The sequence below is a fragment of the Natrix helvetica genome (genome assembly GCF_964273705.1).
Source record: "Natrix helvetica genome assembly, chromosome: 5".
Classification (NCBI taxonomy): domain Eukaryota; kingdom Metazoa; phylum Chordata; class Lepidosauria; order Squamata; family Natricidae; genus Natrix; species Natrix helvetica.
The window spans coordinates 93,345,636-93,489,814 of NC_138551.1; the positions used below are offsets into that span (position 1 = coordinate 93,345,636).

General features: G+C 46.0%; 3 protein-coding genes across 4 annotated transcripts in view; 1 reads left to right on the top strand and 2 right to left on the bottom strand.

Moving 5' to 3' along the window:
- Positions 1 to 4,238, bottom strand: part of PLAC9 (placenta associated 9) — a 17,775-nt gene extending 13,537 nt beyond the window's left edge. The window contains exon 1 of the mRNA XM_081953798.1: positions 4,081 to 4,238. Within this exon, the coding sequence (XP_081809924.1) occupies positions 4,081 to 4,135 (55 nt within the window). The 5' untranslated portion in view covers positions 4,136 to 4,238. The remainder of the gene's footprint in view (positions 1 to 4,080) is intronic.
- A 16,046-nt stretch (positions 4,239 to 20,284) lies between these two features.
- On the top strand, positions 20,285 to 70,674 carry LOC309392915 (L-threonine ammonia-lyase-like). 2 transcript variants are annotated; one of them, XM_081954509.1, is made up of 12 exons: positions 20,285 to 20,512; positions 24,024 to 24,050; positions 27,760 to 28,096; positions 32,057 to 32,173; positions 32,935 to 33,176; positions 47,669 to 47,834; positions 52,564 to 52,660; positions 58,821 to 58,890; positions 60,557 to 60,682; positions 62,332 to 62,499; positions 65,582 to 65,639; positions 68,056 to 70,674. In XM_081954509.1, the coding sequence occupies exons 1-12, from the start codon at positions 20,412 to 20,414 to the stop codon at positions 68,152 to 68,154; spliced, it is 1,608 nt and encodes a 535-aa protein (XP_081810635.1). In that variant the 5' UTR covers positions 20,285 to 20,411; the 3' UTR covers positions 68,155 to 70,674. The 2 variants fall into 2 exon arrangements, with proteins under 2 accessions (XP_081810635.1, XP_081810634.1); XM_081954508.1 differs by having other exon boundaries at positions 20,374 to 20,711.
- Positions 70,675 to 129,494: 58,820 nt separating this feature from the next.
- TMEM254 (transmembrane protein 254) lies at positions 129,495 to 137,970 on the bottom strand. The gene is made up of 4 exons (XM_081953797.1): positions 137,760 to 137,970; positions 136,769 to 136,872; positions 135,007 to 135,066; positions 129,495 to 131,717 (listed from the first exon to the last, which is right to left on the bottom strand). The coding sequence occupies exons 1-4, from the start codon at positions 137,868 to 137,870 to the stop codon at positions 131,600 to 131,602; spliced, it is 393 nt and encodes a 130-aa protein (XP_081809923.1). The 5' UTR covers positions 137,871 to 137,970; the 3' UTR covers positions 129,495 to 131,599.
- Between the last annotated feature and the right edge of the window lie 6,209 nt (positions 137,971 to 144,179).

The window sequence follows — 144,179 nt, forward strand, 5'->3', positions numbered from 1 at the left end:
GAACTGCTTCCAGACTCAAGGCAGCGCCTGAAAAGAACTTGATTCCAACTGCCAGTTGCCTCACATTCCATTACCTCAGTTTGGCAGACGTTGTACTCCTTCATTCAGGAGCAGTCTGGGGCTCCTTACAGTACTAAACGTTGGTACCTCACCAAAATGTCTATTCCTTCCACCTATGGAACTGCTTCCAGACTCAAGGCAGCGATATTCTCTTATGCGTTTCAATCACTCACCACCATTGAGCCAATAGATTGAACTGGAATGAACTGGATTTCTTCTGCATTGTCCAATCACATAGTTTCATCGCAAAGCAGAGATATCCAACTAGTCCCTTTATATTTTACGCTAATTCTTCTAACAGTTCTGTGAGAACTGGGGTCTCTTAATAAAATCTGCTTATAACTTGCCCTCAGAATCCATTTTCTAAAAAGTTTGCAACTCCCTAAATTGTATATATAATTTTTTTTAAGTAATTAAATATTTAAACATGTAGTAAGGCTACAGTGCAGTGGAAACAGCTTCCCAGTGTTAGCTCATTTAATTTATGTTGGCTTGTTGAAAATATGTCCCCTGTCTCAGGACAGGAGAGTAAATATTCCCATGTGGTTATTTTAAGATACATTTCTTATTGCTTCTCAGTCTAAGCCTAGAATAAAAACACTGTAAAGAATTTTGTGGTTATACCAAAATCAGAAACCTTTGAAAAGGTTCTGAAAAGAAAATGGATTTCTGCTTCGGTTCTCAAACTTTACGATGCTATGGTCTCCTAAAATGATTAAATGAATTTTTATATGAATTTCTGATGAATAAATACTTTTCAAGGAAGGGAGGGAGGGAAGGAGGGGGGAGGAGGGAGGGAGGGAGGAGGAAGGAAGGAAAGAGAGAGGAGGAGGAGGCAAGGAGGGAGGGAGAGAGAGGGAGGGAGAGAGAGAGTGGGAGAGAGGGCGGAAGAAAGGGAGGGAGGGAGGACGGCAAGAGGGAGGGAGGAAGGAAATTAAATGAAATGAGAGGGCAGGTAGGGAGAGATAGGGAGGGAGGGAGAGAGTGGGAGAGAAGGAGGAAGAAAGGGAGGGAGGGAGGGAGGAGAGAGGGAGGCAGGAAGGGAAGGAAGGAGAGAGGGAGGACGGAGGGAAGGAGGGAGGAGGGAGGGAGAGTGGGAGAAGGAAGGGAGGAAAGAGAGAGCGGGAGGAGGCAAGGAAGGAGGGAGAGGGAGGAGCCAGGGAGGAAGGAAATTAGATGAAACGAGGGAGGGAGAGCAGGAGTGAGGGAGAGAGATAGACGGAGGGAGGTCTGGGAGGGAGTAAGGAAATTAAATGAAATAAGGAGAAGGGAGGGAGCAAGAAGGAAGGAAGGAAAAAGGAAAAGAGGAAGGAAAGAAGGATGGAAGGGCTAGCTCCAAATCAAGGTCAGATCTTGGTGGCTTCATGATCATGGCATTCTGCAGGAGAATGGTCAAAGTGTAGTCAAATCAAAATGGCAGCTGCAAAGGTGGACTCAAAGCTTTCCCTGTTTTTCATGTTTGTCCCAAGAGACAATAGCATGGGAAAAACCACACTGATAAAAAAACATTTGCTTGCTTTTCAGCAACATTTCAGCTTTTTGCCTCTAAACTTGGATTGGGGCATACAATACCTACGGCATTTTGATGACCTTTGATCTTTTGGGGTGTAGCTTTGAGCTTTGTAAGGACAGGGGATCAATTTAGAACACCAGAAACTGATTTGGCAGAGACATATGTTAAATTCAAAACTTCCTTGGGTGCCATGAAAGAGCTGCACTGGTTTTTTTTATAGGATTCTTGTGTTTTTGACAAGCCAACTAAGCATTCTAGTTGACCTAGAGTGGTTGAGAGAACAAAGCAGGGTTGACCTGGGACAGGATTTGGATGAGGGGCTATCAGGAAACCCCAAAAACATATTTTAGAAGAAAACAATGGCAAATCACTTCCACATCAAGCAAGGAAACCACATAAATGGATCTGTGAAGAATCAGACTCAACTTAAATTGAACATTGCACTTTATTGCCTACTAGTGCTCATCACCTGGCATTGCCCACGTATTTATTTATAGGGGAAAAATGTCCGGACCAAATGCAATTTCTAATGTTGGATTTTTCCCCTTACCAGAGGTAGCCCCCTTGTGGAGTACTGTGAAGCCATTACCATGGCAACTCCACTGCAATGTACAGTAGAAGCAATTTTACAGCAGTACAGTAGAAGTCATTTGAAGGCACAACAGGCTGTATCTTAACAGAACACCCCTCCAAGGGACGTTAGGGGTGTCTTACCCCCACAGTATTTGTCTCCAGAAAGTAAATCATCTGTGTACCAAGTTTTGTTGAAATTGCTCAAGGCACTCCAGAGTTATGCTGGAACATACATACAGCCATACATACATACATACATACATACATACATACATACATACATACTAAAATAATAAAAAGAAGAAAAGAAGAAAGAAACAAAAAGAAAGAAGAAAGAAAGAAGATAGAAGAAAGAAAGAAAGAAGAATAAAGAATAATATATATAAGAATAAAAATAAAATAAGAATAATATAAAATATATAAAATAAAATAATAATAATCAAGAATAATAACTATCTGATAAAATGATCTCGACACTATTCAGAGAAACTCCTATAGGTAGTGACCAACCCATTTTTTTTAAAGGGTAGGACATGACATCTGTTGAATTTTCTATGCAAGAGTAGAAATCTTCTCCTTGGGGAAGAAAACAAAGATATCAGAATGTCATTTGTTCCTTTGTATCTGAGTATATATGTAAACAATGAATCACGTCAGCCAGTGTTTTATGATCTGGCAAAATAACCCCCTTGAAAGATGTGGAAGCATTCCTTTGAGCTCTATGTACCCTGGATACAGCAACCTTTATTTCCAGATAAATAATTACAGGCTTAAAACCTTCCTTAAAATTTGGCTTTGCTTATACAACAACTTTTCAAACTTAGCTGACACAAATGACCCCTCAAAACAACCGTCCCTGCCCATCAAGCCACCGATTCGGTGTGTTGCAAACCATTCCCCGTAGCTGCTGTGCTATTTATTTCAGGAGACAGCATGCCAGCAAATCCTTATTGATGTATTAGCCAAGGAAAAGATGAGATATTGATTGATTAGATTGTTGATTAGATTATTGATTGATAGAACTGCGGAAAAAAACAATTGCTACCAACATGCCTTCCATTGAGGACCTATACACTGCACTAGTCAAAAAGAGGGCTGTGAAAATATCTACAAACCCCTCACATCCTGGACATAAATTGTTCCAACTTCTGCTCTCAAAAAGATATCATAGGGCACTGCACACCAGAACAACTAGACACAAGGAAAGTTTTTTCTCCGAATGCCATCACATTAGTTAAACAACTAATTCCCACAACACCGTCAAATTATCTACTAAGACTATTACTATTCTTCTCATCCTTTCTAATATCTAGCTCTCCCCACTTATGACTATAACCATGTTGGTTGCATCTTTACAATTTATATTGTTTTACTTGTTTCCTAGCGTGATTTGGTTGCTTATTAGTAACCTATGACTATCACTAAGTGTTGTATCTTATAATTCTTGATGCATGTATTCTATTTTATTTTTCTTTATGTACACTGAGAACATATGCACCAAAAACAAATTCCTTGCGTGTCCAATCACACTTGGCCAATAAAGAATTCTATTCTATTCCATTAACTTCTCAAATAATTGGGCCACCGAGACTTTCCCACCCATTGAGCTGCTTCGGAAAATCTTTTGGGTTTCCAGGCAACAATATTTGCATCTGCAAAGGGGGAATAATCTGCTAATGAAGCTTCTGTCTTATTAACAATCACTCTGAAGATTAGTGCCTGCCAATCTTCCCTAAATGTATTCGTTTTCCCCAGTAAAACATAGCCTGCTTTTAACTAAAGAGCAGACTTGCACGCCTCTTTCTTGTCAGGAAATTCACCCACTTTAAAAAGTATCCTCCACCTTCGTTCAAGCAAACATCTTTTACCTTCTAAGTTATTTCACCTTTGGAAATGAACGCTGAGCGAGCGTTGCAAGCTTTTAAAACACTTACCGGGGTCTCGGTGGTTCAATATGAAAAGTACCAAGAGAAAGACAGTGGAATGCATGGTTTTGCAGCCTCTGTCCCTCTCGCCTGCTTTAGTAGAAATAAATAGCTTTTCTTCCCAGGATCAACTTTTGGCAGAATAGCTGGGATTGGTAAGAAAGAGTCTGAGCTCGGCCAAATTTCTTACGTAGCCCTCTCGCCTTCCTCCCCTCCCTTCTCCTCCCCACCTTCAAACGACAGAGGGTCTCGTTATCCATTGGGATTATTCTGAGCCAGATCTGTCACAGGAAAGAGTATTAGTTTTATCCATTTTGGCTGGCTCTTGAATGGAGGGCGTTGGAAACCTTTTGGTGGTCGCATCGACGAGAGCGAAACAGCTGCATTGTTTGTTTACAATGTACAATCTTTAGCATGCAGAGAAAGCAGCAGCAACCATTCATATGAATTCAGCTTGACCTGCAGAGCAAGCTTCTCTTCCTACAGCAGGGATTTATTTAGCTTTTTCTGGGGTGTTCCATTCCGTGCCTCGATTTTTAGCTGGGTAACAGAATGGCTAAATCAACCCATAAAGCACACTGCAGCACAATGGTATATATGTCTAAGGGCTACTGCTCTTTTATAGATTGCAAAAAGTGTCTGTTGTGGCCTGCCAGCGGCCAGCAGAGCTGGCAGCAGATTTGGACAGTGAGAAGGTTGGGGAGGAACATGGGCCAGTCCTGGAGTCTGGGGAAGGCTCTGATGAGGGCTCTGTGTCAGAGGCAGAGAGGGGGCCAGAGCCGTATGCCAGTTATCAGCTGCCTTCAGAGTCAGACATCAGTGAGGAAGACAAACAGATGAAGCCTGTTCCCAGTGTGCACATGCACAGAGTTGCCAGGCAAAGGGAACAGCTAAAGAACAGGGGTTGACTTGGGAGGAAGGCCACAGGTGGATGATAAATGGCCCCTCCCAGAGGAAATAAAAGAGGAGCGAAAGGGGAGTGGAGTTTGCAGGAGACAATTAGTTTGCTTAATTGGTTTGTGACTCTCCAAGACACCTTGCCAAGTTTTGCAGATATTGGCCTATCAGCTCTCTAAGCCAGATAAGGTCTGTGACAATAAATCTTCCCTTGAAAGACTTTGCTGGATATGAATGAGCAGAACTCACAGTAAATTAATAAAAGAGGGTTTTATCGGGACAAGGAGTTTACTTCATGCTCTTGAGAAGCCTAGGTCAGAACAGTGTCCAAAAAACTAGATACAGGCAGTCCTTATCTTACAGCCATTCTCACTTAGTGACCGTTCGAACTTACAATTGCATTGATCAAAGTGAATTAGGGCTGTTGTTCATAGTTGTGACCATTGCAGCATCCCCATGGTCACGCGATCAAAATTCAGAGGCTTGGCAACAGGCATGTACTTATGACGGTTACAGTGTCCTTGGGGGTCACATGATCCCCTTTTGCGACCTTCTGACAAGCCCAGTCAACGAGAAAGCCAGATTCACTTAGCAACCTAACTTAACCACTGCAGTGATTCATTGAACAGCTGTTGCAAGAAAGGGTGTAAAATGGAGAAAACTCATTTGACCACTGCCTTGCTTAGCAACGGAGCTTCATAATCTCCCCTCTTTGGATTGTTGTTAAATTGGCTTGAAATTTTTGCCCTTGTATGTTGTCCTTGTGCTGGATAATCACAGAGTTGGTTTCCTGCTATCTCATCTACAGAAAAAAGAAGAGACACAGATGCTAAGTTTGTCACCCATCACTTTTCAGGGAAATCAAGTGACTGGGAACTAAAACAATAAAGACAGAAGGACAATGGAATGGAATGGAGTGGAATAGAGTGGAATGGACTGGAGTGGAGTAGACTGGAGTAGAATAGAATGTATTATAGAATGGAATGGAGTAGAGTGGAGTGGAATGGAGTAGAATGTATTATAGAATGGAATGGAATGGAATGGAGTGGAGTGGAGTGGAGTGGAGTGGAGTAGAGTAGAGTAGAGTAGAGTAGAGTAGAGTAGAATAGAATAGAATAGAATAGAATAGAATAGAAAAGAAAAGAAAAGAATAGAATATTCTTTACTGACCAAGTGTTATTGGACACACAAGGAATTTGTCTTCAGTGCATAAGCTCTCAGTGCACATAAAAGCTATAAGTGATAAATCACGATCATAGTCATCATAAAAATACATTCAGCATAAATCATAAGACACAACAGTTAAATGTTAGAGATAATCCATTAGATGCTTGTGTCACTTTCTGTCCATTAAGCTGTTCCACAGAGCAGTGGGAAAGACCATAGAAAGTTGGTTGTCTCATCTGTTCTGCTTAGAGACTGAGCTATCAACTTTGTGGCCATGTCCCATCGTTACCCTCTCTGGCCCAGTTTTGGTGAGGACGTAGCTGTGAATCAAATCACAATAAGGTTAAGTGGTAGCTCCTGGCTTCTGACCAAGTGGTCGCCAGGGTGGAGTTGCACTCTCCCGGAGCTACTCAGAGAAAGGGCGTCTCAGGTAGGACTAATATCCCTTCTCCTGACTTACCAAAGCAGGATGATCATTGAGTGGGACGCCGCTTGGTTCGAAGTCCTTGTCTCTGTGCGCATTCTTTGCAGGGCCCGCTGTCCAAAGGATGCTTCCGCTGAAGCAAATACGTCCAATTTGCAATGGTGAATAAAGGGCGAAGGAGAAGCCCATGTCGCTGCTCTGAAAAATTTCTTTGATGGATGCTTGTGTATCCCATGCTGCTGTTGTTGCTGCATTTCTGGTAGAGTTCACAGTCACCCCTCTGGGAGCTGGTAATGCCTGAACTTCATAGGCTTAGCGATGCAAGCTCTCAGCCAACGGCCAATTGTCGACGGAGTTACCTTGGAGCCCATCAATGCAGGGTGGAAAGACACAAACAGTGCCTCAGTCTTCCTCGTAGAGGAGGTTCTCCTGATGTAAATTCAAATGGCCCTCCTCACATCCAAGATGTGCCATTTCTTCTCCAAGGCATGAGATGGCCCTGGGCAAAAGACTGGCAGAATGATCTCTTGGGCCCTGTGGAACCAGGAATTCACCTTGGGGATGAAAAAGGGATCCATTCTGAGGACCACCCTGCTCTGATGAAACATACATACCTGTTGTGGCCCAACAGGATCCATTGGAGCTGCTGAGGGACTCAGATAGCGACGAACCCTATGAGTCGGCTATGGAAAATATGGAAGACCCTGGGCAGGGTTCAGACTCAGAGCAGGAATCAGAGAGGCTGGTTGGCCACCAGGAGGCGCCTGAGGCATGGAGCAGTGGGAAAGATCAAAGGGAGTTGGTCCCTGATGCCAGGCAACAGAGGGCAGAGAAACGGAGGCAGCAGTTACGGAGACAGACTCATAAGAGATAATCAAGCCCAGGTGGTTGTGGCTTGGCCCGTCCCAAGAGAGTATACAAGAAGAGACTTTGGGAGGAGTCCTTTTGCAGGACACAACCGTTCGTAACAATCTGGAGAAGCTCTTGTCTGTATCAGTTGGAGTCTGGTTGCTGCCAACGTCTTGCCTGTGAGTCGTGTTTGGGCTTTCAGCCAACAGGATTATAATTACTGTAAATAAAGAGTGGCAAACAGCTAAGCCTGTGTTGGCGTTCATTACCGGACGAAGGGGGGCCAGAACACATACCATATTTTTCGGAGTATAACACGCGATTTTGGACATGATATATAATGATGTATAAGACATGATTTTGAAGAGGTAAATTTAAAAAAAGTGTTTGCACTCTGCACATCTCATTTTTTGAAAAAAAAAGTGGGGGCATGCAGAGCTTTGAGAGGCTTGTAGAGTGCTCCTGGGGGCTGGGGAGGCAAAAACGGTCCCCTTTTTGCTCATTTTTGCCCTCCCCAGCCCCTAGGAGCACTTTGCAAGCCTCCCAAACCCTCTGCATGTCCATTTTTGCAAAGGGGGTAGGGTTTCGGTAGGCCAAAAATGCTGTATTCAGTGTATAAGATGCACTCAGATTTTAACCCTCTTTTTTTTGGGGGGGGAAAGGTGCGTCTTATGCTCTGAAAAATATGGTAAGTCTTTCCTGACTGAAAGCGCAGCCAGCTCCGAAATGTGCCTGGCCGAAGTGATGGCCACAAGGAACGCGACCTTAAAGGTCAGGAAATGCAAGCTGACAGTCCTTCATGGCTCAAATGGTATGGAGGTTAAGGCTTGTAGGACCTTTGATAGATCCCAAGTGGAGTCCCTTCGGGGAGAGGGAGCGGTTTATAAATTTGAAATAAAGTAAAGTAAAGTAAAGGATACCTATGCATCACAGGCGGGTTCAGGTTTGCCACACCCACCCCTGATAAATCTCCGAATGGCTGAATGGTGAGCCAGAGATTCCCTTTCCCCACATGTCAATACCGTTGCAAGGGCCGCCACCTGCGTATGGATGGTATTGTGTGACAGGCCCTTGTCCAACCCCTCCTGGAGGAATTCCAGGATTTGTGGCACTGATGCTGAGGTGGGAGTAATGTCCGCCTTAAGGCACCAACTGGTAAACGCTGTCCAAGTAGAATTGTAGATTCTGTTTGTGGATGGCCTTCTCGAGGCCTGAATGGTCTGTATCACCCTGGAGGAGAACTTGCCCTTCCTCAGGAGGCTCCTCTCAAATGCCAAATGGTCAGTTGGAGCCACTGAGGCTCCGAATGGAGCAAGGCCCCCTGGCTGAGGGATGTTCTCTCCTGAGGGATCCTCCAGGGCCGAGATATGGAAAGGCCTACCAGGTCTGCGTACCATGGGTGTCTGGGCCAGTGGGAGCAATGAGCAAGTTCTCCGCCCTCTCTTTCAGTACCTTCCGAATGACCCCTGGGATAAGGGGAAGAAGGGGGAAGGCATATAGCAGTTCTCTGGGCCACGGGCTGCGGGGACTGTTGGTCCCCTCTGCTCCCAGTGTTGCGAACCTGGTGAAATATCGGGGTACTTGAGCATTCATCAGGGAGGTGAACAGATCCACAACAGGCTGACCGAACCTCTTGGACAGGTCCCTGAAGTGGTCTGGATGTCAACTCCATTCTGAGCGGACTTGCTGAGGCAGTTCGCCTGCACATTCGCTACTCCCGCGATGTGCTCCGCTTTGAGACAGAGGAGGTGTTCTTCCACCCACGTCCCCAACAGTTCTCCTTCCGTCATGAGGATCCCGGAGTGGGTGTCTTCATGACGGTTGATGTGAGCTTTCGTAGTCACATTGCTGGTAAGAAGGAGAACATGTTGTTTCTGGATTATGTCCTTGAATTGTTGAAAGGCCAAACGTGCCGCCTGAAGTACCAGCCAATTGATGGCGTTGTGCAAGTCTTTCTGAGACCAACGACCCTGGACCATGTGAGACTGGAGATGGGCGCTCCAGCTGAATAGACTGGCATTCGATGTTATTGTGATGCAGCTGGGTTCTTTGAAGGTGTATCCCTTGTGTAGGGCTGGGGATGTCCACCATTGGAGAGGTGGGTTCCTACTGGTTCAGACTGGTTTGGCCGAGTGGGTAGTAACTCGGCCTGCCATGCCCCCAAAACTGGTTCTCTCAGCACCACTGTAGGTGCCGCCATCTTTTTTTTGTACTGCACATGTGCGCGTAGTGCACGCACCCAGCGCATCCCTGAGCGAACCGGCAGTAGCAGGGGCTGGATTTTTTGACAGACGGCAGTCCAGTCTTTTCTTGAAAGCTTCCAGTGATGGGGCACCACCAGTATCTTCACTTTCCCTTCATCTCTTTGGAAAAGGTCAGATACAGATTAACAGAGTTGGAAGGGACCTTGTAGGTCATCTAGTCCAACCCCCCTTTTTTGACAGACGGCAGTCCAGTCTTTTCTTGAAAGCTTCCAGTGATGGGGCACCACCAGTATCTTCACTTTCCCTTCATCTCTTTGGAAAAGGTCAGATACAGATTAACAGAGTTGGAAGGGACCTTGTAGGTCATCTAGTCCAACCCTCCTTTTTTGACAGACGGCAGTCCAGTCTTTTCTTGAAAGCTTCCAGTGATGGGGCACCACCAGTATCTTCACTTTCCCTTCATCTCTTTGGAAAAGGTCAGATACAGATTAACAGAGTTGGAAGGGACCTTGTAGGTCATCTAGTCCAACCCCCCTTTTTTGACAGATGGCAGTCCAGTCTTTTCTTGAAAGCTTCCAGTGATGAAGCTCCCACAAGTTCTGAAGGCAAAAATTCCATTGGTTGATTGTTATCAGAAAATTTCTCCTCAATTCTAGGTTGAATCTCTCTTTGGTTAGTTTCCATCCATTGTTCCTTGTCTGGCCTTTGGGTGCTTTGAAAGATAGCTTGACACCACCACCACCACCACCACCATGGCAGCCCCTCAAATATTGGAAGACTGCTATCATATCTCCTCTGGTCCTTCTCTTCACTAGACTAGCCATGCCCAGTTCCTGTAACTGTTCTTCATATGTTTTAGTCTCCAGTCCTCTAATCCTCTTGGTTACTCTTCTCTGCACTTTTTCTAGACATCTCAACATCTTTTTTTTAGTGTGGTAACCAAAACTGGATGCAGTATTCTAGGTGTGGTCTTACTAGGGCTTTATAGAATGGTATTAGTGCTTCCCTTGATCTTGATTGAATCCCTCGGTTAATGCAGTTTAGGATTGTGTGTGTGTGTGGGGGGGGGGGGGGTTGGCTGCCACTGCACACTGCTGGCTCATATTCAATTGGTTGTCCACTAAGACTCTGAGATCCCTTGCACAGTTACTGCTATTAAGGCTGGTTTCTCCCAATCTATTCGTGTGTACTTTTGGTTCTGCTTGCCTAAGTGTAAGACTTCACTTTTCTCCACATTGAATTTCATTGTGTGAGATAGGCCTGGAGCAGATTTGGAAAAGATTAATTTTGCATGGAACAGTCTTAACCTGAGAATCAGTGAAAAGCCATAAATAAGATATTTGGTCAAATTCCAGGGTTTCATGCCAGGTATCATGATGGAATTCCTTGCAAACCTGATCTACAGCATTCACAAATCAGCAGAGAGAATGCAGAGAGCGTGCAGGCATGATTGAGAAGAAAATTTGGAATGCTGAAATGCTCTTTGTTTGCAAAGGAATCCAGTTGCCAAAATAAAATCGGAGAGAATAGATCAAAAGGGAGGGGAAACTTTTACCAGTCGAGGGGACGCGTTTTGGGGTTGTATGTTAGGGGGGGAAAGAACAAACTGTAAACTGTAATATTAAGAACCTTTTAAAATGTGTTTGGGGAGTTCAGAAGGTTATTAGATGTGAGATGTCTCTCTTCAATTTGTTAAATCCACTAAGAAAAATCTTACGATCCCAAACTTGGAGGCTTAACAGAGAACAAGTGTCAATGCATTGTTGAATGAAACTTGTGGATTGCCATTTGCCTGACCCTGAGTGAGAATAAAGTAAAAATGCTCAAGTTCCAATAAAAGACAATAGCTCAGGGTTGAACTGTGGAGTCCTTTGTGCCCTCTGAGCTTGTTTGGTTTATCCTGCAGACATTTTATTACCCAGCTAGGTAACATTATCCATGCTAGTGAGTGTGGGCTTTGCTCCCTGTTTAGATACAGTAGCTTGCCCTGCTAGTGTTGGTGAGGGTCTGGTATTCTCCTTCTTTGTTGGAATATTGTTTTCTGCTTGATTGTTTATTTGGCATTCTTCCTTGCTTATCTGGAGGCTGCTGGAGAGGAGGGAGGGAGGAAAAAAGGGTGGGGGAAGGAGGGAGGGAGGAAAAAGGGGTGGGGGGAAGGAGGGAGGGAGGAAAAAGGGGTGAGGGGGAAGGAGGGAGGGAGGGAGGAAAGGAAGGAAGTGGAGAGGAAGGAATGAAGGAAGGAATGGAGAGGAAAGAAGGAAATGGAGAGAAGGAAGAAAGGAATGGAGAGGAAGGAAGGAAATGGAGAGGAAGGAAAGAAGGAAGGAAATGGAGAGGAAGGAAAGGAGGAAAGAAAAAAGGAAGGAAGGAGGAAGGAAGGAAGGAAATGGAGTAGAAGGGAAGGAAGGAAGGCCTGCGGAGTGTATCTGCACTCTAGATCAAAAGGGGGAAAAAAGGGTATTTGGAATGGGGTGGCTTGCAAATTACCTCCCACAGTGATGCATCACTAAATTGAATGATGTCTAATCTGAATTTCTTTTCTTCATCCACCCCAGTTTAGTCTTATCATTCTGTTCAATTTTTGGACAGTTATCTTGTTGATTGAAAGACACAGTCAGCAGCAGTGGTGGGATTCAATTATTTTTACTACCAGTTCTGTGGGCATGGCTTGGTGGGCGTGGCTTGGTGAGCATGGCAGGGGAAGGATATTCCCACTCCCTCCCCACTCCTGGAGGAAGAATATTGCAAAATCCCCATTCCCTCCTAACCCCACTAACCTGCTTTCCAGCTCCATTCTCTTCTGAAGGGCAACAGAAGATGACCAGCCGAGCAGCTGGGATGCCGATCAGCTGGGATTCAGGAGGCAGAGACTAGATGGGGCGAGGCCAGCCAAAGGTGATATTTGCTGGTTCTCCGAACTACTCAAAATTTCCGCTACCAGTTTCCCAGAACCAGTCAGAACCCGCTGAATACCACCTCTGGTTAGGAGTCACTTTGCAAAGTTGCATTCCAATACTCCATTTGGCGGAAAGGAATAAAAAGTTATAGCCTTCCTCAAGTTGAGCTTTACTCAGGGTGATTTCATCGAAATGTCCACATATTTATTTGTTTTTCTTGGCAGTGATGTTTAGAATTTTGTTTTTCACTTCCTAAATCTGGGATTTCCTTTTGGCTCCTGATCCAAATGTTAACCTCTCCCAACCCTGCTTAGTTCCCAAATCCAAATAAAATCAGCTTTGTGCTGCCACCTGCTGAGACAAATAAATAAATACAATATGCAAACAAATACAAATGTCAAGTCCATGTAAAAGCCAATATCAGCCCAAGAAAGCTCTTGCTACTGAAAAATAGAACCTTTCCGTTAGTCTTTAGCACTGATGACGTTACCTAGTTTGGTAATGAGACATCTTGCAAGGAAATCGTGAAGCTCGGAGAGCACGCAGGACCCTTCACTTCAACCCTGAGCTACAAACATTCTCCTTTATTTTAGCTCTTGGTGTAATCCTGATTAACAAAGTTAATTGATCCTTAACTTAAGCCATTGGAACGTGGGTTCCATGTACAACTGGGCTAAAGCCACAACTTGTGCTTTGTTTAGCACACTATTCATAGTTGCAAAATTACGAGAACATTGAAAAGAAGTGTGCTGCATCCAGCTCTCACACTTGCGACTGGTGCAGTGTCTCCAGGATCATGGATCAAAATGTGGTTGCTTGGTGTAGGACAGGGGTGTCCAAACTTGGGAACTTTAAGACTTGTGGACTTCAACTCCCAGAATTCCCCAGCCAGCATGGCTGGCTGGGGAATTCTGGGAGTTGAAGTCCACAAGTCTTAAAGTTCCCAAGTTTGGACACCCCTGGTGTAGGAAGTTAGCACCCACCCATCTCATAGAAAAATGAGATATTTTGGGAAATATTAAAAGGGCAGAACCGTTCCCCTAAAAGGGAGGCAGAAACTGATCCACCCACCCTTTGTCAATGGACCATTGAGGCCTCAGCCAGTTTAGTCTACATAACAAAGATCTACCTCCTTCAGGCCGAGCCATAATAGGAATCCCAAAGCCCTTTTATTACATCAGTGAAGGCTAACCTTTTTCCCATTGCGTGCCAAAAGAGGGAGGGGCGCAGGGGGGGTCGTGCGCAGGTGTGCCCACACCCATAATGCTATGCACATGCCCTGTGCGCGCATGTGTGTGTGAGACCCCTGCCTTCCCCCTGCTTTTGGCACATGATGGACCTGTTTTTTGCCCTCCCCGGGTTCCAGAGGCTTTCTAGTAGCCTGTGAAGAGCGCAAACAGCCTCCCCCTCCTCCCCGAGGCCCTCCAGAGGTTTCAGGTTTGGCCATAGGGCTGTTTTTCACCGAAAACAATGAGCAAACCGGAAGTCCATCCCCAAACTTCTGGTTTGCCCATAGAGGCGGTTTTTCGTGCTCAAGGAAGGCTTCAGGGAAGGCTCCGGAGGGCGAAAAACAGCCTTAAAAGAAGGCCGGAGTCAGCTGGCCAGCGCTTACATGCACACTGCAGCTGACAGGGCAACATCTCTCGTGCCCTAACAAATGGCTCTGCGTGCCACCTGTGGCACGTGTGCCATAGGTTTGCCATTACACGGCATTACAACAAGGCTAAACCAAGCCTGGGACTCAGGACAGCCTACAGAGTTGTCCCTGCATGGCCCCATGGGAGTCTGACAACCAATCAGAATGCAAGCTCAAATTCAAAAGCCCAGAGAGGGCATAAAACCGGGGCACTCTTGGCATCTCTTCCCTTTTTCCTCCAGGACCTCAAACCATGTGGTCCTGCTCATAATCAATAAACCTTCTTTCCAAGCAACTTCCATGAATCCGGTGTCTTTTCCCCCACTTGGAACTGAACCCAGGAGGACATTTCTTCCAACATTGAAAACTGCAATGTATTCGTGACAGTGGAAGCATTCTTGTGTCATGGGATCGCCATTTGCAATCTTCCCAGGAGCCTTTTAACAACCAGAGTCAATGGGAGAAACCAGATTCCTTTCATAATAAACAAAATGAACGTACCTGATTAGGGCCCAAAAGCTTGTCAAATCAGGGGTGACTCACTTAAGGACTGCATTGCTTAACAACGAAGGTTCCAGTCCCAATTGTGGTCATAAGGCGAGGACTACCTGTAGAAAATGAAAGCAAAACACAAAAAATTAACTGTGTTGGAATGTGCTGAAAATGTTGCTAACATCTCTTTGGATGGAGTTAAGGGTTGGCTAGGAATGAATATTATTTTAATGCATGCTGGCTTCCCTTCCACTTCAGGGTTGATTCCAAAACAAGAATCCCTCATATTTTCACCATATTAGGAAAATCGCCACCAGCATTTCTCACCCATCTGGTAAGTAATAGAATAACAGTGTTGGAAGGGACCTTGGAGGTCTTCTAGTCCAACCCCCTGCTTAGGCAAGGAACCCTACACCACTTCAGACAAATGGTTATCCAATCTCTTTTTAAAAATTTCCAGTGTTGGAGCATTCACAACTTCTGGAGGCAAATTGTTCCACTAATTAATTGTTCTGATGGTCAGGAAATTTCTCCTTAGTTCTAAGTTGCTTCTCTCCTTGATTAGTTTCCACCCATTGCTTCTTGTTCTACCCTCAGGTGCTTTGGAGAATAGCTTGACTCCTTCTTCTTTGTGGCAACCCCTGAGATATTGGAACACTGCTATCATGTCTCCCCTAGTCCTTCTTTTCATTAAACTAGACATACCCAGTTCCTGCAACCGTTCTTCATATGTTTTAGCCTCCAGTCCCCTAATCATCTTTGTTGCTCTTCTCTGCACTCTTTCTATAGTCTAGTGTGTGAATCAACAAAACCTTCCACTTTTGCAGTACTCAAAGGAAGTTGGGTCAGACTGAAGAGGAGAGAAGAAGGAAACCAACATAAGAAATCCAGTTCGTGGCTCAAAACTCAGGACATTCAGACCACAATCAATGTCAGACAGACAGAGTTGGAAGGGACATTGGAGATATTCTAGTCTAACTCCCTATCCAAGCAGGAGACCATATGGGTCAAATAGCTGCACAATCGCTTCTTGGGAACCTCCAATGACGGAGCATCCACAACTTCTGGAGGCAAGTCGTTCCACTGGCTAATTGTTCTCACTGTCAAGAAATTTTTCTTAGTTCCAGGTTGCTTCTCTCCTTGATTAGTTTCCATTCGTTGCTTCTTGTCCTGCCTTCTGGTGCTATGGAGAATAGATCGGGCCCCTCTTCTCAGTGACAGCCCATCTACTATCATGTCACTCCTCATCTTTCTTTTCAAACCCAGTTAGGCACGCCCAGTTCCTGCAATCAGGAGAAGAGAAAAAGGGCAATAGGAACATTCGGCATTAATTCTTCAATATTGAAGAGGATTGGAGAGGATTGAAAAAGATTAGGAGGTCAGAGTAAGGGGAAAGAAAGAAAGCCAAGGGTACGCCAAGGAAGAAGACCATGGATTTTATTGAACACTATGCCGTTGAATAATAAGGCTCAGTTTGCCCCAAATCTAAGACGGATACTTCAATACTACGCTAGTAATTCTGGGCAAATGGTCCCTTTTTCAAGACATGCAAAATCTGTGCCTGGTACAAAATAAGAGGATTTCTTAGGAGCCGTGGAAGGAACGAAGAGTCAGGATAATTATAGCTCCTTTTTCAGTTTATCCCATCTTAAGAAGCTAAACCATTCTGACCCCAGGCAAACTTAATTTTAAGCCAAGGATGGCTACTCTTCACAAGGTAATCGCTACACCGTAGTTAAACTCTGTCCAAGATCTTATCTAAAATCGCTCTGTCTAGGAGACAGCGTGCCCTGTGAGAAAGTCTCGGAGTGGCATTAACTCCAGAAAAAGTGAGATCTGAAGTCGCCTTGAGCTGAGGCAGATCGATTTGCCTCACGGTATCTACTAAATGGTTTCCCACACTGTTAAACTTTTGGGCTCTTCCTTTGGTCTCCGTTTTTGGGGAGGTTTCCTTCCTTCCTTCCTTCCTTCCTTCCTTCCTTCCTTCCTTCCTTCCTTCCTTCCTTCCTTCCTTCCTTCCTTCCTTCCTTGACTTGGAGCAATCAATCAATCTTCCTGGAAGCTTTATCTTCCAGGATAAAGCTGGAAGAGACCTTGGAGGTCTCCTAGTCTACCAACACCCCCAAGCAGGAGACCCTATTCCAGGGGTCAGCAACCAGCAGCTCTGGAGCAGCACTTGTGGCTCTTTTGTCCCTCTGCTGTGGCTTCCGGTTGCTCAAAATATGCATCACAACCGCCAATGTGTGACACCTGCTGACACGTGATTTATTGAGCTTTTCGACCCCCGGTAGGCCAACCATGGTTAAATCCAAGAAAAGAAAAGTTTCAGAAGAAAACAGAATCTTTAATTCAACTACATATGCTAGTTTTGTGGCCGCTCAGGAAATAGTCAGGCACGGGAAGAGTTTTGTGGCTCCGGTGTTTTCTTTTCTGTGGGAAACGGGTCCAAATGGCTCTTTGAATGTTTAAGGTTGCCGATCCCTGCCCTATACCATTTCAGATAGCTTTGTTCAGTCTTTTCTTAAAAACCTCCAGTGATGAAGCACCTACAACTCTGAAGGCCAGCTGTTCCACTGTTTTAATTGTCCTCGCTGTCAGGACATTTCTCCTTAATTCCAGTTTGGATCCATCCATTGTTTCTTGCCTTCCGGTGCTTCGGAAAATAAGTTGACCCCCCATCTTCTTTGTGGCAGCCCCTCAAATCCTGGAATACCGCTGTCACGTCACCCTGAGTCCTTCTTTTCTCTAGGCTGGCCATACTCAGTTCCTGCAACTGTTCTTCAGATGTCTTGGTCTTCAGGCCTTTAACCATCTTAGTTGCTCTTCATTGCCCTTGTTCCAAAGTCTTAGCATCTTTGTGTAATGTGGTGACCAAAACAGGATGCAATATTCCAGGTGTGGTCTTATTAAGGATTTATAAAACGGTACTAATACTTCGGTGGATTTTGAGCAATTGGAGATCTAACTACACATTAGAAATGTCACTAATCCAAAACAAGATCTGGTTGTTTTTCCAGCTGGAATATAATCCACAAATGTGCCACAAACTGATGTTGCTAAGCGAGACATTTGTTAAGGGAGTTGCACTCCTTTTATGACTTTTCTCACCACATGTGTTAAGTGAATCACTGCAGTACTTAAATTAGTAACCCAGTTGATAAGTGAATTTGGCTTCTCCATTGACATTGCTTGTCAGAAGGTCACAAAAGGGGGATCACGTGACCCCGGGACACTATGACCGTCATAAATATGAGCCAGTTGCCAAACATCTGAATTTTGAGCACATGGCCATGGAAATGCTGCAATAGCCATAAGTGTGAAAAATGGTCATAAGTCACTTTTTCCAGTGATGTTGTAAGTTTGAGTGGTCACTAAATAAACTGTTGTAAGTCGAGGACTATCTGTGCTTGATGGACCTTGGTTAGACTTGTATAGCTCTTCAAAGAAGAATTCAGAAGTTACACAGTGAGATTCCTTGCTGACTGGGGGATTCTGGGAGTTGAAGTCCACAGGTCTTAAAGTCACCAAAATTGGGGGGGGGGGGGGGAATTGCTTTGTGGAATGTCCAGCAGAGGGCAGTATTTAGTTGGCCTGGCTTGGTCTCAAAAAAGCTAAGCAGGATTGACCCCAGTTAGTACTTGAATGGGAGACCATCAGAGACGCTGAACAGTTGGGGGGGGGGGGGACCCCAAGGGAAAAGAGCTCATTACAAATCCAGTTTTTGGATGACTGGAAGAGAGAGAGGGAAGGTGGGAGAGAGAAAGAGAGGAGGGGAGGGGAGGAGAGAAAGAGAAAGGGAGAGAGAGTGGGAGTGAGAGAGAAAGAAAAAAGAAAGAAAAGGAGGAAGAGAGAAGGAGAGAGAAAGAGAGGGAGAGAGAGAAAGAGAGGGGGAGGGGAGAGAAAGAAAGAGGGGGAGGGAGAGAAAGAGGAAGAGTGAGTCAGTGAGAGAAAGAGTGAGGGAGGGAGAGAAAGAGTGAGGGAGAAAGAAAGAGAGAGAGAGGGACGGAGGGAGAGAGAAAGAGTGAGGGAGAAAGAAAGAAAGAGGGATGGAGGGAGAGAAAGAGAGAAAGGAGGGAGAGAGAGGGGGGAGGGAGGGAGAGAAAATCTGCTGTCATTTAGTAGTAATCTGGTTATTTACACACTCTATACAGCAGTCCTAATTACAGGCTACTTATCCGAAACGTCGACAGAAATTCAAGTCTTCAAAACCTTTGCGTGCATTGATTCCTTTCCAAAATTGAAGCTGCTTTCAGACAGAAACACCTTCAGGCCACATTACCTTGAACATGGTTTCCTTCCTTTCAAAATTCCTTCTTTTCTTTTTTTTCAACCATGTGCTGCACATTTTTTCCAGCCATATGTTTGCTCACCCCCTCCCCCCAAGCACTATTTGCACTTGGCATACGGTCAAATCCTCCATCCTTCTCAGGATGGGGGCAAAGAAACACTCTAGCTCTGGAGCCAAAGGATGGCATGCTCTTTGGTGCTCACGTTTGTGTTGGTTGGCGTGTCGATGGAGTTTCTCTTCTTGGCCACCTTCAGGGTTTACCGTATCTCCTCTATTCAAGTCTGGCATTTTCCATTTGGCCAAAGAGCTGTGTGCTATCTCTAAAAAGATCCAATTCCAGACGCCTGGCGACTTTAGAATGATTTTCGTTCAAACAGTTCACCAGTGGAACTCCTGGCCTCCAGAGGTTGCGGGTGCTCCATCGCTGGAGGTTTTTAAGAAGAGATTGGAGAGCCATCAAATGGCCTAGGCCCTAGGGCAATGATGGAGAACCTTTTTGGCACTGAGTGCCAAAATGCACATGCATGCATGTGCAGGGGCGGAGTGCTGGAAACCTGAATGCCAGCTGGCTAGCGTGCTCATGCCTGTGTTTTGGACTTTTGGGGGGCTTGTTCAGGGTGGTTTGGGGGCATTTTCAGGTGCTCTGGGGGCATTTTCAGGCTGATTTTCAGCAGAAAAATGGCCTGAAAATGGCCAAAAACCAGTCTGGAAGATGGCCTGAAAATGCCCCGCAAACAGCCCAGAAAATGCCCCCCAAACAGCCCCATAACAGCCTAAAATGGCCCAAAACACAGCCCAGAAAATGCCCCCAAAATGGCCCAGAAATTGGCCCAAAATCAGCCCAGCAGATGGCCTGAAAATGGCCCCAAAAACGGCCTGAAAACGTCCCCAAAAACACCCCAGAAAATGGCTCAAAAAAAAAAGGCCCAGAAATTGCCCCCAAAACAGCCCAGAAGATGGCCTGAAAATGGCCCCCAAAATGGCCTGAAAATCGATCTTAAAAACCGGGCTGTTTTGGGGCATTTTTTTGGCCGTTTTCTGGCACTCCAGCGCCCGCGAAAACCAGCTGGTCTTGGCAGTCATGCATGTGCACACCAGAAACCAGAAGAGCAGCTGGCGATGGCACGCGTGCCCACAGAGAGGACTCTGCGTGCCATAGGTTTGCCATCATGAGCCTAGAGAAGGCTGAGAATATCTAAAGCTGCATACCATCAGCCCAGGCTGAGCTAAGCATCACTCTCAGGCCCTGACTGAAATTGACAGGGACAGGTTGAAATAATCTCTTTATATAGCAGCCGTCAATCTTGCTTCAAAGTCGCTTTATTCGTCCCCCCCCCCCGTCAAATCGGAGGACAGCTGGACGGTAAACCAAGCAGCCTGAGGGCCTTCGCAGCCCATCTGAAGATCAAAGGAGTTGTCGTTGTTATCGTTTTTTATCCGTCGCTAGGGAATCTTGTCGTTTTGGGGATAAAACCGAGAGGTGGCGATGAATTTTGCCGCGCAGTTCTTCTACTCCACAGGTTTAAAAAATGGATTATCCCGGGAAGACAGCGAAGAAGAAAAAGAATATGACCCGTTCTGGCAAAGGTTGGACTATGTTGCCCTGTGATGTAGAACTTTTAGAGTGTTGCTTTTTCCTCCTTTAAAAAATTATGGACAGTCCCACGTTTGTACCTGCAGCCAGATCCGTGGCTCTGACCTCCCGTGGACCCCACCTGCCTCCTTATAGTGCCCTAGTTGGAATGCTAGTTCGCTTCTTCGTTTTTTTCATTGCTGTGGTTTATAGGTAATCATGACAATCCAATGATCTCTCCCTTCCTCCTCTCATTTCTGCAAAATTGTAGAAAGCATGAATATTGCAAAGAATGGATAAAATCTCCTTCCTTCCTCCCTCCCTCTCTCCCTTCCTTCCTTCCTTCCAACTCTTCTTTTCTTTCTTTTCTTCCTTCCTTCCAACTCTTTCTTTCTTTCTTTTCTTTCCTTCACTTCCTACTCTTCTTTTTTTCTTTTCTTCCTTCCTTCCTTTCAACTCTTCTTTCTTTCTTTTTTCTTTCCTTCCTTTCTCTCTATTCCTTTTCTTTCTATTTCTCTATCCTTTCTTTTTCTCTATTGCTTTTCTTACTTTCAGTTTCTCTCCTTCCTTTCTTCCTTCCTTTCCTTCTCTCTCTCTCTTTTTCTTTCTTCCTTTCTCTCTATCCCTTTTATTTCTTTCTCTCTCTCTCTTTTCTTACTTGCTTTTTCTCCGTTCTCTTTCTCTCTTTCTCTCTCTCTTTTTCATTCGTTATTCCCAAAGACATTCTTAGATCTAATCACTTTCCCAGTGATTAGATTTGTTGTTTGTTTAATGCTGTAGATTTTTTTCATTTTCCTCTTATTTTCTATGGGTTTTTAAAAAATCTTTTAACTTCTTACTTCTAAAGAACTGAAACCCAGAAGCTATTTTATGGGCTCTATGTTTTATCTGAATTCCTTCGTGTTCTGTATGAACCTCATAAAATGTAGCTTATTTGGACAGCTGATCATAGACTGATTTCAAAGCTAATTGTATGATGGCTCTAAAGTTCTCATTTGATGTTAATAATTCTATAGTAGAAATCATAAATAAGTTATACTTAGCAAGGGGAGCTTGCTGACAATTTACAGACTGGCTACGGTAATCCTAATCCTTCCTCACATTATAGAATGCATTTATACCTTCATTATGACTTTAGCATCCAGCAAAGCAACAGTTCTGATAACATTATAAAACAACACCCCTTTTTAAAACGTAACTACAATCAGAGTCAGTAATTAAGAAAATGATTTTTAAATACCAGCAAACATTACATCCCATAACAGTTCATGCAAAATAGGAATAATTAGGACCTAATTTCATCTGTTAAGAGAGAGAAATATTTTTCAAATGTCAAGACTGAAAGCAATAAAATAGGCTGAACCAGTAAAGAAAGTACATTTTGCTTAAAGAAGGAGAAGCTTTGGAAAGCATTAGCTAAAGTAGTACAATAAGATGAAGAAATAATGTATTAACTGCCCTAGGATTTCTTCACTATCAAATTACTGCCTTAAAAAAAAAGCTTTTACCATTATTTGATTATAGAAAGAAAAGGTAGATAATGGCATGATTTTCCCCCTCAAAGGCAATTAATCAGTCATCCATCTATTATAATGACAGATGCAATATTGCCTGTCTAATTGGCGTATATTTATGGTAGGGATAGAGCCTCTGTGGCGCAGTGGTTAGAGTGCGGTACTGCAGACTACTTCTGCTGCCTGCCGGCTGCCTGCAATTTGGCAGTTCAAATTTCACCAGGCTCAAGGTTGACTCAGCCTTCCATCCTTCCGAGGTGGGTAAAATAAGGACCCAGATTCTTGGGGGCAATAGACTGACTCTGTAAACCGCTTAGAGAAGGCTGTAAAAGCACTGTGAAGCGGTATTTAAGTCTAAGAGCTATTGCTATTGATAGATGCACACAATTTGATAATGTGTAGGACTTTCAGCAACACAACAGTGTTCCTGGCGCAGGGAGGACCTGCATGTCCAATCCAGAAAATTATCAGGATTTGGGGAGAAACCTGATAATCAAACACTTATGAGGAATCACTGCTTTACTTAAATATTTAATATTAGATACTGTGTACGGTCGTGGTGGCAAATCTATGACACGCATGCCAGAAGTGGCATGCTGAGTCATCTCTCCAGGCACACAAGCTGTAGCCTGTTGCTCTTCCAGATTCCGGTGCACTGGCTAGCTGGTTTTCACACACATGGAAGCACCGGAAACCGGAAGAGCAGCTGGCCGGTGCACATGCGCATGCTGGGAAAATGATCTTCTAGTTTCTGGTGCGTCCATGTGCACCGGCCAGCTGCTCTTTGTGTGTGTGTGTGCATGCCAGAAACCAGAAGGCCAGGCAGCCGGTGCACATGCGTACGCCAGAAACCGGAATATCATCTTCCCGGTATGCGAGTGGGCCGGGCGGCTGCTCTTCCAGTTTCCGGCCTGTGCACATGTGCGTGCCTGTTTTGGCACTTGGTGCCAAAACGTTTCGGCAACACTAGTGTAGGGATTGTACTTGGCTTTTAAAAACATTTCCTGTTTATTAAAAGGAATAAACAAATACAGGTTAATCCTTGACTTACAACTGTTTGTTAGTGATCGGTCAAAGTTACAAAAAGTGACTTCAGACCGTTTTTCACAGTTATGACCTTCCCAGCATCCCCATGGTCACATGATCAAAATTCAGAGACTTGGTAACTGGCATGTACTTAAGACAGTTGCAGCGTCCCGGGGTTGCGTGATCCCCTTTTGCGACAGGGTTGTTAAGTGAATCTGGCTTATCACTTGCAGTCATTCCCTTAACAACTGAGGCGAGAAAGGTTGTAAAATGGAACAACATTCACTTAATGTTTCACTTAGCCAAGGAAATTTCGAGCTCAGTTGTGGTAATGCATCGAGAATGTTGTGATGTTGCAGAAAATGACAGGCTTAGACTTCTCAGGGTACAGGAAGAGTATATTTGGCAGCCAGGTTCAGAAACGTTAGCCCATGGCTAACATTGCAAATTCTGAACAACCTTCATTATCGAAGCACGCGTTTTTATACATTCTCAAAAGCAGCACAACACGGAAATACTTAACTCATTTCTTATTGGTTACCTTGAGGAAAAAGCCTTATAAGGAGATGGGGGTCTTACTTCTCCTTTTGTTACAGGTATGGACTACGTGCCATTAACGAACCTTAATTGAACCTTGTGGTTTTGGACTTTTGACGTAGGGACATTTGCTGGAACATGTTGTGGTTGAAGGCTGATGACATTTCCTTGTCCCTTTAAGCAAGCTTCTAAATGTCCCTTTTATGCCACGTCTTCATTCTTATATTTTAATCCATATTTTATTCTACTTTATCGGTGTGAAAAACATCTTTAGGTTTTGTTAGATTTATGGCAAGAGAAGATGAATGACTCCGAATTCAGTTTGGTGAAATGAAACTGTTTGCTTTCCTCCCTTTGTTTTGTTTTATTATTCTTTTGTTGTGGTGGTGGTGATTATTTTTTTATAAAAACTTTTTATATAACGGCTTTTCTCCCTTTTTGTTCCTAGCTCTGGAAAGATGTTATTTGCAAAAAAGTAGGTTTTTAAATCCCATTGCTTGTCTTATTAAACCCACTAAAATTAGAACGCAAACACGCATTGGTGTGTGTGTGTGTGTGTGTGTGTATGTGTGTGTGCATGTGTGTGTTTGGGGGTTAATTTTTTTTTAAAAAAGTGTTCCATAATAACATTTAAAAACTATGCATGTCAAAAACAACGACCATGTTTTCCCCAAATTAAGACAGGGTCTTATTTTCTTTTGATCCCCGAAATAAGCGCTTGGCCTTATTTTCGGGGAGGTCTTATTATTATTGAGGTGCATGAGGAGGCGAGTGTGGTCACCTCATGGCTGCTGCTGTGTTGCAATATTTTGGGGGAGGGCTTATTTTCGGGGGAGGGATTATTTTAGCGCATGCACTCAAAAGCCCAGTTGGCCTTATTATCCGGGGAGGTCTTATTTTCGGGGAAATTGGGTAGGAATGTGCTTTTGCAATTGCTCGCCAATGAGCTCTGTTGAACATGTTTTTTAAAAATACACAGGATTCCACTATTAGTCTTTGTTGAAAAATACAGGATTCTGAATCCATCTTTCATTTTATTTATATATTTATACACACACACACACACACACACAGTATATATTGTATATATAAAGTGTGTGTGTGTGTGTGTGTGTGTGTTGCAGCATAACTCTGGAATGCCTTGAGCAATTTCATCCAAAGTTGGTACACAGATGACGTACCCTCTGGAAAATGCCACTGTGGGGGTAAGACACCCCTAACACCCCCCGGGATGTGTATTCTGTTGTGATACAGCCTGTTGTGCCTTAAAATGGTTTCTACTGTACTGCTGTAAAATGGCTTCTACTGTACAGCGCAGTGGAGTTGCCATGGTGACAGCCTCACAGTACTCCACAAGGGGGCTCTCTCTGGTAAGGGGGAAAATCCAACATTAGAAATTACATTTGGTCTGGACATTTTCCCCCTATAAATAAATACCCAGGCAACGCTGGGTTATGAGCTAGTATTAAATATGAATTCAATTCAGCAGAAGGGAGACAATAAATACACAAATATGAGCAGGGTATATGGCAGTCTGTATCCTACCTGGATGATCAAGGCTGAACCTGGTTGGACCCGGATAAGAGGCAGGAAGAGGTTAGACCTTTTGTTAGAAAACTTATATGGCCATGTAGCCACCAAGAATGGAGTTGTCCAATATCATTGGAGGAGAAATGACAGGCAGAGCCTGGGTTTGGAGTCTAAAGAGGAATCAGCCTGCGGTCATTACGTTCCTACTAGCAGTCTCAGCCCAAGCTCCCTTGAATTCTGTTGACTATCATCTAGTTCCAATTTATCTAGTGAAATGTTAGTTCAGGGGTCCTCAAACTACAGCCCACTGTCCAGATACAGCCCACTGAAGCCATTAATCTGGCCATGTCAGATCATGAGGCTGCCCCGCCCACATCACCCCACTTACCCGCCAACTGCCAGCCACTGAGGAGGCCAAAAACGGGCCCATTTTTGGGTGGCAAAGTGATTCTAGAGCCTGAGGGGGCCCAAAACAGGTCACGCGGAGGCCTCAGGAGGCCAAAAATGGCTCCGTTTTTGGCTTCCCCAGCCTCCAGAGAGAGAGGGAGGGAGGGAGGGGCACACACACACACACAGAAGTCCTTCACACACATACCCAATGCAGCTGTATCCCTTCACTAACCTGCTTTCCACCCCCTGGAGCATAACGATTTAAAGTTTAATTTGTGTGCATTGTTTAATGGACTGCTAAATTGGCCAGGCCCACCCGGTCACATGACCACCTAGCCATGCCCAGCCAGCCAGTCTGGCCCTCCAAGTCTGAGGGACCGTGAATTGGCCCCCTGTTTAAAAAGTTTGAGGACCCCTGAGTTAGTTGACTAGATTCTTATGTGTAGGCATAAGCAATAAATCAACTTAACGTGTGGTCCTGACAGAACTTCTTGGAGTATTGTGTTGTTTGGGGGGGGGGGTGGACTGTAAGGTAGAGAAGACAATACATACCAGGTGTGGGTTCCTGCTGGCATTACTACCAGTTCGGTACCCCAAAAATAGAACCGGTATGGTTACGTGTCCTATTCGGCCGAACCGGTAGGAACCCACCTCTGATACATAACTACCAGAGGTGGGTGACGCTACATCATACAAATGATTTAGTCTGAATTTGAGAATTCCACACTGGAAGATTTTTGAGGTCTTGCACTCAATGCCACCACACTGGAATTCTAAAACCTGTGAAGTAAGGAAGCCCACTTCAGATATAAGGGACCAGTGCTTTTCAGGATGGCACGTTCCCCACCCTCAGTAACAATGAGGACAACGCAAGATTGTGTGACTGCAACATTACAACATCCCTAGGTCTTCATATGGAAGTGGTCTTAACCATAAAGGATCCATTACAGCTTCCCATTGCAGAGATACGGTCCTCAAAACTTTGCTTTTTTGCAAGTTTTTCCCCCATCCACTTCAAGCACTGGTCAAAGGAACTGAGCAGAAAAAGTAAAAAAAGTTAACAACCTCACCTTAGCTGTAATCTTTCTGGTCTCTAAAATGAGCCTATAAACTTCAAGGAGAACTTCAGACCATGAAGCTCCTGAAGCACTGAAGACATGAATCTGCTACTTGAGAACTAGATCAACCATCTAAAATGAAAACTAGGTCAACAATCAGTAGTGGTAGGAGCTTCATCACTGGAAGCTTTCAAGAAGAGCCTGGACTGCCATCTGCCAGAAATGGTGTAGAGTCTCCTGCTTGGTTGGAGGGTTGGACTAGAAGACCTACAAGGTCCCTTCCAACTCTGTTAATCTGTTAAATTTAATCTAAAATGACCTTCTTGGCAGAGGTCTCATCAAACATTTTTACCTTGCTGCATGTAATTCATTCATTTACTTACAGCTTTTATCATTTTCTCACAGAATACTCACAACCTCCAACCAACAAACTGATTCACTTCCACAATGTATATGTGTGCATTGGGATGAATGAATGGGTGAAGAACATGAGTGAGAATCTAGGCCTGTGATGGTGAACCTATGGCACAGGTGGCACAGGTGGCGCACAGCACCCTCTCCGTGGGGACATGAGCCACTGCCCCAGATTAGCTCCACTGCACATGCATGCACCTCCACGCACCTCCACTAGCCGGCTGGTTGTCGGGTCCCTGCTGTGCATGTCCGTGGTGCATTGCATGCACATGTGAGGGGTGCATGTGGGGGAGAGGTGGTATTCAGCAGGTTCTGACCAGTTCTGGAGAACCAGTAGTAGAAATTTTGAGTAGTTCGGAGAACTGGTAAATACCACCTCTGGCTGGCCCTGCCCCATCTATTCTCTGCCTCCCGAGTCCCAGCTGATAAGGAGGAAATGGGGATTTTGCAGTAACCTTCCCCTGCCACGCCCACCAAGCCATGCCACACCCATCAAGCCACCCCACAGAATGGGTAGTAAATTTTTTTGAATCCCACCACTGATGGGGGGGCGCACATGCATGTGGGGTGAGGTGTGTGTGTGTGGGGTGCATGCATGGGGGTGGGGCACATGTGGGGGGGATGCACGCATTGCATTTTGGGGGTCGGGCGTGCACGCTTTGGGTACTCGGTCCAGAAAAGGTTAGCCATCACTGATCTGTGCCCTGAGCAGGTAATGTTCTCTTAAGTCCCATGGTTGGGTTTTCAACTCGGTGAATGGTCCATAACCCATTTCCTTCCCTCTTTCCTTAGGAGCGGCGAAAGGAAAGCCAAAAAGCTAGCAGCATCTACCAGCTCTGAATTACATTTGCATAAGGATCGGCAAAGAAGAAACAGCCGGGCTGAGCAAAGGCTGTCGTCCATCCACCCGGAGAGGCTGAAAGATTTTGGGGAGGAAGAGGAATTAAATGGGGGAGTGAAGACGTGGGAAATGAAGATAATTAGCCAAGAGGAGGAAAAACTGAACGATTCCGCCACCTTTCCAGAGGTGGCCATTAGCAAACCGGTTTACACTACCTGCAAAAAAATTCAAGAGATCAGCGCCGCAGCACTCAAGATCCAGTATGGAGTCCTCAAGACCCCCTGCACGGTATTGTTCTTGCTTGTTTTTCAATGCCAATGAGGTCCTGAACCCTTTTAGAAATCCGAATTACAGAATAACAGAGTTGAAAGGGACCTTGGAGGTCTTCTAGTCCAACCCCCTGCTCAAGCAGGACACCCTGGCCTATACCGTTCCAGACAAATGGCTGTCCAACCTCTTCTTAAAAGCCTTCAGTGATGGAGCACCCACAATTTCTCTCTGGTTCAGGCGAACCGGTAGCGGCGGCTGTGGGAGGCTCCGCCCACCTGCCCCAACATAATGTGTGAGTACCGCGCAAGTGTGGCACATGTGCGTGCGCTCACATTTGAGAACCGGTAGGGAAGGTAAGTGAATCCCACCACTGAACGAAACATCTTCAAAGAAAAACCAGAAAGTCCCGTTGCCTCTTGGAAAAAGCAGCTTTGGAACAACTCATGACCTGGATGCCGGAGAATCTCCATAGATAGTCAGGCAGAGGATTGACAGAACATTTTTAGAGCCAGGAGTTGTCAAAAGACACAACATTCAGTCCAATCCTTTCCTGCCGTGCAGGTAATCTCAAACTCATCTAAGAAATAACAAAAAAATCTTACAACAGGCCAAATGGAGAAATGCAAAACAATTCCTAGAAGCATGGCACCATCACAAGTAGTGATGTCTATTCTTACGTGCTACCTGGGGAGCTATCAAAAGTTAGACCCAACATTATTGTAATCAGTTCAGTGCATATATTTTCCCCACCACACAGTTAAATCAACCAACACTTTGATAAACACGAGCCATTGCCTTATCAACTTACCTGTATTTTTTGGCATATAAGACGCACTCCCCCGCTAAAAGACGGTGAAAAATTGGGTGCGTCTTATACACCAAATGTAGCCCTGCCCACACCCTTTGGCCTCCGCGCATAGTGTTTTAGACCTGTTCCAGGTGGCAGGGATTGCAACAGACCCCCCTCTGCCTTGCAGTTTTGGCCTCTGAGTATCACGTTTTTGGGTGATGATCGGCGATGATGTGCTTTGTGTCAAGCCTGCAGCCATCTTTTCTTTTGGATCTTTGGCCTGCCACACTTTCTATTATTCTACTATGCATTTTCTATTGGGGGAAAATGGGAGGGGGGATTGTAGGAGTTAGATGCTATGTAGCCATAACAAACTTCTTTCTAGAAAGTCAAGGTCATCCTTTGCCTTTGCACTTCTGTACCTGACCGGAACTGGATGGGTGGAACTGCCAGCAAGGCAATGGAAGATTGGACCATGTGATGGACTTGTGGGCGTGGGGGCAAGATCTTGAACTTTCAACTGGGTGAGAAAACTGGGACGCTTTCAGATTCGGGTTTTCCCAGATGTGCCAGCATGGTTCTCTTAATAAATTGGAACTTTGAGCAATTCTTTGCCTTGGACTCTGATTTAATTTTGGATGCTATTTGGAACCCTGGACACTTTGGTGATCCCCACAGCCTTGAACGGGTCTGAAACGGAGCTTTTGGATGCTTAAAATGCAAGGTGCAGAGGCCAAAGTGGCAGCTCGGAAGTGCTGCTGTCTTGTCGGACCGGTTCCACTCCATGCCTGCTGCACTCACCAGAGTGCCCTGCCAAGTTCAGCTGCAATTTTGATGGTACGTTTGAGTCCCAAGGAGACACTTGCGAGTGAAGTGAGTGCCAGCACATGTGCTCACAACCAACAAACCTGTTGCTAAAGATGACATCTGGGAACAGCTGGTTGGGGGGGTATTCTGGGAGGCCGACCCACCTGCCAATCAGTTGCTTGTGCTGAATCAGGCAAATATGCTGAAGCTGACCAGGCTGTTTGCTAAGGATACTGGCCAGATGAATTCTGATGGATGCTCATAGGCAAGAGACAGATTTTTTTTTCTTATTTTCCTCCCCCAAAACTAAGGTGCATCTTATACTCTGAAAAATACGGTAATAACCCAAACCCAATCTCATTTCAACAATCACAACTGAAGAGCTGAGCTTTCCTAATGACCGTTCCCATCAGAGAGCTATCAACAATTCTAATCTCACAGGAAGCAACCAAACCAAGATAAGAGAAAATCATCCCCTTATCATCCAAAGAAATAATTCTACCAACAACATGACATCAATCGCTTACCAAAGAACATCTATCCACAGCAGATGGACAGATCTATTTTTAAATCACCCACTAGCTGTTAACTCAGTATTGCCCTGGTATTTGTTTATCCCAATCCTGTTTTAGACATTCACAAATGTCCAGACCAAACGTAATTTCTAATGTTGGATTTTCCCCCTTACCAAAGGGAGCCTCCTTGTGGAGTACTGTGAATCCATTACCATGGCAACTCCACTGTGCTGTACAGTAGAAGCCATTTTAAGGCAGTACAGTAGAAGCCATTTTAAGGCACAACAGGCTGTATCTTAACAGAACACACACACCAAAGGGGTGTTAGGGGTGTCTTACCCCCACAGTATTTGTTTCCAGAGAGTAAGTCATCTGTGTATCAACTTTGGTTGAAATTGCTTGAGGCGTTCCAGAGTTATGCTGTGTGGAACACACACACACACACACACACACACACACACACACACACACACATATGCATGCATGCAGGTCTTGGCAGATCTGCATACATCAACTAATCAAGATGTAACAACACAGCCAACCAACCCGCTTACAGCAACAAAGCCAGCACTCCACACACCCTCACCAATATTTATAGAAAGACGGCAGCTCCGATCACGCTTTGCTTGCACAAGCACGAAGCCAAAAGCACAAGCTTGAAGATGACGAGTGTGACCTCGTCGAAACGTCGCCAAGATACTGTCAATCTTACATGGGAAAAGACCCGAATACGCCAAGACCTGCATATATATATGTATGCATGTATGTATGTATGTATGTATGTATGTATGTATGTATGTATGTATATGGCTTTTTGTTCATTTATTTGCTAATCTATAGCCTCTTGTGAATTGTGCTTGCTTTGTTAGCATTGGTGAGATTGCTCAGTGCAATAAAAATTGCCACCTGGTGATCGGTCAAGGGAACATTTCAATGACAAATCACATGGGAATGAGATAATGGCCCTCAAAGATTTCGCATTTTGCAGAGTTAAGTGGAATGACTTCAATTTTGCGGATCAAGGCAGACATTAACGTGGCTCGTCTTTCATTTTCATATTTATCTGAAAGTTGTTGTCCGCTTCCGGCAACCAATTAAGGTAAATAAAATTAGAAAGAAGCTTAATGGGAAATAAGCTCCAAAATAATAAGTTCCGAAATAATGACTATGGAGATTCCCAGTCATCCAGGTCATGGTTGCCCAAAGGTGCTTTTTTCAAGAGGCAACTGGACTTTCTGGTTTTTCTTTTGAAGAGGTTTCGCTTTTCACCCAAGAAGCTTCTTCAGTTCAGAAATAATGCACACAGTATTCCATTAAAAGCAAGACAAATCCATGCTAATGCCAGAGAACCATGAATTGTACAAGTAACCACACCTTCATGCAATTTGCTTTACTGTGTCATATATGTTCTGTACAGGTAGTCCTTGACTTATGACCACAATTGAATCCTACATTTCTGTTCCTACGCGAGAGCGTTGTTAAATGAGTTTTGCTCCAATTTATGACCTTTCTTGTCACCATTGTTTTAACTGCAGTTGTTAAGTTAGTAACACGGTTGTTAAGTGAATCTGGCTTCCCCACTGACTTTGCTTGCCAAGAAAAGGTCGCGACAGGGGATCGCATCACCCAGGACACTGCAACCGTCATAAAAGTGAGTCCATTGCCAAGCATCTGAATGTTGTTCATATGACCACCGCGATGCTGCAATGGTCGTAAGTGTGAAAAACGGTCATAAGTCCCTTTTGTCCGTGCCGCTGTAACTTTGAACGGTCATGAAATGAACTGTTGTAACTCGAGGACTCTCTGCGCCGTCTGTATGTTTGCAAGAGTAAACCAAGTTACTCAATAATGTCCCATTGTTTTCAGTATTCTAGGCTTTCAAAGCAATACGGAATGGAAATATATCTAAAGAAAGAACTTCTTCAGTATACAGGGACTGCGAAGGAGCGAGGCGTCCTTTATCTTTTGATGTCTTTAAGAGAGGTAGGAAAATCAGGAAAGTGAAACACGAGCACCAGAGTGAATGAATGGTTTGTTAAATTTTGAAAGAACCGTGAGAAGTGAGCTAAGCTAACTTGAAAGATAACAGCCCTCTAGCTTCCCTAATTATCTTTTTACAAGATTTCCCAAGGGGGTAATTTTTCTCCCAGAAAAAGGGCCATAATAAGTGTTGCGGTTGAATTGGAATATGAAGCTGGATTTCCTTAAATCAACTGACAATTAGACACTGGTTCGTGTTTTTCACCTTGCATGTTCTATCAAGCCTTTGCACTGGATGAAATATCAATTAGCGTTGTATTCATTTACCTGTTATACATGGAACAAAATCCCAGTGGTTCCTATGAGAGGGAGCTGAAAGCTACCAAGCCACCATTCCCCTTGGAAGACCTGAAACCCAGAAAACAATAAAACTTAGGCTAACATATCACTTCCCAATGCTTTACAACCATCTCTAAGTGGTTTACAGAGTCAGCATATCGCCCCCAACTATCTGGGTCTTCATTTTACCAACCTCAGAAGGATGGAAAGCTGAGTCAACCTTGAGCCGGTCAGGATCAAACTCCTGACAGTGGGCAGAGCCAGCTTGTAATTCTGCATTCACTGTGCCACCACAGCTTTTAAACTATGCTTGTGGGCTGCCTTAGTTTGCTGATCCCAAAGAATTTTTTTAACACATTAGATTGGCAAAGGGTACATCCAGCTTCTAACCGGTCTCCTAAATTTTGTGGGTTCACATTCTCCAGGACCAGCAAAGAAACGGTGTGATTGTGGCCTCAGATTGCAACTTCTCCATGGCTGTCGCGTATCACGCCACCGAGCTGCACATTCCTGTCTTTGTCATCATGTCCACTTGCACCCCGCCGACCAGAGTGAAGATGTGTCGCGAGTACGGGGCCATGGTCATTTCCTATGGTTCTACTACCAGAGATTCTCACCTGCATGCCAGGAGACTGGCCCAAGAAAACAACTACTTGTACCTCGAAGAGTAAGTTGTTATCTTGTAGATCAAGGGTGTCAAACTTGATTTCATTGAAGGCTGCACAAGGGTTGTATTTGGCCTCAGGGGGGGCGGGTTTCCAGTAGCCGCTACGGCCGGTTTGCTTGGGGGTGTGCCACGCATGCAGTACAATAAAAACAAGATGGCACCACCTGTGGCACCACCCAGAAAACCCATTTGGGGGCATGGTACGCCTGGGTCGCTGCCAATTCCAGCAATCCAGGCCGCCAAACCACTACTAGTGTGGCCGAACCGGTCCGAACTGGCAGGAACCCACCACTGAGGGAGGGGAGCAGGGGATGTGTGGCCAGGGTGGGCATGGCCAGATTAACATAACTCATCGAGGCTCCATTTTCAGCAATGATGGCTTCCTGCAGCCCTCTGCCAGCAAATATGGAGTTCGGGCTGCACGCAGCCTCCCTGTGCTCCATTTTTGCTAGCACAGGCACTGCGAGCTTGTCCTTCATTGTTTCCAGAGCGGCCGGATCTAAGTACTTCACGGGCCAGGGCTGGCCCACGGGCCTTGAGTTTCACACCCCTGCTGTAGATGGTGTTCGCAAAACCCACCCTTGAAATGAGCACAACACAAGAGCGCGAGTAGCAGTTTTCATTCTTACCTGCAGATGGTAGCATCTAGCTGACTTTGGGCTCAGAAGCTAAACATGGCTCAGAACAGATCTGGACTTGTATAGGAGACCATCACGAATGGCAGGCTGTTTGTGGGCTAGATTGGAAAATAAAAAATACTGTCCTGAGAGACATCCCAGACAAGCTACAGTAGTCCTTGACGTACGACCACAATTGAACCCAACATTTCTGTTGCTAAATGTTAAGAAATTCTGCATATAGCCCTACAGAACGAGCACAATGCACAGTCTGCATGGGCCTTTCTGCTTAACTGCAGACAGGAAGCAGGACACTTTCTATACAGAATTTTATATAACATTATTTTATAAATGTTATTCTTTATGTTTTATACAACAACTACAGCCAACCAGTAGATGGCAGTGTTTATAAGTGTGCTGTCTGACCCAGCTTCCCAAACATGGCAAACCCTCTGTAGTTGAAGCAATGATTCCTTTATTAGGAGCGCCAGGAGCCCGGCAAAAAGTTTCCTCTCTCAATACAGGCTGATAAGTCCATCCAGCAGGGAGACAAATAGTTGTCTGCCACATCTATTCATCTCCGCCCCCTGCCTTTTATCCCCAGAGCTAGGGTGGGGCTTTGGTAGCAGGGGTAGCTCTTCCGTGTCAAGGACCGGCCCATAGTTTTCCACTGCTGTCCTCTCCTCTGCCTTCTGTGTATCCGCACATCAGGCACTGGACCCAGCTGTTCCTCCTCTTCCACATCAGCCACCTCCAGTCCTGGGGGCTGTTGACTCTCCATCTGTGGGCTGACAAGCAGCCCAGATTCCCCTCTGTCTCTCTCTCTCTGCCAGCTCCATTCCATCTTCCCCCTTGGAGATCTCAGGTTGCCTTGATGCTGGCCCTGACTCCCATTTCTCCTCCTCATCTGATTCAGCTGCTAGAGGGGCCAGTGGCTGATAGGCCACAACATGTGCACTTTGTGGTATGCTCTATGTCAGTGATGACTAACCTTTCCTGGACCAAGTGCCCAAAGCTCACCTGCCCGCCCAAACCCCTAAAATGCAATATGCAACCCGCCATGCAGGCGCCTCCCCCCCCCATTGGAGATGTGTGCCCTCAGTGCATGCATACATACACTCAGGGGCAAGAGTGGGTTCCTACACAAACTGGTACCTGTTCGCTCGTGTGCTCACGCTGGCTCTGCATTGCTTGTGCATGCGCAGTTGGCTGAAAATGGTTGTGTGCCTGCACAAAGAACATTAAAAGGTAATAAACAAGATGCCAGCAATGCCAAGGGAGACCAGGTAACAGGTTCGGGGCGTGGCCAGCCTGAGTTGCTGCCGTTTCTGCGACTCAGGCCAGATTATCACTACCAATTCAGTTGAACCGGGTCGAACTGGGAGCAACCCACCCCTGGTTCCCTGGCTCCTCATGCATGTGAGCGTGACCCCGCTACACACACCTCACCACCACGCATGCACCCCACCCCCAGGACATGTGCTCCCACCTCCTGTGCATGTGCATGCAACCCCACTGTATTGCGATCCCCCAAATGTGCCGTGTAGAGTCCTGGCATGACGTCAGGCACTCTCTTGTATTCTGCCGGCAACAGCCAGGTCGCGTCTTATCCAATCAGACGCGACCTGGCTGGCGCGGGCAATTCCCGTGTTCGGATTGGCTGTCCTGTCTGACAGCTCGATATAAAAGCGGTCAGACAGAAACAGCCCTGGGTTTTTTTTTGTCCTCCTGTATTCTGCTAACGTTGTGCCTGTTAATAAAGCAGTTAAATTCTCCTCACGCCTCCGCCTGAGTTCCTGCCGACATTTAATACTGGCGACGAAGGTGGGATCCAGCCGCCGCTGACCCACCACGTTCCTTGTCGGCCGAACCAGCCAGGCTGAATTCCTCCTCTCGCTACCTCTCCGTGACACCCTGAGGCGAAGTGATGGCATCCCTGCCTCCATTCGCGCCGTTCGGGAGCGCCGGAGAATCGTGGGAAGCGTTCCTCGAGCGCTTCGAATGCTTCCTCATAGCTAATGGCAAGAGGAACATTCCTGAGGAAGAAAAGTGTGGATTCTTCCTAAGCTGCTGCGGCCCATTAATGTTTGGCGCTGCCCGAGCCCTGGCAGCTCCACGACCGGTGCACACGCTCGACTGGGCAACCCTGACCGGCAAACTGCGGCACCACTTTGCCCCGACACCTTCGTGGATTGCGAGGCGCTACGCGTTCCGGAGATGTGTCCAGACACAGGAGGAATCCATCAGCCAGTTCCTCCAATCACTCCGCACATCTGCTATGCAGTGTGAGTTTTCGAATATTGACTCGGCACTGACTGAGCAGTTCGTGTGCGGAGTGAAGGACTTGCGCCTCCGGCGCCGCCTGCTATCCCAGGCAGACATCACCTTTGAGGGAGCCATCGAGCAAGCCAGAGCCGCGGAGCTGTCCGATGCATCGATGGCAGAAATGTTCCAAATGCCGCCGCCACCTAGCCCCGCTGGTCGCACCTGCCTAGTGGACGAGCTGGTCCCGCTGCCTGACAGCTACGAGGAAGACGGCATGGTGGCCCGCATCAGCCAGCCAGCCAGGCTGCAAGCGCCTCCACGAGCCCGTGAAGGTTCCGTTGCCTGTTTGGGTTGCAGCGGCAAGCATGATCGCTCAGCTTGCCCCTTCAAGTCTGCTGTTTGCCGCCGTTGCCTGAAGAAGGGCCATCTAGCCCACGTCTGCCGGGCTCCCCTGCCGCTGTCCCAGCAAGACGACATCGCTCCAGCACCAGCGGCCGGCGTAGCAAAGCCAGCAGGACGGCAGAGCCAACAGCAGCGAAAACAGCGAGAGGGGTGTTTCGCTGTTGGCTCCGAGCGACAACCCAACCCTGCAGAGTCGGCCACCCTCGCAGCAGGTGCTGAACGCATCAAAGCATCGCTCCTGATCGAGGGCTCTCCCTGCACAATGGAAGTAGACTCGGGCTCTTCCCGGTCTCTCCTCTCCTGGGCAGAGTTCTCTCGCCTCTGCCCAGGCGTCTCCAAATCGCAGCTCTCTTCCCCGGACTCAGCCTTACGGGACTACCAGGGGACTTTAATTAATACCCTGGGTTGCTACCTGGTGCGGGTGGAATACGGGGACTTTTCTGGATGCCTGCCCTTACTAATTGTTGAAAAACCCTTGCCAGCCCTATTGGGCCTCGATTGGTTCCCTGCCTTGGGTCTCTCTGTCCATGGGGTTCGGCAGGTAGTGGCCACGCCTCCTGACGTGGCTGACGTCCTGGCTCAATATGCTGACGTTTTCGACGGACAGCTTGGGCAATACAAGGGCACCCCCATCTCCCTAAACCTCGACCCCCAGGTTGCCCCGATTAGGCTGAAGGCCCGTAGGGTGCCTTTCGCCTTGAGAGCCAAGGTGGATGCTGAGCTGGATAAGCTCATCGCGCAGGGGGTATTGGAGCCGGTCGACTACTCTAGATGGGAGACACCACTAGTGATCCCTGTCAAAGCGGACGGCTCCATACGCCTCTGCGCGGATTTTAAGGCGACCATCAACCTTGCTCTCCAGGCGAACCCCTATCCAGTTCCGGTAGTGCAGCACCTGCTCCACTCTTTAGGACAGGGCTGCATCTTTGCGAAACTGGATATGGCGCAGGCCTACCAGCAGCTCCCGGTGGACGACGAGGCGGCGGCCGCGCAAACCATCGTCACCCACCGTGGAGCCTTCCGTTGCCGCCGCTTACAATTCGGCGTGTCCGTTGCCCCGGGGATCTTCCAGAGCCTCATGGAGCGCCTGCTCCATGGGCTGCCAGGCGTGGTGCCGTATTTCGATGACGTCCTGATCGCTGCGAGCAGCCGATCAGGCCTCATCGAGGTACTTCGGAAGGTCCTCGATCGTTTCAGGGGCGCGGGTTTAAAATTGAAGCGCAGCAAATGCTCGTTTGCTGTGCCTAGGGTGGACTTCCTGGGCTTCACTATTGACGCCCAGGGAATTCACCCCACCCCTTCTAAAGTAGCAGCCATTCGGAACGCCCCCACGCCTGCCTCCAAGACGGAGCTGCAGGCGTTCCTTGGCTTGCTAAACTTTTACGCGCCTTTTCTCCCTCACAAGGCGTCACTAGCCGAGCCGCTGCATCGGTTGCTCGACCGATCGGCAGCCTGGTGCTGGGGCAGCCGCGAGGCGCATGCGTTCGCGGCTGTCAAAGAGCTACTGACGTCAGAGGCAGTTCTAGTTCAGTATAGTGACAGACTGCCTCTGACTCTAGCCTGTGACGCCTCCCCCGTGGGTTTGGGGCGGTCCTAAGCCATCTCCTACCCAATGGCTCGGAGGCCCCCATTGCCTTTTATTCCCGGACACTGACTTCTGCGGAACGCAATTACAGCCAGATTGACAAGGAGGCTCTGGCTGCAGTGTCTGGGATCAAAAGGTTCCACGACTACGTGTATGGGCGGCACTTTACCTTGTTCACTGACCACAAGCCTCTCCTTGGGCTTCTGGCCGGTGACAAGCCAACCCCCCCCATCCTGTCCCCACGCATGACGCGGTGGACAGAATTCTTAGCTGCTTACAGCTACTCCCTTCAGTATCGGCCTGGGAAGCACATAGGGCATGCTGACGCCCTCAGCCGCTGCCCGCTCCCAGTGACAGACCCCCCGACAGTGCCCTGCCTGTCGGTTTTGTCCATAGCCGACGGGGCGTTGCCACTCTCCTCTGGGGAAGTGGCCGCCCAGTCCAGGGCAGACCCCACCCTGTCCCAGGTCATTCAGTGGGTCCTGCGGGGCTGGCCAGAAGGGCCGGTGTCCGAAGACCTCCGTCCTTTCAAGGCCCGGCAGCTGGAGCTGTCACTTCACAGTGGGTGCCTCCTGTGGGGTGACAGGGTGGTGATTCCACCCAGCCTTCGCCACCAGGTGCTGGCTCGCCTCCACGAGGGCCATCCAGGCATAGTGCGAATGAAAGCCCTTGCTCGCAGCTATGTCTGGTGGCCCCGGATGGACGACGAGATCGCCTCCTGGGTGGCCGGCTGCTCTCCCTGCCAGCATTCCCGGCCGGCGCCTCCGGCAGCCGCGCCCAGGGAATGGGAACTGCCCCGGGGACCTTGGTCCCGCCTGCATTTGGACTTCGCGGGCCCATTCCGGGGCCAGGTGTTCCTGGTCGTGGTGGACGCTTACTCTCGCTGGGTGGAGCTCATCCTCATGAGGTCCACCACAGCAGAGGCTACAGTCAGAGCTTTGACTAGGCTTTTCGCCACCCACGGATTGCCGGACGTCATTGTCTCAGACAACGGCCCGCAGTTCGCCTCCACCACGTTCCAGGTCTTCCTGGCCTCGCAGGGCATCCGCCATGCCCCGGTCGCTCCTTACCATCCCGCTAGCAATGGCAGGGCGGAACGGGCCGTCCGCTCTGCCAAGGAGGCGTTGGGCAGGATGGAAGGAAGCGACTGGCCTTCAAGGGTGGCTGCTTACCTACTGGTACAGCATGCCACTCCTTGTCCCCTGTCCGGAAGGTCTCCAGCCGAGCTGCTGATGGGCCGGCGCCTGCGGACCACCTTGGATAGGCTGCACCCGCTCTATTCCAAGGAACAGCCTGGCAACCTGGGCCCCCCTCCCTGTAGTTTCTTGGTGGGGGACTCGGTTTGGGCGCAGGCGTTCTCGGGGGATGCCAGGTGGGTGCCTGCCACCATCACCTTCATAACCGGTCCCTGTTCCTACAGGGTCCAGTTACCTGATGGGACCGAATGGCGGCGTCACCTGGATCAACTGAGGCGCCGCCAGTCGTCCGGGTCCAACGACAGCCCTGCGAAGTCGACCGCCGACATCACTCCACCTGCCCCATCAGCAGCAGAGTTGTCTCACGGTGCCCTACCACCGTTGCCTTTTGGTGCCCTTCCACCATGGCCATTAGGCGAACCTCAGTTTTCCCCGAATATTGTTCCTTGGGACGCCGCCTCCCGGCCGTCCGCAGCAGGGAACGCCCACCCCAATGGGGGGGTCCCACCGGGTCTGACCGCACTTTTGGCCTTCCCTAAATCAGGCCAATCCTACCCAATGAGTGTTCCGCCTAGCCCCGTCGCAAGCCCATCGTCGACCGCGCCCCCTCGGCCCTGCCTACGCCTGAGTTCCTGCCGACATTTAATATGCCGCATGTGCTCTGCAGTTGCATGCACGCCCCTCGCATGCACCCTGGCCCCCCACATGCATGCGCAAAGCCCCCTGTGCACACCACCTCCCACGCATGTGTAGCAGAGAACCGAATGCCAGCTGGCCAGTGGGAGGCACGCATGCATACATGTCAGAGCTGAAATGGGGCGACAGCTCACATGCCATCAGAGAGGGTGCTGCATGCCACCTCTGGCATGCGTGCCATAGGTTTGCCATCAAGGCTCTATGTCTTTTTGCCCTATGTAAAGTTGCTGTACAAAATACATTCCGACAATGTATTCCAACACTAAAGGAGACGTCTCTTAAGTGAGTTTTGCCCCATGTTACCATTTTTTTTGCCGCAGTTGTAAAATGAATCACCGCAGTTCTTAATTTAGCAACACGGCTGTGCAGAGAATCTGGTGCAGAGAAGATTGTAAAGCGGGATCACGCAACCCCAGGACACTGCAACCATCGTAAGTACGAGTCAGTTGCCAAGCGACTGAATTTTGATCACGTGACTATGGGGATGCTGCAATGGTCGTAAGTGTGACAAATGGTCATAACTCATTTTTTTAGTGCTGCTGTAACTTTGAGCGGTCGCTAAATGAACTGTTGTAAGTCAAGGACTACCTGTATTTCCCCCAAACTGGTGCCACAAACCTTTGTGAGTCAAATTCCTATTTTTCTTTCCTCACCTTTAATCTGAGATTGCTCCAAATTCAACCTGAATCTGAGCTTTTGCCTTCAATCAGTTTTGGGGTTCTTGTATTCAAGTTGCCTGTCCATTATCTTCTTTTTCTCTCTTTTTCACCTTTCTTATCAGTTACTTTACTACAGTGGAAGAATATTCACTACCTCTGATCTGGCCATCATAACAACCAAGAAATCCTTTCTTTTCTTTTCTTTTTTGTATCAGAATGTCAGTTATGTGCCGTTCAGATTAATGGAGTTTTTTTCCTTCTAAGGAAAAAAAGAACAGAGAGAGAGAGAGAGAGAGAGAGAGAGAGAGAGAGAGAGAGAGAGAGAGAGAGAGGGAGCTGATAGAGCTATACACACACACACACACACACACACACACACACATAAACAGAAAGATAAAGATAGAGAGAAAGAGAGAGAGAGAGAGAGACAAAGACAGACACCCTAAAATATAGATTCTATATACTGTATGTCATCTTAAAATTTGGATCCTAGACTAAATCATACAAGCACACAGAGAGAGGGGGGGATGGAGGGAGGGAGAAGGAGAGGGAGAGAGGGAGGAGAGAGGAAAAAAGAAAGGAGATGAAAGAAGAAAAGCAGTTGCAAAAGAAGACCCTACTCTCTGCTACGTCAATGCTATGCTTTAGGTTTGTGTTGGCCTTGTGCCTATAGAAGCAATTGGCCAACATTAGAAAAGCAAGCCAAATCATTTTTTGAAAGAGGGGAAAATGTTAAACTTTGGATCCATCTAAGTCGGAGATTCGAGGCTCAATGGTGGGCATACAGTAAGTTGAAAGGTACCCTTATCCTTCCCTTACAAGTGTGTCAATCATTTTAGCAATGCGTTGAAACTCATTTGAATTGCTTCATTTGATTAGGCTAAGACAATTCTGCATCAGAGGTTCCACACCCTACCAATTTCAGGAGCATCACAGAAAAACATAGTGATGAAGTTAAAAGTTAAAAGATGAAGTGAACTTGCAAATTTCATGCAGATGTATCCAACGTTTAACATTTTCCCCTCTTTCAAAAAAGAGTTTGTTTGCTTTTCTAATGTTGGCCAATTGCTTCTATGGGCATAAGGCCAACACAAACCTTAAGCATGGCATTGGCATAGCAGAGAGTAGTGTCTTCTTTTGCAACTGCTTTTGCTCTTCCATCGTCTTTCTTTTTTCCTCCCTCCTCCCTCCCTTTCTCCCCCTCCCTTTTGCTGCTATCCAAGGTGCAAGCAAGAGAAAAAAGTGCTATTTTCTAACATTTTGTTTTCATTCCAGAAAGAGGGTTAAAAGTAGCTTGGCATAAACGGTGGCCAGCAATTCAGAGGAAATAAGTTTAGCCAATTTTGCACATCAAGCTCAGCTCCGTAATTCTTTCCACTCTGTGGAGCCAAAATCTGAAACTTTAACCTCCATCTCTGAAGACTTCAATCTTAAACTGGTTTCCTTTTTAAAGTTAAGAGATTATGAATAAATAATAGGAAGAAAGCTTAAAGTCAGGCTAAGGGGATCAGAGCTGGAACATGTAACGGACTATTTCTAAAACCAAATTTCTCCTGCTTTAGTGTATTGAACTGAGGGTGAGGTGGGGAAACTTTTGAAGGCCCTTTTATAACTTGTGGACTTCAACTCCCAGAATTCCTGTCTGGCTTAGGAATTCTGGGAATTGAAGTCCAAAAGTCATAAAAGGGCCCTTGTTCCCCATCCCTGAACTGAAAGATGATGAATTGAGGGGAATCTTGTATAGAACAGCCTTTGTTTCATTTGTTCCATCAAATCAATCTAACCAAGCCAAGATCCAGGCAATTATTGGTGCACATAGGGTACAATGAACATCAGAAAAACTCTCTCATTCCAAATTATCTCAACAGTTTAAGAGCTGCTGATGGGTTGTGTTGCTTTTTCCATTCACAGTGTCACGAAAACAAACAATTTCCTCCTTTTTATACCTTCAAACAAAGGGGCTTGTGTACAGCAGCACACAATCCCAACTGGAGCCTTAAACCGTGTGAGGTTGGGAGGTGAAAACATTAAACCTGTTGCTAAATGTTGGTTTTTCCTCTTTGCGGGTGAAGAGTGACGTGTAGAAATGTAACACATCTTTTATGTGGGCAGAAAGCCCACTCCTCTTTCCCCCTGCCCAAAGGTGAGCCATGGTTTCATGCAGTTGAAAGAAAGTCTGCTTTGAAATCTTTGTTCCTCACCCAGTTTTAAGCCTCCTACACAGGTGTTTCTGTTTCAGTTCATGACTGGGTTTCAACCTATGTGTGACATTGATGATCATTGGCACCTGTTTGATATAATTGGTTGATCATACACCTGGACTATAATCCTGCAAAATCCCTGACTTTGTGCAAGTGTACCTATGAGAATTGATGCTGATTTGAAGGCAAAGGGTGGTCACACCAAATATTGATTTGATTTTGATTTTTCTTTTGTTCGCTCACTTTGCATTTTGACAATTGACAAAAACTTTTTCACAGTACTGAATATGTGTGTGTGTATACATATGTGTGTATGTGTGTGTGTGTATGTGTATGTATATATGTATGTATGTATGTATGTATGTATGTTTGTATGTATGTATGTATGTATGTATGTATATGTCTTGTTGTATTCAGGTCTTTTCCCGTGTAAGATTGAGATTGTCTTGGCAACGTTTTGGCGAGGTCCCATTCACCATCTTCCAGCTGGGTTTTGAAGATGGCGAGTGAGACCTCGCTGAAACATTGCCAAGACAATCTCAATCTTACACGGGAAAAGACCGAATACAACAAGACCAGCATACCTACACCCGTGAAAATCTACAAAAACATACATACATATACATATGCATATGCATATGCATATGCATATGCATATACATATACATATACATATACATATACATATACATATACATATACATATACATATACATATACATATACATATACATATATATATGCATACATACATACAGCTGTCTGAAAAAGTCCTGCACGCTTTCAGTTTTAAACTGTATTTACATGTTTAATCAAATTTTCACTCATAGAAACCACACAAAATTAGTACTTGGATGAAAATTTCTGTAGTCAGATTGAGATGCATAAGTTTTATTAATATAACCAAAGTCTTTTTAAGGTTTTGAATGAGTTTATGTGCTAAAACAAACACAACTTGAATTTTCGAGAATGTTAGATTCGAAAGTAGCCAATCAGCAGTGAGCTTTGGCTGACCAATCAAAATGCACAGAGGCTAAATCTATGAGCCAATCAATGTTGTCATACTCTCTGACTATAAATAGGCATGACAAGCATCAAGAAATTTAATTTAGCTCTGGCTGCAGGCAAGGACGAAGGCCTTTGCTTTCACCAGTACTGAGCAGTAGCCTCGCATCACTGTGCTTCATGAAGAGGGTTATTCCTGTACAGAAATAGCCAAGAGAGTGAAATGCCATCGCACCACAGTGAGCAGAATGGTTGAAAAATACCAAATAACTGGTTCAGTTGATGACAGAGTCTGCTCTGGAATACCAAGAAAGTTGACAAAACGACAAGATCAGTCTCTGCAACACATTTCGATGGCTGACAGGAAGCTCGCCTCACCTCAGATTACAAGAATTTGGGGTGAAACATGTGATGTAAAAGTGTGCACAAGCATAGTGCATCGCAAACTGCTTGCCAGAGGGCTCAAAGGCTGCAGGGCTCAAAGTAAACCTTTGCTCACAGACGCTCACCGCTCTCGTCGACTTGCGTGGGCCAAGAAGTATGCCAAGTGGCCCAACGAACAGTGGGCCAAGGTCATCTTCAGTGACGAGAACAATTTCTACTTGACTTGGAATCAGTGCAATAAGTATGTCAGAAGATTTCCAGCTGAAGAATTTAGGCCGTACTGCCTGAGTCTATCGGTGAAGCATCCATTGCATGTGATGAACTGGGGCTGTATCGCTGCTTCTGGTATTGGTCGGATATAAATCGTGCAGGGAATCATGAATTCGAAGCAGTATGTTGAAGTCCTGGAAAAGACCATGCTTCCTTCAGCTCAGCAACATGTAGGAAGGACTTTTACTTCCAGGATGACAATGCTCCTTGTCATCGAGCCAAGTGTGCCCAGCAGTGGATGAAGAAGCATGGTATTCGACTCCTGGATTGGCCAGCTCAGAGCCCAGATTTGAACCCAATTGAGAACTTGTGGGCCAGGATTGGTTACAAAATAAGCAAGAAGCATCCGAAGACCAAGCAGGAGCTGAATGAATCCATTATTGCAGCCTGGCACCACATTGTCACCAAAGATCATGTGCAAAGGCTTATACAGTCTATGCCGAAGTGATGCCGCCTGGTGATAAGCAATGTGGGCTGGCCAATTTCATTTTAATAACCAAGTTTGGTTACCTAAACGGTCCTTTTCAGGGCCACAAACAATAACAATGTTAACAAAACACTAGCGTTGGCCTTAGTAATTGCCACACATATGCCACTGGGTATGCATCAATTAATCTGTTTTCATAGTCATTGTAAGCATGTGTTGTAAGCATGCAAGAAAATTCACAATCCCCATCCAAACAGCACCAAATTGCAAAAAGCTTATGCTTTTCACTTGAAAACCACCAGTATTTTTTTAAATATAACAATATTTGCATAGAACTTATCATAAAATATCATAAAATCAATGCCTATCCCAAAAATGTCATAAACCGTGCAGGACTTTTTCACCCAGCTCTGTGTGTGTGTGTGTGTGTGTGTGTGTGTGTGTGTGTGTGTGTATTAACCTGAATGTCAGATAACTGACATTCTGATACAAAAAAGAAAAGAAAGGAAAGGATTTCTTGGTTGTTATGATGACCAGATCAGAGGTAGTGAATATTCTTCCACTGTAGTAAAGTAACTGATAAGAAAAGTGAAAAAGAGAGAAAAAGAAGATGATGGACAGACAACCTGAATACAAGAAACCCAAAACTGATTGAAGGCAAAAGCTCAGATTCATGTTGAATTTGGAGCAATCTCAGATTAAAGGTGAGGAAATAAAAATAGGAATTTGACTCACAAAGGTTTGTGGCACCAATTTGGGGAAATACAGGTAGTCCTTGACTTACAACAGTTCATTTAGTGACTGTTCAAAGTTGCAGCGGCACTGAAAAAATGAGTTATGACCGTTTGTCACACTTACGACCATTGCAGCATCCCCATAGTCACATGATCAAAATTCAGCCGCTTGGCAACTGACTCGTACTTACGACGGTTGCAGTGTCCTGGGGTTGCGTGATCCCTCTTTACAATCTTCTCTGCACCAGATTCTCTGCACAGCCGTGTTGCTAAATTAAGAACCGCGGTGATTCACTTAACAACTGCAGCAGGAAAAATGGTAACATGGGGCAAAACTCACTTACCAGACGTCTCCTTTAGTGTTGGAATACATTGTCGGAATGCATTTTGTACGACAACTTTACATACAGCAAATAGACAAGGCACGCACACTCACGTTTTGTGAAATGGTAGGGAAGGTAAGTGAACACCACCTCTGATTTTACTTTGCTAAGACTTGGTGCTCTTAGTCCTGCTATAAAAGCTGCCTGTAAACAATTTCTCACCAGACTTATTAGCAAATGTTGCTTAAGGCAAGACTTGACCCCACAAACTCATTAATGCTCATTTCAGAACAATTGCTTTACATTAAAAGAACCTTTGTATATCTTAATCAGTTATCTGATATATTCGGTGTGCTTGAAGTAAACGGTCATCCTTCCTTTGAGATAGGTATCTTCATGAGGGTTTTTCATCTAAAAATCAAAGACCTCAAAGCGCCAGTTTGATGTGGTGAATGTGCTGGCCTAGAAAGTAGGAGACTGTGAGTTCTAGTCTCACTTTAGGCGTAAAAACTCCCTCAGTTCAACCTCCCTCACAGAATTGTTGTGGAGAAAATAGAAGGAGGAAGGCGTATTAGGTATGTTCACTGCCAACTTATTTATAAAGTAATAAAGCTGGGATGAAAATATAATAAATACAATAAATAAAAACAAATACCGTATATACTTGAGTATAAGCCGAATTTTTCAGCCCACTTTTTGGGCTGAAAAATCCACTTCGGCTTATACTCCAGTGAAAAAAAAAAAAAAGAACTTACCGAGGACTTGCGCGCGGCCGAGGCTTCGGTGCTTCCGGGATCGCTCCCACCCCCTCCGCCACCTTCCTACTGGCTCCCAGTGGCGGAGGGGGTGGGAGCGATCCCGGAAGCACCGAAGCCTCAGCTGCGCACAAGTCCTCGGTAACTTTCTAGTGGCGGCGGGGGCTTTTGGGTTCACTTCAGCTGCAGCGCCAGGTGCAAGCGGCTAGGACTGGCTGCCCACAAAGAACCTCCCCAGGCTTGCTTTGCTGAACACGGGGCGACTGACAATAGTTTGAGCGGGCGCGGCTGGCACAAACTATCGTCAGTTGCCTTGCGCTCATCAAAACAAGTCCGGGGAACAGCATGGTGTTTTCTTGCCACGTGCGTGGCCACGCACGTTACCAAAAGTTGGGACTGTTTTTAAAACGCTGTGGGACGCAGGACAAATTATTAAAAATCAGGAATGGATCCCAGTACTTCTAATCCTGCACCAAAACAAAAACGCAGGTCATACGAAGCTGCTTTCAAACTAAAATTTACCGTGAGCTGCTGCATTTCCCAGCCTCGGCTTATACTCGAGTCAATAACTTTTTCCAGTTTTTGGGGGTAAAATTAGGGGTCTCGGCTTATACTCGAGTCAGCTTATACTCAAGTATATACGGTAAATAAATAGAGCATACCACAAAATGCACATGTTGTGGGCTGTCGGGCACCGGCAGATGTTTCATGACCAAACTAGGTAACATTATCAGTGTTAGTAGGGAGTAGGGTTTGCCCATGTTTTATGTTCACCTTTCTAACTGGAGAACCCTCTGCATCTGGGCATGTCAGGTTTGGGTGTGAGACACAGGACATCACTGCCCTCACCTGTACAGAGAGAGCAAAAAAAAAATCAAGAAAGGCAGAAGGACGTAGGTTAACAGAACAGGCAACTACACCGGGAAGGTAAATCATACTGCATTGCTCTTTGTTTTTCTGCTTGTACCTGCAGAGATGATAGTGCTACCTATCTGTCAGGGCTGGGGACCATGGGTTTGGAGATCTACGAACAGGTGCCCAAACTGGACGCAGTGATATTGCCAGCAGGGATTCCCAGTGGATTGCTGGCCAGCAACTCTGCGGCCTTCAAGCATCTGAACCAGCATGTCTTTGTGGTGGTAAGCATTTGTACACATTTGCTTTGTGTGTGTGTGTGCATTTTGAAGCCTCTGCTTCAGCTTTCAGTCTTGGTCAAACCCAATTCAGAATAAGAGAATCACCGAGTTGGAAGGGACCTCGGAGGTCTTCTTGTCCAACTCCTTCTCAGGCAGGAGACCCTATATCATTTCAGACAAATGGCTGTCCAATCTCTTCTTAAAAACCTCCAGGGATGGAGACCACAACTTCCAAAGAATAGTAAGATACTAGACTTCAACAGGAAATGACCCTATGAGCCACGGTGGTGCAGTGGTTAGAGTGCAGTACTGCCGGTAATTCTGCTGACTGCCGGCTGCCTGCAATTTGGCAGTTCGAATCTCACCAGGCTCAAGGTTGATTCAGACTTCCGTCCTTCCAAGGTGGGTAAAATGAGGACCCAGATTGTTGGAGGCAAAAAGCTGATTCCGTAAATTGCTTAGAGAGGGCTGTAAAGCACTGTAAAGCGGTATATAAGTCTAAATGCTATTACTATTATCCCACACTGATTCTCAAATGAAAACAAGCCTAGGGAATTGAGAGAAGGATCTGAATCTTAAAACTGACTATTGCGCAGATCAGGGGTGGGTTCCGGCAGTCATTACTACTTCCGGCTCGCTCGTGGCTGCGCTATGCTGAGTGCACATGCATGGTACAATAAAAATTGTTCTGTGCATGCGCAGAAGCAAAAAAACAAGATGGCAGTGCCTATGGCACCACCAGGAAAACCGGTTCAGGGGTGTGGCAGGGCTGGGTCACTGCCAGTTTCAGCTACCCAGGCCACCAAACCACTACCGGTTCAGCCAAACCGATCCATACCGGTAGAAACCCACACTGGTGCAGATAATCTTTAGCATGTCCTTTTGCAGGAAATCTAACGAAGCCTTGTTTCTGGAAAATGGCACTCCATCCTTCCAAAGTCTTCTAAGCAGAATTTCCATGTCTGGACTGCAAACATCAGGAAGGTCACTCTAAATGACTACAAAGAGTTGTTTAGTACCCTCTATGGTCATCCAGGTTTTGCAATCCAGCTATAGTAATTACAGTATTTTTCAGACTAATAGACGCACGGCCCCACCCCACCCCACCCAAAAAAAGTGGTGGAAATGTCTGTGCATCTTATACATTGAATACGGGCCTGTTTTTGGCCTCCTGAATTTCTGCGTGTCGCGTTTTCACCCTCCCCAGCCCACAGAAGCACTCTGTAATACTCTGCAAAGCATTTTTGCCAAAAATGGGCCTGTTTTTGCCTAAAATGGGCCCATTTTTTTTGGCCTCCTGAACCCTCCATGCATCCTGTTTTTGCCCTCCCTGGCCCTCCAGGAACACTAAAAAATGCACCCTTTTTTTGGTGAAAATGGGGCGTGGGGAGCAGTAGTGAAATTCAAATTTTTTTACTAAAGGTTCTGTCAGTGTGGCTTGGTGGGCGTGGCAGGGGAAGGATACTGCAAAATCCCCATTCCCTTCCCACTCCAGGGGAAGGATACTGCAAAATCCCCATTCCCTTCCCACTCCAGGGGAAGGATACTGCAAAATCCCCATTCCCTTCCCACTCCAGGGGAAGGATACTGCAAAATCTCCATTCCCACCCCACTCTGGGGCCAGCCAGAGGTCGTATTTGCCGGTTCTCCGAACTACTCAAAATTTCCGCTACCGGTTCTCCAGAACCTGTCAAAACCTACTGAATTTCAACATGGCGTGCAGGCTGAAACTATTTTTTTCTTGTTTTCCTCCACTAAATCTAGGTGCATTTTATAGTCCCAAAAATACAATATGATTTCATCCTTACAGCAAAAGTCCTGAGAGATACAGTATATTAAGTTGACAAAGAAGTCTTGATTCCATAGAACCCATGAGTTCCATGTCAGAGCATGGAGGTGAATTTGGATCTCTCCACCATTGGCTTAGCACCCTAACCATAACACCGCATTAATTCTCCAGGTTCTAGCAAATGCATTTGCAAATATGCCAAATTTGGTTAGCTATGACTTTGGGTGGTTTCTCTCTCTCTCTCTCTCTCTTGATGGTTTAGAGTGCTGGGGAACCAACTCAGATGGTGGTTCAAACTCTACTTCATACCATAAATGCATAGTATTCTCCTTTCCAGAACTATAGAGTGATACTACAGAGTGCAGCAATTTGGGCTGTTCTGGAGGCTCCCAGGGCAGTACATGTAACACTGCCACAGAGAGGAGGGTCAAGCTATTTTCCAAGGCACTAGAAGGCCAGACAAGGAATAATGGACGGAAGCTGACCAAGGAGTGATTCAACCTGGAAATAAGGAGGAACTTTCTGACAGTGAGAACAATCAACCGATGGAACAGAAGTTGCCTTCAGAAGTTGTGGGAGCTTCATCACTGGAGGCTTTCAAGAAGGGACTGGACTGCCATCTGTCAAAAATAATGTAGGGTCTCCTGCTTGAGCAGGGGGTTGGACTAGATGTCCTACAAGGTCCCTTTCAACTCTGTTAAGGTGACACCCAAGGAATTAAAAGAGAGAGCTTTTGTTGCTTTTTAATCACAGTTCCTTATTCTTCCTTAGTGAGGAACTTATTCGACCTTTCAGAGGCAAGGTCAACACTTTGTAAGGAAATAAAAGGAGAGAAAGGATCCATTCAGAAGAAAACAAAGGAAGTAGTATTTCCAACTTTAAAAAGGGACTGATGGAATCTGGGACATTTCCAAACTAAGGTTCATTAACATAAACCACACTTGGAATATGGCATCCACTTTTGGTTGCCACGATGTAGAAAAGATGTGGAGACTCTAGAAAGAGTGCAGAGAAGAGCAACAAAGACGATTATGGGACTGGAGGCTAAAGCATATGAAGAACGGTTGCAGGAACTGGGTATGTCTAGTTTAATGAAAAGAAGGACTAGGGAAGACATGATAGCAGTCTTCCGATATCTCAGGGGTTGCCACAAAGAAGAGGGAGTCAAGCTATTCTCCAAAGCCCCAGAAGGCAAGACAAGAAACAATGGGTGGAAACTAATTAAGGAGAGAAGCAACTTAGAAATAAGGAGGAACTTTCTGACTGAGAACAATCAACCAATGGAACCTTCAGAAGTGGTGGGAGCTTCATCACTTGAGACTTTCAAGAAGAGCCTGGACTGCCATTTGTCAGAAATGGTGTAGGCAGGGCAGTGATGGCGAACCTATTTTGCCTTGCGTGCCAAAAACAGGGGGAGTGCAGGGGGGTCATGCACGGGCGTGCCACACCCATAATGCTATGTGAATGATCCCAGCATGCATGCACGCACAAGCAGCACTCCCCCCTTTTTGGCATGCTTTTTTCGCCCTCCCCAGACTGCAGAGGTTTTATAGGAGCCTGGGGAGGACGAAAACAGCCTCCCCCGTCCCCCCGGAGGCCCTCCAGAGGCTTCAGAAGCTTCCCTGAAGCCTCCAGAGTGTGAAAAACAGCCCTACAGGCAAACTGGAAGTTTGCGAATGGACTTCCGGCTTGTTCATAGGGCCGTTTTTTGCCCTCCGGAGCCTTCAGGGGCCTTCAGGCGGCTTCCCTGAAGGCTCCAGAGGGCAAAAAACAACCTATGAGCAAACCAGAAATGCGCATGCACGCGCTGGCCAGCTGACAGGGAAACGCCTTGCGTGCCCTGACAAATGGCTCCCGATGCCACCTGTGGCACGCGCGCCATAGATTCACCATCACGGGTGTAGAGTCACCTCCTTGAGGGGGGGTTGGACTAGATGACCTATAAGTTCCCTTCCAACTCTATTAATCTATTAAATCTGTTAAAGGGTTGTTCCTTCTAATGTGTAGCAGCAGGAAAGTGTTTGTTATGTTTTGGGATACATTCTAATTTCATTCTAATGATGAACAGTCTATCCCTCTGTAGCCCATGTCCTCCCATTAGCTCCCATTGCTTTCCGCCCAGTACAGAAATTTCTGTAGAAGATTGGAAAATTAAAGGGTATTTCTTTCTGACCGACCCAGATTGCATCCTGCAACATTATCTTGGGACAAGTATATTCACTTTCATTCATGAAAGAGTATTAATATAAAACACTTGGAAATCTGTGGAAAGGTAGAAGATACTTACATTTGGAGGTGTGATATGCCTGAGCTCAACTGGAGCACTGTTCTTATTTAGTTCTAGACTGCACCAACAGAGGGATAGAATCAAGATCATGTGACGGGTTAATACCACTTTATAATGCCTTGGTAAGGCCACACTTGGAATACGGTATCCAGTGTTGGTTGCCACAATGTAAAAAAGATGTGGAGACTTTAGAAAGAATGGAGAGAAAAGCAATAAAGATGATTAGGGGACTGGAGGCTAAAACATATGAAGAACGCTTGCAGGTACTGGGTATGTCTAGTTTAATGAAAAGAAGGACCGGGGAGACATGATAGCAGTGCTCCAATATCTCAGGGGTTGCCACAAAGATGAGGGAGTCAAGCTATTTTCCAAAGCACCGAAGGGTAGAACAAGAAGCAATGGGTGGAAACTAATCAAGGAGAGAAGCAACTTAGAATTAAGGAGAAATTTCCTGACAGTTAGAACAATTAATCAGTGGAACAACTTGCCTCCAGAAGTTATGAATGCTCCAACACTGAAAGTTTTTAAGACGATGTTGGCTAGCCATTTGTCTGAAGTAGTGTAGGGTTTCCTGCCTAAGCAGGGGGTTGGACTAGAAGACCTCCATGGTCCCTTCCAACTCTGCTATTCTATTCTATTGGTTTCCTCTTTCTCAGGGTGTAGAATTGGAGAATACCCATGTAGATCAGCAGTCGTTAAAGATGGGACAACCTGTTGAAGATCACACCTACAGCCATCCTCAATTTTACAGAGGTAAGAGATTTGGGCCTTTGCTCTCTTGATTGTAACTGTTGTGCAAATACCTCTGAGAGCCTCTTTTGTGTCTATACAACTTTGTCTTCCTCCTAACTCCCTAGTCCATGAGGCTCAGCAGCATTTCTGGAGATATCTCCCTATCCTTCCAGCCCTCTCCAAGGACAGTCTGAAGGTTGGTAAATTTTGTTAGGTTTTTGTCCCTTACTGTATGACTTCAGAGGAAAATCAGGACACTGGAGTGACTGGAAGAGAGGCATTTGACACTGGAAAGCAACTGGCAAGTAAAGTAGGAAAGCAGATTTCAAGAAGATAAGAGATTTCTGCCAACTGAGGGACAGATGAGTGAAGAACCTTCAGCCATGGAGAAAAACCCAAAGACAACTGAACTTGCATAATGTAATTCCAAGTCGTAAAAGAAGAACCATTTCATGATAAGATGGTAGGCAAGGCAATTAATTGGAGTTGCTTTATTGCAGCTTGTCACTGGCAATTCTTTGGCTCACCCCGTTATAAAAAGAACAAGTCTAAGGGATTCTATGTGTAACTACTATTTGGAGTAATTCTGACTTTATTTTCGTAGAGTTGAAATCTGACAATACGATCAACTACAGTTCAATTTAGCAGTACCCTGAAATGCTTTTCACAGTATCTCTAGACATACCAAAAATGACATTAGATCAGAGATAAGTTTATATTTATTAGGTAATTAGTTTTCCTGGATTACCCCTTTTATTAGAGAGTAAGTCTTTTCCTTCCTTCCTTCCTTCCTTCCTTCCTTCCTTCCTTCCTTCCTTCCTTCCTTCCTTCCTTCCTTCCTTTTCTCCCTCCCTTTCTTCCTCTCTCCCTTCCTTCCTTCCTCTTCCTTTCTTTTCCTTCCTTCCTTCCACCTTTATTTTTTCTCTATCTCCTTACTTGTTCTCTTCTTCCTTCCTTCCTCACAAAAAGTGGGGTTTTAAAAAAGTTGCACACTCTTTTTCAATAGGAAGGGCCGGCAGCTGTCTACCTGGAAACAAACTCTGCTCATTTGCCAGCATTTAAAAATATTTATATTTAGGGTAACTAACAGAAAGATGTATAGATAAGAACCATGGCAGAAACACAGTAAAACTTTCAAATTCATATTTTGGAGATTTTTAAGGGGAGATTTTTCCTAGTTTTCTGCAGCAACTAGAAAAGTCACCAACAGCTACTTTTCATGAACTTTTGTTAATTAAAAAAAAGGCAATGTTTAGGTTGCATTTATACTAGTGGGAGGAAAAAAATGACAGAGAAGGGGCTTCACAATTTCATCTTTGCTCTCAAAAAGGAGAAAGTAGCTTACTCCAAATATGCCCTCCCTTTACTCAGCCTTCCAAACAAATCAGCTTAAAGGGGCACGAGGAAGCAGCCTCTAAGAGAGAAAGATCAAATCTCTACAGCTGTAAATCCTTAGGATGAAGCACCACCTCAGCTCTTCCTTGGTTGGTCCGTGAAGATGAGGGGCGTTCTCAGTAAAACTATAAACGTTGAGCTTGCAAGATAGGGAACATTTCCAGATGTTGTTTGTGGGTTGGAAAAGCTGGTCCTTTGTGCTTAAAATATTGGGGGGGGGGAGGCAGGAATTTGGGATTGTCGGACACAACTGCTTCCTTAAATTGCAGAAACCGAGAAGTTTTGCTTAAAGTGGCCAGAGAGAAGATTTTTTTTTCTACAAAAAACCATTTGTTTGACCTGCAGAAACCAAGCATAGGTTAATGTAGAAAGTTCAGTGAGGCTCTGTAGGAAATTTTAGGTTGAGTTGTAAGAGAGTGGAGATTTCCCCTTCTTTGAAAAGCAGAAATGCCTCAGTTTTAAATGTTTAGTCCTACTAGAAAGAGTCTCAAGGATGGATTCATTTCTTTCAGCCCACGTTTGTTTAGCTTGCAGAAACTAGTCATTTCCTATAGAAATCTTTGGTTTAATTTGACTTTAAAGCATCACTTTTGGCTAATTCAGTAGATAGCTAAAGGGTTATCAGTGGCTAAATCCCTATTTTTGTTACTGCAAAGAAATGGCAAAAAATAACATTTTGTTTCTATAGCACTATTTTAAAACAGGTTAATTCTTGATTAGGGTTGAACTGTAGTTGGTTTCTGTCTGACTCTATCCTGAGTTAAAAACTATTAAAAACTAGAGGGGAAAATAGAAGCAGACTGTCCATTCCCCCCCCCCCCTATTTTAATGTTACCTGTTTGAGACTGCTTTCAAAAAGGGAAATGTGCCAAAGATGGAAAGTTGGAAAATTGAATTCTGCACAGCAGGCAAATTGAAATTCTCAACGTTGTGATGTAGTAGCATCCCTTTGGGGAGAGGGGGCTGTCTATAAATTTAATAAATTAAATTAATAAATTAAATTAACTGCAGTTCTCATCAGCTACAGCTGCATGACAAACCCCAAAAGATGGTTTGTAAAGGCTGTTTACTTCTTGGAGTTCTGTCTCTGCTTCAGGGCAGGAATCTAATTAAGCTATCCGGAAATGATACCTCAGTCATTATTTATTCAGTTAATGAGCAGCAAAATGAAAAAGAACAAAAACAGTAGACTAAATAATTACAACAATATACTAAAAACTAGCAAAATGAACTTCATAGTATCACATTCACTCCTCTATTACTAAGTTAATAGAGAGCATTGATAGCTTTTCAGCAAGTTATTCCATAATCAATTGGCCTTCCTGTTAGGAAGTTTTCTGCCAGTATTCCATTGAAATTTACTTTCTCACATCTTAAACTCCAGAGCTATAATTAAAACCACCAGTGATATTTTTTAAAAAAAGATTCAAGTGATTTCTATAAAAAAAAAGATTGCATCTATCAAAGTTTTTAAAAGGTTTTATCTCTTTTCAAACAAGGTTTGGCATATCAGTTTGTTTGTTCCCTTTCTATGACCACCTATCTCAGTCAATGATTCTGGACAACTTGCAATTCAGAAAATATATTACGATTAAAGATTTAAACAACAACATTTAAAACAAAAAGAGTAAACCGTTAGACACAGCCAATTCAAGATATAGGAGAGCAAGATGTTTGGCTAAAGGTTTTATCTCTTTTCAAACAAGGTTTAGCATATCAGTTTGTTTGTTCCCTTTCTATGACCACCTATCTCAGTCAATGATTCTGGGAAACTTGCAATTCAGAAAATATATTGCGATTAAAGATTTAAACAACAACATTTAAAACAAAAACAGTAAACCGTTAGACACAGCCAATTCAAGATATAGGAGAGCAAGATGTTTGGCTAAAGGTTTTATCTCTTTTCAAACAAGGTTTAGCATATCAGTTTGTTTGTTCCCTTTCTATGACCACCTATCTCAGTCAATGATTCTGGGCAACTTGCAATTCAGAAAATATATTACGATTAAAGATTTAAACAACAACATTTAAAACAAAGAGTAAAACGTCAATTCAAGATATACGAGAGCAAGATGTTTGGCTTGTTAGCAATAAAGCCAGGAAACTGGGCCCTTGGCACATTCAGTGCCCCAGACTCCAGGGTAATAACCAGTTCTGACAGGAAGATGTTCCATAGAGGAGGGGCCACTGCAGAAAAATCTTGCTTTTTTCCCTTTCAGTCTGTTGCCTTGAGGCTTAGTGTCTTCTCCCAAGTGGTCCCCATCTCCCTCTGTGCAAATAACTTTTGTATCACTCCAAAGAACATAGCTAAAATATTTTTCTTTTATAAACAGTTTTTTATTAGATAAACATTAAAAACATTGGATATAGCACAACATTCCTGGCATAAACGTTTCCATATAGTGGTTAGATCTTACAACAATTACATTTTATATCCATTACATAGGTGTGTGTGATCAGTCAGATTACCTGTCCGTTGATACTTTCTTATACTATATATAATTACTAATCATACAAACACGCATCCAATTCCTACCTATCACACATTCTTAATACCATATTTTCTAACTCTTAACTTGTCTGTGTTTTTCTTTCCCTCATTTCTAACCATCAGTACCATTTGTCCCAGATTTCGTGATATTCTGTCTCTCCCTTGTCTTTGAGCTCTAGAGTCAGTCTGTCCATTTCTGCGCACGTCAGCATCTTATTACAAAATATTTTTCATTAACACCACCTCGGACTTAAAATTTAGTTTACTTTATTATCATTGCCTCCCACACAATGAAATTAAGTGCCATCTTCAGTATAAATCATAACTATAAATATAAAACACAAACATACATCCTTCACATTCTATACAATTGAACTGAAAACTCCTGATAATGCATTAATATTGCACTATACATACAGTAGAATTCAATATAGTTACTGCCCTGGGATAGAAGCTGTTTTTCAGCCTATTTGTCCTTGTTTCTATTATCCTGTACCTTCTGCCAGATGGTAATAGTTCAAAAAAAAAAAAGGATGCCCAGGATGAGATGGATCTTTGAGAACATTTTGAACTTTCTTAAGGCAGCGGGAACTATAAAGCTCTTCCAAAGCGGGGAGAGGGCAACCAGTGATGCTCTTGGCAATGATGTTAACCCTCTGGAGTGCTATCCTATCTCCCACTGTGCAATGGCAAACCATACACAGGTGCCGTAAGTTAAAATACTCTCTATGGTGCAGCGGTAGAAGGTCACCAGCAATTTTTATTCAGTTGTTGTTTCCCAAGAAGTCTCAGGTAGTATCATCTCTGCTGGGCCCTTTTGACCAGTGCTGCAATGTGAGTGTCCCAGGTCAAGTCTTCTTTTATGATAATACCCCAAAAAACTTAAAACTAGCCACTTGCTCCACTTGGTCTCCATTGATAAGCAAGGGCTGGATGCCTGATCTATTCCTTCTATAGTCCACTATAAGCTCCTTGGTTTTATTGGTGTTAAGGACCAAGTTATTGTCTCCACACCATGAAAGCAACTCGATAGGCAGATTCATCCACCTTGGAGATGACTCCCACCACTATAGCATCATCTGCAAATTTAATAATAGTTTTACTAGCATGAGTGGGAATGCAGTCATGAACATAAAGAGTATAGAGTAAGGGACTCAACACGCAACCCTGGGGTGTACCAGTGTTAAGAATAAGGGCTGAGGAGATATGATAACCTAATCTGACCCTCTGAGAGCAGCCAGACAGGAAATCCATAATCCACAGGCAGGTTGAATAAGAAAGCCCAAGATCCATAAGTTTAGACACTAGTCTATGTGGAAGAATTGTGTTAAATGCAGAGCTAAAATCTACAAAAAGCATCCTCGCATAGCCCTACTGCTGTTCTACCTATTGCATCTATCAAAAAGCATCCTCGCATAGCTCTACTGCTGTTCCAAATGAATCAGAGCAGTGTGAAGAGTGATGGCTATAACATCCACTGTAGAACTATTTGTTCTGTATGCTTTTGATGACTGCTTCAAAACGCAATTCTCACTATTAAAACTAGATATAGTGGGACCTCTGGTCCCAATGGCTCAGACGACGAACAATTCGGGCGCCAACCGAAAAATGTGCTAAATGTTTCACTCACACCATGAACACAACCTTGGGTGCCGAATAAACACAGCTGCAGCGATTCCCCCTGCTGCAGCATTTTTTGTGTGCTCACGCATGCGCAGTTAATCTTGCTTCTGGTCACGACCAAAATCTGGTGCCAACCGAAGTCCTGGAATGGATTACGGTCAGCACCCAATGTCCCACTGTAGCCATATTCATTTCAGTGGTGAAATTCAATTTTTTTTACTACCGGTTCTGGCTTGGTGGGCATGGCAAAGGAAGGATACTGCAAAACCTCCATTCCCACCCCACTCTGGCGGCAGCCAGAGGTGGTATTTGCCGGTTCTCTGAATTACTCAAAATTTCCACTACCAGTTCTCCAGAACCTGTCAGAACCTGCTGAATTTCACCCCTGATTCATTTGTTTCATATTCTCCAATGTCTTCCCATCTTTTTACTCCTTTGGTTAGCTTTCTGCCCTGATGGTCCATCCTATGTCCTGTTTTGTGTGGCTCTTTTGACTGATCCTTATCTCCAATCTCAGAATAACTGATGACAACTTTTCTTGACCTTACAAGAAGCATTGCCTGAATTAGACTCGAAAATAGTCAAACCTTGTACATTGTTTTAGCATTTATTTATAACCAGTGGGTGAAAACCATTCATGTATCCCTTGTTTGTTGTCACTTCGTTTTTCAGAATTGAGTGGTTTTGGCACCAACTCTTTTCAACTGACAGGGAACTGGGTTGATAAAGTTGTAACGGTGAGGTATGTAAAGGCAATGCTTATTCTGATTACAAATTAGCATTTGGGGTGGTTACTTTTTTGGTCATTTCCAGGTGATTTTTAAGAGCCAATCCATATAGATTGGATTTTTCTGACTTTGGTACAAAATAGATTTGAGTTTAAAGGAGTAGAAATTGGCAGCAGGGAGATTCTAATTGCAAGATGATTGATTCACATCCACTAGGCCATAGAACAGAAGTTTCATTGATGTAGTCATTTAAAATATAAAACTAATACAAATACACAAGTGGATCAGTGGTGGGATTAAAAAAAAATCTACTGGTTCTGTGGGCGTGGCTGGGTAGGCATGGCATGGCTTGGTGGGCGTGGCAGGGGAGGGATACTGTAAAATCTCCATTCCCTCCCCACTCCTGGGGGAAGGATACTGCAAAATCCCCATTCCCTCCCGATCAGCTGGGACTCGGGAGGCAGAGAATAGATGGGGGTGGGCCAGTCGGAGGTGGTAGTTACCAGTTCTCCAAACTACTCATAATTTCTGCTACCGGTTCTCCAGAACTGACCAGAACCTGCTGAATACCACCTCTGAAGTGGAGATACAAAGAAAATAGGACATGTTCACAGTAACTTATCATCCCTGCAGGTAACCCTAATCTGATCTAAATGTTCCATCCTCTTTGAAATGGCCTTTGACTTGATGGCTATCTTCCAATACTTGAAGGGCTATCGCAGGGAAGAAAGGGTGGATATTTTCTCCGTAGCACCTAAGGGTAGGACCAGAAACAATGAATGGAAGTTGCTGAGAGAGAGAGAGAGAGATCCAACGTGGAACTAAAGGGGAATTTCCTTGATAGAACGATCAGTGAAATGGGTTGTCTTCTGGTTGCTCCATCACTGGAAGTTTTCATGAAAAGTTTGGAAACCATTTGTCCAAAGAATGCTATAAGGACTCCTGCCTTGGGTAGGGGATTAGACTAGAAGGCCTCCAAGGTCACTTCCAGCGCTATGAATCTATGATTCATGATAGGCAGGCTTGTTCCCTGCCAAAAGTTCATGTGAATTTAATACAATACAATACAATACAATACAATAGTAGAGTTGGAAGGGACCTTGGAGGTCTTCTAGTCCAACCCCCTGCCTAGGCAGGAAACCCTATACCGTTTCAGACAAATAGCTATCCAACATCTTCTTAAAGACTTCCAGTGTTGGGGCATTCACAACTTCTGGAGGCAAGCTGTTCCACTGATTAATTGTTCTCACTGTCAGGAAATTTCTCCTCATTTCTAAGTTGCTTCTCTCTCTGATCAAAATTCAGCCCCCTTTTTATGATGGCTGCAGTGCAGTGGGGGTTCCATGATCCCCTTTTGTGACCTTCCAACAAGTCAATGGAAAAGATTCACTTAACCGCTGTTACTGACTTAACAGTTGCAAGGGGATTCATTTAGCAACCATGGGAAGGAAGGTCGTAAAATGGAGCAACATTCACTGAACGACGGTCTTGCTTAGCAGCAGAAATGTTGGATTCCATTGTGATCATAAGTCGAGGGTCTCCCTGTATTGGACATGACAAAGATTGGCTCCGTTCAATGCAATATTTTTGAACCATTAAGAAGTCAAGTGTTCGTATTTGCACGAGGTGGGGGGGGCAGAAGCCCCTCTGTTTGACCCTGCTGTTCTCCCCCATCTTCAGAGAAGAAGACATCTTGATTGCTATGCTGAGACTGCTGGAATACGAACGTGTGGCTGTTGACGCAGAAGGAGCCATTGCGTTGGCTGCTCTCGTGTCTGGGAAACTGCCGGAATTAAAGGGCAAAAGGTATCAAACTATCCCAAAGCTCAGTTTAGTATATTTACTGGACTGTCTGGAAAGGCCACCCAAAGAATTTCAAAAGTTGTTCCCTAGACTGCAGAATTGCAAAACCACTTCAAGAGAGTTGACTTTGACTCAATGGAGAATGATCCTCCTGGTCTTACCTAGGCTTCCTGAAAGCACAAAGCTGACTCCTCATCCCAATAAAATCCCTTTTATTTAGTTCAAAGTGAATTCCTCGCCAGCAAAGTCCCGGCCAACAGTCTTTCAGGAGATTTCACAACTACAGACTGTTATCAGTGTTGGAGAGCTGCCAGGCCGATATCTTCCAAAAGCCACTCTGTAGTAGACAATACTTGGCAAGAAGTCAGGAACAGATTTTCACTCTAATGAATTGAACTAATTGTCTCCTGCAAACTCCCTTCCCCTTTAGCACCTCTTTATTCCCTATGGGAGGGCCCATTCATCATCCACCTGTGCCTTTACTACTGAGTTGACCCTTCTTCCTTAGCTGTTCCCTTCTCCTGGCAGCTCTGCGCATGCACACATCAGGAAGGCTCCAGCTGTTCTTCTGCCTCACTGATGTCTGACTCTGAATGCAGCTGATAACTGTCAGACGGCCCTGGCCCCCTCTCTGCCTCTGACACAGATCCCTCATCAGAGCCTTCCTCAGACTCCAGGACTGGCCCATGTTCCTCCCTAACTTCCCCACTGTCTAAGTCTGCCACCAGCTCCACTGGCTGGCCACAACAAAATGCTGCAAATGCTTCCTACATCTTTCAATCCCTGAGTTACTGGCAGATGGGTCAGATGGCTCTACAATTAGCAAGTACTACTTGGCCGTATCCCCCAGGAACTGCAAGTGGGGGGAGTATGTGGATGTGACAATGAAGTAGCTTCTGTTTTGTTCCATTTGGCCATGTATTGAGGAAGGAGAAAGGCAAGTGTATGAAATTTAAAAAACCTGGTACAATTCCTAAGTAGAAATTTTACCCTGGAAAGGACCTGCTCTCCATTACTACATACTTCCTTGAGTTATGGATGTTCAGCAGATGATATCCTTCACGTCCTTGTGAGGTTGACATCTTCATCCTCCCAGGTGGTGTAAAAAAATAATAAGATGGAACAAAACATGTGTTGGTTTTCTTTATAAATTTCCCTCCTAAAAAAACACGGATGAAGGTCTATCTTACCCTGAGCTGGAATGAGACAAGAGAAAAAGAGATTTTAGTCCATTTCACTCTGGAGAACTTTGTTCTCCAAAATCTCCTGCTTTATTGGCTTCAGGTTGTCCAAGATTCATTCAAAGGAATGAAAACCAGGAACTATTTTTTACTGTAAGGCTAGTTTTCCCCAGCCTTGCATTCTTCTGGTAGTTGCACCCACATAACAGGATGATGGATGTTAAAATTGAATAAATGGATTATTATATATGTAGGTTGGAGAAGAATGGAAGGAGCTGGGCAGATATGGAGACAAAGGTCTACACATCTTGAAGACTTGTAAAACAGGCATTTACTAGAAGGCTATTGTTAGAGATGGACAACGGGAAACCACATTATAATCCTTGATCCTATTAAGTCTAGCAATCCAGCTAGGAAAGGTGTTCTCCTAAAGGGAAAAATGGTTTGTTTCATTCTCTCCTCTTCTTTTAGAGTGGCGGTGGCTGTGAGCAATGGAAACATGGAACTCCCTCTGATGAGGCAGTGCATGGATCAGGCCCTTACTCTCGATAACAGAGTGTGCAAATTTACTATCACTACCGTTGACTGTCCAGGAGAGATTTCAAAGCTACTGGAAACCTTAGCTCGCGAGGAGGCAAGGTAGTCTAAATGTGCTTTGATTTTGATTGGGGACATATTCTACCGACCTGTTGTTCTGATCTAGGCTTCACCAAATCACGAAGCAGACTCCTTGTCCCGACAAAACCCCTTTTTATTAAGCTAATGTGAATTCCTCTCATTCACATCCAGCAAAGTCCCGGCAAACAGTCTTTCAAGTGTGAATTTACAACCACAGACCTTTATCAGGCTTGGAGAGCTGCCAGGCCAATATCTTCCAAATGCAAGGCTAGACCACAAAATACTTGACAAGGCGTGCCTGGGAGTCACAAACAAATCTTCACACTAATTAATCAAACTAATTGTCTCCTGAAAACTCCACTCCCCTTTCGCGCCTCTTTATTCCCTGTGGGAGGGGCCATTCACTGTCCATCTGTGCCTTTACTCCTGAGTTGGCCCTTGTTCCTTAACAGTTTCCTTCTCCTGGCAGCTCTGCGCATGCACACATTGGGAACAGTCTCCAGCTGTTCTTCTGCCCCAGTGATCACCAACTCTGAAGGCAGCTGATAACTGTCGGACGGCCCTGGCCCCATCTCTGCCTCCAATGCAGAGCACTTATCAGAGCCTTCCCCAGATTCTAGGACTGACCCATGTTCCTCTCCAATCTCCTCAGTGTCCGAGTCTGCCACCAGCTCTGCTGGCGGGTCACAACACCTGTATAGTAGGTTGAAAAGACTGAATAACACAAAAAATATTTACCATTATCACCAGGAAACCTATTTGGATGTGTCCATATAGTCACCAGGGCCTGAAGTTGCCTTGACTCCTTGTCAACTTTAGTGGAGATCTTGATGTGGTAGGAAACCAAGTTTCGCCCATGAAAATCCTCCATATCTAGAATACATGTATGCATAGAAAAGTTATTTGTTAGATTTATTTGCCTCCTATCTTGCCATGGGGCTATTATTGTTTTTTGCTTACAACAATAAAAAGGAAGAAAAAAATGAAAGGCATATAAATAGAAGTAAAATAATAGAACAATAAAACAAACAATCAACAATGGTAGACAACAAGAATACATATGATAACCAACAAGATGGAGGGGTGGAGAGCAAAGAGGAAGGAAGGAAGGAGATGGAATCTACCATCAATCCAGCAGACACCTCCAGTGTGGAACTCCCCCCCCCCCCATTTGAACCCAAGGCCAACCAGGAGACTCAGGTCTCCAGGTTCCTGTGAAAAGACAGGACAATGGGGGTGGATCTTACCTTAGTGCAGTGTTTCTCAACCTTGGCAACTTTTAAGTCCTGTGGACTTCAACTCCCAGAATCCCCCAGCCAGCAGCTGCCTTAGTCAGTAAGATGTTCCACAAGAGAAGTGCTACATCAGAGAAGGCTTCTGGACCCCACTAGTTAGAACTCTTTGACCAACAGATCCAAAATAAGCCGTCTCTGCCAGCACAAGTAGGACACCAGAAAGGACATATTGCATCTGAAGAAGAAAAGGTCCTTCCTTTATTTGCCCTAGCTCCCAGGCACTAATCTAAAAAGTTTAAGGTGTCCATTTAACATAGCAACTCCATAATTGTCTTTTTCTTTTAAAAAAAATAATCTCCATTTAAGAAAAATATACAGAAACCAAGAAATGCTTTGAGAAAATAATCTGTCTAACAGTGGTGGGTTCCTATCGGTTCGGACCGGTTCAGTCGAACTGGTAGTGGTATGGTGGCCTGGGTCGCTGGAACAGCGCCCCTGAACCGGTTCCCCGGTCTCTTCTGCCATCACCGGCATGTTTCTGCGCATGTGCAGAACAGTTTTCAGTCAACTGCGCATGCACGAGCAAAGCGAGCTGTGCTCACGCAAAATGCCCTCTCAGCGAACCGGAGTAAACCAGTTAGGAACCCACCATTGCTGCCTAAGCAATGGAAACAATCAATTCAATTCAATTCAAACTTTTATTATCAATGCGCAACATGTGTACAATAAAGTTGGCTGAGCCTCCCTTAGTGCACACACCCCCAACCTAAATACATATCCATAACTCACAGTGAAAGAAGGAAAATCCCTAACTCAGTAAATCACACCAACAAACACGCAATCCTCTATACATTTATGTTTGTAACATTACATTATAATCTATTGCGCCGATATCAGAGGTGAGTTCCTACTGGTTCGGACCGGTTTGGCCGAACAGGTTCTAACTTGGCAGCCTGGGTTGCTGCAACTGACAGCAACCCGGGCCTGCCACACCCCCGAACTGGTTCCCACGGCAGCACCGTAGACGTCGCCATCTTTTTTTTTGCTTCTGTGCATGCGCAGAAGCATTTTTTAAGTACTGTGCATGCGTACATAGGGTGTTTGTGCTCACGGCGCATCCCTAAGTGAACTGGCAGTAGCAGCAGCCGGCACCCACTCCTGACCGATATGAGCATGTTCCACGTTCCACCGGCCCTCCAAGTCTATCGTACTACATACTTACGATGTTATGTTGCATTCAGGAGTCTGACAGTCCAAGGATTCGAGCTGTTTTTCAGCCTGTTCCTGAGGTGGATTCTTACCGGTTCAGGCCGGTTTGGCCGATCTGGTAGTGGTTTGGCAGCCTGGGTCATTGGAATCGACAGCAACCCAGGCCTGCCACGCCCCTGAACCAGTTCTCCTACGGGGCCGCCATCTTGATTTCTGGTTCTGCGCATGCACAGAACAATTGTAATTGCACAAATTTATTTTTTTAAAACGTTTTGTACATGCTCGGATCTATTTTTGTACAAATGTGCCTGTGCGTGAACTGGCAGTAATGCTGGGAGCAACCTACCTCTGGCCTGCTCGTTTGGCTGCCTATGCTCCTATAATCTCCTGTCCGATAGTAAGAGAGTAAAGAAGGGCTGAGAAGCGCTCAGGGTTTGAGTCATCCCTGAGGATTTTTCTCACTCTGCTAAGGCAGCGAGTCCTGGCAATTTCGTCCATGCCGCGCAAGGCTCTTCAAACGGCTTAATTTCCATGCTTCTTTTCTCAAATGGGTCTTGACTGGTTTGTAGAAATGTTGCCCAAAACCTCCCTTCCTGCTTCGTCCCTGTGAGACGGAACTAGGCTACAACCTTACATTTTTAAAAATCTCTTTGTTCCAGAATCTTGAACATCAGACAAGAACAGCCATACATGAAGGCTGATTTGTTCACCAATGAGGTAAGCAAGGGAGAGGAGAAAGCGCAATGAAATTCCGTTTTAACTGAGCTCTGCCAAGTTCTGCATATAATACTTCTGAGCTGCGCAGGGAGTCCAGTTTCTAGCAATTCAGTTAAAAAGCTTTGCATTCAAGATGGGAAACCTGAAAGCTCCATGAAGTCTTCTCAATTTATTTTACAGGCTCCATCCACAACCAGTGATGGCATATTTGGCTTGTAAATTGATTGCAGGTGCCTTTTTAATATGGTGTTGTTGTTTTGCTGAGAAGGTTTTACATAAGATTAAAACTATGGAAACCTCAAAGGGGAGAAAGGGAAAAAAAAGAAAAGTGAGAAAGTCAAAGTCGAGGAAAGAGGAAAAAGGAAGGATAAAGGAACAATATCTAAAGCAATCTCTAATGGTTGGGGGGGGGGGTTGGTAGCAGTTAACAAACCTGAGGGACTCAGTGGCTAAGATGCTGAGCTTGTCAATCAGGAAGGTCGGCTGTTCGGCGGTTCAAATCCCTAGTGCCACATAATAGAGTGAGCTCCCATTACTTGTCCCAGCTTCTGCCAACCTAGCAGTTTCCAAAGAATGTATAAATGCAAGTAGAAAAATAGAGACCACCTTTGGTGGGAAGGTAACAGTGTTCCATGCACCTTTGGTGTTAGGCATGCCAGCTATATGACCACGGAGATGTTTTTGGACAGCGCTGTCTCTTCGGCTTTGAAACGGAGATGAGCACCGCCCCCTAGAGTCGGGAACAGCTAACACATATGTGCGAGGGGAACCTTTACCTTTATCTAACAAACCAAAGAACAAGGGGGCCATCTTTACCCACTCAAATTACATATCTCGGTTCCCTTCTTCCCATAAATAATCCTATTTCATTGGTCAACCCTGAAACTATCCATTTGGTTTTATTCAGCTTTAGCAAAAGAGTTCATACAGGCTTTCTAGTCCTCTATAAAAAAAAAATAGTTATTGTCCCTTTCCTAACCAGATAAGACAATTTAGCCATTTCAGCAAGTTCTAACATCTTTACAAGTCTACTCCATTATGGGGTATTTCTGTATTTCCCCCCCTCCCCCCATTTTCATGCATTTATAGCAGCCCTGTTGCAAACAAAACCAATATTCTAGTATAGAGATGGACATCACTTGCCTATAAAGTTGTCAAGAATCGGATAAAACTGAATGGTTAAAACAGCAATCCCAGGGTAGATGATTATTATACAAATAATTACCATGCCATGCATACAAAATCAATCATCCACGAATTTTTTCTAGTTGGCTATCCATTAGTCCTAGTAAAACTCTGATTTCAGCTGAAAATTAAGGGTTGAAGTTCTCCGGCATTTTGTTTTGGGTTTCATAAGCTTTCTTGAATGCTTGCAAAAACAGGAAGGTGGAGTGTGAATTAGACAGGGCTAATAATATAGTTTCTACTTACTCCCCATTTTGCCACAATTGTACCTTAGCAGCATTTACTTTCTTCCTTGTTCCCGTGAAGTTTTTTTATCCTGTCCATCAATGAGAAGGCTTAAAATGTTCTTAAGATACAAGTCTGGATTTTTCCCCCTTAGTGTTTTTTTTTAAACAAAGTTTTTTTTGTTTTTTGTTATATATTTTAACTTCTTTTACAAACAAAGTGTGGTCCGGGTTTTCCCCCTTTACATCTTCTCTTATGCCTAGTTCATTTTACATCATATTTCCATTTCAAATTTCAGCCATCTTATTTTCTTTCCATATTTTCCAACTGAACTTTAATTTCTTCTTAATATGTAAACAATATTATTTGCCCCTCCAAGTTAATCAAATTTAACATTTCATTTCCATCTATTATTATGTTTTACTATCGATAACATATATCCTCAAATTTAATTTTTTATAGTAAATTAATTATGCACAATTCTCTCCCCCCCCCCTTATTGTTAACACCACGCAGTGAAAACCTTGAAGTGGTAAAAATTAGTTAGGCTCCATTCACTTTGTTTGAGAAAAAATAAGGTGCTTTGAAAACTGGGAAAGGGGAAAGAATACAGATTGACAATGATTACAACCCATTAAAATATGTTTATGGAATTCCATAAATTCCTGCCTACCTTTATTTTATGTGGTGTAATTGATTGAGACCAATAGGGAGTGGTGTGGTGACCTATAGGTGGCGCTCTCAGCTCACAATCATGGAGGTTGTGAGTTTGATCCCAGGTAGGGGCAGATATTTCACTCTCTGGGCACAAAGAGAAAATATCTGCTCTGAGCTTTGCATAGGCATCAGGAAGGGCAGCCAGCAAGTAAACTCTCTTTTCCATTCACTTTGCCCCAACTCCACCTCAATGCAAGGGATTATAGGGTCATTAAAAGAAAATTGAGATCCATTGTTTTCTAAAACCCTGATTTAGTTCATCGAAATGTAATACACTTTTCCTTCCCAGGTGTCCTGTGTGGTAGAAACAAGAGACCGAAGCCATACTACTCAATTAAGAAAGATCCTCACAGAACGTTATCCAATGATAACATGGGTGGAACGGTGAAGATGATGACAGCTGGTGGGAAGCTCTTCTTTTTAAAGAATAATAATATGGAAAGCTAAATATATTGCAAGTAGCATTTCTTCCTAGAACATCTTTATACTTGGTGATTCATCAGTGGCAGAGTTGACGTATGTCTCCCCAAGAGGTTGCACTCTTAAAGAACTATCAATGGAGTAAATAGCTCTAAGTTTTATTTATTTCATTCAGGAGAACTTTTGCACAGATCCATAAAAGGCGTACATTAAACTCCAGTTCATAATTCTATCTGTAAGGAGTGTAAGGAGAACCAATAGAGATACAATATTACTATAGATGTTCTGCTCTATGACAATTCATCATTTCTGGGTCAATCCAATATTGCTACATCATTAGTCGATAAAAATTACAAGTTAAATGTTTACTAATTGGTCAACTCGCTGTTAGTTATTTCTGGCACACAGTCTGGGGGAAAAAGCACCAATACTGTCATCTTCATCTTTTAGGAGAATTGATCTTGCAAATATTTCCCCCCAAGTCTGAACTGTTTTATTTGAATGCTGTGGCCTAGAGGTGGAGCTCTTGCTTCACAATTGTGAGTTCAATCCTAGGTAGAGGCAGATGTAGGGTCTCCTGCTTGGGCATGGGGGGGGGGTTAGCTATTGTATTTATTTATTTAGTTTGTCACTCAGGTACCAAATCACAGGAATAATAAAAACCATGAATAAGAACACAGGAAATGGGTACTAATAAATGGGTAGGACAGTAGGACATTAAGCACGCTGGTGCACTTATGGACTAGATGACCGGCAAGGTCCCTTCCAACTCTGTTGATCTCTTAAATCTCTTCATCTAGATCATTTGGGACCTGGCAAGTACTTTGTATTAGGACCCAATCTTGCCATGGCTCAATTTAAAATGTTAGGTTTTTAAAGAGCACATCAGGCTACATTTTGGATTGGAGTTTCCTTAGGAGCCTGGTTCCTGCTTTTTTTTTCCTAAGTAAAATATATTTAGACCGCAAAGCAAGTTGAGTTTGTTCCTAGAGAGTCAAATCATGCAGAATTTGCCTTGTGTTTCAGCCTGGTAGGAAGAGGGAATATTCAAGAAGGAAAATTAATGAGTAAATCCATAAAGGTGGCATTCACATTAGGAATCCCACATGTATATATTCTTGGCAAAAGGTTCAGTCACTTGTAATCAACCCACGGTTTGCTTCCCAACACAGAAAGCCACAATTGGGTGTAATGTTCAAAATCTGCAGATATCTGAGTTAATAAGGCTGATGCATCTTTTGTTACTTAGTTGATGGTAGCAGATGGCTGATGTTGCCAACACACAGAGTTGATTGCAAGACTTGCTGTTTTATATTCATATACTAGTCGATAATCAGGCATTGCCCAGGTATTTATTTATAGGGGGGAAATGTCCGAACCAAACATAATGTCTAATGTTGGATTTTTCCCCTTATCGGAGGGAGCCCCCTTGTGGAGTACTGTGAAGCCGTTATCATGACAACTCCACTGTGCTGCACAGAAGAAGCCATTTTAAGGCACAATGGGCTGTATCTTAACAGAAACATACCCCAAGGGGTGTTAGGGATGTCTTACCACCACAGTATTTTTTTTCCAGAGAGTAAGTCCAAGTGTACCAAGTTGTGTTGAAATTGCTTTGAGGCGTTCCAGAGTTATACTGGAACACACACACACACATACACACACACACCCATTTTGATAGATGATAGATAGATAGATAGATAGATAGATAGATGATTGATAGATAGATAGATAGATAGATAGATAGATAGATAGATAGATAGATAGATAGATAGGATGATAGATAGGATGATAGATAGGATGATAGATAGGATGATAGATAGGATGATAGATAGGATGATAGATAGGATGATAGATTGATTGATTGATTGATTGATTGATTGATAGATAGATAGATTGATAGATAGGTTGATAGATAGATATGTTAATTACAAAGCCACAAGGTTAATTGCACAAAGTCACCTCTTTCTGAATAGTAAGTCGATCGCTTGCTCCTCCCTCATCTATATTGTTGAACTGGACTGGAACCCATTTCTAATTTGTAGAGGGACAACCGAGGCTGAAAAATTGAGTCTTGCCTGAGGCAATTTAGCAAGCCTCTTTTGACAACTCTTGAACGGTCTGAAGATCACACTTTTTTGCATGACCTGAAGAATTCCCCCCCTTAAAAATCACTCTCTACCTAAAAGATGTTTGGATGCATTTGGGGGTCCTAAAAAGATGCAAACTCTGTCTATTGAAAATGTTCTCCCGATTTTAACTTTTTTGTTGTTTTTGATTTCTTAAAAGACCTGTAAAAAGGATGTTTTGGAGCTGAACGGGAACTACAATGTACTTGATAAGATTCATATTCTGCCTTTTATATAGGGTTGCAAGGCAGCATAGGTCATTTTTCTTCCTAGCAATAATTCTGTCCGGTGGGCTATCCGTCAGATGCACTGTAGCTTGGGCAGCTCTGGTGAGTCCGTTTATTAGAATCAATGATCTCAATTCCACTTAAAGAAGATAGAAATTAAATTTGACCAAATAAAATGAAACCAAAATCGATTGCTACTTTTTATTTCTTAATGAGATTTAGAGGCCGCTTGATTGCAGAATGACTCTGGCCAGCTTGCATTAAAAAAAAATTGAAAATGATAATCTATGAAATGATTGGTTACAGAAGGTTTTACAAACAATGAAACAAGACTCGGCTACATTCAAAGAAACTTTTGTTCTGACTGAGGCTTCCCAAGAGCATGAAGCAAACTCCTTGTCCAGACAAAAAAAAACCCTTTTATTGATTTACTTTGAATTATGTTCATTTACATCCAGCAAAGTCTTTCAAGGAAGATTTACAGTCCCAGACCTTATCTGGCTTGGAGAGCTGACAGGCCAATATCTGCAAAACTTGGCAAGGAGTCTCGGAGAGTCACGAACCAATTAAGCGAACTAATTGTCTCCTGCAAACTCCACTCGCCTTTTGCTCCTCTTTTACTTCCTCTGGGAGGGGCTACTCATTGTCCACCTGTGGCCTTACTCCCAAGTCGACCCCCGTTCTTTAGCTGTTCCCTTCATCTGGCAACTTTGCGCATGTGCACACTGGGAACAGGCTCCAGCTGTTTGTCTGCCTCACTGATGTCTGACTCTGAAGGCAGCTGATAACTGGCATATGGCTCTGGCCCCCTCTCTGCCTCGGACACAGAGCCCTCATCAGAGCCTTCCCCAGACTCCAGGACTGGCCCATGTTCCTCCCCAACCTCCTCACTGTCCAAATCTGCTGCCAGCTCTGCTGGCCGCTGGTGAGCCACAACAACTATCCTCATTGACTAACAACATCTGTATGTAAAATAAGCTTGACAGATCTGAAATGTAATGAAGAAATGGAATCCGAAACCTCATTGTGCATTTTTATAAAATGGGCAATGCAATAATATATGGACTGAAGCTTCAACTGTAATGTGATACAGTTGTGTTCTGACCCAGCCTTGGCAGAAGCAAAAAACAGACTCCCCGCAAAGAAGACCCCCTCTTTATTTATACCTTGGTAAATAAACCAAGAAACTCCAGGCAAAAATCCTGGAAGAAGTTAACTGAAACAATAGTCCTTATCAGCACCTTATGATAAATGCAAGGCTGTGAGCTCCCACCCGGGAGGCTGCAAATTAATTCAGTTCAAACAGAGAAATAGACAAACCTCAGTTCTGGCAAGGCAGCCTTTGTCACACAAAACACACAAGGAACAAACTTTCCAGAAATGCGAACAGTTGTCTGTGACAACCAAAACACTCCCCTTTCCTCCTATTTGTTCCCCAGCCTGGGAGGGGCCATTCAGCATCCACATTTGTTTTGCTTCCCAAGCCAACTTCTTGTCCTCCATTGTTCACCTCTCCTATCTGGTCTGCCCATATGCGCATCTGGCACAGGACCCAGTTATTCCTCCTCCTCACTCATCTCTGACTCCAAAGGCAGCTGCCTCTCTGGCTGGCAAATGGTTCAGAACTGGCCCAAGTTCTTCCCCAACCTCCTCGTTATCTGAGTCAGGATTCAGGTCTGGATTTGGGACAGAAACTGCATTGGTCACACTTTTAGATGATCACTGATGGGAGTGGGATGGGGTAGTGCATCCATCCTTGCTTTATTTGACCTCTAGGCAGCTTTCAATACCATTGACCATGGTATTTTCCTGGAGCGGCTTTGGGGGATGGGAGCTGGAGGCCTGGTGCTATCCTGGTTCAGTTCTTTCTTCTGCGGCCACTCTAAGTCAGTACTGATAGGAGGGGAGAAATCCAACCCTCACCCACTGCTTTGCTATCAGGGTGTCTGACCAATGCCCCAATTAAATCATGAGCCTCATGCCAGGCTTCAAAAGAAATCCAGTTATTTATTAGCTTTGTCTACCTTCACTTGGCTAAGATTTAGATCCCACCACACTACCCTGTAGAGATTCATTGGTGGATCGAGTAATATTAAAGTGGTGGGGAAGAGATCTGGTCTCTCCAAGAGAAGTTCCTGAAACAGACACTGTTGATACAGTTTCCTACAAAAAAAAGGGGGGGGGATCATACACGATTAGAAGTTCAATTGTGCAGGATCACATAATATGCTCAACTACCAAGACACTGATTTGAGGGGAGGATGAAGTCTCTTCTTGACTCTTCACAAGACTTTGAAGACTTCTACAGCTCCCTGCTCCTCAGCACCCCAATGGAACCTTTCCCGTTTCTTGAGCAGATTAGAAAGGAGAGCAGTCAAGGCAGCGATGGGGAACAAATGTGCAATAAGAGTTCGTGAACCCCAACAGTCGCTGCATGTCTTTGACCCGCCGGGGAAATTGCCACACCTGCAATGACATTCTCGGGGTCCATCTCCACCCTGGATCACCCTACAATGACCCAGAAAGTCGATTGTGGTTTGTGCGAACTGGCACTTCCCTCTGGCGCTTTACAATAGCTGTCGGTGATGGAGATGGTTGGCCTATTGCCCCTTGAGCCCAACCTACAGAGCCCAGAGGTGGGTTGCTCCCAGTTCAGCTTGGTTCGAGTGAACCGGTAGTGGAATCCAGGCCTGGGTAGCAGAAGCAGCAGCGACCCAGGCCTGACATGCCCCCGAACCAGTTCCATCACCGCCACTGGGCCTCCGCCATTTTGGTTGTTAGTGATTGCACGTGTGCAGTTCATTGTAAATTGTTCTGCACATGCGTGAAGAACAATTTACCTTGAAAAGCATGGGCACATGTAGTGCACGCGCATGGGTTGCAATCCAGTAGTAAAACCGGCAGCAACCCACCCCTGATGGAACCCTCTAGGCCGGGCCATGCCCATTTCCCGCCGTTGCTCCTACTGCCACTTTGGGTGCGTTAGCAGGACATTTAGCCACCATATGGCCTTGGCCGCCACAATACAGGCAAAGGCCTTCGCAGTGGCGGAAATCCTTTTCAGCTTGGGTCAGGCAAGGTCATGCATCCCCCAACTGCATCGGCTCATCAGATGGTGGAACCAACGGCAGCACAACCTTAATGGCTGTGGCTGCGGCCTCTGTCCGTCATTGCTTCTGTCGCTGCTGAAGCCTTGCATCACTGCGGAGGCACAGGTGCATGAGCTCCTGCAGTGTGCGAGGGCATTCAGTGCCCACCAGCTCACCCAGGGGCTCTGATGAAAGACCTTCCTGGAACTGGTCCATAAACGCCATCTCATTCCAGGCTGAGTTCCTGAAGTGTTGTGTGCCGACGTTTGAACTGGCCAAGAGTCCTTGCACTCGTTGGCGTTCTGGACTAATTATCTGGATCTTTTGTTCCCTGAACACCTTGATTTGCCTTTGTTTTGCCAAATACATTTGGGGTTTATTGCCATGCAGCCTTGGTGCAGACAGTGCTGGGCTGGACTAACTGCAGCCAGAGGCTGCTTGAGGTTTGTGGGGGGGGGGGGGGGGGTTTGTTCTCACTCCGCTCTGGGACTTGCCAGAAATGTGGGAGTGTTTGGGGAGATTTGGAGCAACAAAGAGGCAGTTTGAATTACCAGCTGTTTGTGTTACCTCTATGAAAACGTTGGATGCTTTTCACAGTTGACCTTTATGCATTATTATTTTGGGGCCCATGACATTTACGGTTTCAGTCTTATGGCTGAATAAATTGTGTGGATCCTTCACATGCACACCTCTCCAGCAAGCAGCTACCAGTACCGCAAAACATTAGCAGTGACACGTTAGAGTAGAGATGTAGAGAAACAGCTTCTACGTTATCGCTTTAAGTGCTGAAGAACATTGTTAGTTTATTATGAGAATTCTAAACACTGCGATCCAGATTATAATATTACTGTGTGTAACTGTGGGCCTCCAGCCTTACTGTAGATCTGCCTTTAATATAATGTGATGCAGATAAATGAGCAAAATCTTTTGTTTCTGACAGTTCAAGCAATTGTATCACAAAACTTTATTAGTACCATTCAGCCACTCTTTTGCTATTGATGGCTGGATTCCAGCCGTCATTGGTGTTCTGACCTAGGTTTCACCATATCACGAAACAGATTCCTTATCCCCCCCCCCCAAAAAAAACCCTTTTTATTTGGCTAATGTGAATTCCTAGCATTCACATCCAGCAAAGTCCCGGCAAACAGACTTTCGAGGGTGAATTGCAACCACAGACCTTATCAGTCCTTGGAGAGTTGCCAGACCGATAGCTTCCAAGCACAATGCTGTACAAGGAAATACTTGGCAAGGAGTCTCTGTAAGTCATGAGCAAATCTTCACCCTAATTAAATGAACTAATTGTATCCTGCAAACACCATTCCCCTTTTGCTCCTATTTATTCCCTATGGGAGAGGTCATTCGGCATTCCCTTGTACCTTTACTCCCGAGTCGACCTCTATTCCTTAATTGTTCCCTTCTCCTGAGAGCTCTGCACGTGTGCACATTGGGAACAGGGTCCAGCTGTTCTTCAGCCCCAACTCTGAAGGTAGCTGATAAGTGTTGGATGGCAGTGGCCCCCTCTCTGCCTCCGACACAGAGCCCTCATCAGAGCCTTCCCCAGACTCCAGGACTGGCCCATGTTCCTCCCCAACCTCTTCACTGTCCGAGTCTGCCACCAGCTCTGCTGGCCACTGGCGGGCCACAACAGTTAGATGGATGTCTTCTTGGTAGGATTCAGACTGCAAAGGAAAACATGAGAATAGAGTCTCACTATCCAGGGAATTACAGTATCCTCAAAACGAAGGCCCTCCCTGCCTTATTGCCAAAGAAGAGGCATCCACTTATCCGGCATGGAGCAATCATAGAAATGGGTTCTATCAGGCTTTTGACTGGAAAGTTTATAAAACCTGTGTTCTGACCAAGGCTTCCCAAGAGCATGCAGCAAACTCCTTGCCCCGACAACAACCCCTTTTATTAATTGACTGTGAATTCTGCTCATTCACATCCAGCAAAGTCTTTCAAGGGAGGATTTACAGTCACATACCTTATCTGGCTTGGAGAGCTGACAGGCCGATATCTGCAAAACTTGGCAAGGAGTCTTGTAGAGTCACAAACCAATTAAGCGAACTATTTGTCTACCGCAAACTCCACTCCCCTTTCACTCCTCTTTTATTTCCTCTGGGAAGGACCATTCATCGTCCATCTGTGGCCTTACTCCTATCAACCCCTGTTCTTTAGCTGTTCCCTTTGTCTGGCAACACTGTGCATGTACTCACTAGAAACAGGCTCCAGCTGTTTGTCTGCCTCACTGATGTCTGACTCTGAAGGCAGCTGATAACTGGCATATGGCTCTGTCCCCCACTCTGCCTCCAACACAGAACCCTCATCAGAGCCTTTCCCAGACTCCAGGACTGGCCCATGTTCTTTCCTAACCTCTTCACTGTCTGAATCTGCTGCCAGCTCTGCAGACCAGCAGCAGGCCACAACAACCTGAAGATCTCACAGGCACAGACATTAAGGCCCCTCTTGGGCATCACACCTGACAGCAAAAAAAAAAAGTTATGACAAACTCATATGACATTCTGCCAAAACATGGTTTTAGGAAATCCAACTTTGCTCCTCTCTGCAGAATAGGATAGAGTTACAGAAGAAGGAAACAGAGAAAGCTGAAATCTTTCCCCTGATCAGCACTATGCCCCGGGCCTAGCCATTTTTTTAAGAGAACAAATTACTTCCATTTGTAATTTCTAGGTAACAACTTTAAAACCTCCCTGTCTCTTCAGTTCCAGCCACTTCAATTCATTCCTCTTTCAGTCTGCTGGTCTAAGAAGGTAGAGCTTGTGGAAGATTAATGCACCCATAATTGTAAACTTCTATAGTTGTAGGCTTGGGACCATCCACTCTACTTCTATCCATGGGCTGGCAGATATGCATAATCAATCGTACAGGGCTTTTTTCCTCTTCTGGTTTCAAATAGACTAGAAAACTCCTTAGAAGAGTTGGAAGCACTGTGAAAAAACAATTTGCAAAATTGTCTTGTCCTGCTAGCAAAGGTTTTCATTCAACCTTCCACTGTCTGGTCCCTCCAGATGTGCTCATCTACACTTTCCATCACTTCCTTGTCAGAGTTTGTTGCATAAATTCAAATCCAGAAACACATACAGATAACTGATGCAGCAGGATTCATTAACTTCTTTAATTTAATTTTATTTTATTTTATTAAATGTATAGACCGCCCCCTCTCCCCAAAGGGACTCGGAGTGGTGTACAGACCACAAATAAAACAATATACAAAACTTAAATATTTTTAAATACCCATAAAACAGATTAAGTGATAGGCTGTACAGTATAGTTAAAAATTAAAACAACCTAAAAAATCTACCCCTAAAAATTTAAAATACAGGCTAGAGGGACACAAAAACTACAGTTAGGCCAGGCCAGCTAAGTTGAACAGGTGGGTCTTAAGTATACATAAGAATAGATGAATAAATGTACAATACCAACAGGTGGTCCTTCCGAGTAAACACAAGGCAGGAGAGTTACAGGCAAACACAAAGCAGTTTGTTTCTTTTCAGCAGGGAAGCCCAGACAGACTGCTAGTTTACTTCTCAGAGCAGCAGACGGCTTTAGTTTCTGTTTCTATTCTCTACACAGACTCAGATCTGTTTATTTTTTATTTTTTATTTATTTGATTTATAGACCACTCCCTCTCCCCGAAGGGACTCGGAGCGGTGTACAGGCACCACATTAAAAACCATATACAAAGAATAAATACACTTAAAATCAAATTAAACCTTAAAGCTGTACAGGATGGTAAAAATTAAAAATCAACTTAAAACCGACCCCTAAAAATTTAAAAGTGCAGAATTGAGGGACTAAACTGGGATTAGGCCAGGCCAGCTAAACTAAACAGGTGGGTTTTAAGCTTCTTACGGAAGGAGCGTAGATCGGTAGTTGTTCTGATGTCAGGGGGGAGGTCATTCCAGAGGGTCGGGCCCATCACAGATAAGGCCCTACTCCTGGGCGTCGCCCGCTGGCACTGCCTCGTGGACGGCACCCGGAGGAGTCCCTCTCTGTGAGAGCGGATCGGCCGAAGGGATGTATGGGGCAGGATGCGATCCTGCAAGTACCTAGGTCCTGTGACATGGAGCGCTTTAAAGATGATAGTCAACACCTTGAAACGCACCCGAAAAGCCACAGGTAGCCAGTGCAGCCCGCGCAGGAGAGGTGTTACGTGGGAGTACCTAGAGACTCCCGCAATTGCCCGCGCGGCCGCATTCTGAACCAACTGCAGCCTTCGGCGCATCTCAAGGGGAGCCCCATGTAGAGAGCATTACAGTAGTCCAGCCGGGACGTCACAAGCGCATGGGTGACTGTGCAGAGGGCATTCCGGTCCAATAGGGGATGCAATTGGCGCACCAGGCGAACCTGGTGAAACGCCCCCCTTGCCACGGCCGTCACATGGTCATCCATTGACAGCCAGGCATCTAGGAGGACGCCCAGATTGCGTACCCGATCCACGGGGGCCAGCTGTTCGCCCCCAATGGCCAGTGATGGAAGCAACTGGTTGAACCGGGGTGCCAGTAGCCACAGCCACTCCGTCTTGGACGGGTTGAGTTTGAGTCTGTTACTTCCCATCCAGATCCGTACGGCTTCCAGACACCGGGACATCACTTCGACGGCATCGTTGGGGTGGTTCAGGGTAGAAATGTACAGCTGGGTGTCGTCCGCGTACAGATGGTAATCCACCCCGAACCCACGAATGATCTCGCCCAGCGGCTTCATATATGTGTTGAACAGGAGAGGCGAGAGGACCGACCCCTGCAGCACCCTGCAGGTGAGCAGCCTCAGGGTCGACCTCTGCCCCCCTGTCAACACACATTGCGCTCAGCCAGAGAGGTAGGAGGAGAACCACTGCAAAACGGTGCCCCTCACCCCCAGCCCCTCCAGACGATGCAATAGGATACCATGGTTGATGGTATCAAAAGCCGCCGAGAGGTCTAATAGGACCAGGATGGAGGAACAACCCCCATCTCTGGCCCTCCAGAGATCATCCACCAACGCGACCAAAGCCGTCTCCGTGCTATGGCCGGGCCGGAAACTGGACTGGCACAGGTCCAGATAATCAATTTCCTCCAGGTGGCATGGGAACTGTTGTGCCACCACACTCTCATAAACCTTCGCCAGGAAGCAAAGGTTGGAGACGGGACGATAGTTAGCTAACATAGCCGGGTCCAGGGAAGGCTTCTTGAGTAGGGGCCTCACCACCGCCTCTTTTAAGACGGCCGGCAAGAACCCCTCTCTCAAAGAAGCGTTGACTAACTCCTGGAGCCAGCCTCGTGTGACCTCCCAGGATGCCAGTATAAGCCAGGAGGGACACGGATCCAATAAACGTGGTGGCTCGCAGTCGCCCACGCAACCTGTCCATATCGTCGGAAGTAACAGAGTCAAACTCCTCCCAGAATGGCACCTCAAGACCCACCTCCGACGTCCCTTCTAGACCACTAAAGGGGACCCACTCGCTGCGAATCTGAGCGATTTTGTCCTGCAGATACTCTCCAAATTCCTCTGCTCTACCCTGCAAAGGGGCTTCCCGCGGCCTCTGTAGAAGGAGGGAGCGGTTCACCCTAAACAGGGCGGCAGGGCGGTTATCTGCGGATGCAATAAGAGTGGCACAATACTGACGCTTGGCCACTCTTAATGCCACAAGGTAAGTCCGTAAATAGGCTCTCACCTGTGATCGGTCAGATTCAGAGCGTGACGATCTCCATCTGCTCTCTAGGCATCTCTTGCGGCGCTTCATCACCCTCAGCTCCTCGGTAAACCAAGGGGCCTGGGTGGATCACTGCCGCAAGCGAGGCCGCAAAGGCGCAACCTGGTCCAAGGCCCCGGCGGCCGCACTGTTCCATGCAGCCACCAGGTCCTCCATCCGGGTGCGGGTCCGGGCTACAGGAAATGGCCCAAGCTCCGTCTGGAACCTATCAGGTTCCATCAGGCACCTGGGGCGGAACCATCTAGGACATTCCAGTTCTGCCTCCCCGCGATGGGGTGTAGCGGCTGGAAAGTCAAGCCGGAGAAGTGAGTGATCTGACCATGACAGGGGTGTAATAACTAAATCCCCTACTCCCAGATCACTCCTCCACTGGCCAGAGACAAAGATAAGGTCCAGTGTGTGACCTCCCTCGTGTGTGGGGCCCTGAATTACTTGGGTCAGGTCCATGGCTGTCATGGAGGCCATGAACTCCCGAGCTACCTCGGATGTTCCCCCTACCGATGGCAAGTTAAAGTCCCCCATGACCAGAAGTCTGGGGGTCTCAACCGCCATCTCGGAGATCACCTCGAGGAGCTCGGGCAGGGCCGCTGATGCATAGCGAGGAGCCAAGTATACAATCAGCAAGCCCAACTGCCTCCCTGGGCCCCACTTCACACACAGGGACTCACACCCGGTTATCTGTGGCACAGTGGACTCTCTCGGCTCAAGACCTTCCCTTATGATAACCACTACCCCACCACCCCTGCCCTGGGCCCGTGACTGATGAAATGCGTGGTAACCTGGCGGGAACATTTCCACGAGGGGGAGACCTCCCTCGTGACCCAGCCACATCTCCGTTATCCCTGCCAGGTCCGGCTCCCCCTCCGAGACAAGGTCGTTAATGAGGGGGGCTTTATTGGCAACGGACCTGGCGTTGCATAGCATCAGTCTCAGGCCCCGGCTCTGTAGGTCCTGACCACCTAGATTGCGGGGGTTGGGACAAATGACCGGCCGTATCCAATGACCACGGTCTCCCAACCGGTTATAGGATCTCTGTCTGCCCTCGCACCTACCCCTCCCCGCGACCGTTGGGATAGAAAGACCCTCTTCTGGAATGTCGCTATTCCCCCTCCCCTTAATAGCTCCGTGCACTCCCTTGCTCACCCCACCCGTCGGCCTGGCACTAGTCCCTCCCTCAGCCTGACTAACCCCACCCCCCACCCTGGGACCCCCTAAAATACGAATAAAAAATTTAATTAAAAACCCCCTGAGATTGCGCTTCTTCCACCTCTCTGGATTAATTAATCCCTCATCAAGGTGGGCCCTCGAAAGGGCGGAGGGCCATACTTGCGAGAGGGGGGACTCCCGCAGTAGGTCAGGTCTGCCCTCGAGTATATGATGGATTATATTACCGGCAGGGCATCAATTTGATTATAGGGATGTTACAGATGTTAAAATGCATAGTTAAAAATAAGTAAAAATTCACTAATTCCAGTAAGGTACGAACAGGCCTAAATCTTGGATAGGGTGGTAAGATGGTCAGATGATCAGCAGATGGTCATATAAAGTGCACATAGTCATATAGGTGGTCACATAGTCGTATAGATGGTCCCATAAAGTGCACATAGCCATAGTCCGGCACCTAGGAGCCTCCTACCCCCTGCCAGGCCTCCGATGCTAAAAGCCTCCTGCCAGGCCACCTAGCTTCCTGCCAGGCCACCGGCGCTCCTCTGACGCTCCTGCCAGGCCTCCTGCCGGCCACCGATGCTCCTCCTGCAGCCCCCCGACGCAAGCCGACATCCGATGCTCCTGCCAGGCCTCCGACGCAAGCCGACATCGGCCCGAGCAGCCCGAACGTCCAGCGTCTCCAGCTGACACTCCTGCACTCCGACGCTCCTCCGACGCTCCTCCGACGCTCCTCCGACGCTCCTGCGGACGCTCCTGCGGACGCTCCTGCGGACGCTCCTGCGGACGCTCCTGCGGACGCTCCTGCGGACGCTCCTGCGGACGCTCCTGCGGACGCTCCTGCGGACGCTCCTGCGGACGCTCCTGCGGACGCTCCTGCGGACGCTCCTGCGGACGCTCCTGCGGACGCTCCTGCGGACGCTCCTGCGGACGCTCCTGCGGACGCTCCTGCGGACGCTCCTCCAACACTCCTACCAGGCCTCCTGCCAGCGCTGCCAGGCCTCCTGCCGACGCTCCTCCGACGCTCCTGCCAGGCCTCCTGCCGGCCAGCGACGCTCCTCCTTGCAGGCCACCGACGCAAGCTCCTCCGGCTCCTGCCAGGCCTCCTCCAACGCAAGCCGACATCGGCCCGAACGCCCAGCATCTCCGGCTGACTCCACCCGGCGTCTCCAACCGACTCCAGCTGGCCGGCACCTTCCGGCCAGCGACGCCTCCGTTCTCGGCCGTTCTCGGCCGTCAGACCACCCTGGAGACCAACTCAGGTCTTGATGGGAAGCCAGGGTGGTCGCTTACTGGGTCTGGCCCTCGAAAATGGTAAAGAGGGCCAGGCAACATCCCTATTTTTTCAAACGAGCCCCGTGGTCCATGCGGAGCTCAAAGGCAGACCGCCATTGTCCCGGAAACTCCCATTGGCTGACTTAGTTGCTATGCCTATTCATTGGCTGACCTTGTTACCATGTCTTTCCCAGTCATGAATATTTTAACATTCCTGCCAACACAGCCAATGTCAATGTCAATGATGTCTATGAAATTCAACATAGAAATACTGTATGTTGCAATGATAGAAATGGCTCTTTGCTTGGAGCCCACCAGTAGGAATTCTTTGACTGGCAGGATCCCAATATGCCCACCCCCTGGCAGCACTGGTGGAGTGTACCAGTATTTTGGGGGTGAGATGGTTTCCTGGTGCCTGATTTACCACAGGAAGTCAGCATGAATCCTGTCCTGCCCTCCTCCCCAAAGATGACACATTTAAACTTTCTATATATATAATTTATTTACGGTCACAGACCAAAACACAAGTACTACAAAGAGACATAAGAGAATTGATCATAGCATCATAGCAATCAGTCACCAGAAGATTAACTAAGAAAAATTACAGTGTTCTCCTCTAATGGTTACAGCTCTTAAGAAAAAATTGGAAACCTGAGAGGTGATGTATGAGGAGTCATCTCCAAGGCAATATACAAACAAATTACAGCCATTAGGTCTAAAAGGGACAATTTCAGGAAGAGACAGTAGCTTGGATCTGTCTGCATTATACATGGGACAAAATAGAAGGACATGCTCCACAGTTTCAACCTCGGCTCTGTCACAAGGGCATAGCCGCTCGTTAATCGGGAGCCTCTTAAAACGACCATCCAAAAGTGCCAAGGGCAAAACATTAAAGCGAGCTAGGGAAAAAGCTCTTCTATACTTGGTAATGGTTAGAGTATAAAAATAGGAAGCCATCCTCAATCCATAATTATTAACTTGGTTGAGAGTCAGGGGGGAGCAAGTTTTGTTGGCTCTGGCTCGTAGGTATTGTAAATCAATGTCCACAAGCCATTGGACTATCCAAAATTGGGTGTCCTTAAGGCCATAGTTTCCCAAGGCATCCTCCGTAAAACCTAGCAGATGTAGTTTCTCCAGCAGCTCTTTCTCCCAGTGAGAAATATGGGAGTCCGCAAACGCCAGGGAGTGGTAGCTGCCAGGAACTGCCAGAAAAAGCACCCCAAACCACCATTTAAAGGTGTTAATCCAGGCCATACATTCCACCGATCGAATGCCCAGTTCCAGGTACATCGGGGCAAAACCAACACAAGGGGGAAGACCTAGAAGTTTTCTAAGAAAAGCCGCCTGAGTTCTTTCAATGTAATCCTTAAAGCCCCTTATCCAATTTAGGCTTTCTTGCTCTCCTGCTCTCAAACCAGAGTCAAGCCTTATCAGAAAATTAAATCTTGGGATTTCTGTGTGGAATTTGGTATGAGCCAGTTGATCTGGATGTTCCTACTCTTTACCCAAGATGCCTCTGATAAGGGGTAACTCTTCCACTTGATTTAAGTATTGGAGTTGTCTCCTGTGCCACCTTGAATCAAGACTTTGCAGCACCTCATAATGGGTTTGGCCCCCTATGACCATGGGTTCCAGGGGCTCATGGGGTAGTGACCTCAGAGTCAATCCAACCATGGATTTTAAGAGGCTACTATGGAATACTGGGTGTATCTTCCCTAGCAGTTAGGGCAATTTTAATTGCACGGTGACTGGGTTGATGATCTTTTACTATGGGGAATAGTCCCATAAACTTTGTCCCCCGTTTCTTGCTGGGGAGTTTTAACCTCAAGTATTTTATGAAGAGATAGACCTTCTCCCCCAATTGGAATGGCCATTGTGGGGCTTGGTGTTTGCCTGCCTGTTTTTTATAGGTTTGCATTGCTTTAGCTAGCACTTTCTTGACATTCTCCCAAGTTGCTTTCAGCATGGACATCCAGTCGGTGAAGCTGACTGAGGAGGGGCAAATCCCTTGGATATTCAGGCATTGGGACGAAGTCCATGACCCTCATTACTTTGAATGGAATTAGTTCCGTGCTAGACTGCTGATAGTTCATGTAACACTTCAGGTACTGTTCCATCATGGCATTCAGTTTCTCTGCCCCCCATTGGTGCTTAGATGACAGAGTGAGTCTCCACTAGGTTGGGCTTGGGGTGTTTCCTGATAGGATTTGCTGTGGCTGTGGGACAGGCCCAGTAGCCAATGCAGCTCATCGCTTCTTGGGGCAAAAAGTGGCCATGTGCCCAGGTTTCCCACAATAGAAACACAACCCCCTGAGCACTGTCTGATTTTCTCGGTCACTGACAGATGGGGTGTGGCTGTGCCTAATTCCATGGGCTCTCGCCAGGGTCTCGCACATGACCAGGACCATCCAGGTCTCCTGGGAGGAATGGCAACTTCTCCATCTCTGCAACTAAGTGTTGATCCAGATGCAAAGATGAACCAGTGTGTTGAGATTTGGAGGAATGTCGACCCAGACCAGCACGTCCTGGAACTCCTTTACCACAAGAAGTCAGCATAAATCCTGTCCTGCCCTCCTCTCCAGAAATAACAGATTTAGGCTTTCTTGCTCTTCTGCTCTCAAACCAGAGTTAAGCCTTATCAGAAAATTAAATCTACCATTATTCCACTCAGAAAAGTGGAAAACTAAAACAAGATGTCAAGTAAATCTCTTACAAACACTTGTGTCCTAATGACTGACAATAAAATAGCTTCAGTATCATTGAAAATATTCTGTGGGCCAAAATGATGCTCCTTTCTTTAATTACATTTTAGTCTGATTCATGCTCTTCGTAAACAGCAGATATAGAGACAAACTAAGCAGCTTGGAAGGTCCAGGGTCCAATTACCTAGAGGCTGTTTTGAGAAGGGAAGGAAGCCTCTTTCTGGTTCTTCTCCAAAGACTGAAGTAGTTGTAGACCTCTCCATGGAAGTTCTGACTTTACTCTGATAAACTCAGATCATCCAAAATAGCTGGTGCGGAAAATTCACACTCCCTGTTGCCTCATTTACCTCAGAAATTCAAACTGAATCTTCTTCTGACCTTCACTTGCCCCTTCCTCCACAGATAAAACCTCCATGAAGACTGTGACCTCACCCTGGTAGGCTCAGATCATCCAAAACAGGTTGTTTCATATTGTGCAGAAAATTCACAATTCCTATTCCCTGATTTACCTCAGGAGGTCAGCCTGAGTCCTCTCCTGATTGCCACCTGCCCTCCTCCCCAAAAGATAACAGATTTAGGCTTTTTTGCTCTTCTGCTGTCAAACCAGAGTTAATCCTTATCAGAAAGATAAGTCCATCATCATTCCACTGAGAAAGGTGGAAAACTGAAACAAAATGTCAAGTAAATCCCTCGCAAGCTTTTGTGTCATAGTGAATGACAATAAAATGATTTCAATGTCATTGAGAACCTTCTGTGGACAAAAAAAAAGCTGTTTCTTTTAATTATATTTTAATTCGATTCCTGTTCTTTGGATTGAGTTGCTGTATCTGATTTTTGCAAAGAACTCTGCAGGAATGGGATGGTGAGTCCAACTACCAAGAGGCCATTTTAAGAAGTAAAAGAAGTCCCTTCTTGGTTCTTCCCAAAATATTGGAGTATTTGGAGACCTCCATGAAGAATGTGACCTCACCCTGCTATGCTTGGATCTGTCAGCCTCTACTTTCAGTGCTTGCTATCAGCTGCCATAGAAACGGGGAGGGAGGGGCTTGAGATATTTGGGAGGGGAATTACTGGTGCTGGAGGAATTATGAAGAAGGGAGTTTTGTTCTCACCATCTTCTGAGCATTCTGTTGGCCTGTGTTTGGACTTGGTCAAGGCCAACCGTCTCGCATACCAACTTGATGAGGCATTTTGAAGATGCACCCCACATGACACCTTAGGGAGTAGCAGATTGGACACTGGGTTGGGGAATTGGGAGGAGGAGCTGGGTAAAAGTTTGATATGTACATGTTTGCGCCTTTTTGGCTCAGATCTTGCTTTCTTTTTCAGTGCTTTCAATTCATAACTAGTAAAATTACTTTATCTCTATTCAAATGGAGTTGTGGTTTTTCTTTCTTGGATATTGAAGGAGGCATGCCTGACATTAAGCAAGACTTCGCACCCATCCCGTTTTTAAGGGGTATTTAATATTTTTGCACTATGTATATGGTTTTTTAGCTGTTGTCTGTAGACCGCCCCGAGTCCCTTCGGGGAGAGGGGGCGGTCTATAAATACAATAAAATAAATAAATAAATAATAAAAGCTTCCATGGGGGGAGCACCCAAATGTCTAACCCCTGCAGGGACCAGGAGAAGACGATGGCAGGGGTCACAACCAGCTGACAACCAGAGGTTGACTGGCAGGCAGCTGAAAGAGAGGATCTCATGATGACCCATGCTTTACACTTTCTTCAAAAGGCTTGGGAACAATGCCGCTTCCATGTAAGTCTCGTTGAAAGGGAGAGTGGATTAGTCGAGCAGGCGGAGGGGGGAGCAGAAGACCTGGCTAGCCCTGAAATGTCCCTGGGAACGGCTACTGGAGCTGGGCAAGAGGGAGGAGCCCCAGCCCCAGCAGCAGCAGCAGTTCAAGCTCCTCCAAGAAGGGGGGTAACCCCTCAAAGGCACCAAATTCCAAAGATTCCTCCTCTTGGAGTGAAGTATGGAGGAGATCCCAAAGAACTGTGAGTTTTTCTAGTGCAAGTTTGGGATTACATGGAAAAGTATGGTGAGGATTTCCCATCAGAAGTTGCCAAAGTGAGAAGTGTTACTATGGCTTTGGAAGGCAAAGAGGCTGCCTGGATGGTAGCTTTGCATAATGATGATTCCCCCCTACTGAGGAATTACAAGGTGTTTATGATAGCCCTGAGGAAATGCTTTGATGACCCCCTCCCAAATCGAAAGGGAAGAAGCAGGATAAAACCCTTATCCCGGGGTGGGTGGGTGGAAGCCTGTGCCTGAGTACATTCAGAAGTTTTGCGAGCTGTCTGTGCATATGCGGGGGTGGTCCGAGGAGGCACCAAGAGCAGGACAGGAGAGGCATCTGGGACCCAACTGCTATGCAAGACATGGCCAAAACTGATCCCGGCTGGTGGGAAAGGACCTGGCTGGCAGCTAGGGAGAGGCTAAGAAACCACCCTAGAAGGTGTGGAAGTTGCTGATGCCTTCCTCCAGACCAGGAGAAGGAACCCTCCTTTTCTGCGGGAGAAAGTGAGACTGCTCAGATGAGATGACCACTTGGTAAGTCCCTGGTCGGGCCCCATGACCATCCCAGTAGAAGTAAAAGTACCCTCGACTGGAGCCCAAGGGAAGATGCTGGCCCTTTTAGACTCTGGATGCACCTGATGTATAATCAGCCCGGATGTGTGGAGAAAATGGCTTTAAGACTGAGAAATATGAAAGTACCCATTGGCTTTTGCCAGCTGGATGGGTCAGTTGCTGGGGGGGGGGGGTGGCCCATTTTGTAACCAAACCAGTGGAGATGTGGATGGGGGACCACCAAGAATCCCTGAGTTTCGTCGTGGCGCCTGAGATGGAATGGCCCCTCATACTGGGATTACCTTGGCTGCAGAAATGGAACTCTCACATGAACTGGTGGAAAGGGTGGCTACGCATCCGTTCAGCTAAGCCAACAGAGGGGGAGGGAGAGACTCCCCACATAGCCAGAGCTGCAACAGACTTAGCAGTTGCCACACATGAGAAAATTGTGAGAGAGGAAAGAATTCCAAAAGAATATTGGGACCTCAAAGAGGCATTCAGTGAAAGGGCTTCTGACAAGCTTCCCCCCCCCCACCGCGGCACAGATTGCAGCATAGATATCCTCCCAGGGGAGAAACTCCCTAAACCACAGATTTACTCAATGACCCCACAGGAACTGGAGGAATTACGCAACTTAAAGAGGGAGTTGATCCAACCAGCTAGGCCATGGGTGGCCGCACCGGTCTTATTCTGAGAGAAAAAAGATGGCTCTCTGCACTTATGTGTGAACTATAAAAAATTTGAATGCCATTTGCGTGGAAAACATGTACCCTTTGCCTCTCATGAAGGACATGTTGGCGCACTTGGCAAAGGGGAAAAATTTCACAAAATTAGATTTAATGGAAGCCTATTACTGGGTCCGAATAAAAGAAGATGAGTGGAAGACTGCTTCAACTGGGGTGTTTCTAGTTTAGACTGCTCCCCTTTGGACTACATGGGGTGCCAGCCATTTTTATGCAGCTGATTAATGAGGTGCTACATGAACACCTGTAAAAGGGGGTGTTAGTTTATCTGACTGACATCCTCATGTACACGGAAGCACTTGAGGAACACATAAAACTTGTATGCTCGGTCCTGAAAAAATTCCGAGCTACTGAACTTTATGCCAAGTTGTCTAAGAGCAAATTTCACCAGGAGAAAATTGACTATTTGGGGTACTGCATCTCTCATGAAGGTATCGAGATGGATCCGGAGAAAGTCCGGGCTGTGACAGAATGGGCAGCTCCTCGCACCCGCAAACAGCTATAAACGTTTTTTGGAATTGCTAACTTTTACTGCCATTTTATCCCCTCATTCGCTAGCATAGCACTGCCAATAACGAGTCTCTTAAAATCAAAGGGGGATGCAAAACCAAAGCCTAGTAAGCCTTTGAAATGGACTATGGAATGTTACGCGGCCTTCGAGAAGTTGAAATGGCTGTTTGCAGCTGAACCTGTTTTAAAACACCCCGACATGGATGCACCTTTTGTGGTCCAAGATGCAAGTGATGTGGCGGTGGGGGCAGTGCTGCTCCAAGATGCAGATGGAAAGCTGCAACCTTGCACCTACACCTCCCATAAACTAACAGAAACAGATGGGCACTTTGGGGAAAGGAAGCTTTTGCAGTCTGGTGGGCCTTGCTAACTTGGCGGCATTTCCTTGAAGGAGCTAAGCACCCATTCGAGGTATGGATTGATCAAAAAAACCTTGAAGCGTTGAAAACCCTGAAGAAATTGTCACCTAAACAAATTTGCTGGGCACAACCTTTTAACCGGTTTAACTTTACACTAAAATACATCCCTGGGGGAAAGAACTTTATGGCTGATGCCTTATCCAGGCTTCCCCAGTACAATGGGGCCAAATCAGTGGTGATTCATCCAGTCATTGCAGCCAAACACCTAGCTGCTCTGGTGGTCACCAGGAGCCAGGGAAAAGTGGATTTGGAAGTGCCATCTGATTTGATGAAAAGACTGAAGGAAAGCCTTGCATCTGCTGAATGGTTCAAGCTATACTCCGATGAGTGCACGGTGCAGGATGTCTTTGTGTGGGTTTGAGCCAAACTATATGTTCCTGCTGGTCTAAAAAGCGTTGTCCTTCAACAGGCCCATGACTCAAAATTGGCAGGGCATTTTGGGTTCATAAAGATATTACATTTGGTTAAAAGGCAATTCTGGGGGCCTTCACTGAAAAAGACATAGAATCTTATATTGCTAGTTGACCTGTATGTGCAGCTGCAAAGCGATCATCATGGAAATCTCAAGGAATGCTTCAAAGTGTCGCCAGACCTGGTGCCCAGTGGAAGGAGATATCGATGGATTTTATTGTCGAGTTACCAGAAAGCCAGGGAATTACTGTGATCTGGGTAATCACCGATTAGTTCTCTAAGCAAGTGCATTTTGTGCCCTGTTCCAAGATTCCTTCATCAAAAACACTGGCTAAACTATTTATTTTACACGTGTATAGGTTACATGGAGTTCCTGAATGCATTATTTCAGATAGGGGGAGTCCAATTCACTTCCCTCTTCTGGAAAGAGTTTCTGAAGCTAATAGGCTCCACCCAGGGTCTATGCTCCACCCACCACCTGCAGACTAATGGGGCCCGTGAGAGGGCTAACTCGGTTCTAGAGCAGTATCTTAGGTGCTATGTCAATTATCAACAGGATAATTAGGCCGACCTCTTGCCCCATGCAGAGGTGGCATACAACAATTTGGTACATAGCAGTAGTGGAATGACCCCTTTTAAGGTAGTGTCCAGCCAGGAGTTTGTTCCCATTCCAGAACTGCCTCAAGAGCAACCACAAATCTTATCTTTGTCCGAGTGGAGTGATAGCTTCAAAGTCTCTGGCCTATGACTCGCAAAGCCTTAGACGCAGCTCACAAAGCATACAAAAGACAAGCTGATTTTAAAAAAAGGTCAAAGCCGAAAGAATAACAGGTTGGGGATAGGGTATTTTTGTCCACTAAATTTCTTCAGACTACCCAGAAACCAAAGAAACTTGTTCCTAAATATATGGGACCTTCCCTATTGTTAAAATTATACATTCTGTGTCAGTACAATTGGACTTGCCAAAAAACCTTAGGAGAATCCATCCTGTTTTTCATGTGAACTTATTGAAACCTGAACATACATCTTTAATGCACTCACCTTATTGAAGGAGAACAACATTTTGAGGTTAAGGAAATCCTGGATTCTAGGAAACAAAGGGGACGAATTCAATATTTGGTAGTTTGGAAACATTTCTCTCCATCCCATGCTGAGTGGGTGAATAAGTCTGATGTTAGAGCTCCCACACTCTTGAGAAAATTCCATTCTAAGTATCCTGATAAACCCTAGGTGTGATATATATAATTTGTATTGTTGTTTATTTTGTTGTCTATTTTATCTTCTTCTCCAGGGGTAATGTCCTTTCTGAAGGGGGGCTGAATGTCAGCCTCTACTTTCAGTGCTTGCTATCAGCTGCCATAGAAACGGGGAGGGAGGGGGCTTGAGATATTTGGGAGGGGGAATTACTGGTGCTGGAGGAGTTATTTCGTTCTCACCATCTTCTGCATATGCTGATGGTCTGTGTTTGGACTTGGTCAAGGCCAACCGTCTCGCATACCAACTTGATGAGGCTTTTTGAAGATGCACCCCACATGACACCTTAGGGAGTTGCAGATTGGACATTGGGTTGGGGAATTGGGGGGAGGGTGCTGGGTAAACGTTTGATATGTACATGTTTGTGCCTTTTGGCTCAGATCTTGCTTTCCTTTTCGCTGCTTTCAATTCATAACTAGTAAAAGTACTTTATCTCTATTCAAATGGAGTAGAGGTTTTTCTTTCTTGGATATTGAAGAAGGCATGCCTGACATGATCATCCAAAACAGTTTGTTCTGGATTGTGCAGAAAATTCACACTTCCTATTCCCCAATCTACCTCAGGAAGACAGCTTGAGTCCTCTCCTGGCTGTCACTTGCTCTATTCCCCAAAGATAACAGATTTTAGGCTTTCTTGCTCTTCTGCACTCACACTAGAGTTAAGCCTTATCAGAAAATTAAATCTCCACTCAGAAAAATGGAAAACTAAAACATGATGTCAAGTAAATCCCTCACAAGCATTTGTGTCCTACCAATGACAATAAAATAGCTTCGGTACCATTGAAAACGTTCTGTGGTCCAAAAACAATGCTTCTTCCCTTAATTACATTTTAGTCTGATTCCTGCTCTTCATAAACCATGAGATACAACGATCCAATCCAAGGAGATCTGCAAGGTCCAGGGTCCAATTACCATGAGGTTGTTTTGAGAAGGGAAGGAAGCCTCTTTCTGGTTCTTCTCCAAAGACTGAAGTAGTTGTAGATCTCTCCATGGAAGTTCTGACTTTACTCTGATAAGCTCAGATCATCCAAAACAGCTAATGCTAGATGGTGTGGAAAATTCACACTCCCTGTTGCTACCCACGGTGCACCATGGGGGGGGGGGCAACCTAGCTTTCCACCAGCTACCTAGCGGCATTTTGGAGGTTGTCCACTCAGAACAAGGTTAGTGTCCCACCGGAGTGGTACCTATTTATCTACTTACATTTTTACATGCTTTCAAACTGCTAGGCAGGCAGGAGCTGGAGCAAGGATGGGAGCTCACTCCATCAGGCAATGGTGAGGACTCGAACCGCTGGGATGCCCATGATATCTGGCTGACAGATCCAGTGTCTTTAAGCTGCTGTGCCACCACACCCTCCAAAGTGAAACTGTTGACATGAACTGAAACAAACCCAGGTAAAATCTTGCCTTGGCAGATCAACAGTTGGTAGGAAGCTGTTTCTTAGTGCTAACTGAAGGGTAAGTTTTGCTCAGACTTTTCAGTGAGCTATGCAAAGCTTAAATTTTAGCACCAAGAAGCCGCCACCACCAAGGATTTGTCTTTCTTTGGATTTGAAGCCATTTTAGAGAGAGATGCAAACAACCTGTCTTACAAATTCAGTTGCAGGTGCCTGGAGTTCATTTGGTCTTTGGGCCGAGCGTCAGCTTTCCAAAATCTATAGAAGCATAAGTAGCCATTTTATTGCTCATAATAATCCATTAGTTTCTGACATGATGATCTCCAGTTAGACTACATCTGTCAGGCCTGCAGCCATCTTTTCTTTTGGGTCTTTGGTCTGCCACGCTTTCTATTATTCTACTATGCATTTTCTATTGGGGGAAAATTGGATTGTTAGGAGTCACATACTATGTAGTCACAACAAAATTCTTTCTAGAAAGCCAAGATCATCCTTTGTCTCTGCACCTCACTGGAACTGGATCGGTGGAACTGCCAGCATGGCAGTGGGAGATTAGAACCATGTGATGGACTTGTGGGTGTGGGGGAAAGATCTTTTTTTTCCCCAGAAAATTTTATTGGTTTTTTAAAACATTTATAAGGAAAAGGGTAGGTGGAATGGTATACAAATTTTGGCAGTTGCAAGTATGGCAGACGCCCCCTCCCTCCAAACTCATAAGATACATCTATGTATAAAACATTAATACAAAATCGTATAAAATCAGCATATTAATTCTATAAAAAATTTTCAATCAGCTTATATATTATGATATATAGTCGAGATATAATTTCATTATTACTTTCGGTCTGTTTATAACAATGTGATTTTCTTATTCATTTTTGTGATCTGAGCTTTCTTAGTGTTGCCCCTTCACCCCCCGCTGGCAGAGCTCCGGCCCCTCCCGTGTCCTGTGTGACCGTTGAAGAGTCTTCTGTTTTTTCTAGGTTCGCTTTATTTTTTTCCATAAAGGCCTGAGCCTCTATGGGTGTATTGATTCTGATTCTTGTCTCCTCCCAGAATATCAGCATCCCTTCAGGCATCAACCATCTAAACCACACCCCTTTCTGGTATAATTTATTCGCCAATTGCGAATAATTTTTCCTTTTCTCCCTAATTTTTTTTGGGATCTGCTTCAAGATGGTTATCTCCCTGTCGTGATATGTCAATGCTTGCCCCCTTTGTACACCCAGAATTATGTCTCTTGTGCTTTTCCTAAGAAATTTGATATGGACCCCCCTGGGTACATTATGTGTTCTGGCATATGCTGAGTTCACTCTATAGACCAGGTCTATCTCCCATTCCATCTGTTGTTTATCTTTATGTATATATTCAGCTAAGATATTAGTCATGATGTCCCTTATGTTTTCCCCATCTGCTTCTATAACATTTTGAAATCTAAGATAAAAGGACATTCTCTCAAATTCTGTTTTCATTTGTTGGATATCAAGTTCTTTGTTACCCTTCTGCAAAGCTTCTACCCCCCCTCGCCTCCGCCACCCCACCCTCCACAAGGTCCAGTCTCTGTGAGTTCTTATAAATTTGAACTTGATTCTCTTTAATTTCTTCCTTCATTTCCTTTAATTGTTTCTTAATTTCTTCCTGGCCCTGTATGAGTTGCTGAAGCATTTGTTGCAAATCCATCTCTGTACTCTTAGGTTGCATCAGTTCTGTAATCTTTGACTGTGTGGCAGGACTAGATGTTGCAGATGTCGGTGCAGAGGTAGCAAAGCCAGGTTTTCCAGGTGGTGGTCTTTTTGGAGACATAGTTTATAAAGCAGAGAAATCAGTCAGTGTAGAGACTGGACAGCTGAAGAGGTAGAGCAGGCAGATGAGTTCAGGAGGCAGAAGATCCAAGCAGCTGGGAGTTTCTTTAGTCAGTCTAGCAATAGAGAAAAATTTTCTCTCCAGAGGGTTCAGAAAATAGCAATCCACAAGAGATTCTTCTGGGTGACACGGAGACAAAGACCGGAAGCCTGAATTTTAAAGGTGGAGTCAGGTTTCACAGTTCATGAAGACAACGGAAGTGTGCCATCTTGCCCTGCCAGCTTTGGGCTCAGAGGCATAACAAGGTTTTAAAAGTTCAGAAAATTCTCAGTTCACCCATAAGTTCTGGAACTAAATCCAATGAAAGTCACTTTTACAGGGGTGAGGCATCATTAGTTGGCTCTCCCCCCTCCTCCTTCCCCTGGGGGCGAAAGCAAAATCTTCTCAAGCCGCTTGTCCAAGGGGGGGGGAATCCCCCTCCCTCTAGCCGCACCTCCAGCAAGAATCCGAAAGTTTAACTTTTAAAAACGCTGGAAAGTCCATCAATTCAAAAAGAAAGGGAGTGAAGAAAGGAAGCCTCTCACCATACCGCCGCTGCTTCCTTCAAAAGTATGTTGTCCGATCGGCATGGAGCGAGACGCCCGCGCGCCCTCCGATACTGCTCCCCGGTGCCTAGAGCGAAGCGGAGAAGCCCCACCAGCCGCCACCAATGCCAGGGCCCTCCGTGAGCCGCTCCCTCGGCAGGACGCCTCTCCGGGGCGTCCTCTGCCCCCCCCAGAAGCGGGGGAAGCCCACCGGGAGAGCGGGAGCAGGCAAAGGCTTGCCCGTCGCCGTAGCCGCCGGAACCAGAAGTCTGTGGGGGAAAGATCTTGAACTTTTGACTAGGTGGGGAAAACCGGGAAGCTTTCAGATTCAGGTTTTCCCAGATGTGCCAACATGGCTTTCTTAATAAATTGGAACTTTGAACAAAAACCTTGTTTTATTTATTTATTTATTTATTCCTTTAAAAAACAAAACAACACATACAGAACAAAAGCAAGGAGAAAAACAACTTTCCTCAATTTCATCAAGCATGTTGTTTGGTTACAAGTTTTTGTGCATCAGTTTTTTCAGTTAAAGATAAAGTCACTGGTTATCCATTAAACATAACTAAATATTTCACTGTCATTGAGTATTATGTGTTCAGATTACCATTAATATTCTTTCATTTGTGACAACCCTTATTTCCTTGAATTCATAATTATCTATTAGGTAACAATAAGTCTTTATAGAATTATAATATCGCCTATCTCTAGAGAGGGAAAACAAAGATTAAAACAAAGGATTCCCATTAATCATATTGTACATTTATACTTTCAATTAACCATAATGTCACCAAACATCCACAGCTCCCAATATAAATTTCAATTGTTAATTATTAATCCATATAGTCATTAAGTATTTAAATTCATATATGAATCCATTGTTCATTACATCATCATTAGTCCATTTAATATACAGAAATCTGTTCTGACCCCCCTTCCTCCGTTGCCCACACAGCACACACACTCCAGAACAGTACAAGGGAACAAGGTTTATTACACCAACAGACAAGAGGTTTTGTGGCAGCAAGCCACCAAGACAGAACTCACAAAGATAGAACACACAAAAGCCGCTATCCAGCTGGCCAGGATCCCAGACTAGAGTTGCTGGCTTAAGTCCTTTGTTGACTGCTACGCAGAGCCTCTCCAGAGTCAACCCTTTTATAACCTAAAAAGGGCGTCTCCCAAACAGCACCTGAGAGCTCTTTACTGCCTATAATTACGCCCACGCTCCTTGCGTTTGTGGGCGCGCCGGAAACGGGCATCTAGAAACGCCCTGCTAAGTCCTGAGTCACTGTCCTCTCCGCTGCTCCAAGGCAGGGCATCGGGAGCCCTCCTCCTCGGGCTCTTACCGCTGCTCCATGCCTCTGGCGCCACCTGGTGGCCGACCAGACTCTCGGATTCCTGCTCAGCCTCCAAATCCTGTCCACGATCGCCCATCTCCTCTGGAGCTGACTCGTATGGAGTATCACTCTCGGAGTCTGGTGACAGCGGCACCGGCTGGGCCACAACATAAATCTTTCTAGTATAGAATGATCAATACCTAGTTATACCTAGATGTTAAAATCATTCCACTCTTATACATTGGGTTCATTATTGTTCTTCATGTATCATGTAAATACTGTAAGTACTCTATTTCATAATAAGAAAACTTTCATAGCAATAAGTATAGCTTTCTATTACTACATAAGAAAAACAATTTCATTTCCAGGTTTTTTTCATCTAACCATTGGTAAAACAAATCCCATACTTTATAAAATTGCTCGTCCTCAAGTTCTCTAATTTCAAATATAAGCTTACTCATTTCAGCACATTCCATTATTTTCCTCCTGTGTTGGTAATTTCTCATTTTTCCAATTTTTGGCAAATACAATTCTAGCAGCTGTTAAAACATTTATAATCAGATATTTCAAGTCCTTGCTGTATGTTTCTGGTATTATTCCCAATAAAAAGAGTTCTGGTTTTAAGTCTATGTATTTATGTATCATTTTCTCCAGCCACATGTGGATTTTAGTCCAATATCTTTTAGCTTCGGTACAAGTCCACCACATGTGGTAGTATGTGCCCGGTGTCTGGTGATATTTCCAGCATTTTTCAGATTTGTTCTTAGACATTCTTGCTATTCTCATTGGGGATGAGTGCCACCTGTAAAACATCTTATACAAATTCTCTTTATATGCAGTTGACATTGTCATTTTATAGTTTTGAGTCCACAGTTTTTGCCATTTTTCTAAATCAATCCCATGTCCAAAGTTTTTTCCCCAAGCTAACATAGTTTCTTTAACTTGTTCTTCCTGTAGTTTCACCTCTAATAGGTAGGCATAGAGTTTTTTAATTACTTTTTCATCGGTACCTGTTAAGATTTTATTTTATTTATTTATTCATTTATTAAATTTATAGACCGCCCCCTCTCCCCGAAGGGACTCGGGGCGGTGTACAGACACCGCATTAAAACCTAATATAAAATAGATACACTTAAAAACCAATTAAACAATTAAGGCTGTACAGGGTAATAAAAGTTAAAAATTAGCTTAAAACAACCCCCAAAATTTAAAAGTACAGAATTGAGGGACTAGATCGGGATTAGGCCAGGCCCGCTAAACTAAACAGGTGGGTCTTGAGCATCTTACGGAAGGAGCGGAGATCAGTGGTTCTTCGAATGTCATGGGGGAGGTCATTCCAGAGGGTCGGGCCCATCACAGAGAAGGCCCTACTCCTGGGCGTCGCCCGCTGGCACTGCCTCGTGGACGGCACCCGGAGGAGCCCCTCCCTGTGAGAGCGGATCGGTCAAAGGGATGTATGGGGCAGGATACGATCCCGCAAGTACCTTGGTCCTGTGCCATGGAGCGCTTTAAAGATGATAACCAGTACCTTGAAACGCACCCGAAAGGCCACAGGTAGCCAGTGTAGCCCGCGCAGGAGAGGTGTTACGTGGGAGTACCTAGAGACTCCCGCAACAACCCGCGCGGCCGCATTCTGAACTAGCTGCAGCCTTCGAGTGCATCTCAGGGGGAGCCCCATGTAGAGAGCATTACAGTAGTCCAGCCGAGACATCACAAGTGCATGGGTGACTGTGTGGAGGGCATCCCGGTCCAATAGGGGACGCAATTGGCGCACCAGGCGAACCTGGTGAAACGCCCCCCTTGCCACGGCCATCACATGGTCGTCCATTGACAGCCGGGCATCTAGGAGGACGCCCAAATTGCGAACCCGATCCATGGGGGCCAGCTGTTCGCCCCCAATGGCCAGTGATGGACATAGCTGGTTGAACCGGGGGGCCAGTAGCCACAGCCACTCCATCTTGGACGGGTTGAGCCTGACTCTGTTACCTCCCATCCAGATCCGCACGGCTTCTAGGCACCAGGACATCACTTCGACGGCATCGTTGGGGTGGTTCAGGGTAGAAATGTACAGCTGAGTGTCGTGAGCATACAGATGGTAGTCTACCCCGAATCCACGGATGATCTCGCCCAGCGGCTTCATGTATATGTTTTTTTTTTTCCAGAAAATTTTATTGGTTTTTTAAGACATTTATAAGGAAAAGGGTAGGTGGAATGGTATACAAATTTTGGCAGTTGCAAGTATGGCAGACGCCCCCTCCCTCCAAACTCATAAGATACATCCATGTATAAAACATTAATACAAAATCGTATAAAATCAGCATATTAATTCTATAAAAAATTTTCAATCAGCTTATATATTATGATATATAGTCGAGATATAATTTCATTATTACTTTCGGTCTGTTTATAACAATGTGATTTTCTTATTCATTTTTGTGATCTGAGCTTTCTTAGTGTTGCCCCTTCTCCCCCCGCTGGCAGAGCTCAGCCCCCTCCCGTGTCCTGTGTGACCGTTGAAGAGTCTTCTGTTTTTTCTAGGTTCGCTTTATTTTTTTCCATAAAGGCCTGAGCCTCTATGGGTGTATTGATTCTGATTCTTGTCTCCTCCCAGAATATCAGCATCCCTTCAGGCATCAACCATCTAAACCACACCCCTTTCTGGTATAATTTATTTGCCAATTGCGAATAATTTTTCCTTTTCTCCCTAATTTTTTTTGGGATCTGCTTCAAGATGGTTATCTCCCTGTCGTGATATGTCAATGCTTGCCCCCTTTGTACACCCAGAATTATGTCTCTTGTGCTTTTCCTAAGAAATTTGATATGGACCTCCCTGGGTACATTGTGTGTTCTAGCATATGCTGAGTTCACTCTATAGACCAGGTCTATCTCCCATTCCATCTGTTGTTTATCTTTGTGTATATATTCAGCTAAGATATTAGTCATGATGTCCCTTATATTTTCCCCATCTGCTTCTATAACATTTTGAAATCTAAGATAAAAGGACATTCTCTCAAATTCTGTTTTCATTTGTTGGATATCAAGTTCTTTGTTACCCTTCTGCAAAGCTTCTACCCCCCCTCGCCTCCGCCACCCCACCCTCCACAAGGTCCAGTCTCTGTGAGTTCTTATAAATTTGGACTTGATTCTCTTTAATTTCTTCCTTCATTTCCTTTAATTGTTTCTTAATTTCTTCCTGGCCCTGTATGAGTTGCTGAAGCATTTGTTGCAAATCCATCTCTGTACTCTTAGGTTGCATCAGTTCTGTAATCTTTGACTGTGTGGCAGGACTAGATGTTGCAGATGTCGGTGCAGAGGTAGCAAAGCCAGGTTTTCCAGGTGGTGGTCTTTTTGGAGACATAGTTTATAAAGCAGAGAAATCAATCAGTGTAGAGACTGGACAGCTGGAGAAGTAGAGCAGGCAGATGAGTTCAGGAGGCAGAAGATCCAAGCAGCTGGGAGTTTCTTTAGTCAGTCTAGCAATAGAGAAAAATTTTCTCTCCAGGGAGTTCAGGAAATAGCAATCCACAAGAGATTCTTTTGGGTGACACGGAGACAAAGACCGGAAGCCTGAATTTTAAAGGTGGAGTCAGGTTTCACAGTTCATGAAGACAACGGAAGTGTGCCATCTTGCCCTGCCAGCTTTGGGCTCAGAGGCATAACAAGGTTTTAAAAGTTCAGAAAATTCTCAGTTCACCCATAAGTTCTGGAACTAAATCCAATGAAAGTCACTTTTACAGGGGTGAGGCATCATTAGTTGGCTCTCCCCCCTCCTCCTTCCCCTGAGGGCGAAAGCAAAATCTTCTCAAGCCGCTTGTCCAAGGGCGGGGGAAACTCCCCCTCCCTCTAGCCGCACCTCCAGCAAGAATCCGAGAGTTTTACTTTTAAGAAACGCTGAAAAGTCAATCGATTCAAAATAGAGGGAATGAAGAAAGGAAGCCTCTCACCATACCGCCGCTGCTTCCTTCAAAAGTACGTTGTCCGATCGGCATGGAGCGAGACGCATGCGCGCCCTCCGAAACTGCTCCCCTGTGCCTAGAGCGAAGCGGAGAAGCCCCCACCAGCCGCCGCCGATGCCAGGGCCCTCCGCGGGCCGCTCCCTCGGCAGGATGCCTCTCCGGGGCGTCCTGTGCCCCCCCAGAAGCGGGGGAAGCCCACCGGGAGAGCGGGAGCGGGCAAAGGCTTGCCCGTCGCCGTAGCCGCCGGAACCGGAAGTCGGCTTCATGTATATGTTGAACAGGAGAGGTGAGAGGACCAATCCCTGAGGCACCCCGCAAGTGAGCGGCCTCAGGGTCGACCTCTGCCCCCCTGTCAACACACATTGCGCTCGGCCAGAGAGGTAGGAGGAGAACCACTGCAAAACGGTGCCCCTCACCCCCAGCCCCTCCAGACAATGCAATAGGATACCATGGTCGATGGTATCGAAAGCCGCCGAGAGGTCTAATAGGACCAGGATGGAGGAACAGCCCCCATCTCTGGCCCTCCAGAGATCATCCACCAACACGACCAAAGCAGTCTCCATGCTATGGCCGGGCCGGAAACCGGACTGGTACGGGTCTAGATAATCCATTTCTTCCAGGTGGCGTGGGAACTGTTGTGCCACCACACTCTCTACAACCTTCGCCAAAAAGCAAAGGTTGGAGACGGGACGATAATTAGACAATATAGCCGGGTCCAGGGAAGGCTTCTTGAGTAGGGGCCTCACCACCGCCTCTTTTAAGACGGCCGGCAAGAACCCCTCTCTAAGGGAAGCGTTGATTAGTTCCTGGAGCCAGCCTCGTGTAAACTCCCAGGATGCCAGTATAAGCCAGGAGGGACACGGGTCCAGTAAACATGTGGTGGCTCGCAGTCGCCCACGCAACCTGTCCATATCATCGGAAGTAACAGAGTCAAACTCCTCCCAGCCTAATCCCTCAAGACCCACCTCCGACATCTCTTCTGGACCACTGAAGGGGACCCACTCGCTGCGAATCTGAGTGATTTTGTCCTGCAGATATTCCCCAAACTCCTCTGCTCTACCCAGTAAAGGGGCTTCCTGCGGCATCTGAAAAAGGAGGGAGCGGGTCACCCTAAACAGGGTGGCAGGGCAGTTATCTGCGGACGCAATAAGAGTGGCACAATACTGATGTTTGGCCACTCTCAATGCCACAAGGTAAGTCCATAAATGGGCTCTCACCTGTGATCAGTCAGATTCAGAGCCTGACGATCTCCATCTGCTCTCTAGGCGTCTCTTTCGGCGCTTCATCACCCTCAGCTCCTTGGTAAACCAAGGGGCCTGGGTGGATCGCTGCCGTGAGAGAGGCCGCAAAGGCGCAACCCGGTCGAAGGCCCCAGAGGCCGCACTGTTCCATGCAGCCACTAGGTCCTCCATCCGGGCGTGGGTCAGGGCTACAGGACATGGCCCAAGCTCCGTCTGGAACCTATCAGGCTCCATCAGGCGCCTGGGGCGGAACCATCTAGGACATTCCGGTTCTGCCTCCCCGCGATGGGGGGTATCGGATGGAAAGTCAAGCCGGAGAAGTGAGTGATCTGACCATGACAAAGGTGCAATGACTAAATCTCCTACTCCCAGATCACTCCTCCACTGGCCAGAGATAAAAATAAGGTCCAGTGTGTGACCTCCCTCGTGTGTGGGGCCCTGAATTATTTGGGTCATGGAAGCCATGAACTCCCGAGCTACCTCGGATGTTCCCCCTACCGATGGCAAGTTAAAGTCCCCCATGACCAGAAGTCTGGGGTCTCAACCGCCATCTCGGAGATCACCTCGAGGAGCTCGGGCAGGGCCGCTGATGCATAGTGAGGAGCCAAGTATACAATCAGCAAGCCCAACTGCATCCCTGGGCCCCACTTCACACACAGGGACTCACACCCGGTTATCTGTGGCACAGTGGACTCTCTCGGCTCAAGACCTTCCCTTATAATGACCGCTACCCCACCACCCCTGCCCTGGGCCCGTGACTGATGGAATGCACGGTAGCCTGGCGGGCACATTTCCATGAGGGGGAGACCTCCTTCATGACCCAGCCAGGTCTCCGTTATCCCCGCCAGGTCCGACTCCCCCTCTAAGACCAAGTCGTGAATGAGGGGGGCTTTATTAGTGGCGGACCTGGCATTGCATAGCATCAGTCTCAGGCCCCGGCTCTGTAGGACCTGACCACCTAGGTTACGGGGGCTGGGACAGGAGACCGGCCGAATCCAGCGACCCCGGTCTCCCAGCTGGCTATAAGATCTCTGTCTGTCGTCGTACCTACCCCTCCCCAAGACCATTTATTTATTTATTAATCCAATTTATAGGCCGCTCCCTCTCCACCAAGGGACTCGGGGCGGTGTACAATTCATTACACAACAAATAAATATTTATTTATTTATTTATTTATTTATTATTCATATTTATAGACCGCCCCCTCTCCCGAAAGGGACTCGGGGCGGTGTACAGTCATTAAAATGCGTTATAAAATACATACAAAAACGGTTAAATAATTAAATACGTAGGTGAAGGAGGTTGTAAGACTGTATATAGAATAATAAATATAGTACATTAAAAGCTTATTAAAACCCCAAACCCAATTAAAATGAATAAATCCCCGGGAGGTAAAACTAAGAAAGTGCCAGGCCAGCTGATTGAAATAGGTGAGTCTTTAACTTTTGCCGGAAGGAACGGAGGTCGGTGGTAGTTCGAATGTCTGGGGGGAGGTCATTCCAGAGGGTTGGGCCCATCACAGAGAAGGATCTACTCCTAGGTGTCGCCCGCTGGCATTGCCTAGCAGACGGCACCAGGAGGAGCCCCTCTCTGTGTGAGCGGATAGGTCGCAGGGACGTGTGTGGTAGGATGCGATCCTGCAGATACCTAGGTCCTATGCCATGGAGCGCTTTAAAGATGGTAATCAGTACCTTGAAATAGCGAGGAGGAGATATACAAAAAACATTGTACAATACATAATAAATAAATAATCAATTAGTTAAGAACAAGATAATGCAATAAAAACAATTAAAATACCCAAAGTCAAACTTAATTTAAAATTTAAAAATTATCCAGGGGGATTGGAAAATATAGTTATAATTCAGGCCAGGCCGGCTAGTTGGAACAGGTGGGTCTTGAGTTTCGTGCGGAAGGAGCGGAGATCGGTAGCTGTCCTAATGTCGGGGGGGAGGTCATTCCAGAGGGCTGGGCCCATCAAAGAGAAGGTCCTACCCCTCGGCGCCGCCCTCTGGCATTGCTTAGTGGATGGCACCCGGAGAAGTCCCTCTCTGTGAGAGCGAATTGGTCGCAGGGATGTATGGGGCAGGATACGATCCCGCAAATAGCTAGGTCCTGTGCCATGGAGCGCTTTAAAGATAGTGATCAACACCTTGAAACGCACCCGAAAGACTACAGGGAGCCAGTGCAGCTCGTGCAGGAGAGGTGTCACATGGGAGTACCTCGTACTCCCCATCACTGCCCGCGCGGCCGCGTTCTGGACCAACTGCAGTCCTCGGGTGCATCTCAAGGGAAGCCCCATGTAAAGAGCATTACAGTAATCCAGGCGAGACGTCACCAGCGCATGAGTGACTGTGAGAAGGGCATCCCGGTCCAATAGGGAGCGCAATTGGCGCACCAGGCGAACCTGGTGGAACACCCCCCTTGCCACAGCTGCCACATGGTCATCCATAGACAGCCGGGCATCTAGGACGACGCCCAAATTGCGCGCCCGCTCCACGGGGGCCAGTTGGTCGCCCCCAATGGCCAGCGATGGAGTCAGCTGGTTGAACCGAGAGGCCGGTAGCCACAGCCACTCCGTTTTGGAGGGGTTAAGTCTGTTGTCTCCCATCCAGACCCATACGGCTTCCAAACACCGGGACATCACGTCAACGGCCTCGTTGGGGTGGTTCGGGGTGGAAATGTACAGCTGAGTATCATCAGCGTACAGATGGTATCCCACCCCAAAGCCACGGATGATCTCATCCAGCAGTTTCATATATGTTTTGAACAGGAGAGGCGAGAGGACCGACCCCTGTGGCACCCCACAAGTGAGTGCCCTCAGGGTCGACCTCTGCTCCCCTGCCAACACACATTGCGTCCGGTCGGAGAGGTAGGAGCAGAACCACCGTAAAACGGTGCCCCATACCCCCAGCCCCTCCAGCCGGCGCAATAGGATACCATGGTCGATGGTATCGAAAGACACTGAGAGGTCTAACAGAACCAGGATAGAGGAACAGCCTCTATCTTGGCTCTCCAGAGATCATCGACCAACGCGACCAAGGCCGTCTCCGTGCTGTGCCCGGGTCAGAAGCCGGACTGGCGTGGGAACTGCGTGGCCACCACACTCTCTACAACCTTCACTAAAAAAAGAAGGTTGGAGACCGGACGATAATTAGCTAGCTCAGTTGGGTCCAGCGAAGGCCTCTTGAGTAAGGGCCTCACAACCGCCTCTTTCAAGGCGGCTGGTAGGAACCCCTCACTAAACGAAGCATTCACCACTCCCAAGAGCCAGCCTCGTGTGACCTCCCAGGATGTCAGTACAAGCCAGGAGGGACATGGGTCCAATAAACATGTGGTGGCTCGCAGTCGCCCACGTAACCTGTCCAAATCATCGGAGGCAACAGAGTCAAACTCCTCCCAAAATGGTCTCTCAAGACTGGCCTCGGACGTCTCCCCTGGATCACTGAAGGAGACCCATTCCCTCCGGATCTGAGCGATTTTATCCTGCAGATATTCCCCAAATTCCTCTGCCCTGCCCTGCAAAGGGGCTTCCCGCGGCCTCTGTGATAGAAGAGAGCGGGTCACCCGAAACAGGGCGGCAGGGATGCAATGAGAGCGGCACAATATCGACGTTTGGCCACCCTCAATGCCACAAGGTAGGTCCTTAGGTAGGCTCTTACCTGTGTTCGGTCAGATTCGGAACGAGAGGATCTCCATCTGCTCTCTAGGCATCTCTTATGGCGTTTCATCACCCTCAACTCCTCGGTAAACCAAGGGGCCAGGGTGGTTCTTTGCCATAGGAGAGGCCGCAGAGGCGCAACCCGGTCTAGGGCCCCGGCGGCCGTACTATTCCATGCGGCCACCAGGTCCTCCGTCCGGGAGCGGGTCAGGTCGACAGGAAGTGGCCCAAGCTCCGTCTGGAACCTTTTCAGTTCCAACAGGCGCCTGGGGCGGAACCATCTAGGACATTCTGGTTCCGCCTCCCCGCGGTGGGGGGGAGTACCAGGGAAGTCAAGCTGGAGAAGTGAGTGATCTGACCATGACAGGGGTGTGATGGCTAAGTCCCCTATTCCCAGATCACTCGTCCACTGGCCAGAGACAAAAACAAGATCCAGTGTGTGACCTCCCTCGTGCGTGGGGCCCTGAATTAATTGAGTCAGGTCCATGGCTGCCATGGAAGCCATGAACTCCCGAACCACCTCGGATGCTTCTCCCATTGACGGCAAGTTGAAATCCCCCATAACTAACAGTCTGGGGGTCTCTACTGCCATCTCTGCGATCAGCTCGAGGAGTTCGGGCAGGGCCGCTGATGTATAGGGAGGAGCCAAGTATACAATCAGCAGGCCCAACTGTCTCCCTGGGCCCCACCTCACACTCAGAGATTCACACCCGGATGTCTGTGGCACAGTGAACTCTCTCGGTTCCAGACTCTCCCGTATGATCACCGCTACCCCACCACCCCTCCCCTGGGCCCGTGGCTGGTGGAATACACAGTAGCCTGGTGGGCACATTTCCACGAGGGGCAAGCCACCCTCGTGGCCCAACCAGGTCTCCGTTATTCCTGTGAGGTCAGACTCCCCCTCAGAGATCAAGTCTTTTATGAGGGGGGCCTTATTAACAACAGACCTCGCATTACACAGCATCAGCCTCAGGCCCAGGCTGTCGATCCTGGCCACCTAGTATGCGGGGTTGGTACAAATGACCGGGCGTGTCCAACGACCACGGTCTCCCAACCGACTGCAGGTATTATGTCTGTCCTCGCACCTACCCCTCCCTATGACCATTGGTATAACAAAGCCCTCTGTAGGAATGTTATTTCCCCCCCTCTCCCTCGCTCCGCTCACTCCCCTCCTGACCACACCTGTTCACCTGGCACTGATCCCATTCCTGGTCGGTTTAACCCTCCCCTCCCCTTTGGAGCCCCCTAAAACTGTTAAAAAGCTTTTTATCAAAAATCCTCTGAGCTTCCGTTTCCTCCACCTCTCTGGGTTAATAAACCCGTCATTAAGGTGGGCCCATGAAAGGGCAGAGGGCCATATTTGCGAGAGGGGGGACTCTCGCAGCCGCAGCAGATCTAACCTCGAATAAATATTATCTTACACACAGGGCCGCATGTGTTTTCGGGTGCTGTGGTTGTTTTTTTGTAGTTGCTTCTTCTGATGTTTTTTATAAGCCGGATTCCCTACAAAAAGGGGGGTAGTTGACCATCCCTGATGGAAAGGATGGGGTGTTGGATTGCCAGCTGGTCTGTAGATGGCGCTAAGATGTAAGTCATGGTGGGCGGTAGAAGTGAGCCCAAAGTCAGGATGGTCTGGTTAGTAGCTCGGAATAAGCAAGTGGAAGAGGCAAGGGGCAAGTTGTCAAAAAAGCAAGGCAAAACCAGACCCAAAGCTGTGTTCCGAGGGCCGTAGGACTGTCCCAATCTCCTCCACAATCTTCCTAGGGTCTTCCGGCGCCATTCTGCGCCTCGGGCCTCATACTCCCTCTCGCGCGCCCACCCCCGCTGGTCTGGTGCTTATGGCGACTGAGGAGTTCAGCGCTCGGCGTCTCGGCGTCTCCAACCGCCGCCGCCGCCTCCGCTGCCTCTATGCCGTCGCCTTTGGGCCGCTCGGGTTATCAGGGTCGTCCCAACGCTGTTATTCCCCCGCTATTCCTCCATTTCACTCCGTCCTCCGTCCCCCACCACCTCACACGAAGCCATTCAAAAATGCTCGGAAGATACCAGCTCCAGCTCCAAATGCTCCAAACGCCAAACGCCAGCTCCGAGCGGTCCTCCGAACGGACCGAACGGTCCTCCCGGCTCCAGCTCCAGCCGGCCATTCTCCTACTCCCATCCGGCTATCCGACCGCCCCGGTGCGCCAACCTGGATCCAGGACGACGCCAGGGGTGGTCGCCAACAGACTCCCCCGACCCTCGAGGTGGAAACAGGACCGGCAGCATCCCTACTTCTCAAAAAGCCCCCGTGGTCCTGCGGAGCTTAGAGGCAAGCCGCCATTCCCTCCCTCCCATTAAGATGGAAAGACCCTCTTCTGGAATGTTACTATTCCCCCTCCCCCTAATGACTCCGCTTGCTCCCTTGGTCACTCCCTTGTTAATCCCACCCGTCGGCCTGGCACAAGTCCCTCCCTCAACCTGACTAACCCCCCCCTGGAACCCCCTAAAACACAAATAAAAACTTTGATTAAAAACCCCCTGAGAGAACGCTTCGTCCACCTCTCTGGATTAATAAATCCCTCATCAAGGTGGGCCCTCGAAAGGGCGGAGGGCCATACCTGCGAGAGGGGGGACTCCCGCAGTAGGAGCAGGTCTGCCCTTGAGTATATGGTAAGGTTACATTTCCAACAGGGCTACAGTTTGGTTAGGGATGTTTACAGGTGGTAAAAAATTAATTTGTTCCAGTAGGGTATAACAGGCCCAAATCTTGGGTCGGGTGGTGGGATGATCAAATCAAATCGTCAGCAGATAGTAGTTAGTCCTGCACCAAGGAGCCTCCTACCTCCTGCCAGGCCTCCAGTGCCAAAAGCTTCCTGCCAGCCTCCTGCCAGGCCACCTGGCTTCCTGCCAGCGCTCGTCCGCCAAAAGCTGCCAGCCTCCAGCGCTCCTCCGATGTTCCTGCTGGGGTGGGAAGACAGGCAGTGAGGCTGGAGGGAGCCGATATGATGTTCCTACCAACTCTCCTGCTCCTGCCCGGTCTCCTGCTGGCCGCCAGCGCAGCTGGTCTGCCGACCTCCTGCCAGCCTCTCTCGGTGTCTCGCAGCATCTCCAGCTGACTCCACAGCCGACATCAGCCGGCATCGGGCCCGGCGTCTCTCAGCGTCTCTCTCAGCGTCTCGCGGCATCTCCAGCTGACTCACAAGCCGACATCGGCGCCCGGCATCTCTCGGCGTTTCTCTCTGCATTTCGGCATCTCGCGACCTCTCCGGCTGACTCCACCTCTCCGCCTCTCCAATGTAATAATAATAAAAATAATAATAAATTTTTATTTGTTAGCCGCACCCTCTCCTAAAGGACTCGGGGCGGCGTACAATAGAAGCACATAAAATATACAAATGAACAATACATATACAGATAAAAATAAACACATACACGTACGTACACATATACACATATACATGGAGGAGGTAACAAATATATAAAATAGAATTTAAAATTGACAATTTAAAACACCCTCAATTAAATTACAAGATTTAAAAAACCCGTCAGAAGCGATAAAGTAAAACTATGGTTGAGCCAGGCCAGCTAATTGGAAGAGGTGGGTCTTGAGCTTTGCACGGAAGGAGCGGAGGTCAGAGGTAGTCCTGATATCAGGGGGGAGGTCATTTCACAGGGCTGGGCCCGTCACAGAGAAGGCTCTGCTCCTAGGCGTCGCCCCCCGACACTGTTTGGTAGATGGCACCTGGAGAAGTCCCTCTCTGTGCGAGCGAATTGGTCGTAGGGATGTATGGGGCAGGATGCGATCCCACAGGTAGCTAGGTCCTGTGCCATGGAGCGCTTTAAAGATCATAATCAGAACCTTGAAACGCACCCGATAGACCACAGGAAGCCAGTGCAGCTCGCGCAGGAGAGGTGTCACATGGGAGTACCTTGTACTCCCCATAATCACCCGCGCGGCTGCATTCTGGACCAACTGTAGTCTCTGAGTGCATCTCAAGGGAAGCCCCATGTAGAGAGCATTGCAGTAGTCCAGGCAAGACGTCACCAGCGCATGAGTGACTGTGCGTAAGGCATCCTGGTTCAATAGGGGGCGCAATTGGCGCACCAGGCGAACCTGGTGGAACACCCCCCCTTGCCACGGCTGTCACATGGTCATCCATGGACAGCCGGGCATCCAGGAGGACGCCCAAATTGCGCGCTCGCTCCACGGGGGCAAGTTGTACGCCCCCAATGGCCAAAGATGGAAGCAATTGGTTGAACCGGGGGGCCGGAACCCACAGCCACTCCGTCTTGGAGGGGTTGAGCTTGAGTCGGTTGCCATCCATCCAGACCCGTACGGCTTCCAAGCACCGGGACATCACTTCAACGGCCTCGTTGGGGTGGTTCGGGGTGGAAATGTACAGCTGGGTATCATCAGCGTACAGATGATATCCCACCCCGAAACCACAAATGATCTCGCCCAGCGGCTTCATGTATGTGTTGAACAGGAATGGCGAGAGGACCAACCCCTGTGGCACCCCGCAAGTGAGGGGCCTTAGGGTCGACCTCTGCTACCCTGCCAACACACGTTGCGTCCGGCTGGAAAGGTAGGAGCCGAACCACTGCAAAACGGTGCCTCGAACCCCCAACCCCTCCAGTCGGTGCAACAGGATACCATGGTCGATGGTATCAAAAGCCGCCGAGAGGTCTAATAGGACCAGGATAGAGGAACAACCCCTATCTCTGGCCCTCCAGAGATCATCCACCAATGCGACCAAGGCCGTTTCCGTGCTGTGCCCGGGTCGGAAGCCGGACTGGCGCGGGTCTAGATAATCATTTTCCTCCAGGTGTCGCAGAAACTGATAAGCTACCACACTCTCTACAACCTTCGCCAGAAAGGGAAGGTTGGAGACAGGACGATAATTGGCTAGCTCCGTAGGGTCCAGGGAAGGCTTCTTGAGTAAGGGTCTCACCACCGCCTCTTTCAAGGCGGCCGGAAGAGACCCCTCGCCCAACGAAGCGTTCACTAGGCCCAGGAGCCAGTCGCGTGTAACCTCCCAGGATGCCAGTACAAGCCAGGAGGGGCACGGGTCCAGTAAACATGTGGTAGGTCGCAGCCGTCCACGCAGTCTGTCCAAATCCTCGATGGCAACCAAGTCAAACTCCTCCCAGAATGGTCTCTCAAGACTCGCCTCAGACGTCTCCACTAGACCACTGAAAGGGACCCATTCCTTCCGGATTTGAGCAATTTTATCCTGCAGATATTTCCCAAATTCCTCTGACCTGCCCTGTAAAGGGGCTTCCCGCGGCCTCTGAAACAGAAGGGAGCGGGACACCCGAAACAGGGCGGCAGGGCGGTTCTCTGCACAATATTGACGTTTGGCCGCTCTCAATGCCACAAGGTACGTCCGTAAATGGGTTCGTACCTGTGCTTGGTCAAATTCGGAACGGGAGGATCTCCAACGACTCTCTAGGCGTCTCTTGCGGCATTTCATCACCCTTAGCTCCTCGGTAAACCAAGGGGCCAGGGTGGATCGTTGCCGCAGGAGAGGCCGCAAAGGCGCCACTCGGTCTAAGGCCCCGGTAGTCGCCTTATTCCACGCGACCACCAGGTCCTCTACTAGGGGGCGGGTCAGGGCTACAGGAGGTGGCCCAAGCTCCATCTGGAACGTATCTGGTTCCATCAGGCGCCTGGGGCGGAACCATCTGATGTCTTCCAGCTCCACCTCTTCGCAGCGGGGGGTAGCACCAGGGAAGTCAAGCCGGAGAAGTGAGTGATCTGACCTTGACAGGGGAGTGATGGTTAAATCCCCTACTCCCAGATCACTCAACCACTGGCCAGAGACAAAAACAAGGTCCAGCGTGTGGCCTCCCTCGTGTGTCGGGCCCTGGATCAATTGAGTCAGGTCCATGGCTGTCATGGAAGCCATTAACTCCCGAACCCCCTCGGACGCTTCTCCCACCGATGGCAGGTTAAAATCCCCCATCACTAAAAGTTTGGGGGTCTCAACCGCCACCGATGCGATTAGCTCGAGGAGTTCAGGCAGGGCCGCTGATGTATAGCGAGGAGCCAGGTATACTATCAGCAGGCCCAACTGTCTCCCAGGGCCCCACTTCACGACAAGGGACTCACACCCGGATGTCTGCGGCACAGTGGACTCCCTCGGCTCTAAGTCCTCCCGAATAATCACTGCTACCCCACCGCCCCTTCCCTGGGCCCGTGGCTGGTGAAATGCTCGGTAACCTGGTGGGCACATTTCCACGAGGGGTAAACCTCCCTCGTGGCCCAACCAGGTCTCCGTTATTCCTACGAGGTCCGGCTCCCCCTCAAGAATTAGATCGAAAATGAGGGGAGCCTTGTTGACAACGGACCTCGCATTGCATAACAACAGCCTCAGGCCCTGGGTCTGCAGCTCCTGACCACCTAGTACGCGGGGGTTGGTACAAGCGACCGGGTGTAACCAACAACCACGGTCTCCCAACCAACTACGGGTTCTTAATCTGTCCTCGCACCTGCCCCTCCCTACGACCGTTGGAATCAAAAAGCCCTGTATTGGAATGATATCCTCCCTCTCCTCCTCCCTTCCACTCCCTCCCCTCGCGACCACACCTAGTGACCTGGCTCTATCATCACTCCTGACCTGATCCGCCCACCCCCCAACCCTGGAACCCCTATAAACTCTTTAAAAACTCTTTACTAAAAAAACCCTTAATTTACGCTTCCTCCACCTCTCTGGGTTAATAAACCCGTCCTCAAGGTGGGCCCTCGAGAGGGCAGGAGGCCAAACCTGCGAGAGAGGGGACTCCCGCAGCCGCAGTAAATCCGACTTCGTATGCATAAGAATAAAATCATAGGGGCAAAATTAGTTGGTTACAGGTGCTGAAGATGTATCATAGTATCATAGTTTGTCGTAGATATTTTCCTTACCCTAGGTGGAAAGGGTGAGTTAGTGGGCTAGTCGACTATCTGGGTTTCACTGGGGAGGGTCTCGAGATGGTATAGGAGCAGCAAGCAAGATGTTAAAAGATGTTAAAAGGCAAAGTCAAGGGACGCGATGGTAAAGTTTAAAGCTCCAACCTAGATTTCAGGTTTGCCATTCCAGTTGTCTTTGTTCTAAAGTGCTTTGCTCAGCTCCCCCCTCCACCAGCCGCTTCGTTTAAGTCTCCCATCTTCTCATCTCCACACAAGGCGGTCCTCCAGCTTTCCAACCAGCGCCACGGCTAGCACGCCAACATGCCAACACACCAATCACCAACCATGGTTCCGCGCATCTCTCCATCTTTCCGTCTCAACGCCTCTCACCTCTCGCCATTCGTCTCTCAGCTCAGCGCCCGGCACTCCGCTCAGCATCTAGCGCTCCCACCAGCCAGACGAGCGCCCACAACCAGACGAGCGCCCCACTGCATACCTCCGCTCGTCTCTTGCTCGTCTCTTGCCTCGCCTCCTGCCTCTACTCCTTCTCCACTCCGTTCTCCGTTCTCTGTTCTCCGCCCAGCGCCCAGCGAGAGGCGAACGGTGTTCGGCGTTCGGCACTCCCATACTCAATCCACGCTCGGCGTCCTCGGCGTTCCCGGCTTCCCACTAGCCAGCTGACCACCCGAACGCCCTGCCCGACCCATCATAGCCAGGGCAGAGCCGGGGGGTGTTCACCGACAAAGCACGACCCTCGGAATGGCATTGAGGGTCAGCAGCACCTCTCCCAGCAGGGAGACCCCTCCGCAATTCTGCGGAGCTCACGCGAAAGCTGCCATTTGCCTCGGAAGCTCCTCCCCGTATCCATTTGCGGCCGACAGACCACCCTGGAGACCGACTCAAGTCGCGATGGAGAGCCAGAGTGGTCGCCCACTGGCTCTGGCCCTCAAAAACAACAAAGAGGGCCAGGCAACATCCCCACCTCCAAAATGACCCCCGCGGTCCATACGGGACTCAAAGGCAGCCCGCCATTGCCTCCGGAAGCAGGAAGTAAACCTAATTTTAACTAGTTCAGTCATTTTATCATAAAAACCCTCCATTTTTTGATCTTCATTGTATCTAGAATGTATTTGCACATATGAATGCCAATTAACTTCAATACCTTCCTGTTTCAAGTCTTGTATGGATTTGAGTTCACCCTCTGTATTTAATAATTCAGCATATCTAACTGTTTGTTCCTTTTTATATATTATTGAATATGAAAAAGCTTCAATGGTTGATATCCAGACTGGCATTTTTAAATAATGTAACCTTTTAACCTTCTCCCAGTTTAATAACAAAGCCTCTCTTATATAAAGCCTTCTAAAATAACCATGTGCTTTAGTTCCCTTGTACCATAAAAATGCATGCCATCCAAACAGCAAGTCATGACCCTCTAAGTTCAAAAGTCTAACATTTCTTAAGATTATACAGGTCTTCGACTAAAAAGCTGTTTGATTATTTTCATCTAATTTCCATGTATTTTGGTGTGCTGAAAACAAATAAAATATTGAAAAAACTCCTAGACGTCATGATTTGCCACAACATGCAAAATTTTCTCCAAATTTATCATTTTTTTTAAATTTTGGTATTTTTTTTATATTATGGGTTTTTAACCAAATTTAAAGTCCAAATTACTATTAATTAATTCACATAAGTGCATTTAAGATGTAAAATGCCAAAAAAAACCTTAAAGGGTTTGTCCAAGTTATGTAAAAAAAATATAGCAGTGTAAATCTAATGGTCAGCAATATATACATAAGCTAAGCAAGTTTTAAGTCTGTGCTTCTAATGGTAGAAAGGGTTAATCTAAGCAAGTTTTAAGTCTGTGCTTCTAATGGTAGAAGGGGTTAATCTTTCCTGAAGAATCCAGTGGGAGGGAGACACAGGACAGATAGCAGCATCTCCGGTCAGTGCAGGGGGTGTGGCCAGCACTGTGACATCTCGTGTACAGACACAGAGCTGCTCTCTCCTGCATGCCACACTTGTGCACGAATCATCATCAGGTTCTTGGTTCTAGGCAGTTCACACTTTTTCATCGCAATTCATGTTAGCTCATCATTCTGCAATCGTTATGGCTCCGCAAAAGTGTATTAATTCACCAGACAGTTTCTGTTTTATCTGTGGTGAATATAAAGTGTTGAAGCAACAGCAGAATATTACAGACTTTGTGAAAAAAGTATACTTTGCATACTTTGGACTAAAAATTGGAGATCAAGATAAAGTTTGGGCGCCTCATAAAGTGTACAAACGGTGTGTTGAGGACCTCCGAAACTGGTTCAAGGGTAAGAAAAAATCTTTCTGTTATGAGAATCCTATGGTATGGTGAGAGCAAAAGAACCATAGTGATGACTGTTACTTTTGTTCATGCGATGTGAAAGGGTTTAATTCCAAATGGAAGCATTCCATTTCATACCCCAATCTTCACTCAGCAATTCGTCCCATCCCCCATGGCACAGATATACCAGTACCCAAGCGCCCCTGCTACCTTGGAAGAGATACCTAGCTCTGATGAAGGTGAAGTCATACCTGAACCAGATGACGAATCAAGTTCTGACTTTGAAGATGATACAAGACCGAAATTGTTTTCTCAGGAGGAGATGAATGATTTGGTAAGAGACTTGAATCTTCCCAAAGATGCTGCTGAATTACTCGGATCAAGGCTGAAAAGCAGGAATTTATTGTTGCCAGGAGTGTCATCTTCATGGTTCAGACATCGTGAAAAGGAGTTTGTTCCTTACTTTGCCCAGGAAGACAAGTTGGTTTATTACATCAATGTCGAAGGTCTGATGGGTCAATTTAAAATCCAATATGATTCAGAGCAATGGCGTCTTTTTATAGATTCTTTTTTTTCAGTTGAAAAAGTTTTATACAAATTTTCCCCCTTTTTTACCCCCCCCGACATATAATATAGATCACATACAAATACTATACCCTCTTCCCTCCCCCCGTCTTAAGATAAGTTTCTCATTCAAATATTGTACCCCCTCACTTCCCAACAATCATAATTTAAATTTCTCTTATAGTGACAATAGCCCATTAACCCCATCTTCTAAATTAATTGAACATATATAAATCATAACATAAATTTCTCTTAAAGTAACAATATCCCATTAGTCCCCTCTTCTAAATTAATTATACTTATATATTTCCCCACCCTCCACCCTAACCCTCCCCCACCTTTCAATCAAACCCACCCCCCTGACTTCCGCTATGCACCACTCCAGTAATTCCAAACATCCCATATGTTATTTACTCTGTTCATCTGTCAATCTAAACATTCTTACCTAAAGGCTACATAGTACTTTCTAGTCTGATATTTATTCTGTATATAATCAATCCATTTTACCCATTCCTGTGTATAATTCTCCTGCTTCTGACCTTTTAAGAAAGCTGAAATTGTTGCCATTTCCGCAAACCCCGCCACTTTCTGAATCCATTGATCGATTGTCGGTAATGAATCTTTTTTCCAGTGTTGAGCAATCAACAACCTAGCTGCTGTAACCATATACAAAACCAATTTTGTTTCCCCTTTAGTAAAATCCTTAATTATACCCAATAAAAACATTTGCGGAGTAAATTGTATTCTTTTCTTAAATACATTTTGCATAACCCACCATATTTTTATCCAAAAAGCTTTAGCCTTATTGCAAGTCCACCATACATGAAAAAAGTAGCATCTAAACACCCGCATCTCCAGCATTTTGGTTGAACATTTGGGTACATACATGATAATTTCTTAGGATCTAAATACCATCTGTAAAACATTTTATAAAAATTCTCCCTTAAGTTCTGTGACTGTGTAAATTTAACATTCTGAACCCATATTTTTTCCCACGTATCCAACATAACCAATTCATCAAAATTCTGAGCCCATTTGATCATGCAATCCTTGACCAGTTCACTTTCTGAGTCTCTTTCTAACAATACATTATATATTCTTTTAACATGTTTTGGGCCAGTCTCTTTTAACTGCTTGATCAGTTCCACTTCTTTATCCATAAAACCAACCCTGCAATCTTCTTTCCATCTCTTCTGTAACTGTATATAATGTAACCAATTTAAAGTAATTCCTTCTTCCAACAGTTGTTCCAAAGTTTTTAACTTCCATTCGTCCCCATCAGCAATAAGCACGTCTTTATATAAACACCCCCCGAGTGACTTAGTATTTGTAATCCACATGGTGTCTGCAAGATCCAACCAAAGCGGTATTTTATAATCCCAATTAGGCCGGTGCTTCTTCCATATTCTCATCAAGGCACTTCGGAGAACATGATTGTTAAACACTTTATCCACCCTATCTTCATAAAAAAGATATGCATGCCATCCCAGAACAAGGTCATGACCTTCTATATTCAACAGTTCCGTTTTTGTTTTCCCAAACCAGTCTGCTACATATGTCAATACCGCAGCTTCATAATACAATCGAAGGTTTGGGAGTCTGAGGCCACCTCTTTCACGAGTATCTTGCATAATCTTCATCTTTACTCTCGGTTTTTTCTCCTTCCAAACAAATTTATTTAATGTTGCTTGCCATTCTAACAAGATTTTATCTGATTTAAGCACCGGTATCATCTGAAATAAAAAAATGAATCTAGGTAGAATGTTCATTTTAATTGCTGCAATCCTTCCAAGCAAAGATAGTTGTAACTTTTTCCATACTTGAAGATCTTTCTGTATCTTTTGCCACAACACTTCATAATTATTTGGAAAAAGTTTTGTATTTGATACTGCAATTTGTATTCCTAAATATTTGACCTTGGAAACTATTTCGAAACCTGCCAAACTTATAAGTCTCTTTCTTTGAGTCTCTGTCATGTTTTTAACCATCATTTTCGTTTTATTTTGATTTTGTCTAAACCCAGACACCATGCCAAATTCTGCTATGATATTTTTCATCTGAATTGTTGAATTCAAAGGATGTGAAAGGGTAACAACCAGATCATCGGCAAATGCTCTAGTTCTGTATTCCTTTTGTCTAATAGCTAAGCCATTTAAGGCAAGCGGTTTGTTAAGCATATCAGCAATCTGATCATGTGTAGAAACATATTGCAATTTAACAAAACCTTGCTTAACTAATTGCTTTGTGTTTTGATAATGAATGTCAATGTGTCTGGACCTAGAACCTGTGAAATGTGACTCAGAAATATAAACCACAGATACATTATCTTCCATCACGGTGATTGGTCGAATCGGACGTGTCCAGATATCTGTGATCAAAGCATCAAACCATGTTAGAGAATTACAAGCATCTGAAACACAAGCATATTCAGCTTCAGTAGATGAACATGAAACAAAACTCTGTTTTCTCACTTGCCAGTAAACAGGACATCCATTCAGGAACATCATGTAACCAGAAGTCCTTTTGCGTGATTTCTTATCGCTTGCCCAGTCAGCGTCGGCATAGCAAATTAACTTTGGTTGATCAGTGTGTGTTGGTTCTAGCAATAACTTCATGTGTTTAGTGTGTTTCAGGTACTTCAACAATTTTTTAATGCATGCCCAATGAAATTGTGTTCGCTAGCATCAGCATCCGCGGCTTGCGAAGACGGAACATCAGGTTGTGAAGAACTGGTAGAAGGAATATCTGCCTGTGAATTGTCATCAGGCTGTGTGGCATCTGGAATATTATCTCTAGGAAAATAAACTCCAGGATCATTGGAATGAATCCTGGACCAGTCAATGTCTTCCTCAAAATTGGCAGATTGTGAAATGACAATCACATGTTTAGGATCAATGAATTTGCACCATTTTGAATTATCATCAATACCCATAAATCTCAGTCTCTTTGCTACTGGACCTCCTTTTCTTCTTTGACTTAAGGGAGTGTTCACCATAGCGTATGAACCAAAAATGTGGAGGTTCTTGAGATCAGGCTTGTAGCCATACAGCATGTAGAAAGGAGTTTGATTGATTACACTGCTCCAAGTACGGTTGACAATGTAATTTGCATATTTGATTGCTTCACCCCAGTATATGCTACCGAGATTGGCATCTTCTAGAAGACAACGCATCATGGTTTGCAGAACTCCTTGTCTTCTTTCTACGACTCCATTATAAGCCGGTGTATATGGAGCGGATGTCTGATGAAGAATTCCATTCTTACGCATCCAATCCTGGAAACGCTGAGACATGAATTCTGCACCACGGTCACTCTGGATTCTGGCGATGCGAACTTGGTATTGTGTAGAAACAAAAGCTGCAAAGTCTTTAAAGATCTGAAAGGTCTCAGATTTCTCTCTCATAGGATATACAAATCAATATCTAGAATGATTATCTACAATTGTTAGGAAATACTTTCTACCACCAAATGACGGTGGGAAAGGACCCACTATGTCAGTGTGTACCAAATCAAAAATGCGTGTTGACAGGCGTGTAGCGTGTTTGGGAATTGCAGCTGCTTTGGATTTAGCTTTCCTGCAAACTGCACAATCCAAAAACACCTTACACCCCTTTAGATCCAAACCGTTTGCGAACTCCGGCATCTTTCTAAGAACACGGAAACTGGCATGCCCCAATCTTCTGTGCCACTTGTGGATACACCTGGAATGCAAAGGTTTACCAGTTAGTGAAGTCTCAACGTTAACAGTTTCATGAGGAACCTCAGGTTTGCTCTGAGCAACCTGCTTCTGTTTTCTCTGTTTGTTGGCTTTAGGAGCCTTTGGCACAGTAACGGGTTCTCTCTCTGAAGCAACTCTCTCTGGGCCCGTGCTGTCCCTTTTTAGAGTTTCCATACTTGCCTGTGCTTGCTTTTTAGGCTTTGGCTTTAAGTAATAAACACCACCAATCAGCATGGTTTCAGCAACAATATCTCCATCTTTAACTATGTAACTTGCTTTTTCGAGGTGGTGAACCTGGAACATTAAATCTCCAGACAAGTGACTTTGACTAAGCAAATTACTGGTTGCTGAAGGTATGTAATAAACATCAGGGATGACTGTATCGAGCTCTTCAATGTAAACAGTTCCTTTTCCCATGACCTTGCAAGTGTGGTTGGTGAAGGAGTACAGTTCTCGATACTCGGGCTCTGGCTCGCCCATCTCTGTGAAAAGTTCCTTTCTGTGGGTAATGTGCACAGCTGCTCCACTATCTAAAGTCCACAAAAGACGTCTGTCATACTTTGGATCAGGTTGTGGAACGTTGGTTATGGCCAATGTTGTGAGTGGAGCTTGTGGATCATGCCTTGGACCACGATGACCTTGTCTTCCGCCTCTACCTCTGCCTCTGGAGTCTGTTCCTCTGGGCTGGTATGTGACGGGAGCTGGAACTCGTTGGGGACAATCCCGGGTGTCATGTCCCACACGGTTACAGGTGTAGCATTTTGGCATCCTTGGAGTGTAGCCTCTTCCTCGGAAGGGACGTCTAGCTGGAGCCTTTGATGCTGGGGGTCGTTGCAGATGTGGCGTAGCTAATTTGATAGCTTCCTCCTCCACTAAAAGTCTGCAAACGTGGTTAACTGTGCGTTGGGCAATAGGCACGTAGTTAATCTTTGCAACAGCATCTTTCCATTCATAATTCAATGAGTTAATGATGATGCTAATCATTTGGATATCATCGATTACATGGCCACTTTCTCTCAATTCACTTCTCATTCTTTTCAGTTTGGTCAAATGTCCACCAATTCGTTCACCAGGTTTCAACTTCGAACCATGGAACTCAGACATAGTTTATAGTTTATAGTTTATTTAATTTATAGACCGCCCCCTCTCCCCGTAGGGACTCGGGGCGGTGTACAGACTATTCATAATCAAAATAACAGAAAATAACATAAGACATAGAGCAGAAACAACACACACACACTGTCTGTATATAAAACCCCAAAACCAATTTAAATAATTAAAAAACAATTATAAAACCCGTTTAAAACCCCAATATAAAATTTAAAAAGCCATCCAGGAAAGTTAGTAATAGATGTTAAATACAGTTATGATTATAATTATAATTAGGCCAGACCAGCTACTCGAAACAGGTGGGTCTTGAGTTTCTTGCGGAAGGAGCGGAGATCAGAGGTGGTTCTAATATCGGGGGGGAGGTCATTCCAGAGGGTTGGGCCCATCACAGAGAAGGCCCTACTCCTAGGCACCGCCCGCCCACACTGTTTAGCAGATGGTACCCGGAGGAGGCCCTCTCTGTGAGAGCGGATTGGTCGCAGGGATGTATGGGGTAGAATGCGATCCCGCAAATAACTAGGTCCCGAGCCATGGAGCGCTTTGAAGATGACGATCAACACCTTGAAACGCACCCGAAAGGCCACAGGTAGCCAGTGCAGCTCGCGCAGGAAAGGTGTTACATGGGAGTACCTAGTACTCCCCATAATAAGCCACGCGGCTGCATTCTGGACCAGCTGGAGCCTTCGGGTGCATCTTAAGGGGAGCCCCATGTAGAGAGCGTTACAGTAATCAAGGCGAGAAGTCACTAGGGCATGGGTGACTGTGCAAAGGGCGTCCCGCTCCAGTAAGGGACGCAATTGGCGCACCAGGCGAACCTGGTGGAACGCCCCCCTAGCCACGGCCGTCACATGATCATCTAGTGACAGCCGGGAATCTAGGAGGACGCCCAAATTGCGTACCCTATCCACTGGGGGCAGTTGTTCCCCCCCAATGGCCAGAGATGGAACACATTGGCTAAAGCGGGGCGCCGGTAGCCACAGCCACTCCGTCTTGGAAGGGTTGAGTTTGAGTCTGTTGTCGCCCATCCAGACCCACACGGCTTCCAGACACCGGGACATCACCTCGACGGCTTCGTTGGGGTGGTTCGGGGTAGAAATGTACAACTGAGTGTCATCTGCATACAGATGGCACTCAACCCCGAATCCTCGATTTCGCCCAGCGGTTTCATGTATGTGTTGAACAGGAGAGGGGAGAGGACCGACCCCTGTGGCACTCCACACGTGAGCGGCCTCAGGGTCGATCTCTGCTCTCCCGCCAACACACATTGCGTCCGACCGGAGAGGAAGGAGGAGAACCACCGCAAAACGGTGTCCCTCACCTCCATCCCCTCCAGACGACGCAATAGGATACCATGGTTAATGGTATCGAAAGCCGCTGAGAGGTCTAACAGGACTAAGATGGAGGAACAGCCCCCATCTTTCGCCCTCCAGAGATCATCCACCAACGCGACCAAAGCCGTCTCTGTGCTGTGACCGGGTCGGAAACCGGACTGGCGCGGGTCTAGATAAGTAATTTCCTCCAGGTGTCGAGGGAACTGCTGCGCCACCACACTCTCAACAACCTTCGCTAAGAAGGGAAGGTTGGAGACAGGACGATAATTGGCTAACTCAACTGGGTCTAGGGAAGGCCTCTTAAGTAGGGGCCTCACCAAAGCCTCTTTCAAGGCGCTTGGCAGGAACCCCTCCTCCAGCGAGGCGTTCACCAGATCCAGGAGCCAGTCACGTGTAACCTCCCAGGTTGCCAGTACAAGCCAGGAGGGGCACGGGTCCAATAAACATGTGGTGGTCCGCAGTCGCCCGCATAGCCTGTCCATATCCTCGGCGGCAACAGAGTCAAACTCCTCCCAGATAGGTACCTCAAGACTCGCCTCCGGTGTCTCCTCACGATCACTGAAGGGGACCCATTCGCTCCGGATCTGAGCGATTTTGTCCTGCAGATATCCCCCAAATTCCTCTGCCCTCCCCTGTAAAGGGGCTTCCCGCGACCTCTGTGGAAGGAGGGCGGCAGGGCGGTTTTCTGCAGACGCAATAAGGGTGGCATAATATTGACGTTTAGCCACCCTTAGTGCCACAAGGTAGGTCCGTAAATGGGCTCTTACCTGTGTTCGGTCAGATTCGGCACGAGAGGATCTCCATCTGCTCTCTAGGCGTCTCTTGTGGCGCTTCATCACCCTCAGCTCCTCGGAAAACCAAGGGGCCAGGGTGGTTCGCTGCCACCGGAGAGGCCGCAAGGGTGCCACCCGGTCCAAGGCCCCGGCTGCCGCACTGTTCCATGCGGCCACCAGGTCCTCCGTCCGGGAGCGGGTCAGGGCAACAGGAGGTGGCCCAAGCTCCATCTGGAACCTATCTGGTTCCATCAGTCGCCTGGGGCGGAACCATCTAAGATCTTCTGGTTCCTCCTCCCCGCTATGGGGGGTGGCGTCAGGGAAGTCCAGCCGGAGAAGCGAGTGATCTGACCATGACAGGGGAGTGATCACCTGATCCCCTATTCCCAGATCACTCTTCCATCGACCAGAGATAAAAACAAGGTCCAGCATGTGTCCTCCCTCGTGTGTGGGGCCCTGAATTATTTGGGTCAGGTCCAAGGCTGTCATGGAAGCCATGAACTCCTGGGCTACCTCGGATGATTCACCCGTCGATGGCAAGTTGAAGTCCCCCATGACTAATAGTCTAGGGGTCTCAACTGACACCTCCGCAATCACCTCGAGGAGCTCTGGCAGGGCCGCTGAAGCATAGCGAGGAGCCAAGTATGCAACTGACTCCCTGGGCCCCATCTCACACCTAGAGTCTCACATCCAGATATCTGAGGTACGGTGAATTCTCTCGGTGCCAGGACTTCCCGTATAATGACCGCTACCCCACCACCCCTACCCCGGGCACGAGGCTGATGGAATACACGGTATCCTGGTGGGCACATTTCCACGAGGGGCACACCCCCCTCGTGGCCCAACCAGGTTTCCGTGATCCCTGCAAGGTCCGGCTCCCCCTCAGAAACCAGGTTATGGATGAGGGGGGCCTTATTAACAACGGACCTTGCGTTACATAACATCAGTCTCATGCCTCGGCTCTGTAAACCCTGACCACCTAGGATGCGGGGGTTGGTGCAAACGACTGGGCGTAAGCAACGCCCCCGGTCTCCCAACCGACTGCAGGATCTTCTTCTGTCCTCGCATCCACCCCTTCCTGCGACCGTTGGAATATAGGAACCCTCTAAAGGAACGTTATACTGACTCCCCTCCCCCACTCCGCTCCCTTCCTCCTCAGCCCCACCTGTTCGCCTGGCTCTACTCCTATTCCTGGTCTGGCTAGACCCACCCCCCCACCCTGGATCCCTTTAAAACATTTAAAAAACATTTACACAAAAAACCCCGGAGCCTCCTCTTCTTCCACCTCTCTGGATTAATACATCCGTCATCAAGGTGGGCCCTCAAAAGGGCAGAGGGCCATATTTGCGGAAGGGGGGACTCCCGCAATAAAATCAGGTCTACCCTAGAGTAAAAGTAAACCATGGTTCAGCAGGGCCTCAGATCGAATTGAGGGTGCTACAGATATTAAAATTACTTTACAAAGATGTTAAAATAGGTGCTGCATACAGCACTGAGTCCAGGAGAAAGGGAAATGCAGAGGGATATAGGAAGCCAGGGCTTGGATACTGATGATAAAAGGCCATAAGTCCTGGGTGGGGATAATGGGTGTAGCAGACCAGTCAATCAGTCTGTAAATGGTCTATAGATGGTCAAAGGATGGTGAAGGATGGTCAAAGGATGGGTGGGCAGTAGAAAAACAGTAGGGAGACAATAAAAGCAGATGGTCGATAGATGGTAAACCGGGGATAGTAACAGGGGAAATGGTCAATGATGAAGATAAAGGGCTGCTACCTTCGCTCCTCCCCTCTCCTTCGCTCCAGCAGCAGCCATTGCCTCTCCCTGTGTATCCCCAATATGTCCAGCACCTCAAATCGCCGAGTCGCGCTGCTCCAGCCCCAGGGGCCATTTCACCAACCTCCAGTGCCTCCGACGCCTCAGCCAGCCTCCAATCCTCACGCCAGCGTTTTGGCGCTTTGGCCCTTCGTCCGGCCTCCAGGGCTCCCAGCGCCCGGCTTCACGGCCTCTCCCGGCCCAACCAGCACTGAAAATGGCTTGCATCGCTCCTACTATGCCCAGCCGCTCTGCACGTTCGCACACACACCATATGCCACACACACGCCAGCCACTTTCGTCCCAGCTTTGCCCCTCCGTCCCACGCCGCCCCACGCCATCCACGCCCGGCATCTCAACAGTGGAGGCGGAGGCTGAGGCGACGGAAACAGCCATAGCAGCGGCCGGCGCTGGCTCTCTCTCTTGCTCTCCGGCTCTCTCACCCTCGCATTTTCGGCCGAGTTTTCCGATCGCCTGGCCACCCTGGGGACCCGTTGGGGTCGTGATGGAAAGCCAGGGTGACCCTCTCCTGGACCCGGTCCTTCCAGCTAATGCAGGGGACCCAGTAGCATCCCTATTCACGCAGGCAAGCCCCGCACGCCTGCGGAGCTCAAGGGTAAGCCGCCATAGCTCCGGAAGCTCCTCCCAATCTTGGGGGGAGAGACGCCGGGCAAGCGTAAAGCAAACACTTTATGAGCAAACATGAAGATTCAATTGAAATGGGCCTGTAGCAATCTTCCAAAATAGCCCAAATTTGTTGGGCTGTTGCATCAGGTGGAAAGGTAACCTGGAGTTCAGTTTCCATGGATATGAGCAAAGTAGTGCATGCTCTGGTCTCTAGATCTCTCACTGCAGGAGTCCATGGCTGGGCAGGAGGATTAAAAACCATACAGTGTGTGCCTTCTCTGCGAAGCAAGAGTGCAATTTCACTGACCCAGGCTTTATAATTCTCTCCTGACTCCTTTAATTTTGACTCACCAGTCAAAGGAGTGACAGAAAATGCCTGCTGAGGGATATGCATTTGAACAACTTGCTGTGCAGGTTGAAAAGCTGGTTGTTGAACCAGGGGGTGCTGTAATTGCACCATTGGCCTTTGTGTGGCAACATTAAATTGACTTCCTTGCATTTGCCTTTGCCTTGTTCCATCTATGGAGGATCCAACACCACCAGGGGGCGCTGAAGACTTAACCTTTGGAGGCAAAGCTTGGGCATCTAGAAGACTTATAGATAAATCTGCCCAGTTTTGGTGTAATTCTTTTAACTTGTGCTCTAATAAATTTTCTCCACCAGCAGATGGCAGTGCAGCTTCACTTCTTGGCTGCATCAGGCCTTTATACGTGGCAGAGGAAGTAGAACAAAGGAGATCACGTGACCTCAGTGACGTGTACATATCTCTCTGTTCTGATTCACCTAAAGCAATTTCCTCTAGGGGGTGTGTCTTAGGTTGTTTAGAAGACAAGATGGCGTCCTCAGACATTTTGGGAGTAGGGAAACCCCTCCTACTTCTTTCCAATCTTTCATAATATTCTCTAGCTTCTCTTGGTTGTTTTTCAAAAAATTCTATCTGGTCACGATAGCTTTTCATATATTCCCCAGTGCCTGAGAAGGATTCATAAGATTCACTTTCTGCGTGGGGGTGTTTTTCTTCTGCCGGCAGTTGCCGCGAGGGCTTTGGCCAAACATCAATTGTTTCATAATCTCCAAGAGTTTGGGAGTGAAGTTGCTCTGGTAACATGGAAAGTTTTGGCTTTGCCCCCAATATGTTATAATCTCTTGGAGATATTTGGGAGCTTTCATAATGAGAAGGGGAACTACTGACCTTGGTTCGTAGATCTCACCTTCTGTAGCTCCTTCCTCTTGTTGAAAAGTTGCCCCCACAGTTGGCCCGGCTGCTGGGGAAATCTCTGTGTCAAAAGAAATGGATCCTTCCGAGCTCTTTCCATGTTTTTTCTTTTTCTTCTTTGGCATGGCTAGTTAGCCTGGACGCTTATCTCTTAAAGATAGCTTTGAAGGAAACAGCCGTAAATTATAACCATCTCTGCTGCCATTAATTGTCAGGGGAAGATATTACCCTGAACTAGATGAGGCTTAGACCGCGGCGTTTCCAAACTGCATTATCTTTAAGGTGCGAAGAAAAGAAATAAAAAATTCTGGAGAAAACATATTCTAATTAAAAATAAGCTTTAATACAAAAATAAGAAATGGAAATAAAACAAAAACTAACTAATTGTTACATTTTGGCAAAAGCAATTCTTTCTCCCAATTTCCTGGAAGACGGACAAAGATCAAAAGGAAAGAGAAGTCTCTGGAATGTGTGAAGTAATAAACATGTTAAGCATGCGCAGTACATCATTGTCAGATAAGACCTTATGACCTGTGCAGTAACTCTTTCAGTAATTATTCAGTTCAGTTCTACTAGAAAACATTTAACGCAGTGACAGAGTTTTGAGTCCCGAATTGTATTCAGCAAGACTTCCAAGGTTAAAATAAATAACAATGGAGATAATGGGCAACCTTTTCTTGTACTTTTTTGTATCTCGAAGGATGTAGACAAATTTCCATTAATAATAAGTTGTGCATTTTGTTGCTGATAAATTGCTCCAATCGCCTGTCGCAATCGTGGTCCCATGTCCATCTTTTCCAAAGTCTTGGTTAGAAAATTCCAATTCACTCGATCGAAGGCCTTCTCCGCATCCAAGAAAACCAGCACTGCAGAGATCTGCTTATTCTTATCAAGTTAGTCAATTAAGTCTATGATTTGCCTTACATTCTCCTTCATATGTGTACCTTCAATAAATCCTGCTTGGTCATAATGAATAACCTCTTGGATAACTGGCATTAATCTGTTGGCTAGTACTTTAGCAAATATTTTATAATCTGTGTTCAGAAGAGATATCGGTCTGTAATCCTCTGGTTTCTTAGGGCCATCTTTGTCTTTGGGTATCAATGATATAAAAGCCGCTTTCCATGAGAAAGGTATTTTATCTCCTTGCTGTATATTGCAAAATAGTTCTGTAAGATATTCAATCATTTCCAATTGTAAAGTTTTATAGTACATTGCAGTCAAACCATCAGTCCCTGGAGCCTTGGCTAGTTGAAGTTGGTTTATAGCTAAAATAATCTCCTCAGCAGTTATCAGACAACCCTTTTTCCTTCCAAAAAATCATCTACTGATTTGTTCTGTATATTGTCCTGTACATATAACTTAGCATAATTGTCCACAAATGATTTTTTAATCAAATCTTGTTGATATACCATTTTCCCTCCATACTCAATTCTATCAATAATTCTATTATTCATGTTCTTTCTCAAGGTGTAAGCCAACCACCTACTAGGTTTGTTAGCATTAGCAAAGGTGTTATGTTTGGCAAATTGTAAGTTGGTTGCTGTTTGTTCTGATATAAGCATTTGAAATTGATCTTTCAACAGCTTTATCGCCATCTGGAGTGCCTCATCTTTTGGAGTTGCTATAAGTAGCTGCTCCTTCTTTTTTATTTCATCTTCCAATTCCATTCTCTTTTTCTGTCTGCTTTGTTTATGTTTAAAATTCATACGTATCAGGACCCCACGCATATAAGCTTTACTTGCATCCCAAACTGTTTCAATGAGAGCACCCTTATTCATGTTAAAACTAAAAAATTCCTTCATGTGTTTTTTAAGTTCATCAACATTTTTTTCATATCTAAATAAATTTTCATTTACTCTCCATGACCTTCTTGACCTCTTCCCTAGCTCAATCTCTAACCACACCGAGCTATGATAAGTTAGTGTCCTGGAAAGTATCTTGGTTTTCTTAGCTTTAGGAAGTAAATCTGGTGTTAGAAAAAAAAATCAATCCTTGAGAAGGATTTATGTCTATCTAAATAAAAAGAAAAGTCCATCTCGTTTGGATGTTGTATCCTCCAAACATCTTTTAGTTCCAGGTCGTCTTGTAATTCAAAAAAAACCTGTGGTAATTTGGTAGTAAATTTAGTCATTGTTCTCTTATCTATCCTTGGGGAAATCACTCCATTCCAATCTCCCATAATTAAAATACTCTTAAAATTCCAATCCAAAATTTTTGAGTGAAGCATCTTATAAAAGCTTTCTTGTTGTTGATTAGGTGCATATATTCCTACCACCAAAATAGGACCAAATTCTGTGTCAAGTTCAATTGCTATATATCTACCACTATCATCCGCCTCTATAATTTTAGCTGAAAATCTTTTATTTATATATATCACCACTCCATTTTTCTTTACCAAATTAGAGGCTGCATAAAATGTTCCCAATCTTGGATTCGCTAAATACTTCTGATCTTGCAGCCTAATATGAGTTTCTTGAAGGCAAACAACATCATTATTAAATTGCTTCAAATAATAAAGTATTTTTTCTTTTTTGTGGAGAATTCAATCCATTCACATTCCAAGATAATAATTTAAACATCTTTTGGCCTGATCTGAAGCGTTGAGAGCATTTGCTGAAGATCTCTCTCCACAAGACTAATCTTGGGCCCTACTCCTCCCATGGCTTCAAATTGCTTCTTGCCTTTGTCCCTCTTGGCACATTGTGCTTGGGGCTTCCCCTGCTTCTGAGATTCTTGCATTTGTCTAGTCGTAGATCTAGTAACACGTTGTTCCACTGGCTTAAGTAATGGCGTTTCAATGAGGGTCTTGGACGGTTCCTCCAAGGAAGAACTTAAAAGAAGTCCAAAGGGATCCACTTGGGATCCATCTACAGCACCCTGAGCTTCCTTCTCTTTTTGCGTCTGCTTTATTTGTTCTTCTGTCTCTTTCTCAAACAGCCTCTGCTCTAAAACATCCAAATCTGCTGATGTTGGTGTAGATGTGCGTGGGGGCATTGCACTTGCCTTCAGTATTTCATAGTAAAAATCTCTTGCCTTGTCTATAGTATTCAAACGATACCTCACCCCTTCATATCTGAATATAACACCCATTGGAGCATCCCACCTATACTGTATCTCTCTTTTCTTCAGCTCCACTACCAAAAATGCAAAATCCCTTCTAAACTTTAACATCGCTGGTGGTAGCTTCTTGAAAACACCAATCATGTTCCCGTCTATTTGAAGAGAAGAGTAAAAAGACTTCTGCAAAATGTCATTTCTAAAGTTTCTCTCAATAAAATATATCACAACGTCTCTTGGTAATTGCCTTTGTAATGCTATACGTGAATTTGCTCTGTAAATTTTATCAATCTTAACAGAAATCTCATGAGGATCATCTACTTTTAATAATGTGGCCAAAGCATCGGCACAAACTTTTCTTAAGTCTTCTCTAGGATTTTCTCTTAAAACCCTCAGTCTGATGGCGTACTCCATAGATCTAAGTTGTATCATAATAATCTCATTATCCATCCTTTGCATATTCCCCTCCATTTCCACAAATTTCAGATCAGTTTCTTTCGTTTTAGTTTCCAAATCCAAAACCAGTTGCTCAACCTTACTATCCACCTTAAGAACAACTTCTGACAGGCCCGTGGCTATTGCTTGAATGTTTTTATCAAGCTGATCATACTTTTTTATGGTATCCTGGACCATTTCTTTAACCTCATTAATTTCTTTACCTATAAAAGCAATTTCTTTACCTATAAAATTCTTCAAATCCTGGAGGTTTATTACAGCACCTGGGGGAGCCCCCCCTTGTTCTGTTGCCATGCTTAACAAAAAAAAAAGAAGAAGACACTTCTTCCCAACTTTCTCAGAAAATACTCTTCCCAGTAGATCAGGTTATATAAACTAACTTTAGAATTGTTAATAGTTGTTTCAGCCGTTCCACCTTTACTCCCTTTCCGCCTCCAGCTGTCACAAATCAGTTAACTTTCATTTTCTTTAAGTTTTCAGCTATAAATTAACGCCATTTTGAAGCCTTTGTTCCTTTCAAATTCAGCGGTACCGTTCTTTAACACAATTTTCCAAACTTTAAATTTAAGATACTTGCAAATGTTTCCTTCTTGGGTTGTTTGGAGTTAAAAGTTGTTCACAGCGTCTTGCTCCACTAAATCCTTAGCGGAGGTTCCCAGTAGACCGGAGCTTAAAGCAGCTGTGAGGGGGGGCCCTCCTTGCCCACACCCCAGAGGCCATAAAACCTTCTGGGGAGCTTCACAAGTGGCTCTACCCAACAGCGCTAGCTCTCTCCTGAATTCCTAAGGAGTTTGGAGTGTCCAAGGTATTTACGATCTTTAAAAAAACCCACCTCTACAGGCTACTGAGTCGGCAAGCTCAAAGAAAAAGCCTGCCCGCGACGACCGCCATCTTCTTCTCCCAGAAATCTTTTTATAGATTCTTCAAAAAGAAGTCTCAAAGCACTTTTACTGAAGCTTTAGGTTGCCTGATGAGTTTGAAAGTGCATTTCCTCCAGTCCCACCTTGACTACTTTCCTGAAAATTTGGGAGCTGTGAGTGAGGAACAAGGTGAACAATTCCACCAAGACATTAAAGAGATAGAAAGGAGATACCAGGGAAAATGGAGCATTACAATGATGGCAGATTACTGTTGGATGCTTCAGAGAGACATTCCAGATGCTACTCACAAGTGTAAATGCACCAAGAGGAGCCTCACAAGGAAGAAGAATAGAGTTTAGTGTGTGTAGGTTAGCTCATTTCAGTTCAAAAAAGGATTTTCCTAAAAATATTGTAATAAAACTTTAATTTTATAAGTCTATTTCCATTTATTTTGAGGTATTGCCTTAGACTGCAGGTATTATGTCTGTCCTCGCACCTACCCCTCCCTACGACCGTTGGTATAACACAGCCCATTGGTGGACATGGGGGACCGGGCGGGAGCTGATGGGACTTCCCTTTTCTGCATGGCCCAGTAGCTAGTAGCTAGTGTGCCGAGGCCTGGTGCCAGTCCACAGATCAGGGGTTAGAGTCCAATGTTCTAGAGAACAATTCCATCTACCATGTTTTCCCCAAAATAAGACCTAACCAGAAAATAAACCCTAGCATGGTTTTTCAGGATGTTTGTAATATAAACCCTATCCCCAAAATAAGCCCCAGTTAAGATCGTCAGCCAGACGGATACATTTAGGACCGTATTTCCCCAAAAATAAGACCTAACCAGAAAATAAAGCCCTTTGGAGCAAAAATTAATATAAGACCGGTCTTATTTTGGGGAAAACATGATATTTATTGTTCTCTGTCCTCTGTTGGCCTCTACATGCAAATATAAAGTACCATTGACCTACTGCAGTTAATAAGGTAACAAGTGAAGGAAATACTAATAGAGCAGCATAAGGCACCTATCTTACCCTGAATCTGTTGTCCAATCTGGCAACAATATTATTGTCCTGATCTATAAAGGTAGCCCTCAACCTACGACCAAAATTGAGACCAAAATTCACGTTGCTAAGGGAGTAACTTGTTGAGAGTTGTGCCCCGTTTTACGACTTTTCATTGTTAATAGCAACAGCACTTACCTCTTTACAGGGCTTTTACCCGTAAGTGGTTTTTACAGAGTCAGCAACCCAACAATTTGAGTCCTCATTAAATTAGTAATTAACATGGTCGTTAAGCAAATCTGGATTCCCCCTTGACTTCGCTCGTCAGAAGGTCACCCCAAAAGGGTTATTACATGACCCTGGGACACTGCGACCGTCATAAATGTGAGTCCGAATGTAAGTCACGTGACCACAGCGCTGCAACGGTCATTAAGAGTGAAAAATGGTCGTAAGTCGCTTTTTCAGTGCCATTGTAACTTCAAACGGTCACTAAGCAAACTGTTGTAAGTCAAGGATTTCCAGTATTGTAAACAGGATTATTGAGAAAAGCAACCAAGATGATTAGGGGACAGGAGGCTAAAACATATGATGAACAGTTGCAGGAACTGGGCATGGCTAGTTTAATGAAAAGGAGGACTAGAGCTGACGTGATAGCAGTGTTCCAGTATCTCAGGGTCTGCCTCAAAACAGGTCTGAGAATCTGGGGAAAACTTGATTTACTGAGCTTCCATGCTTCTCATCAATGGAATAATATTCCGCACCAATTAACATCATTTGGGTAAGACATCATTAGGCAAATAACATAGATGGGTTCAAATGATGATAAATATTGACTGGTTACTCTTGCATACTTGCAAATCTGGAGTGATTCAGAGCAGTTTGCCACACACATACTGTAGCTATTCTCCAAAGCACCTGAGGGCAGGACAAGAAGTGGAAACTAACCAAGGAGAGAAGCAACTTAGAACTGAGGATAAATTTCCTGACAGTTAGAACAATTAATCAGTGGAACAATTTGCCTCCAGAAGTTGTGAATGCTCCAACACTGGAAGTTTTTAAGAAGATGTTGGATAACCATTTGTCTGAAGTGGTGTAGGGTTTCCTGCCTAAGCAGGGATTTGGACTAGAAGACCTCCAAGGTCCCTTCCAACTCTGTTATCATATTATATTGCCCCAAATTAACAGTGTAACAGCCCTTATCCTAACACCGAGGTCTTTTTATGATTAAACACAAAATAGAAAAAAGGCAAGATACCTATCTATCTATCTTTGAACAGCAGGTCTTCTGTAAGAAGGTGAGAACTTTTGATTCCATATTTAATTTCCGCTTTATCAACACATAAGTTCATCACCAGGATATCCCAAAACCAAAGGGGTTTTTTTTGTTTTGTTTTGTTCTGTCTTTCCACGTAACAGTGAAAGGTGTTTTCGGTCAAATGCCAAAATACGGAGAGATCCTTCGGAGTTAAGGGCGATATCATCCCGTTTCTGTTTCCTTTTCCAGTTCCATTTCTTCACTGGGTTTTCTTGGGTGGCTTGTAAACTAGTAGGAAATGAAGCGAAGCGATGCCAAACAACAGCGTTTGAACGAACCACTGAAGCTGAGTCTTCCTGTCTGTGATGCCTTTCATACTGCGAGGAAGAGAAGGCAAATGACAGCAAGATGTATTTATCGTATTTTTCGGAGTATATGACGCACCTTTTCCCCCCAAAAAAAGAGGGTGCGTCTTATACATTGAATACAGCATTTTTCGTCTCCCGAAACCCCTGCCCACGAATCCCATTTCTCACAAAAATGGATGCGCAGAGGGTTTAGGAGGCTTGTAGAGTGCTCCTGGGGCTGGGGAGGGCAAAAACAAGTGAAAAAGGGCCCATTTTACACAAAAATGGATGTGTTTTTGCCCTCCCAAGCCTCCCACATCCTCTGCACGCCCTTTTTGCAAAGAAATGGCCCATTTTCATGAAAAGGTGGCACATTTTTGCTCATTTTTGCCCTCCCCAGCCTCCAGGAGCACTCTGCAGGCTTCCCAAATCTTCTGCATGCCCCGTTTTTCACACAAAAGTGGGGCGTGCAGAGGGTTTGGGAGGCCTGCAGAGTGGGGGCTGGGGAGGGCAAAACCTTTTTTAAAAAATGTACCTCTTCAAAATCTTGGTGCGTCTTCTGTGCATCTTATAGCTCCCAAAATATGGTAGTTGGGGAAACAGTTCAATAAATAGTAAAGAAATAGTAAAGAAGTGTGATCTTCGGCACATATTCTGCGATCAGGAAAAAAAGTTACTAACTTCCTTCTCGACTGTTCACAGCTGGGACCCCCAATTCCCAGTTACAAAACCTATTCTTGATCTGAATATAAACCTGGAGGAAGGTTCTTTTACTTATTCTTCTTATTCTGCACTGAAAATTGCACTGCTGATGTTACCTAATATGCTAATGAAACGTCTGCAAGAAAACAACCAAGCTCAGAGAGCGTCAAGGGCCTGACGGTGTTACCTACCCTGTTTCCCCCAAAATAAGCCCTCCCAGGATAATAAGCCCTCCCTGAAAATATTGCAACACAACAGCAGCCATGAGGTGACCACGCTCGCCACCTGCACCTCAAAAATAATAAGACCTCCCCGAAAATAAGGCCAAGTGCTTATTTTGGGGGGTCAAAAGAAAATAAGACCCTGTCTTATTTTCGGGGAAACAAAATAGTTTGGTAATGGAACAAGAAAACAACCAAGCTCAGAGAGAATCAAGGACCTGATGATGTTACCTAGTTTGTTAATGAAACGTCTGCAAGAAAACCACCAAGGAGCCCAGTCCTTCCCCCTCCCCCTCCTCTTCTTCTCCTTCTCCTTCTTGTATAACCCAACTTCTCACCCTGCGTATTTTTTGAGATCAATTTCTTGGAGTGGCACTGCACTATTGGTTAGCAAACCCGCGGATAATCAACCGAGGTGTGACTGTCTTCTTGTGCAACAAGAACACACTGGGTTGGGGGAGTAATTGCTTCTATTGGCCTTTATTCCCATAAAGGATGGGAAGAAAATTGCAAGACGAATATAATGTGGCAAAGGAGGGTTGTGAAACCACACAAAGGTGTCTTCTGCGTGTTGCACCATCCACCCTCCATTGAGTAAGATGTCTCCTCCAGAGGAACTTGTTGGGCAGGTCAACTGTGGCTCTCCTAAACTAGATCAGCCACCTGTTCTTTCCTATAGGGACAATCTCCATGTCACACTGAGCGATTTTAAACTTGATACCACCATATTTTGTTTACACCTTCCAAGCTCGCAATGGAAGTACAGTTCTTCTTGACTTACAACAGTGCATTTAATGACTGTTCAAAGATCCAACGGCACTGGGGGGGGGGGAAGGGGAGATTTAGAGCCATGCATCACACTTACGACCATTGCTGCATCCCCAGGGATTAAAATTCATATTCCTGGCAACTGACTCACATCTACGACCGTCGCAGTGTCCCAGGGTCAGGTGATCTCCTTTGGAGACTGCAACACACTCTTCTGGCTCATATTTAATTGGTTGTCCACTAGGACTCCAACACGGAAAGCCAACGCGAAAGCCAGATTCACTTAGCAACGGTGTGACTAATTTAACCATTGCAGTGATTCACTTAACACCTGTGGCCAGAAAGGTCGTAAAAGGGAGCAAAGGTCATTTAACAACTGTCTCACTGAGCCACAGGAATTTTTTTTTGGGGGGGGGGTGTCAATTGTGGTCGTAAGTCAAGGACCTATCTGTATTGGAATGGGAAATCATACTATTTCTGAATATTTTCCGTCCATCTATGCCACGAGTAACATGGGGAGTCCTTTTTGCAACCTTTTAGATGCGGGAGGCAGTGTCCCTCACTCAGACACCAAGCAAGACAGACCCAGACTGCAACGGATAGTTAGGACTACAGAAAAAAACCATGGCTACCAACCTGCCTTCCATCGTGGACCTGTACACTGCACGAGTCAAAAAAAGGCTGTGAAAATATCTACAGACCCTTCACATCCTGGACATAGATTTTTTCAACTCCTACCCTCAAAATGACACTACAAAGCACCACACACCAGAACAACAAGACGTAAGAACAGTTTTTTCCCCGCATGCCATCACTCTGCTAAACAACTAATTCCCACAACAGTCTTACGCCCTGGGGCCAGAGTGGGAAACCTTAAACACTCCGAGAGCCACAAAGGTCCTAACTAGAAGCCCCCCCCGCCCCCGTCCAATTCTGAAGCTGACCATAAGTCCAGTTCCCCAACATAGAGCCTCCTCCTAGCACAGCGTCCTTTTTCCTCCACCTGTCCTAAGTGAAAGCCCTATCAATTGTGGAGCTGAACGGCGACAGGGAGCCACAGCAGAGGGATGAAAGAGCCACATGCGGCTCCAGAGCCGCACATTGCTGACCCCTGCTCTGGGCTGTCAAATCACCTAGCAGGGACGTAGTTTTACTATTATCCTTCTCATTTTTCCTATTACCTGTTTCCTTAACTTCCTATGACTATAACTCTGTTGTTTATATCTCATGATTTATGTCGATTGCTTATTTAGTATCCTATGACTACCGCTGAAAGTTATATCATGATGACTGTATTTTATTATCATGATTTATCACTTGTTGCTTGTATGTACACTGGGAGCTTCTGCACTGGACACAAATTCCTTGCATGTCCTATCATACTTGGCGAATAGAATAGAATGGAATGGGAATAGGAAATAGAATGGAATGGGAGTATGAAATAGAATAGAATAGAACATTACTCCACTCCACTCCATTCTCTTATTCTCTATTCTGCATTCTATTTTGCATTCTATTCTGTTCTGTTTTATATTCTATTCACAAAGAGTATTTCTACATGTAGAAAACTATTGTGCCAACCCAGATCAAAGTTGCCACCTTCAACTCCTGAAGAAGTTAGAACTTACTTGCATAACCAGATACTCAAACACGCTTCTACGATATGAATTAACCAAGCCACCGCATACCTGCAATTAAGAAAAAGAGCATCAGACTTCTCAAGAATTAATTAGCTGTTAGTTCAGAACAGAAAATTGTGAAACTCTCCCTCGTGTCTCAATACTTCATAAGGTTATAAAGTGATTCAAATTCAAATAAAAAAAAAAGGGGGGGTTACGGAGGGTTTTCCAGCAACACCTTGAAAAGTCACAACTTTTCCTGCACTTGTCCAGCATGAGGAAAATACATTTTCGTTTTAAGGTGGTATGAAGCATGTGTGCGTTCATTCCTCCTAATCTTTCTCCTCCAAATTCAGATTATTGCCCTGCTAATTGATACAGCTGTGTTGTGAGAGATGTCTGTGAGAACTTCCCAGCTGTTTCTGGATGCAATAGTTGTTTGAAAGAAAACCAATTCTTAAAGCCAAAATAGATCAGTTGAGTTGAGTTCTACCCTATCGTTTTGCTTTCTACCCTTATCTTTGTGCTTATTTTCATTGTATTCTCCGTCACATAGAACCGTGATGGCGAACCTATGGCACTCATGCCACATGTGGCACATGGAGCCATATCGGTGGGCACGCAAGCTCAGCTCTGGTGTGCATGCGCGCGCCAGCCAGCTGATATTCAGGCCTTCTGGGCCCACCAGAAGTCAGGAAACAGGCTGTTTTCGGCCTCCGGGAGGGGGCGGGGAACGCCTTTTTTGCCCTCTCCAGGTCCCTAGAAAGACTCTGGAGCCTGGGAAGGGAGAAAAAGAGGTCCACTGTGCCACTGCGTGCCAAAAGCGCTGGGAGAGCCGGGGGGGGGGGGGATCACATGCGCATGCACAGGGTGCATAGAATTTTGGGTGTGGGCACGCACTCCCCCCCCATATTCCCCCGCTTTTGGCAAAAAGGTTAGCCATTGCTGACATAGAATAAGCCCTTTGATGGAGTCACCCACTGTTGGATGATGAGTTACCTATAACAAGGCACACAGATTGAATATCTACACTTACTTGGCAAGTATTTTTTCGCCATATTCCCCAGAAGTCTTCTACAGAAGCCTTCTTAAGACTGAGGCATTCCTAAGTTTGATTCCTCAACTTTGAATGTCTCTAACTTCTGCAATGACCAGAATTTGGTCTCGCCTCTCTAGGAGGTTGAATGAGTCAGCATTGGCGCAGGTTCTAGATTTCCTTTGTCCTCTGGTCAATTCTGACTTTGGAATTTTGCCTTGTTGTTTGGTCTCAAGTCATTGAAAATGTTTAGCCAACTGGTGGCATGAGTTAAGAAAAGGAAGGGGAGGGCAGAGAAGGAAGAAGACCTGAAGGGGCAAGATGCTGACTCTGTACACTACTTAGAGAGTAAAACAATGTTAAGCAGTATATAAGTATAAGTGCTATTGCTATTGCTATTGCTTCAACCTTCCATCCTTCCGAGGTGGGTAAAATGAGGACTCAGATTGTTGGGGGCAATAGGTTGACACTGTAAACAACTTAGAGAGCGCTGTAAGAGCACTGTAAAGCGGTATATAAGTCTAAGGGCTATTGCTATTGCCTCAGCCTTCCTTCCGAGTTCGGTGAAATGAGGATGCAGATTGTTTGGGGGCAAAAGGCTGATTCTATAAATCATTTAGAGAGGGCTGCAAAGCACTATAAAGCGGTATATAAGTCTAAGAGCTATGGCTGTTGCTATTAGCCAAATCACCCCTACAAGGAAGTGCCCCCTCCCAAATGTTGAAGTCAACTTACCCTGCATGGAAAGCAGGTTTGTGGTTCTCCTGCAGATACTTTGTGAATCTTCCTAATGGACCCAGGCCGTCATAGGGGATTATTGAAGGTGCAAAGACAGTACACTGAAGAGGGAAAAGAGAAGGCCCATTTTATTAGCCTCACTCGAGCTTCTCACCAGATTGTCCCAACGGTTCCCTTTTCAATCCCCCTTGTCATCTTCACAACCAAATTTGCAAGTCAGTTAAGAAAAGAGATTCTGCTGTTATGCTTTCCATAACCTGTACACAATTATGTTGTTGTTGTGAGCTGCAAAGTCATGTCCAACCCATCGTGTCCGACACACGGAGAATGTTCCACCAGGCCTTCCTGTCCTCTACCATCCTCTGGAGTCCATTTAAGCTCACATTGATCGCTTCAGTGACTCCCTCCAGCCACCTCATTCTCTGTCGTCCCCTTCTTCTTTTGCCCTCAGTCTTTCCCAGCATTAGGCTCTTCTCCAGTGACTCCTTCCTTCTCATTAGGTGGCCAAAGTACTTGAGTTTCATCTTCAGGATCTGGCCTTCTAAAGAGCAGTCAGGGCTCTCTCTCTCTCTCTCTCTCTCTCTCTCTCTCTCTCTCTCTCTCTCTAATCTCCGCCCCCCCCCAGCTATCTCTCTCTCTCTAATCTTTCTCTCTATCTCTCTATCTAATCTCCTTCCCTCCCTCTCTCTCAGCTCTCTCTCTATCTAATCTCCCTCTCCCTCTCTGTTCTTTCTTTCTGTCTGTCTGTCTGTCTGTCTGTCTGTCTGTCTATCTATCTATCTATCATCTATATATCATCTATCTATCATCTATCTATCTATCATCTATCTATCTATCTATCTATCTATCTATCTATCTATCTATCTATCTATCGATCTATCACCTACCTACCTACCTACCTACCTAATCTCCCTCCCTCCCCCCTCCTCTCTCTCTTTCTCTGTGTATCTCATTCTCTCAGCTCTCCACCCACCCCCGCCCTCCTTACGCCGTAGTACAGCATGCCGCCCAGGATCACCGCCATGAAAAACGGTCTGGTCCTTCGGAAGTAGGTGGCCGGGTTGCGGGAACGAGCGGCGGACGCCGACCGGGACGCCATTCTCCTGCTGATTGGCTCTGCCCACGGCTGCGCTTGGAAGAGCCTTTGCCAAGCCAACCCCGAGAAGGAGCCGCTCCGCCCGCCTCCGAGATACGCAGCTCCGCCTCTGGAGGGCGCCCGGGGGAATGCGTAGCTCTGGGCCCGCTGGGTAGTGGGGCGGGGTCTGGTTGGGGCGTGATTCCGTCTTCTTTTGCAGCAGCCCGGAGGATGGGAAGCAGGGCACGAAATGCTCCGCCTTTTCTCTCCGGGGAGGGCTTTAGTTGGGGTGAGGGATCAAAGTGGTTTTAGCTGCACTGAGGCATCGCCTGGCAACGCTGATCCTTTTTCCGTGTCTGTGTGTGTCAAAATGCTGTCTTATTTTCAAACCGGGCAAAATAAAGACAAATCTAAAAGAAAACAAAAGCAGGAGAAAGGAGGAGAATGAAAGGCCAGAAAAAGAAAATGTAAAAAGTTTTTTTAAAAAAACAGGAAAGGAAAAAAGAACGATGAAAAGAAAAGTCAGCAAAATGAGTGACTTGTGACTTCCTTTGCAACAGAAATTAAATTTTAACAGTAACAGAGTTGGAAGAGACCTTGGAGGTCATCTAGTCCAACTCCCTGCTCCCGCAGGAGACCTACACAAATTAGTCCTTGTCTAGTTCCATTTCAATCCCCTCAACTCATCAATCATCCCTTCACTTTTCTCTGTTCTCAACCAAAAGCCTATCAGAATTTTCCATTCTTTAAAAAGCTACATATTGTTTTAGCTCAAACCGAAACAGGTCACTTTAGCCATTTCTGACATTTTTGAAATCAACACCAGCCATTCCTCCATGGTGAGAATTTAGGCAAATATGAAAGTCTTGGTGTCGTTTCCATGAAAATTTGCTCTCGTTTTCCTGGACAAATCAGAGCAGTGATAGCTAACCTTTTTGCTGTTGCATGCCTGCACCCATAATGCAATGCATGTACGACCACCCCATGTGCCCCGCCCCCTGCATTCCCCATACCCCGTCACACGTATCTGTGTGTGTGTGTGTGAGAGAGAGAGAGAGAGAGAGAGAGAGAGAGAGAGATCCCTCCACTCTGTTTTGGGCTTAGTAGGCCACCCTGTAGTAGTCTCCTGGGAAAATGGCCGGGGGGGGGGGTGCCACACACAGACATAAACACACGTCCCCCTTCCTCCACACATACGACCCTCCCCCCCCCCACGCATGCACCCACATCTCCCGCATCCTGGCACATGCGTGGCAGAGACCCAAAAATCAGGCGGCCGGCGGGAGGTGCGCACGCATGCACAATGGAGCTGGACTGGGCGAAGGCTCGTGTGCCCATAGAGAGGGCTCTGCGTGCCACCTGTTCACCATCACGGAGTAAGACTGGATTTGAAGGAAACTGAATCTAGAACCATTTATTGAATGGAGAACGATTCCTGCTATGACGTGGCATTTTACATTAGACAAAGTCGATAGTTTTACCCACTTTTAACCACATGCAACATTTCTAGCCTTTCAAATTGGAAATGCTTTGGATGAGAGAAAAGATACGTCATCTGCCAGCTGGAGGGATAAAACGACAAGAAGAAAACAGGATAAGAAGGATGTGGTTTGTTGGGAAGGTTACGTTTATTTCCTGTTCCAATAAAACCATTAATTGTTATTTGCCACTGGAGAATTCACCTCGGCACAGATTCGCTTCTGATTAGGGAGGCTGCAGCTTTGCAAATTTGGAGGTGATTTTTTTTTCTTGGCCATAAGATATGTTTTAATGCTTTAAAACGGCAGTTTCAGAACTTTTTGAATTTCTCCTGATTGAAAACAGCAAGGGGGGGGGGGGGAGAGAGCTACCTGTTTTCAAAATGGAGCACCAGGGGGCAGTGTTTCTATTTTTAAAAAAAGGTTTTGGGTCGAGACCGATGTTTAAAAGTGTGTATATCAGTGTTTCTCAACCTTGGCAACTTTAAGTCCTATGGACTTCAACTCCCAAAATTCCCCAGCATGCTGGCTGGGGGATTCTGGGAGTTGAAGTCCATAGGACTTAAAGTCGCCAAGGTTGAGAAACACTCGTGTACATGAATACTTTTGTTCTATTGGAACAAAAACAAAAATTCCCCTATTGTGTTTCCTTTTTAACCTTGGAGAGTTGAAATGTATTAAAAAATGAAGGAAAAAAAATCAAGAGGGTTTTCAACGGTGAAAAGGATAAGATATGGGGAGTCTCAAGCAAACTTCTCTATTTATATCCCACCCGTATTATTTTTATAAACAACGAAGTAGGGAACATATCTAATACTACTTCTTCTTCCCATTTTCCCCACAACAACCCAACTCAGTGAGGGGAATTGGGCTGAGAGAGAGAGAGTGACTGGCCCAAAGTTACCCAACTGACTTTCAAACCTAAGGTGGGACTTGAACTCAGGGTCTCCTGATTTCCAGCCTCGACCACTAGGCCAGTGATGGCTAACCTTTTTGTCATTGCGTGCTTGCACCCATAATGCAATGCATGCACGACCACCCATGTGTGCTCCACCCCCTGTGCATGAATGCATGCCCCCCCCCACGCATGTGTGCGCAATCCCTTGCATCCCGTTTTGGGCCTAATAGGCCTCACTTCAGCCTCCTGGGAGCAAAAACGGATTGGGGAGGGCGTGCCACCCCCCCTGCGTTCCCCCTTCCCCCACACATATGCAAGTGACCTTGCGCATGCGTGGGTGAGACCCCCCCATGCATGTGCACATGTCTCCCGCATGCGCCTCGCCTCTGGCGCATGCGTGGCAGAGACCCGAAAATCAGCCAGCCAGCGGGAGGTGCGTGCGCATGTGCAGTGGAGCTGAGCTGGGCAACAGCTCACATGCCTGTAGAGAGGGCTTTGCATGCCACCTGTGGCACGTGTGCCATAAGTTCATCATCACGGCACTAGGCCATCTTGCCTCTCCTTGTTGGAAGCCTTTCATTCCTGAGATAAACATCCAGATGTCAACACTCCTCCTGCTCTTCCCTCTGGTCTGGATCTGGTCACTACTGTCAGTTCACTTGTGGGCGCACTGCGTGTGCATGAGCAGTGCAATAAAAAAAATTCTGTGCATGCGCAGAAGCGAAAAACAGGTTGGTGGAGCCTACGGTACTGACCAGAGAATCAGTTCTGGGTCGTGGCAGGCCTGTGTTGCTACCGGTTCCAGCAACCCAGGCAAACCACTACCGGTTCAGCCAAACCGGTCTGAACCGATAGGGATCCACCACTGGTCTGGTTGATGGAACATCACATTCACATCTTTGATTTGATTATAACTGTCAGAGTATATTATTAATGCAGGTCAGGGTATAAATTTGTCCTCCCCATCTTGGACAACGCCTTTTGGGATGACATCGTAGGCTGGAAAAACACACCAGTCTTGATTTCTTGAAAGATTGCAAAAGGTATCCGGTTTGAGGTGGAGTACCTAGCTTGTGGTTGGTAGGACAAGTAGTGAGACAAGTAACTGGTCTACATTTAGGCCAAAAAAAAAACAACAACACCCAAACAGATCCACAAATATAGAATAGTTGGTACCTGGCTCAACAGCAGTAACTGTGAGATGGATCTTGGAGTCCTAGTGGGCAATCAATTAAATATGAGCCAGAAGTGTGCTGCAGCCACCAAAAACCCCAATGCAGTCCTGGGCTGCATCAACAGAGGGATAGCATCAAGATCATGTGAAGTGTTGTACTGCTTTATATGGCACTAGTTTGGTCACCTTTTATACAGGTAATCCTCAACTTACAACAGTTCACCAAGGGGAACAGGGGACCCATTTGTCAGCTCCTGGTCCATCAGGCTAAAAAGGGACATGTAGAAGTCATTGAGGTTGAAGACACTAGAACAGGAGTCGGCAACCTTAAAACATCCAAAGAGCTTTTTGGATCCGTTTCCCACGGAAAAGAAAACACCAGGAGCCACAAAATCCTTCCCCTGCCTGACTACTTCCTAAGCGGCCACAAAACTAGCATATGTAGTTGGATTAAACATTCTGTTTTCTTCTGAAACTTTTCTTTATCCATGGTTGGCCTACTGGGGGTCGAAAAGCTCAATGAATCACATGCCGGCAGGTGTCGCACGTTTGGCGGTGGTGATGCATGTTTTGAGTGACAGGGAGCTGCAGCAGAGGGATGAAAGAGCCACATGCAGCTCCCGAGAAAACTTTCCATAATCTTGGTCAGGAAAAAAAAAGAAACCAAGGATACAATGAATAGCTCTTTATGGAGCTATCACTGAGAGGGATGTCCGGAAACGATCCAATGGCTCAGTGGCTAAGACGCCGAGCTTGTTAATCAGAAAGGTCGGCAGTTCAGCAGTTCAAATCCCTAACACCGTGTAACAGAGTGAGCTCCCATTACTTGTTCCAGCTTCTGCCAACCTAGCAGTTCGAAAGCATGTAAACATGCAAGTAGAAAAATAGGAACCACCTTTGGTGAGAAGCAGTGTTGGGTTTCAAAAATTTTTGGAACCTAATCTGTGGGTGTGGCCTGCTTTGTGGGAGTGGCTTGCCGGCATGTGACTGGGTAGGAGTGGCTTGCCAGCCATGTGACTGGGTGGGAGTGGCCAAGACGATGTCACTGAATTCTTTGCCCCAATGGATGAACTACAATAAGATTAAAATAAGTACAAAAACTATAAAAGAGCTACTTACAGAAGGAAGGTGACTGTTCTTGCCAGTCTTCAGTATCACTGACTCCAATGAATGGGCTGCACAAAGAAGAGACACAGAAATGAACTCTTCCATTGCATGTACTGCATTGGGATGAAACCAGCACACAAAACAATAAAGACAGCTACTTACAGAGGGAAGATTACTGCCTTGCTGTTCTTCTGCACCACCACCTCACCACCTTGCTCCAATAACCTGCACAAAGGAGAGATACAGAAAGCAAGACTTTAACTGCATGCACTGCATTAGGATGAAACAAGCACACAAAATAATAGAAAAGGAAAATTACTGTCCTTTTTTGCGTCGTCTGCACCATCACCTCACTACCTTGCTCCAATAACCTGCACAAAGGAGAGACACAGAAAGCAAGACTTTAATCGCTTGCACTTCACTATCTCAAGGATGAACCCAGCACAGAGCACACCCAGCAATAAAGACAGCTACTTACAGAGGAAGGACCACTGGCTTGCCGGTCTTCTGCACACCACCTTATCTCTTTGCTCCAACAACCTGCACAAAGGAGCGAGACAGAAAGCAAGACTTTAATCGCTTGCACTTCACTGTCTCAAGGATGAACCCAGCACAGAGCACACCCAGCAATAAAGACAGCTACTTACAGAGGAAGGATCACTGGCTTGCCGGTCTTCTGCACACCACATTATCACATTGCTTCAACAACCTGCACAAAGGAGAGACACAGAAAGCAAGACTTTAATTGCTTGCACTTACACCTTACATAATAATAATACAGTGAAAGAGATACACTCAAGTACTTACTTGTGTTATTGCTTTCCTGGTTGTTGATATTTCCATACTGTTCTTAGGTTTCCAGATTCCTCTGTTGCAGCTTTCCTGGTCTTTACTCATGGATCATCAGCTGTGTGGTGGTGCCCTCTGAGCCAAACTTTCACTGCAGGAATTGGGTCCCATCTCTCAACAGGCATGCCAACCACACTTATCACCATCAGATTACTTACGTTTGGAACAGTTAGGTGTGTTCTTTGCTCTGAACATATTAGGTTCATTTTTGAGAACCCCCTTTCTGCCTCTGCTGAACTAACAGCAATTGTTCTGACAATATCTCTAGCTTTTCTGATACCATCAGGCATTTTGTAATTGTCTGGATTTTTCAGCACATTTTCCAAAAAATCTCTGTAGTCGTTCAAATTAATTTTGTAATTAAAAATTCTGCCAAATGAAACCAATGCTGCCTCTGCCTCAGCCCATGGAACAACTACATCTTCAATTTTCCAATAATCTGGCTCCAAATATGTGATAAAGTGTAACTTGTTTGTGGCTGGCAATAGGCTACCTGTTCTTAGATGGTCGCAATCCATCAGCCTTTTCTTCAAATTGGTGATGATGCTTGACAGAAGCTTGTCACGAGGAAGGGCAACAAATCATTGATTTGGAGCTAAATTGATGTTTTTGAAGGCTTGTGTTTTTAGCACTTCCACAAATTATTTTTCATATCTGCCCTTTCTCTGTATAAGCACTTCAAAAGCATTGATTGTCTGCAATACTAACTTTTCGGCCATGATGATATTTGTCTCTCTCCCCTGTAAGGCATTTGACAGAAGAGAAATCTCACTTAATATATCGATCATGAGGGCCAAATCCTTAAAAAAATTTAGATTTTCAAAATG

Bases quoted from the DNA above. Each gene is read 5' to 3' on its own strand.
- LOC309392915 (XM_081954508.1), top strand. From the start codon at position 20,578: ATGGACAGTCCCACGTTTGTACCTGCAGCCAGATCCGTGGCTCTGACC. The intron at 62,500-65,581 runs GTAGTCTAAATG...TCTTTGTTCCAG, and splicing joins TTAGCTCGCGAGGAGGCAAG to AATCTTGAACATCAGACAAG. The intron at 65,640-68,055 runs GTAAGCAAGGGA...TTTCCTTCCCAG, and splicing joins CTGATTTGTTCACCAATGAG to GTGTCCTGTGTGGTAGAAAC.
- TMEM254 (XM_081953797.1), bottom strand. From the start codon at position 137,870: ATGGCGTCCCGGTCGGCGTCCGCCGCTCGTTCCCGCAACCCGGCCACC. The intron at 135,067-136,768 runs GTAAGTTGACTT...TCTTAATTGCAG, and splicing joins AAACCTGCTTTCCATGCAGG to GTATGCGGTGGCTTGGTTAA. The intron at 131,718-135,006 runs GTAAGTTCTAAC...TCTTCCTCGCAG, and splicing joins TTGAGTATCTGGTTATGCAA to TATGAAAGGCATCACAGACA.